The sequence below is a fragment of the Trichomycterus rosablanca genome, chromosome 26, assembly GCF_030014385.1.
Source record: "Trichomycterus rosablanca isolate fTriRos1 chromosome 26, fTriRos1.hap1, whole genome shotgun sequence".
NCBI lineage: Eukaryota > Metazoa > Chordata > Actinopteri > Siluriformes > Trichomycteridae > Trichomycterus > Trichomycterus rosablanca.
Window position 1 is genome coordinate 5,211,032 of NC_086013.1, and position 110,670 is coordinate 5,321,701.

The following is a 110,670-nucleotide window of genomic DNA, read 5'->3' on the forward strand; positions in this document are numbered from 1 at the left end:
ATTCTCAGCACTGCAGTGACACTGACATGGTGCTGGTGTGTTAGTGTGTGTTGTGCTGGTATGAGTGGATAAGACACAGCAATGCTGCTGGAGTTTTTAAACACCTCACTGTCACTTCTGGACTGAGAATAGTCCACCAACCAAAAATATATCCAGCCAACAGCATCCCATGGGCAGCGTCCTGTGACCACTAATAAAGGTCTCGAAGATGACCAACTCAAACAGCAGCAATAGATGAGCGATCGTCTCTGACTTTACATCTACAAGGTGGACCGACTAGGTAGGAGTACTCGTCTAATAGAGTGGACAGTGAGTGGACACGGTATTTAAAAACCATACCAACACAACACACACTAACACACCACCACCATGTCAGTGTCACTGCAGTGCTGAGAATGATCCACCACCTAAATAATACCTGCTCTGTGGTGGTCCTGTAGGGGTCCTGACCATTGAAGAACAGGGTGAAAGCAGGCTAAGAAAGTATGTAGAGAAATAGATGGACTACAGTCAGTAATTGTGCTTCTATATGATAAGTGGGTGTAGAAACAAGGTATATAGTGTATATTGCGTCATTGTGTGGGACCAAGCAAACCTTATAGTACTCAAAACCTTCTCTATATACAGTACATGGTGAAATTTAAATCTTTAGCCATCTCACCTTAGACATCTGGTATCACCACTGAGATTCGAACCCAGATCTCATTGGTAGTGGTATCATTATGTATTGGTATCATACAAAACGCCACACTACCCAAGTGTGACTTAGATTATGTCAAGTTTAATACATTTGCATTCTGAAACTATTATGTTTTCTATGTCAGTTTTCTTTCTTTCTCTGTGTCTCACACACTTCTACTTTTCCTCCCTCTCTCCATTGTTCCAGAGTGGTCTCGCCATCAACCCCATTCATCATTCCGCCACTTCCTCTGTATTGAATTATTGTTTCTTTGATGTGTTGCTTGTTGAAAACAAATCCATTTCGCTGCCCATCAGTTTATCATTTGCGAAGGGACACACACAACTTGTGTGGACATCACTGCGCTTGCATTTGTGCATGTATGTATGTACACTGATCAGCCATAACATTAAAACCACACTCACTGTGCATTTTATCAGCTCCAATTACCACATAGAAGCACTTTGTTGTTCTACAATTACTGACTGTAGTCAATCTGTTTCCCTGCATATTTTGTTAGCCCCCTTTCATGCTGTTCTTCAATAGTCAGGACTCTCCCAGGACCACTGCAGAGTAGGTATTATTTAGGTGCTGGATCATTCTCAGCACTGCAGTGACACTGACACGGTGGTGGTGTGTTAGTGTGTGTTGTGCTGTGTGTGTGTGTGTGTTTTTTAATACCGCGTCCACTCACTGTCCACTGTATTAGACACTCCTACCTAGTTGGTCCACCTTGTAGATGTAAAGTCAGAGACGATCGCTCATCTATTGCTGCTGTTCGAGTCGGTCATCTTTGAGATCTTCATCAATGGTCCGTGAGGTGTTTAAAGACTCAACTTGGTCTAGAAGATGACCAACTCAAACAGCAGCAATAGATGAGCGACTGTACTCTACGTCTCTGACATTACATCTACAAGGTGGACCAACTAGGAGGAGTGTCTAATAGAGTGGACAGTGAGTGGAAACGGTATTTAAAAACTCCAGCAGCGCTGCTGAGTCTGATCCACTCATACCAGCACAACACACACTAACACACCACCACCATGTCAGTGTCACTGCAGTGCTGAGAATGATCCACCAGCGATTTAATACCTGCTCTGTGGTGGTCCTGGGAGAGTCCTGAGCATTGAAGAACAGCATGAAAGGGGGCTAACAAAGCATGCAGAGAAATAGATGGACTACTGTCAGTAATTGTAGAACTACAAAGTGCTTTTATATGGTAAGTGGAGCTGATAAAATGGATGTATGGTAAAACAGTGTACCAGAGAATTGACTTAATAGGAAAGTGATACAAGATGAAATAATTGTAAAGTGAAAGGAAGGAAGAAAGAAAAAAGCAAAATAGGCAGGGCCTAAAACCTCTCCTTCTCACCCTCCCTCACCTAAGAGTCTGCGATAATTTATCACTCCTTCTAGCTCGACTGACAAACTATTTGCAGGAAAATGAGTTTTTCCGCTACGGATTTGTCCTCTGGGAATGGAAAGGGGAGCTGCTGTGTTTTTATCCCCTATGATACACACATTCTGTATCACACACACATAAGGCGTAAGCTCACACATTCATTCACATGTTCAGTGTGGTCTAGAGTACTTATGGGGGGGTAAGATAAATGAGGTAAATTAATAGAGTCACTGAAGGAAAAGATCTGCTTCCGCTCCAGCAAATCTGCTGGTGACACAACTGACACGCTAGAAAGCAAGGAACTCGCTCGTTCACTCTTTCACTCTCTCTCTTTCTTTTAAACGTATCTCTTATCTACAGTACAACCCCAAATGCAGATAAAATAAAAACACAGTGTTCCTTACATTTATTTTGACTTTTGTTTGATTGAACCTGAGATGTTTCATGTTTTATCTGCTCAACTTCATTGCATTTGTTAATAAACATCCATTCCTGCAATTTAGGCTTGCATTACATTCCAAAAAAAAAGTTGGGACGGGGGCAATTTAGGGCTAGTAATGAGGTGAAAAAACTAAATAATGGTGTGATTTCTTTGACGAGCAAAGATGACCAGAGGTCAACCTCAAAGAAAGATTGGAAGGGATTTGCATATTTCTCTCTCTACAGTGCAAAATATCAGTAAACCATTCAAGGAATCGGGAGGAATTTCAGTGCGTAAAGGCCAAGGGTGCAAGCTTAAGCTGAACGCCCGTGATCTTCCATCCCTCAGATGGCACTGCATCAAGAACCGCCACTCAACAATAGCTGATATAACCACATGGGTGAGGGATTACTTTGGCAAACCTTTGTCAAGCACTACAATACAGAGTAACATGCACAAATACCACTTAAAACTTCACGGTGCAAAACAGAAGCCTTATGTTAACCAGGTCCAGAAGCGGCGTCGACTTCTCTGGGCTCGGAGGCCATATAGGATGGACCATCACACAGTGGAAACGTGGATTGTGGTCAGATGAATCAGCATTCCAGGTCTTTTTGGAAAAAAATAGATGATGTGTGCTTTGGACCAAAGTTGAAAAGGACCATCCAGACTGTTATCAGCAACAAGTCCAAAAGCCAGGGTCTGTCATGGTATGGGGCTGTGTCAGTGCCCTTGGCAAAGGTCATTTACATTTCTGTGATGCAGCATTAATGCAGAAAAGTACATTGAGATCTTAGAGCAACATGTGCTGCCTTCAAGACGTCATCTTTTCCAGGGACGTCCATGCATGCTGCACACATTACAAAGGCATGGCTGCGGAAGAAGAGGGTACGGGTACTGGACTGGCCTGCCTGCAGTCCTGACCTGTCCCCAATAGAGAATGTGTGGAGAATTTTGAAACATAAAATGCGGCAACGGCGACCCCGTACTGTTGCACATCTTAAGACATGTTTGCAGGAAGAATGAGACAAAATAAAAGCTGAAACATTAAATCACTTGGTCTCCTCGGTACCAAAACATCTTTTAAGTGTGGTGAAAAGGAATGGCAACATTACAAAGTGGTTAATGCTTTACTGTCCAAACTTTTTCGGATTTGGGGTTGTATTTCAGTGGAATCATTGTAAAATTGTGCTGCTGTCATCATTCCATCTTGATCAGGGTCAGTGAATCCAAGCTTTGCTTTTCTCACTTTCAAAAAACAACATATTTACAGTGGGCTCAGTGGTGAATTACACAACTGTAAAAGGCCAATTACATCGTAATTATACAGGGCCTGTTTGTAAATGTCGGTGGATCGTTAAACGTCAGCTCCGCAGGGTTCCCCGGTCGTAAATTTGCAGCGGGCTCTGAAGGCAGGGGAGAGGAAAAATGACTCACTTGTTATAGCCTAATGACTTCAAATGCATGCATGGCTAATTAGCATATCAAGCACATTCTTGATTTAGTGCATACTGTGATTCTGATAACCACAGTTAACTAAAAGACTAAAAAAAAAATATTCATTAATATAACAGAATACGTCTGATAATTGGGACAGTGGTGGCCTAGTGGGTAGAGCTTTGGGCTATCAGTTTAAAGGTTGAGAATTTCGAATCCCAGTTCGAATCCCAGCTCTGTCATGCAGTCACTGTTGGGTCCTTGAGCAGGGCCCTAAACCCTGTCTGCTCCAGGGGCACCGTACAATGCCTGACTCTGTGCTCTGACTTGGATATGCGAAAAAGGAATTCCATTGTACTGTACATGTGTATCTGTATATACGTCAAATTAAAGAAATTTCGGCTCATTTAATAACTTAAACAGACAAGTGTTACTTAATGTAATTTTGCCTCATATAAGTTTGACCTGAAGGCAAACATTGCTCCCTTAACTAATAAATCAACCAGTTAACCAAATTCAATTGACAATTGGGTTAAATTTCACTAGCCACACCCAGAGAAGATTCCTGCCAGACCTATTGAATCACTTAAATTAGGGTGACCACCTCTTTTTCCCGGACATATCGTCTTTTCTGGACCTAAAAAATGTCCGGGATTCGGCTTTGGTAGTCTGCATCCGCTATTCTTTGCATGTTTTTGCTCTGATTTCACCTTTCTCTTTAAGTTAACAAGACAACTAACAAATGCCTTTATGGTCAGATAATCTTAATTCTTTCAATTCAGTTAAGTTAAGGTAACTGTCCAAGGAGGTGAATAAAATTCCTAATCCATTTACAGCTGATCAAGTGTAAGTGCTGTTATTTAAAACTGGCAAAGTGGGACACCGAACTAACAGACAATGTGTAGCTGCTAGTGATTTAAAAAAAAAAAATACTCATACTGCACCAAGAATTGTTTTTTGAGACCTTTATGGATTGACCTTCCATGGCTGAGCGGTCGCAATGCCAAGCACTATGTGGAGAGGTGAAGAGCACACCACCTCTGAACTCTGGAGCGATACAAATGTGTGTTCTCTGGACTGATAAATTATGGTCCAACTGTTGGTCTGTTGGACTGTTGGTATGGCAGATAGTCAATTGTCACTTGGTGGAGAATGAATAAAAATGATTTTCCCAATTTGGTGGAAAAAAAATTGAACCCTGACCACAACCCCCCTCTAAATACCTCCTTGTAATTGCTGATTACTTTTAAGAGGCTAATTGCCAAACGATAATGTCTGACTTTAGTAACTTATGTCTGTATGTGACAGTTCTGACAGTAGGTAATAATGATTTACTGTTTTAGTGTTCAAACAAATCTTAAAATAAAAACATACATACAAACCAACCAAACAAGAGTACACTGATCAACCATAACATTAAAACCACCTCCTTGTTTCTACACTCACTGTCCATTTTATCAGCTCCACTTACCATATAGAAGCACTTTGTAGTTCTACAATTACTGACAGTAGTCCATCTGTTTCTTTACATACTTTCTTTAATGGTTACGACCCCCACAGGACCACTACAGAGCAGGTATCATTCTCAGCACTGCAGTTACACTGACATGGTGGTGGTGTGTTAGTGTGTGTTGTGCTGGTATGAGTGGATAATACACAGTAATGCTGATGGAGTTTTTAAACACCTCACTGTCACTGCTGGACTGAGAATAGCCCACCAACCAAAAACATCCAGCCAACAGCACCCCATGGGGAGCGTCCTGTGACCACTGATGACCAACTCCAACAGCAGCAATAGATCTGCAAGGTGGACCAACTAGGTAGGAGTGTCTAATAGAGTGGACATGGCATTTAAAAACTCCAGCAGCACAACACACACTAACACACCCCCATCATGTCAGTGTCACTGCAGTGCTGAGAATGATCCACCACCTAAATAATACCTGCTCTGGGAGAGTCCTGATCATTGAAGAACAGCATGAAAGGGGGATAACAAAGCATGCAGAGAAACAGATGGACAACAGTCAGTAATTGTAGAACTACAAAGTGCTTCTATATGGCAAGTGAGGCCGATAAAATAGATAGTGAGTGTAGAAACAAGGAGGTGGTTTTAATGTTATGGCTGATCAGTGTATATAACCTTCTTATTGGTTCTAAGTGTTGAGTACACTGTAAATCATTTAAATAACATTTTTGCTCATACATACAAGGTAACTGTGATGAAAGGACTAACAATAGCTTTGTAACAATGGTAACATGGTATCATGGTAACAGAGGAAAACAAGACACAGCCCTTACACTATTGTTTGGATGCTGCAATGTACAAACACCACAATCATTTACTTGGTAATCAATGCAAATTGAAGGTGGGGATAATTGTAAGAAGTGGGATAAATGTTTGTTTGGTTAGCAGTGTTAATTGATTGTACTTACAGGTTTGCACCGGGCATGCAGGCAGCTGTGCAGGGAGTCAAAGGACCCGAGCACTGAGGGTTGATGGGATTTGAAGTCCTTAGACAGCACCATTTTGTAAATGTGCTATTTTAAATGTAAATTATCCTTTGTAGGGTATTCTTATATAATTGTGTTTATGATATTGTCTTAATGTAATTACTATAAAGTTTTTTATTGATGTTACCTGCAGTTGGTTTTGTCCCAGAGTATTTAAGGAGCTTCAGCCAATGTGCAAACATTCAGCCCCAAAGCGTAGTGCTGTGAAAATGAATCTAATACTATTTGGTGTGTAGTATAATTACTCCTGCCAGTAGCTGTCACTGTGGATCAGACAGAGGGGACAGTGAGTGCAATTACACCTACAAAATACAACACTATTGAAATAAAGAAGAGATATTGTTGTTTCTGGTAGATACATTTTATTAAAAAAAAAAGAAAGAAATGTATTATGGTGTATGGTACAGCACACGTACTGTACTGAAATGTGATGTGTGTGTTGTGATGTTTATGTACAGTACAACTGTGTATTGTTGTTTATTACAGTAATGTCTATTCTATAATTTAAGATTTAAGGGAAAATATACTTGTATTTTTAAAGTTTATCAATACAAAGACACGACAAGGTTACACAAGACAGACAAACACACAACCTATACTGAATGCTAACTACAAATGAACAAAGCTAAGACAAGAGACAAACCTGACAAACAGGAACAAACAGAGCTACAAGGCTAACAGGGCTAAACAGAGTTAAACAGGATCTTAAACAAGTAAACCAAACAAACAAATCAAACAAACGGACAGGACAAAGGCCAAGCTAATCAAATCAAAATAACATGAGCAAGGAGCAAATCAAAACTAACAAGGCTAAGGCTAAAGCTAACAAACGAGGCTAAACAGGCTAAACAGACAGAGTCAAACTCAAAAACAAAGGCAAATCCAAACCAACATGACAGAGTACAAGGCAAATGCAACATCCAAACAGTTCAGAGGCAAAATAAAAACAGGGCAAGCCGTAGCCTAGTGGTTAAAACACAGACTAGTAATCCAAAGGTTGCTGGTTCAAGTCACACCACTACTAGGTTGCTGCTGTTGGGCCCTTGAGCAAGGTCCTTAACCCTCAGTTGCTCAGACTGTGTACTGTAACTGTAATGTGAGTAGTTTTGGATAAAGGTGTCTGCTAAATGCCATAAATGTAAAATAGTCTCTACCTGACTGACTCCTCTTAAATGCCCTCAGATGAGTGGCAGCTGGGGCTAATTAGCAGGGGGACCAATCATAAAAGGGGCGTTGGCTCAAGACTAAGAGTGAGAGAGGGGCGTGGCACCTCTACACTGGAGCACAGAGGGCTGAATCCATGACACCCAGGTTCCTCGAGTTCTTATTTGCTTTATTTTTGCTTATTATCAATAGAAATGCCCTAAAATGTGCAATGCAGGAACACTTACACCTATGTTAAAGCATGAGACACATGATAAGCACTGGGCAGCGTACAAGTTAACTTGGTAATTGAATTTCTAGCCGTGTCAGAACTTGTCTGAGTAGCGAGAGCTGACAGCACAATCATTATAATCGTGTTTGGAGCACGATGGCATCGCACAGCTGATGAAATAGGTGACAAGGAACACATGTTGTAGATAATACAGTCGTGTACAGTACTGAATATATTCTGAATATACACAGATCAACCATAACATTAAAACCACCTCCTTGTTTCTACACCAGCTCCACTTACCCTATAGAAGCACTTTGTAGTTCTACAATTACTGACTGTAGTCCGTCTGTTTCTCTGCATGCTTTGTTAGCCCCCTTTCATGCTGTTCTTCAATGGTCAGGACTCTCCCAGGACCACCACAGAGCAGGTATTAAATAGCTGGTGGATCATTCTCAGCACTGCAGTGACACTGACATGGTGGTGGTGTGTTAGTGTGTGTTGTGCTGGTATGAGTGGATAAGACACAGCAGCGCTGCTGGACTGAGAATAGTCCACCAACCAAAAATATCTTGTGTCCACAGATGAAGATCTCAAAGATCACCGATCGTCTCTGACTTTACATCTACACGGTGGAACAACTAGGTAGGAGTGTCTAATAGAGTGGACAGTGAGTGGACACGGTATTTAAAAACTCCAGCAGCGCTGCTGTGTCTGATCCACTCATACAAGCACAACACACACTAACACACCACCACCATGTCAGTGTCAGTGCAGTGCTGAGAATGATCCACCACCTAAATAATACCTGCTCTGTGGTGGTCCTGGGAGAGTCCTGACCATTAAAAAACAGCATGAAAGTGGGCTAACAAAGCATGCAGAGATATAGATGGACTACAGTCAGTAATTGTAGAACTACAAAGTGCTCCTATATGGTAATTGGAGCTGATAAAATGGACAGTGAGTGTAGAAACAAGAAGGTGGTTTTAATGTTATGGTTGATCGGTGTATATATTCCTGGAGATCTCAGAGGCACCTTGCTACTACCAGACAGTAGTAGTCACTATTGCAGCACCTAAGAAGTTTGTTTTGACCATGGAGTTCATTTCAAGGCCTCTAACCCTGAAGTGTGAGCAGAATCTTTGCATAAGGATGTAAGGTCAGAAAGATCCCAAATTGACCAGATAGAACTGAATAAGGGCCGAACCGCTCTTTTGCTAATGGCTGTTAATGCCCATGCGCCATTGTGGCTCACACAATGGCTGTCAGACAGTGGTCTTCGGAGGGGGCTTCGCTCAGAAAAAAACAGCTCTAAGACCCCCAAACCTTGGGGGGGAAAGCAACCTATAGTAGAACAAGCAGATTTGGGGGAGCAGGGGGTAAGACTGGAACAGGGTTTGGGGTCAGAGGGCAGAGCCCAAAGCGGAAATGGGAGGCAAAGCGAGAACAATGAGGAGGGCTGCACAGGACCCAGACAAAGATAAAGGGGGGCTAAATACATACAAAACACAGGAAGATGAGAATAGAAAAAACGGGCACAGAATGGGGACGATCTGGGAGCAGATGGTAAAAGAAGAGTTCGCTGAAAGAAGGAAAACGGGCCTGATGTAGAACTAGAGAAGTCAAAATGCTTAAATGCTGAATGTGTGAGTGGCTGAATAAGCCTAAAATACACCGCTCAACCATAACATTAAAACCACCTCCTTGTTTCTAAACTCACTGTCCATTTTATCATCTCCACTTACCACATAGAAGCACTTTGTAGTTCTACAATTACTTACTGTAGGTATTATTTTGGTGGTGGATCATTCTCAGCACTGCAGTGACACTGACATGGTGGTGGTGTGTTAGTGTGTGTTGTGCTGGTATGAGTGGATCAGACACAGCAGCGCTCCTGGAGTTTTTAAACACAGTGCCCACTCACTGTCCACTCTATTAAAAACTCTTACCTAGCTGGTCCACCTTGTAGATGTAAAGTCAGAGACAATCGCTCTATCATCTATTGCTGCTGTTTGAGTTGGTCATCTTCTAGACCTTCATCAGTGGTCACAGGACGCTGCCCACGGGGCGCTGTTGGCTGGATATTTTTGGTTGGTGGACTATTCTCAGTCCAGCAGTGACAGTGAGGTGTTTAAAAACTTCATCAGCATTGCTGTGTCTTATCCACTCGTACCAGCACAACACACACTAACACACCACCACCATGTCAGTGTCACTGCAGTGCTGTGAATGATCCACCACCTAAATAATACCTACTCTGTAGTGGTCCTGTGAGAGTCCGGACCATTGAAGAATAGCATAAAAGGGGGTTAACAAAGCATGCAGAGAAACAGATGGACTACAGTCAGTAATTGTAGATAGTAAGTTTAGCTGATATAATGGACAGTGAGTGTAGAAACAAGGAGGTGGTTTTAATGTTATGGTTGAGCGGTGTATTTTAGGCTTATGTAAAATAATGGGGTTGTTTTTGACACCTACACTGAAAATAACACAAATATAATATAAAAACACAGAAATAAAAAGCTGATTTTACCATTTTTCAGAACCCAGAGCTGTAACACAAGTTTAAAAGTGAAACAGTGGGGAAAATCCAGCTAAACACAGATACATGTGGACGGTTATTCTACACAAATGCAGTTTCGTCTCATATTTGCACTTTGATGTCGTATTACCGGACCACTCAAGCCAAGCTGAGCGCTGAACAAAGCAACTTCATTGTTCATTTGAAATTAAATAAATACATTTAACTGTTTATACAAATGACTGTTTATGTCATTGCACATCTCTGGACATTTAATGCCAAGACAGATCTTTTATTTACTTAATACTTTTTTCTATTGTACCTTGAGCTGTTGTAATACTTGAGTATCCCTCTGGGATTAATAAAGTGATCTATCTATCTATCTATCTATCTATCTATCTATCTATCTATCTATCTATCTATCTATCTATCTATCTATCATCTATCTATCTATCTATCTATCTATCTATCTATCTTTAAAAAACAGACTGAACATGTTGAGTTTAAAGGAAACGTTGAGTTTAAGGGTACACATTTTTCGACGAAGGGCGTTGAGTTTCATGGACGTTGAGTTACAAGGTACCACTGCAGTTTCATAAAATGCCATTTAAAATTAAAAACTAATCCCAGGTTATGTTGTAATTATTTATGATGTATTTACTTATTCATTTTGGGTGGCACGGTGGCTAAGTGGGCAGCACTGTCACCTCACAGCAAGAAGGTCCTGGGTTCGATCCCCGGGTGGGGCGGTCCGGGTCCTTTCTGTGTGGAGTTTGCGTGCTCTCCCCGTGTCCATGTGGGTTTCCTGCGGGAGCTCCGGTTTTCCTCCCACAGTCCAAAGACATGCGAGCGAGGGTGAATTAGAGATACTAAATTGTCCAAGACTGTATTTGATATTAAACTTAAACCAAAAAGTGTCAAACGATGTTAAAATCCTAAAACAAACAAACTTATTCATTTTCAACAACTAGCAGGTTTGTGGTGGATCTGGTGCCCATGGAAACACGGGGCAGGACCTAATACATCTTTGGGCATTACTTAATTAACCATTAACTTATTCCCTTGCACATGGGGGTAAGTTAAAGCAGTTAATTTACTATCTGACAGTTTTGGGAGGTGGAAGGAAATCAGAGTGCAATAGGACTCCCTACAGACAGTAAGAGAGATCAAACCCATGTAGGACCCATGCTGCTGTGTGGCACCTGCTCTACCAAAGGTTGGTGAACAGTTTTTCAAGGTACAGGATTCGACAATCGAGAGAATAAAACCATCTGAAGTTGGTGGAAACAGCCTTGTTTGCAGAACTGAAGTATGTTTACGAAAAGCTAATGGACTCATCAATACTGAGGCGTTTCGTCTGCTATTATGATCTAATTATCTGGCTCATCTCGACTCGTTGACCACGACGTGACAAGCGAGCGGGTAGATTTATAAAAACTTGCCATTAAGTGGGGTTAAACGCGCACCTCATTCATCTGGCGGAGTGACACCCGGAGGCGCGCGGCGTGCACGGAGACGACGCGTCACGTGCAGAAAAAAGGCGGGAAATCAAGCAGCGCGTGACCACTTTCTTCCCCTAACCTCACCAGGCAAGACGTCCTTTTTATTTAATCGTTTTTATATTACTTTGGTTATTAGTGGCTGCATTCAAGAAAAAAAAAACTGTCTGGCACTTGAAAGGTTCTTTTTCCCCTTGAGAAACCACCAAAATTATATAGAATATAATAAGAACCCTAATATTAAAGAAGAAGAATGCCTTTATTTGTCATATATACACCAATCAGCCATAACATTAAAACTTACTGTCCATTTTATCAGCTCCACCTACCATATAGAAGCACTTTGTAGTTCTACAATTACTGACTGTAGTCCATCTGTTTCTCTGCATGCTTTGTTAGCCTCCTTTCATGCTGTTCTTCAATGGTCAAGACTCTCCCAGGACCACTACAGAGCAGGTATTATTTGGGTGTTTGATCATTCTCAGCACTGCAGTGACAATGACATGGTGTTGGTGTGTTTTTAAACATCTCACTGTCACTGCTGGACTGAGAATAGTACACCAACCAAAAATATCCAGCTAATAGCGTCATGTGACCACTGATGAAGGTCTAGAAGATGGACCAACTAGGTAGGAGTGTCTCATAGAGTGGACACGGCATTTAAAAACTCCAGCAGCGCTGCTGTGTCTGATCCACTCATACCAGCACAACACACACTAACACACCACCACCATGTCAGTGTCACTGCAGTGCTGAGAATGATCCACCACCTAAATAATACCTGCTCTGTGGTGGTCCTGTGGGGGTCCTGACCATTAAAGAACAGGGAGAAAGCAGGCTAAAATAGTATTTAGAGAAACAGATGGACTACAGTCAGTAATTGTAGAACTACAAAGTGCTTCTATATGGTAAGTGGAGCTGATAAAATGAACAGTGAGTGTAGAAACAATGAGGTGGTTTTAATGTTATGGCTGATCAGTGTACATATACAAGTGTACAGTACAACGCATATCCCAGCTTGTTTGGAAGCTGGGGTCAGAGCGCAGAGACGCACCCCTGGAGCTTCAAGGGCCCAACACTGTCTGCATGGCAGAGCTGGGATTTAAACTCTCAACCTTTCAGTTAATAGCCCAAAGTTACAGTGATCACAGTGTTATATTCACCAATGTTATGGTGACTTGCGTTAATAATAAGCAACTCAATTAAAGATTAAAATGTGTACTACTCAAAACATGTTTTATTTGCTCTTGGAATAACTGACCTATACGTAATGCACCGAACTCTGTGCTTCATGCTTTTTAATAGCAAACAAATACATACAAGGTCATGAATTTAATCAGGTTGAGTCTGTGCATATCATACCAGATTTTCTGTGCAGAATGTATGGACATCACATGTGGTCGACAATTTATGAAGGACATTTGTCATGGTTTTGGGATTTTAACAATTTAACAGGTCTTTATCTTGTCTTTGAATGAATCATTGTGTTTAGTCAAACTAGCCCTAATTACACGGGCACAGATATATCATCATCTGTATTTGGTTACAATCACTAATCATGAATTAGAAGGCCAAGACAAGAAGTTAAATAACACTATAGAGCTTGCACCACTAAATAGTAATTGTGCTGTATATCCAATGTTAATTTTTTGACTCTGTGAATCTGCTGTATTCAAAAAACACAATAAACTTAAAATTTCAGTGACAAAAAAGAATGTAGTCACAAAATAAAAATGAAAAAGTTGTAGAAATCGTTGAATTTTCAACATATGTTGAATAAAGAGTGGAAATACTCAAAGCTAAGCTTAAAATCATTACAATACTTCAAATATACTTTAAATTAATGAGTCTAATAATAGTCCCAGACAGTTTAACACAATTTAAATGTGCATAGTGTCCAATGTTGGCTCTATAGTGGTTACAAGGCAATCTACAGCAGCAAGCTGTGTTTAGGCACGTCTTAATTTTTTATAATAAAATACTGACCAGTGCACCTTAACTTTTTTTTTTAACACCATGCCAAAATGACTCTTCTTAATTTTTGTTTGTTATATTTTAGCCTATTGGTTGATATCTGTTTAATGGTAAATGCATCAAGGCATTGCATTGTATCAAGGCAGGAATACAGCCTGGACAGTGCGCCAAGCTTTATATCTATAAATCTATAAATTAATAAAAAAGTATCAGGTTGAATTAGGGGAAATACTCAAAGCTGAGCTTAAAATCATTATAATACTTCAAAACTACATTGAATTAATGAGTCTAATGATTGTGCCAGAAAGGTATTAGCTGTCAAATTTGGCTCTGTAGTGGTTACAAGGCAATCTACAGCAGTAAGCTGTGTTTAGGGATGTATTAATTTCATAATAAAATACTGACCAGTGCACCTTAACATTTTTATTTTTAAGTTTATGCTTGAAAATGACTTTTGTTATATTTTAGCCTATATCTGTTTAATGGTTAATGCATCAAGGCATTGCATTGTATGAAGGCAGGAATACAGCCTTGGCAGTAAGACAAACGTTGTGTAATTAAGCTTATAAATTATTCTGCATAGTTACATATTAAAAACATTGAGATTTTTGTATTAGGTTGAATTAGGGGACATAATTGAAATTAAAATTGCGTACCAGTTTGATTTTATTATTAATATTTATTATTTCATAACTTAAGTATTTATATAATGCAAAGAACTGTCTGATAGACTCACTCCTCTAGACACTGCGCTTGATTGACAGTCTAATTTAAACGATTTAAATAAGTACAGCTTGAAAATAGTTCTAAAAACCAAATAAATAGATCATCTGCATTAAAAAGTACGAATCAGATATGTGTAAAGTTCTTTATTCCAACCATCAGTGGAATATCTTTCATTCCAATTGACGTTGCGGGGTGAAGTGTGGGCTACCGGCTCAGTTCTTTCATGTTCCGTTTTCATGTTTTCCCCTCTAAACGCACCTGACAATAGCGGTATTGTGGACTCGTTTTGGAACTGAAAGATGCAACAACATGACCCCTTGGCCTCTCATTTCCATACGAGGCTGCCTGGCCGCAGGAGCTGAATTTGGGAGACGCCCGATACTCCTCGTTCCCGCAGGTCACACATTCAGTGTTTTTAACTTTATCTCCATCCACTCAAAATGTGCAACACTAGCAAAGGAAATTGTCTTTAACTCTCGGTTAACCGGTTGATTGAACAGACGCGTTTATTGTAGGTTTCAGGCTGGAGAAACTTCAGGGACAAGCGACATTTACCATTTATATAAAAGTGGATTGTTTTTCTTTTACTTTTTTATTTTTTGATTCTCTACTCACACTCGATAATTTAATATATAACATAATATTATATATGTTCAACACATACACACACAAATAACTTACAATATTATATACCACAAGAATTCTTTCAAAAATATTGCTTAATATTATATGTGTGTGTGTGTGTATGTATATGTATGTTCAACACATACACAAACTTACAATATTATATAACATAAGCATTCTAGTATTGCTTAATATTATATATATATATATATATATATATATATATATATGTGTGTGTGTGTGTGTGTGTGTGTGTGTGTGTGTGTGTGTGTGTGTATGTGTATATATATTCAACACATACACACACAAACTTACATTATTATTATATACCACAAGCATTCTATCAAAAATACTGCTTACAAGGATTGCTTAATATTATATATATATATATATATATATATATATATATATATATATATATATATATAATATATATATATATATATATATATATATATTATATATATAATGTGTGTGTAGTGTGTATATTTATATATATTCAACACATACTATGTATATATTGTTCAACACATACACAAATAACTTACAATATTACATGCCACAAAAATATTGCTTAAGATATACAGTATATATATACACATACATACATACGTACATACATGTGTGTTATTGTAAGTTACTCAGCTGAATAAAAAGGAAACATAAAAAAGATATAAATGATTTAAATGACTTCTGCTTTATTTCTTTAATTTATTTTACTTAAGAAAGGAAAAAAGAAAGAAAATAAAGTAAAAAGAAAACAACTGCAGGACGTTAATGATTTTCAATACATCAAATGATCGAGTCTTAAAATATGACACAGAATTTCAATTCTATGATATGAAGGATGTTAGAAATTCGACCTCCACCCCCACACCAGGCGATTAGTTTAGACCGACTGTATCTCATGGCTTAATCCTACAAATCCTCTTTTTGTACTTTTTCTTGTCTGTGAGTTTCTGCAGGTAAATAAAAATGATTTTAAAAAACGAGTTACTAACAAAATCAGTTAAGAAAAATACACACAGTTGTTTATTTATAAAGATAGTACATCTGCATCTTTGGAAGGGTGCGCATTATTTTATTTTACTTTTAAACTGGATAGGTAAACTATGGTGATATTTTAATCCCTTGTTAAACTCTGTATAACCTCTGGTTTTCTCTCTTTTTTCTTTTACACACTGTTGTCCTGAGGCACTTGTACTTCGTTTTCTCAGTCCACACTTAAAAGGGGAATTTTAACCTCTTTTTTGTTGTTATGGTGTTCTTTAATCCCCTGGTCGGTTGTATTTATCAAAACACGGAACACTCTTTCAACCCCAGCAAAATTCACTCCGGACGGTTGGCAATATGACTCGAATAGAAATGAATGAGGCTTTGGTGGGACTTCGATGTGTTTATGCATTTGTGTGGAAAAAATAATGATTTACCGTAGTTAGATCCATTGCAACTGGGTTGGTCAATAAGTTGCCAAAAAAGCACCAGATAATATTGGCACATGTCTTAAAACCTGTACCAAACATATTATACGCGCTGGGCCACGCGGGCTTCATAAAAACTGATGCCACGCGCCAGATGGCAATAACCGTGACGCAAAGTCTGGGAAAAAAGGATGGATTGGAATGGCAATGCCAGCATTTAAGATGTTCTGTTTGTTTAAGAGAGGTGTGAGGACAACCTAAATCGTGTTAAAATTCACAGGAGTCCAAACACCCTGCTGAGTGGATTGTCTCTGTGGGGCACAGCGCGCGACTAACACGGGTCAGTCCCAAAGAAAACATGGTAAAAGTTTAAAGAAGTGTTACAGGTATAGTCTCGGTTATAGATACTGCAATATGTGAGCAAAATGTACTAATATTACTACTATTACCACTTCAACTAATAATAATAATTATTATTATTAATTTATACTTGTTTGTATAATGTGAATCTTTGTAGTGTGTACTATTATTTTTGATTTATATAACTTGCTACTGAGGCCTTAATTTCCTTCGGTATTAGAGTATCTGTCTATCTATCTATCTATCTATCTAACAACAAAAATTACTATTATTATTATTTTTAATATATACTTCTTTGTATAATGTGAATCTTTGTAGTGTGTACTATTATTTTTGATTTATATAACCTGCTACTAAGGCCTTAATTTCCTTTGGTATTGAAGTATATATATATCTATCTGTCTATCTGTCTATCTATCTATCTATCTATAACAACAAAAATTATTATTATTATTTTAATATATACTTGTTTGTATAATGTGAATCTTTGTAGTGTATACTATTATTTTGTATAACTTATAGCTACTGAGGCCTTAATTTCTATCTATCTATCTATCTATCTATCTATCTATCTATCTATCTATCTATCTATCTATCTATCTATCTATCTATCTATCTATCTATCTATCTATCTATCTACTGTATCTATCTATCTATCTATCTATCTATCTATCTATCTATCTATCTATCTATCTATCTATCTATCTATCTATCTATCTATCTATCTATCTAATTTATATGGTTTTTATATCTGCTCTCATTTAAAGCAAACGTGACATTTAAAACAGTGCAAAATCTGTTAAACTTTTGTGCAATACCGGTCAGTGCAATATCTGTTCTTATTTTTAAGACTGTTAAAAGACTGTTTTAAGACTGTTTTTTTATATTTCTTACATTTCTATTTTCAATATATGTATAAACACTTTTCATATCTCTTTATTCCTGAAAGTTGCTGTAACATTGCAAATTTCCCCCAGTGGGATAATAAAAGGCTATCTTATCTTGTCTTATCTATCTATCTATATATAACAACAATAATAATTATTATTATTAATAATAATAATATGATTATTATCGTTATTGTTATTATTATTATTATTATTATATAATAATACAATTATTTTTATTATAATGCCATTTAATAGTTTCTTCTTCATAATCTTATTATAATTATAATTATAATTATTATTATTATTTACGTTTACGTGTAATTTTATTTGCTTCAAGCTGATGTTTCAACTTACATTACAGCTTTAATTTATCCTATACTTTACATGGTAAGTACCCTACATCAAATTTTGAAACACATCATCTAAGTGTTGCACTTATTACTAAGTGAACTAATAAACTAGTTCCTAATTGTTGTTCATATTTGCAACAATGACATATCACGCTAGATAGTTTGTTAGGGATGGTCCAGGTGGTGCACCCTATTTGGAGTAATGACACATCGCTGCAAATCAGGGACCAAATTGTGTGTAAAAATGAGCGCCGTGGGCCTAAATGAGGCGGCGTTCACACAGCCGGGAGTCGTGTCACATCTTCTCTGAGATCTAATCAAAGACAGTCTGAACGCAAACAGCCCGGATCGCTGACAAATATTTCCGCAAACGTTGACGTATATCGCCTGGTCACTGTGTGTTGTGTTGTGTTGCGCGGATCAGCCGTACGGAGCCGAGCACGGGTTCACACCCCTCACCCCTTCCAACCCTTCCTCCCTCTGTCATCGCGGCACACGGACCGCCCACACATCCATCATCCAATAGCTGCAGCGGATCCCATCAGCGTCCCGGTGCTGGCTGAGGCGGCGGGATAAAACCACTCACACACACCGCTGTCAGTGGCTCCTGCACATCTGTTTACTGATTATTGGTAGCGAGTGTGTCACAAGAAGCACAGATACTTCGTTTTTAAGGACAGCATATGAGATTTTGCTCTGACACCATCATTTATCCTGGGATCTTAAAGACGGATCTTCAGTGTAAGGTAACTACGGTTTTTATTTAACGCTGGAAATGATGCTGCAGGATGTTTGATGGTTTAGAAGCTGTAATCGGTATCGGATATCGTCTCAATTACCGACTGATCGCATCTACTGGCCTCACTATAATGATCATGTTCCATCCCAGTAACATCAATTAAAACTTTTGCGCCTAATAACTTAGAAACACACAGGGCTTAATCCAAGTCATTCAAACTAGTCAACATAGTGAAGTTGTAGTCCAAACCTGTAGTCCAAAAAGGCAAGAAATGCAGTAAAGAGTACTAACACTATAGCTTACACCTTTAACCCCTAAAATCGATGCTGACCACTGTATGTCCTTTCACAGAGAATTTAAAGGAACGTTTCCACGCCAGGCGAGGCCCCATATGGAATAAAAGAACCCAAATTAAAGAGACACTTCGACTTTTACCAGGACTAAGAGACCCAGAGATCTGAGCAATGTCCAACACAACCGGGAGAGGTAAACAATGCTAACTTTATCTTCATACCAGTCTCTAAATTTAAGTATAAATATGTCGAATAATTTTAAATAAAGTTTATAGCTGTTTGTTATATAAAATAGATTCTTTTTAACTAGATTTTGGACAAAATATGATGTGAAAATTAGGCCTACAGAATTCTAATTGTAAATTAATTGCAGATAAACTATAGGGCTAAAGAAAGGTCAGCACATAAAATTAAAATGTAATTTTATTCACATTTTTAAAAAATAGTTATTTGCTCATAATGGTAAAATAACACACATACAATGTCCTATTAATTATAACAATCTAGTTTGTAATTAAAAGACAATTAAAACATATTCTAAGTCCATTGGCAACCCAACGAATCTAACACTTGTAGTATGTAAACCCAGTTAGAACACATATGCCTACAATACTTATGTTACTTATGTACAATACAATGCTTTTTAATACAGAATATTCAAAACTTTGGGGACATAATATAGTTTTGTTGGGTTGCATTAGATTCCATTGGGTTTCATTAATGTGTATCTATTAATATCTAATTATGTTAGTCACTTAAGAGCATGCGCATTAATTTAAGGGTTGAGAACTAACACACTGCGCAATTTAGTCTAGATGATTGGATATTTAAGGTCTAGAATATATTTATATACCAGCAGCACTGTAGTTTAGACAACTTAAAACACAAGTGTAAAATTAGTTTTACTAAAAAGAATCAACTGTTTTCATTTCGTTGTAAAATAAATGGTTTATTTGGCAACAACACAATAAAAAATAAGTGGGTTTTTTTTATATATATATATATATGAAATTTAAGTATATACCAAAATTAGTCATTAATGAGACTTAAATTATACACAACATTTAAAAGTAAATAGTGGGGCCTTTAATTTGAGAACAATTGTTTGGCATGATATCCGATTCCGTATGTCGTATAGGCGTATTGTAACAATAATCAACTGACTTATTTTAAAATTCCAAATGAACAAGTTGTCTTCATTTTAAATAACCTAAAATAGGTTTAATAATGTGGAATGTATATTTTAAGGTGTGAAAAATTGGGTTCTTTTTAACAGTATCTGTAAGACACTGATTAAACACTGATATAAAGTTAAGTCTCACTACTTAGTGTCACTTATGGAGATGGCGGAAATGTTTATTAAGAATAAGGGTTTACGGCTTTGGAATCTGGTCAAAAAAAGCCCAAAAGCTACCAAGCTTTTAGTTTTGAAGATTTTAGTTTTGATCCAGAAGTAGCCCAGCTGTAAGTTCTGGCTCATGATTTGGACCACGTTATGGTGTTGTTTTTCAGCCAGATTCTGATAAGCAGATAAACAGAATCCTCACTCGTTTACTGTATGAATTACACTTGTATTTAATTAATGATTTAGTTATTCTTTTACGGGTGTTTCATTTGTCTATTGTTGTTTTATTTTATAACAAAGAAAATGTGGCTGGTGGCTTAACTGTTTTAAATGTTTTATTGTACTTTCACCTTGCTGCTACAGAAACATAGACTTAGCTAAAAAATATATATATAGGTAGATACTTTAGGAACAATACTAAGCAGAAACGTTTTAGCTATATTTTATAAACACCCAGACAATGAATTAAATGTAAAGGCATCAATTCCATAACATGACGCACCAGTATTTTTCTGACCAATTTTACTGTTTTTAAAAGAATATAATTTTTCATTATATTTCTTCTTATTGGGAACACATTTTAAATGCGTCCAAATTAACTGAAACGATTTTCATTAAAGAAAAAAGTGCAGCCGTCTGATCCTTTGTGCACATAAAGAAAAAAATCACGTTATCAAGTCAAAATAGAATTTAGTCTGATTTTATATCTGACCTTTAAAAATGTGACCTTGTGCATAATGAGGGCAATTAAAAAACATTTCAATTAATTTCAATTCATTAATTTCGAATACTATCTGGCAAAGCAAAAGCAATATTAATTACTACAATATTGGTATGATTTCAAGAAAAGAATTGATCATACCAATCAACATACCAAGAATGACCTTAGTGGTACAGTGGCAAGTAGCAAACCCACAAATAGCCTATAATTTTAAGTCATGGTTGGATTCAGTTTATTTTAGTTTACCATGTCAGGTGTATATATTTATAAGACATATAAATAAATAGTATATAAATAATAGAAATATATATATTTATTTTTTCAAGTTTAAAACTTGGATTTAGTTTATTTTAGTTTACCATGTCAGGTGTATATATTTATAAGAAATATAAATAAATAATATATAAATAATATAAATATATATATTTCTTTTTTTTTTTAAGTTTAAAACCTGGATTTATTTTATTTTATTTTACCATGTCAGGTGTATATATTAATAATAAGAAATATAAATATACACATAAATAATATAAATAATATAATATAAATAAAAGTGACAAAGTCTAGAGCAATTTAGAAACTACAGCGATGAATTAAAACCTATTTTTATATAGTAAGATATAATATATTACATATTAATTTATAAATATTTCTTTATTAATGTGTTTGTGCCAGCAATCAGTTTATAGAGTAGCAAAGCTTTAAATACATTAACTAAATGTATGATGAATTACAATTAGAATGAATTAAAACCTATTTTTATATAGTAAGATATAATATGTAATATATTTATTTATATATATATTTCTTTATTAATGTGTTTGTGCCAGCAATCAGTTTATAGAGTAGCAAAGCTTTAAAACAAATTGAAATACATTAACTAAATGTATGAATTGTAAATAGATGTTTTACTTGTGCTTTAAAACTCAGTTCAAGCATTTTAAACGTGTTTGAATAATAATTTTATTATTAATATAGAATATTTTTACTGTACTTAAATTCAGTCTGGTTAGTCAGTTGTTTCAGTCACAGCACATTATAAAGTTTAATATAATATACTATAATATTTTAGTGGCGTGTAAAGACAGCTTATAGTCCATGTGGGTGAGAAGTGTGTGTGTGTGTGTGTGTGTGTGTGTGTGTGTGTGTGTGTGTGTCTTACACGGACGGGTTCGTTCCCTTGGGGTGGCTCCGCTTTAATATCCTGCGCCTGCTGAAGCTTGGCGAGAAGAGTTTTATACACTCCACTAGCAGCGTTAATGACGCCGTTTGATGTGGAAATGAAAGCTGGGCAAACGTGATAAAGAGGGGGCACACAGGGTACTGAATGGGTTAAATTAAAAGCAAAGCGACTCTAAACGAGTTATTGATGCTCGACACAACGACAATATCGTATTTCCTTTTTTTCAGCTGTTAAACAGAGGCCTGCTTTATAGTCTCTGTATATATGTAAAAAACGAACATCAGCTGTGCTTTATTTTGTATTTAATTTAAAAAATAGCTGACAAAATTCATCAGTTTTAAGCCACAATGAACATGAAATAGTTCTGCATTTGGAGAAGGATGCAAAAAATGCAAAAGTTACCCAGAAGAAAATACATTACAGCAAATAGACCATCATAATGTAAATAAAACCACAAAATGCATGTGTCAAGCATTGCCAAATAACACAGTCTCACAAAACAGCTATTAAGGTTAACACAGTCGTTATGAAAAACCCTTATTAAGCTTTCTGTGATTTCACAAGTTAATTCATGTTATAAAAGAATACCTAAAGCCTGATACAGAGCAGCCATACCTTACCATACAGTCTTACAAAGAAATTGGGCCCATCGCATTAATAACTAAGTTAAAGTCTAAAGGAGGAGGAGACATTAGTTCCTACTTGTAGAAGCCATTTGGTTTGTGGTACAGAACTACTCGCATGTCCACTAGCCAGATTTAAGCACAATATTCAATTGTAAACAACTCTGGATCATGTCGGGCGGCACGGTGGCTCGGTGGGTAGCACTGTCGCGTCACAGCATGAAGGTCCTGGGTCCTTTCTCCCCGTGTCTGCGTGGGTTTCCTCCGGGAGCTCCGGTTTCCTCCCACAGTCCAAAAAAAAAATGCATTCAGGTTAATTGGAGACACTGAATTGCCCTATAGGTGAATGGGTGTGTGTGTGTGTGTGTGTGTCTGCTCTGCGATGGACTGGCGCCCCGTCCAGGGTGTTACTGTGTGCCCTGCGCCCATTGAAAAGCTGGGATAGGCTCCAGCACCCTCCCGCGACCCTAACTGGATAAGCGGTTAAGAAAGCGGGAGTGAATCATTTCAGACCTATAGGCTGTGTCAGGTTCTGAGCATTTACTTCCATTGTTTTAGAGATATAAGAACAATCAGTTGAATGAATATCTGGGGAACTGTAAAAAATGAATCAGTTTAGTGTTTTTGCAGTAAAATACACACAACTTGACAAATTTCTGAAATCTGTGCTTGTGTCACATCCCAGGTGTACTCTCATACCAAACATGTTGTCCTTCGCAGAGCGCATTCAGGTCCAATTCAGGTACCTTGACATTTATGTATATTCATCCCCCTCTCTCCCCCAGGGCATGGGGGTCTTAATCAACTAGGTGGCATGTTTGTGAATGGACGTCCGCTCCCGGAAATCATCCGGCAGCGCATCGTGGACATGGCTCACCAGGGTGTGCGCCCCTGTGACATCTCTCGTCAGCTACGGGTCAGCCACGGCTGCGTCAGCAAGATCCTCGGCAGGTGAGAGGCAGTGCACTGAAGTACAATACTGCTATGACCAGATTAGTGAATGCTTTGTCAATATTGCTGCTCTCTGTGTTTATCAGATACTATGAGACAGGGAGTATAAAACCTGGGGTGATAGGTGGTTCGAAGCCAAAGGTCGCCACCCCAAAAGTGGTGGAGAAGATAGCGGAATACAAGCGACAGAATCCCACCATGTTCGCCTGGGAGATCAGGGACAGGCTTCTCGCCGAGGGAGTGTGTGACAGCGACACGGTGCCCAGCGTCAGTTCCATCAACAGGTGATACATTAATACATTCCTCAGAATCCAGACATCCCAAGTTGCAAAAACTCATTTCAGGGAGGTACCTGGACCTCGACCCCAACCCCCGAGCCCAAAAAAGAAAAAAAAAAGCTAAAAAACCTCTCGCACACACCAAAGGATATATATGGGTGATAACAGAACTTTTAGGAGCTGCTAACTGAGCTACTAAGCTAACTGTTCGCGTCACACACACATTAATGTGTACAACATAGTGCACTAGATAGTGTGAAAGATAATAGATTTATGTTCCCTACATAGTGCACTAGATTGTATATTAGAAAAGAATTTATGTTCCTTACTTAGTGCACTAGATAGTGTACTAGATAATAGACTTATGTTTCTTACATAATGCTTTAGGTAGCGTATTAGTTAACGGATTTAGGTTCCCTAAATAGTGCACTAGATAGTATTTTAGATATGATTTATGTTCCCTAAGTAGTGCACTAGACAGTGAATTAGACAATTGGTTTATGTTCCCTACACAGTGCACTAGATTGTATATCAGGTCACGGGTTTGTGTTCCCTACATAGTGTACTAGATAGTGTATTAGATAACGCATTCATGTTCCCTACACAGTGCACTAGAAAGTATAACTAGATGATGATTTGTGTTCCTTACATAGTGCACTAGATAGTGTATTACATAATTAATTATGTTCCCTACATAGTGCACTAAATTGTATATCAGATAATGGATTTATGTTCCCTACATAGTGCACTAGACAGTATATTAGACAATTGATTTATGTTCTCTACACAGTGCGCTAGATTGTATATCAGATAACGGGTTTAATACGCGATCAGGGGAATAAAGTCTGTGTCGCCTGAGTGCGCGTGTGTGCCGCTCTTGGCCGCTCGTTCTAGATTCCAGGAGATTTCATCTGACTTGCGAGCATCAGGGAGCCCCTATGTATATGCGGGAGACTCCCGGAACTTGCGGGAGACTTGGGATGTCTGAGAATCATCAAATACGTGTAAGCGCGTGGTCGTTTCTCGACAATCAGATTCCCCAAACTGTTTGCAGCATTTAAAAGCTTAGTAATTTGTGTTTCAGAATCATCCGGACAAAGGTGCAGCAGCCATTCAACATGACCTTGGAGAGCAAAAGCCTCAGCCCAGGTCACACACTAAGTACGTTGCCATTTCCAGTATAATTGTCCAAATTTCCATTTACAGTTACAATGTTAACTCTGAACAATCCAACTTATTACTATTTTTTTTTTTCCAGTTCCAAGTTCGGCGGTCACCCCTCCTGAATCGCCCCAGTCGGACTCCCTGGGTTCCACCTACTCCATAAGTGGCCTACTTGGTATTCCACAAACCAGCTCAGACGGCAAGAGGAGTCATGACGACAGTGAGTTTTCAGGCTACGCTACATGCTTGCCGGGTCTAATTTAGATAATAGTTAACTTCTGCCTTCCATGACTAAGTAAAAACGAACTGAAAACTCTCGTTTATAATGCTCTTCCACTCTTACCAACTATTGACATTAACTTATTACATTCTGGTTGTGCTCGTTATCCAAGGTGACCAGGAGAGCTGTCGGCACAGTGTAGACTCTCAGGGCAGCGGTGGAGGACCCAGGAAGCAGCTGAGGCACGAACATTTCCCATCTCAGCACTTGGATTGCGGCTTCGAGCGGCACCACTATACGTCTGACACGTTCAGCTCTAGCGCGGCCAGCAAAACCGAGCAGGTACTTAAAGACTGAAGAATTCATTGCTTTGATTGTGTGCCAACCATATCAAGCTGCCCATTTGAATAACTGTCCGGATAGAAAGTTATCGAAGTTCTTAAATCTGGACCCGAGTTCCGAATCTGTTCATGGATTTTCCAATCACTGGTAGTTAAATTAACCATTAATCCTACCGACCGGCCACTTTGTCTGACAGATTTAGCATCAGAGCACGCATATAGTACTGTAAAATACTGGAGATACTACATTTTTACAGTCCTGTTGTCTTGATGTATGTCTACTATCAAGTGAAGTCGAGTCAATTTTATTTATATAGCGCTTTTTACAATAGACATTGTCTCAAAGCAACTTTACAGAATCCAGGACCAACAGACCAAAACCCCCTGTTGAGCAAGTCGAGGGTGACAGTGGCAAGGAAAAACACAAATCATACAAACACAAAATTAAAATGAAGTTATAACTAGCAAAAATGATTGGAATCCTTATTCAGTCCAGTCTGTAATAAGGTCTGTAGTGAGTTCTTGACATTCTTGGTGCAAACACGCCAGGTTTCCGTCACATCTGGCAGGAGCAGCATTGTTGGCACGGCAGTCTCGGCTTCATTACTTAACCTCGGGTGGGTAAACAGGTTTCCATCAGAACCGATTCGGGCTCAGGTGGCGCAGCGGTAAAAAGCACACCCTGCAACCAGAGCTGGATCTCGAATACATGGTATCGAATGCAGCTCTGCCTTACCGGCTTGAATGGCAATATGAACAACAATCATCCTGTTGTTCAGTCTGGGGGGTGGGACAAAAAGCCGGATGTGGGTCTCTCTCTGTCAGAATGGTGCAATTACGACCTCTGCTGGCTGCACAGAGATGAGGAAGGAGTGCTTTTAGAGTGTCTCTCTCCGCATGCAACGCTAGGTGGCACAACACTCATCAATGTGTAGGTGGGCAAGATGCATACGGCTTGCTGCTCATATGTCGGAGGGGATGTGGGTTAGCTTCAATCTCCTCGGTCGGGGCAGGGATCGGCATAGGCAGAGAGGAAGCACGATGCAAATTGGACAATTGGACATGCTAAAGGGGGAGAAAATGCAAAAAAAAAAAAAAAAAAAGAGAACCACTTCGGGGTAAAACAACAGATGACTGATAACTGTCCATCTGAAAAGCCGTCCAAATGGATTGGAACACATTGTAGTACTCAAAACTGGACCTTAAATCCAAACGTGGTCTTGGATTTTTCAAGCACTGGGGGTTAAACAAACCATCCAACTGGTTGACCACTTTGTCGTCATACCTGAATCTTAGATAAAGGAACGATCTAAAATCTTCTACACTATTACCTATTAATATTTGGAACCCAAACAAGAACCCATAATGTGCCATATTAGTACTTTTATTAGTACATTTTTATGTTTTCTTACTTAATTCATCATCCTTTCCAGTCCCTGTATCCCTTGGCTCTTTTAAACGGAAGTCTAGACGAGACCAAGAGCAGCCTCGCGACATCCAGCGCTGCCATTGGGCGAAACCTGGCGACACACCAGGGCTACGCAGTGGTCACAGGTAATGAGAAACTTTTGAAACAGGGTCAGAACGCCCGGCTTACTTGTTAGCACAGGACTCGTCAGAGCCTCTATGTGAATAAGCACAGCCATGCATTGCTGGGCAGTCATTGTGCGAACTGGGTGGCTTTATCCTGACGTGTTCGTTCATGCGTTATAAAGTGAATTTGGCTAATTACTATGACCCACTTTAAGCCATTTAAAAGAAAGTGCAAAAGTTTACGTATAGCACACTGTGCCAGTCGAACCATGTCTCATCACTTCATTTATAACCATAATGTCTAAAAAAAAACTCCATTTCATTTTCACTTTAAGTTAATTCCATCTCTTTTATTTCTCCCACCTGCTCATTAACCTTACATCTCCACTAAAGATCCACTACAGCCCTTACCCATCTGCCTGAAGCAGGAAATGTCACCAGACGGAGCCAGCTCAAACCATTCCCCCAACGTTTTAGGCAACTCGACGTTCTTGGACATGGGCTCCGTTTCAGCTTCGTCCTCGGTGCCCGTGGGTAACGGTGGCAGCACCTCCATGCATTTCTCTCATCCCTTCAACTCATTTCCACATCACGCACCGGTGTACAGTCAGTTCAGCAGCCAGTCTCTCATCACAGGTGAAGCATCATGCATTTCATCCTTCAGATTATTTCACTCATACTATGTGGACAAAAGTATGTGGACACCACTTTTAATTGATGAGTTTAAGCTTTTCAGCCAGTGATCAGCCAAGTGATGGCCAATGGCTGGAGGTAATATACACTGATCAACCATAACATTAAAACCACCTCCTTGTTTCTACACTCACTGTCCATTTTATCATCTCCACTAACCATATACGTAGGAGCACTTTGAAGTTCTACAATTACAGACTGTAGTCCATCTGTTTCTCTACATACATGTTCTTCAATAGTCAGGACCACCACAGAGCAGGTATTATTTAGGTGGTGGATGATCTCAGCACTGCAGTGACACTGACATGGTGGTGGTGTGTTAGTGTGTGTTGTGCTGGTATGAGTGGATCGGACACAACAGCGCTGCTGCAGTTCCACTCACTGTCCACTCTATTAGACACTCCTACCTAGTTGGTCCACCTTGTAGATGTAAAGTCAGAGACGATCGCTCATCTCATCTATTGCTGCTGTTTGAGTTGGTCATCTTCTAGACCTTCATCAGTGGTCACAGGGCGCTGCCCACAGGGCGCTGTTGGCTGGAGGTATTTTAGGTTGGTGGACTATTCTCAGTCAGTAAAAACTCCATCGGCATTGCTGTCTGATCCACTCATACCAGCACAACACACACTAACACACCACCACCATGTCAGTGTAACTGCAGTGCTGAGAATGATCCACCACCCAAATAATACCCACTGTGTAGTGGTCCTGGGAGAGTCCTGACCATTGAAGAACAGCATGAAAGGGGGCGAACAAAGCATGTAGAGAAACCGATGGACTACAGTAAGTAATTGTAAAACTACAAAGTGCTTCTATATGGTAAGTGGAGCTGATAAAATGGACAATGTGTGTAGAAACAATGTTATGGCTGATCGGTGTATAATAATAGGATGTTTAACAAGATATTGGTCAGGTGGCCACATACTTTTGGTCATATAATGTACGTGTTCACCTGTTAATGTTGCCGTTAGAAGATCAGAACTCTAGTATGATGTTAATTTCCAGCAACTAATAAGTATATATTCTTCTATTTTTGCTAATGTGTTTTGCACAGGACGAGATATGGTGAGCTCCACTCTCCCTGGATATCCTCCACATATTCCTTCTGCCGGTCAGACAGGTTACTCATCCTCAGCCATCACGGGGATGGTGGCAGGTATGTCCCTTTTCTAAAGCACACTCATTATTTGTAGAATACTGTACACCAATCGTCCCTGTTTCTACAAACACTGTCCATTTTATCAGCTCCACTTACCATATAGAATCACTTTGTAGTTCTACAATTACTGACTGTAGTCCATCTATTTTCCTGCATGCTTTGTTAGTCCCCTTTTATGCTGTTCTTCAATGGTCAGGACTCTCCCAGGACCACCACAGAGTAGGTATTATTTAGGTGGTGGATCATTCTCTGCACTGCAGTGACATTGGTGGAGACATGGTGTGTTAGTGTGTGTTGTGCTGGTATGAGTTTTTAAACACCTCACTGTCCTTGCTGGACTGAAAATAGTCCACCCACCAAAATATCCAGACAACAGCTCCCCGTGGGCAGCGTCCAGTGACCACTGATGAAGGTCTAGAAGATGACCAACTCAAACAGCAGCAATAGATGAGCGATCGTCTCTGACTTTACATCTACAAGGTGGACCAACTAGGTAGGAGTGTCTAATAGAGTGGACAGTGAGTGGACATGGTATTTAAAGACTCCAGCAGCGCTGCTGTGTCTGATCCACTCATGACACCACCACCATGTCAGTGTCACTGCAGTGCTGAGAATGATCCACCACCTAAATAATACCTGCTCTGTGGGGGTCCTGACCATAGTAATTGTAGAGCTATAAAGTGGAGCTAATAAAATGGACAGTGAGTACAGAAACAAGGAGGTGGTTTTAATGTTATGGCTGATCGGTGTATCAAGAATTAATATTAGCTTTTATCTACACTGTGGGTAATTTTATCAATCATCCCTATTAATCTTAAAGGAAATTGAGAGTAAACACACATTAGATATGGCAAGAGGGAGAGAGAGAGTTTAGAGGTCAGGTTTTGAGCTAGACAGGAAAGTGAGGTGGGTTAATAAGTACCCTGCTTGCTTTGGTTAACGGCATTACGGCAGAGGGCGGACCCTGATAATACCCTCAACCCCCTACACCATCTGACCACACATCACTATTGGGCCCAAGGTTCTTCAGGGCAGGAAAATGCAGGTCTATATACTGTAGTAAATGCATGTATGCACATATAATGAAACCAAAAAAAAGATGGTGCAACATTGGCTGCAAGGTGCCGGTTGGTGCATCTGGAAGGGCATGTGGCGTGGCGTGCCAATCTTTTTTTTTTTTTATTTGAAGTCTGTTCTCCGAAGCGCGAAATGAGAGGGTCTGATTTATTATTTTTCTGGTGGGCTTGCCGAGAGGAAGCGTTCATACACAATTACTCACAGAGCAGAGGTGGCGATTGGGGGGGGTGTTAAGGAGGCTAAGCACATGGGAATCAATCCAGCCAACATAATTACCAATTAGATATCGGAATGTTTAAGAAGAAAAAGAAAAAGGAAGGAAAGCGACGGCGAGGGTGTGACAGGCTCAAAGGACGAGGGGGCGACGCTAGAGAAAGGACGACGGACAAGGCTAGGTGTACGCACCAGTGAGCGGAGGGATTTTGCCCTCCCAGCCCTCAACCTGGGTGCAGGATTAATGGTTTACAAGCTACCCTTAACCGTCAAGTGAATAATGTGCCAAGACGAAAGAAGGACGGACTTCCTTGAGAGCCAAGAGATTTACAAAGTCAGCCCTGTAGATACAGTAGTGTTCAAAAAAATAGCAGTGATTTAAAAAAAGTGAATAAAGCACAAAATCATTTTAATAAGTTTTATTTCCATAACTGCAAATGCACTGAAAATACTACACTTTCAATTCTAAATCAAAACATTAACAACATTTAGCCAGTTTGTGTTCATCCTTTACAGAAAGTTAAGAAAAATGAATATTAGGCTGTTCAAAATAATAGCAGTGCCAGCATTTTTCTTTAAAAACTCAAAAAATTTATCTATAAACTGAAAATGTTTGAGGTTTCACTTTACTTTAAATTACTGAACAGGTATTCCAGTCCAGGATGATTAGGCTACATTCCACAGTTCTTCTGCAATTTTGGGTTTTGCCTCAAAAAAACGCGTTTCAGACGTCAGCCCACAAGTTCTCTCTGGGATTGAAGTCAGGGGATTGGGCTGGTCACTCTATTACCTCAATCTTGTTTGTCTGTAACCAAGATGTTTTGGGTCATTGTCGTGTTAAAACACCCATTTTAAGGGCATTTCTTCTTCGACATAGGGCAACATGATCTCCTCAAGTATTCTGATATATTTAAACTGATCCATGATCCCTCGTATGTGATAAATAGACGTAACACCATGGTATGAAAAACATTCTCATATCATAGTTTTTTACCACCATGCTTTACTGTCTTCACAGTGTACTGTGGCTCGAATTCAGTGCTCGAGGGTCATCTGACATACTGTCTATGGCCACTTGACCCAAAAAGAACAATTTTGCTTTCACCAGTCCACAAAATGTTGAGCCATTTCTCTTTGGACCAGTCAATGTGTTCTTTGGGAAATTTGAACCCATTCAGGACACGTCTTTATCTTAACAACGGGACTTTGCAAGGAGTTCTTGCTGGTAAATTGGCTTCACTTAATCATCTTCTGTACTCACTGGTAACTTCAGATGTTCCTTGATCTTTCTGGAGGTGATCACTGGCTGAACCTTTGCCATTCTGGCTATTCTTTGATCCATTCGAACAGTAGTTCCACGCTTCCTTCTGCGTCTTTCAGGTGTTGGTTGTCACTTTAAGGCATTTGAGATCATTTTAGCTGAGCAGCCTATCATTTGCTGCACTTCTCTGTATGTTTTTTCTCTCTAAAATCAACTTTTTATTCAAAGTATGCTGTTCATCAGAACAATGTCTGGAACAACTCATTTTACCCAGTATTTCAGAAGGAAATGCGCTATGACCAACCTGTGCAACATTTGCCACCCTCCTACCTTAAATAAGGGCCAAAATTGACACCCATTCTTCTGCAGAATGAATGACTTCACCAATTGAACTCCTCACTGCTATTATTTTGAACAACCCACTTTCAATCAATGCTTCGATTACTCAGAACGGCATGCATGTCCTAATTGTTGGGTTTGTTTTGTTTTCATTACTCTACTACACTTTCAAGTCAATTTTTTGCTATGTAGAAATAGCATTTCTACTAAAAACTTTGATTTATCAAGTTAATGGTGTTGGACTGCTATTTTTTTGAACACCACTGTATGGTTATGAATATTGGGGTCCAACAAGGAGTCCGAAGTATTACCCCCTGCAACAAAAGATACACAAATGATATGTAGTAGATACACGACAGATGTGTTTTGCCAACTGTGCTCATGGTGTTTGTTTCTTCCAGGTGCAGAGTACTCAGGTCAGACCTACGCACACCCAACCTACACGTCTTACGGTGACGCGTGGAGATTCACCAACTCCAGCATACTAGGTAGGCATTTGAAAATCTCAACAAGTCTGCAATGAGCTAGCCACGTTCATGTCACACGCTCTGTGTTGTTCTTTTTTGAAGGACATTTGTAGGACAGTCATGTGACCGCCATTAACTTTGAGCCAGGTGATTTTTTTAGTTTCCAAAACAACAACTCAAAAATTGAATTCAGTTCCATAAATGCAGGCATCATCATGAGTCTCATACTAAATAAATATACACGTTTCTACACTCACTGTCCATTTTATCAGCACTTTGTAGTTCTACAATTACTGACTGTAGTCCATCTGTTTCTCTACATACTTTTTTTTGCCCGTTTTCACCCTGTTCCTCAATGGTCAGGACCCCCACAGGACCACCACAGAGCAGGTATTATTTAGGTGGCACTGCAGTGACACTGACATGGTGCTGGTATACCGTGTCCACTCACTGCCCACTCTATTAGACACTCCAACCTAGTTGGTCCACCTTGTAGATGTAAAGTCAGAGACGATCGCTCATCTATTGCTGCTGTTTGAGTCGGTCATCTTCTTGACATTCATCAGTGGTCACAGGACGCTGCCCATGGGCCACTGTTGGTTGGATATTTTTGGTTGGTGGACTATTCCACTGCAGTCCAGCAGTGACAGTGAGATGTTTAAAAAGTCATACCAGCACATCACACACTAACACACCCCCACCATGTCAGTGTCATTGCAGTGCTGAGAATGACCCACCACCTAAATAATACCTGCTCTGTAGTGGTCCTGACCATTGAAGAACAGCATGAAAGTGGGCTAACAAAGCATGCATGGAAATAGATGGACTACAGTCAGTAATTGTAGGACTACGAAGTGCGTCTATATGGTAAGTGATGGCTGATCGGTGTATAGTCAGATGTTTATGCGACATGCCACTCACATCTAGACTACCACTGTCCCATGTGTGTGTCCATTTAGTCAAAAGAGCATTTGTGAGGTCAATCATTGATATTAGATAATAAAGGCCGAACTCTCAGTTGAAATCCCAGTTTATCCCAAAGGTGTTAAAGTTGTATACCACCGCTTGGTTTATTAATTTGGTAAATTCTGTGTCTCCCTCTGCAGGTTCACCATATTATTACAGTTCTGCTTCTCGCACAGCTCCCCCAACCACTGCAGCCTACGACCACCTATAGCAAGAGACACTGAATGGACAACAATGCATAATTCCATACCATACTGTGCGTTATGCCAAAATACCAGCTAACTAAGGCTGGCTCAGTGGCATTTTAGACACAGTCTGTCATCTTGCAGAAGAAAAGCTAAATGAAGGACATAACAGGCCTGCAAAGTGTTCATGGACAGAACATTAAATGCCATGAATGGCTGGTTAACTGGATTATTTATTCACTGCAACCAAGACAACTAACCAAATACAAACAATCTGAATACTTCCCAGGTTACCCAGGTTCTGAACTGAACTACACGACTCTATCTAGTTGCACTGGTTTGCTGCTAGTCCAGAACTGTCTTCATGACCTTCTCACATGTCATTTCTCTTTCCATTTCATTGGGTTTAGAAAGCCTGAGAGAACACCAGAGCAGCAAATCAGCATTTCCAGTTTTATATTTATTTTCACAATAAACAATCTGATCATCATCATCATCATAATTCGAAGCAGCAGCAGCAGCATCATCATCAGCATCATTAAATCATGAGCAGCATTCTCTGTCAATTTAAACACCATTACAAAGCGCCTGCTGGTTTTGTTGGTTGGATAATGTGTAAATAATGTAAAAAAAAAGTAAAACTCTTATTGAATCGTATTTCCTTTGATGCTACAGATAATTACAAATGAATTTTACAGGGGCGAAATAGAACATTGTAAGAGAAGTTAAAGCAATTTTATTATCCTCGACCCATATATACATTTGTTGTCAAATGGTTTCACAGAAATCTGTCATAAAACATTTCATTTTGTTGTACTGTGAGGACTATGATTAAGCAATTTCTACAGAATTATTTTTTAATGAAATAAAGCATGACAAACTGACTCCAATATGTTTTTTAATTCTAAGTGGAACATTTAAGCTTGGTGTTGGGCGTCTTTTAATAATAAGTCTGTTGCATGAGTATTACCAATAATAATATTAATAATATTAATAATAATAATAATAATAATAATAACAATAACAATAACAATAACAATAATAACAATAAAAATAACAATAATAACAATAATAACAACAATAATAATAACAATAACTAACAATAATAACAATAACAGTAATAATAATAATAACAGTAATTACAATAATAGCACTAATAATAACAACAACAATAATAACACTAATAATAATAACAGTAATAACAATAATAATAATAACAATAATAACACTAATAGTAATAACAAAAATAACAATTATAATAATAACGATTATAATAATAACAATAATAATAACAATAATAAGAAAATAATAATAATAATAAAAGTAACGATTATAATAATAACAATAATAAAAATATTAATAACAGTAATAATAATAATAATAACAAAAACAACGATTATAATAACAATAACAATAACAGTAATAATAACTAAAATAATGATTATAATAATAATAATAATAAAAATATTAACAATAATAATAACAACAACAACAATAATAATAACAATAATAACAACTTCGAAACTGAGGTTCGAAACTCGGCATTGCCACTGGTCGGCTGGGCGGGATGACCAGACCATGTGGGTGGGATCTTCAAACTCTGTTTAAGAACCCTGATTAGCAGATAGAGAGGTGCCTGTGTAGAGTGCATGGGTGAAAAAGGGATGAGGCGTGAGCAGCAATATACCCACCTCGACTGCAATCCGGGATCCCCCAGCAGCCGGAAGACAAACTGACTACGCTAAATTGGGAGAAAATGGGAGAAAATGCAGAAAATGCAATGTTTCCACTGTGTGATGGTCCATCCTAGATGCCTCAGAGCCCAGAGAAGTCGATGCTGCTTCTGGACATGGTTAACATAAGGTTTCTTTTTTGCACAGTAAAGTTTTAAGTGGCATTTGTGCATGTAACTCTGTATTGTAGTGCTTGACAAAGGTTTGCCAAAGTAATCCCTCACCCATGTGGTTCTATCAGCTATTGTTGAGTGGCGGTTCTTGATGCAGTGCATTACTAGCCCTAAATTGCCCCCGTCCCAACCTTTTTTGAAATGTGTTGCATAAAATAAATGTAATAAAATAATGAAAATTAGGTCCTTTGATTCATTTTCTACTTGCATAAATTATTAAGTATAAGTAGGTGAGAGGATAAGCTCTGTTGCTTTATTTATTTATTTATTTTTTAATTAACAACTTTGATAATTATACCCTGCAGAGTTGATTTCTCATCTAAAGTTTTTCAAGTTAATGAGGCATATCCCCCACACCCACACCCACCCTCACTCTTAAAACTGCGTGGAAAACATACATCTTTGAAAGAGTTACATGAATTTTAACATTTCTTAGTAATAAAAGCAAGTAAGGACATTTGTGAAGGTACCATGTCATTTCCCGATAACGACTGAGCGATTTACGAACAACGTAACTTTAAGAACGACAATTTTGCGAGTGTTTCCCAAAAGCCCTCTTAAGGCTCCAAAAACTGCAGAACTCTAAACAAGGTTTAAGTAGTTCTTTGTTGTCTCCGCCTCTGAAAAGACACCACCAGTCAAACTTCACTGATTCACTGATTACCACACAATTTCTCATTATTATTCCACAAAAAGCAAATAATTCATTAATTTGCTATTGCTATTTATCGCATATCAAACCTATAAATTGGCGCACAATGAACCTTTCATGCATCAATCCAGAAGCATGGCAAGCCAACAACGCAAATGGGGGCATAATTCAGAAAAGTGAGGGCAAAGACAGGTGGAGGTCAGTTATCTGCAACAGGCCTTACTGTGGAAGAAAAAGCAACACTGAGAATACTAGGCCCAACAGCGACTGAAGGGATATCTGGGGGAGTAGATGTACTGTATGTAAGTCTACCCATCTACCCCACCTCAGCCTATATCCCTTGTGCATCCTTTTCCTTGCAGCTTGGGTTGCTTAGAAATGGTGAGAATCAGTTTTTCCAAGGAAGTCTCATTAAAAAAAAGCATAACATGACTTGATTTATTGAAAGAATGATACAGGAACACGAATTCCTCTTAATTATTACTGCTCATAAGTTCCCTCCACTAATAAAAGTCCTCACTGAGGTTGTGCACCGGCAGCCAAAAACATCCAGCTAACAGCGCCCCATGGGCAGCGTCCTGTGACCACTGATGAGGGTCTAGAAGATGGTCAACTCAGACAGCAGCAATAGATGAGCGACCGTCTCTGACTTTACATCTACAGGGTGAAACAACTAGGTAAAAGTGTCTAATAGAGTGGACAGTGAGTGGACACTATTTAAAAACTCCAGCAGTGCTGCTGTTTCTGATCCACTTATACCAGCACAACACACACGAACACCACCACCATGTCAGTGTCACTGCAGTGCTGAGAATGATCCACAACCTAAATAATACCTGCTCTGTAGTGGTCCTGTAGGGGTCCTAACCATTAAAGATCAGGGTGAAAGCAGGTCAAAAGGTATGTAGAGAAACAAATGGACTACAGTCAGTAATTGTAGAACTACAAAGTGCTTCTATGTGGTAAGTGGAGCTGATAAAATGGACAGTGAGTGTAGAAACAAGGAGGTGGTTTTAATGGTATAACTGCAGCTGTCAAACATCAAAGCTCATGTGAAGAGACACTTTGTTCTCATAATATTGATGAAAACACTTCTGTCCTATCTCTTTTGACAGTATCTTTCTCTTCCTTTACTCATTCTGCCCCCTCTCTTTCTCCAGTTCTATGGTCCTATTAGCAAGGTGGCCTGGACCATAGCGCTGCCAGTAATGAGCACAGCAGCACAATATGGGCACCAGGTTGGAACAGCCGAGGGATAACAAAGCCAGCAGGATGGGGTTGGTGCACAGGGTAACTACCCTTGGCAGAGAAAGGGTATGTGTGTGGGTGTGGGTGTGTTTGGTGGGGAGGCATTTGCTACTACATTACAGGTTCCAAATAGGAGACCCATGGTGGTCCCTTGAGATGTTCCTGCCAAAAAGGCAGTCTGGCCTGTCTGCCTGCCTCCAACACACACTCTCTTTCATTGACAGTGTGTGTGTGTGTTTTCATGTGCCATGTGGGACAATGACAGGAAGGACTGTCAGAGTTTACGCTTCTCTGTTCTGGGTTAGTCAGCTGGAAACTTTATTATTTGTCTTTGTCTTTTCTATTAGTGGGAAATGGTTAGAATGGTAAATGAAACATTGAAGAGCTGCATCTCTTTTATGTTAAATGTGTGTTTAAATAAAAATGTGGTAATCGTGGCTTCAAGTGAAATAATAATCCAGAATTTTCACCATCAATAGTATAGAATTAAATTGCTCATTCATTAATTGTCTGCTTGATCACACAGAAAGGACCTGGACCATGCCACTTGGGAATGTAACCCAGGACCTTCTTGCTGTGAGGCGACGGTGTTACCCACCAAGCCAACGTGCTGCTTAAAAGCAATTATCATGAAGTTACTGATAACAAAGCCCACCCATTAAGAGGGAAGCTACATTATGATGGGTCAGTTTTAAATGACCATATAGAAGCACTTTGTAGTTCTACAATTACTGACTGTAGTCCATCTGTTTCTCCGCATGCTTTGTTAGCCCACTTTAATGCTGTTCTTCAATGGTCAGGGACCTCCACTGGACCACTAGGTATTATTTGGGTGGTGGATCATTCTCAGCACTGCAGTGACACTGACATGGTGGTGGTGGTGGTGTGTTAGTGTGTGTTGTGCTGGTATGAGTGCTGAGAATAGTCCACCAATCAAAAACATCCAGCCAACAGCACTCCGTGGGCGGCGTCCTGTGACCACTGATGAAGATCTAGAAGATGACCGACTCAAACAGCAGCAATAGATGAGAAATCGTCTCTGACTTTACATCTACAAGGTGGACCAACTAGGTAGGAGTGTCTAATAGAGTGGACAGTGAGTGGACACGGTGTTTAAAAACTCCAGCAGCATTGCTGTGTCTGATCCACTCATACCAGCACAACACACACTAACACACCACCACCATGTCAGTGTCACTGCAGTGCTGACCACCACCTAAATAATACCTGCTCTGAGGAGGTCCTGACCATTGAAGAACAGCATAATTGTAGAACTACAGAGTGCTTCTATATGGTAAGTGGAGCTGATAAAATGGACAGTGAGTATTTTGTTTAAGTTACAAAGAAACATGACTAGTAGGTTCATATGGGTTTAGTAATCTCTACATTTTAGCTTAGCATAAAATTTTCACTGTTCTAGGGAATAACTTAATTTTTTTGTTTTGTTTTCTGAGCTAGACAAACATCTGGATTTAAACAACCTGTGAGCTATATGGGAAAATATTTTCTGACATTTGAGAACCACAGGGTCATGAAATTTAAGTCACATAGTTTCCTAGAAAAACACGGTCTGCGATAAACAAACTCACCTTTAAAAAATGGAAACTCTGAGTAGCCCTGTGGAAAATTTAAATGACTCCCTGTGACCAGTTCATTTGCCAAGAACCCCAGGGGCAGGAAGTCCTATTGATCGGAGACACCACAACAGACAATTGAAACAAAGCACTTGTCTCTCTTTCCCTCCTCCCCTACACAAACTTAGTCTTTCATACACTCTTACGTGGTCGGAAAATTTCAGGTATCGGATGCAGCCCTTAGGAGATGTTTAGTTTGAACTTTTGACTTGAGGTTTTAAAAGTAAGCACCTAGCAGGTCAGCTTACACTATATGACCGAAAGTATGTGGACACCTGGTCATGAGCATTATGAACTTGGTCTTCCAATGTGGGTATGTCAAAAGAGCATTTGACATGGCCATTGATGGTGAATGAAAGGCAATGGCTTGCATATACACTGATCAGCCATAACATTAAAACCACCTCCTTGTTTCTACACTCACTGTCCACTGTTCTTCAATAGTCAGGACCACTACAGAGCAGGTATTATTTAGGTAGTGAGTCATTCTCAGCACTGCAGTGACACCGACATGGTGGTGGTGTGTTAGTGTGTGTTGTGCTGGTATGAGTGGATAAGACACAGTACAACACCTCACTGTCCCTGCTGGACTAAAAATAGTCCACCAACCAAAAATATCCAGCCAACAGCACCCTGTGGGCAGCGTCCTGTGACCACTGATGAAGGTCTTGAAGATGACCAACTCGAACAGCAGCAATAGATAATAGAGCGATCGTCTCTGACTTTACATCTACAAGGTGGACCAACTAGGTAGGAGTGTCTAATAGAGTGGACAGTGAGTGGACACGGTATTTTAAAAACTCCAGCAGCGCTGCTGTGTCTGATCCACTCATACCAGCACAACACAAACTAACACACCACCACCATGTCACCACCCAAATAATACCTGCTCTGTGGTGGTCCTGTGGTGGTCCTGACCATTGAAGAACAGGGTGAAAGCGGGTTAAAAAAGTATGTAGAGAAACAGATGTACTACCAGTAAACAGATGTACTACCATTAACCACCATCATTGAAGGAATTCCTGACTGTGACCTGCATAATTGTTAAAAAACGTTAGCATATGTTGACTAATTAGTGTATAGAGTGAGAGCCTTAATGACTCAGACCAACTGTCACCTCTACAGCTTCTTTCCACAGGCCATCACCATACTTAACATGGACTATTCCCACATTCCCCCACCTTAACAAAAGCACATAGACTTCAACAAACAAACATGCTGCACATCACACGCACCTTATTTACTCTCAGTGTACTTTACTATACATCTGTATTGCACACTTTATCAGATGCTATGCTGTTGTTATTGCTGCTGTGTCATTTATTCTTTGTTTACATATAGTATAACTTTTCAATTCTCTATCTGAAGTCTTCAGTTTACTGTACTGTACATCTTCATTGTGCACCTTGTCTGCTGCTGTTCTTGCATTCTATGTTTTTATATACTGTAGTATACCTTTCTATTATTTAATTAGATGTTTATATGTCGACACCTGCACCAAGAGAAATTCCTTGTACACCTGGTACAGTAAACCCTTGAGTTACGAACGGTTTACAATATGAACATTTTGGGTTACGAACGATCTTTTTCAACTTAACGTATGAACAAAATGACTACAAACCGAAATTCGCGAAACACGTGACGTCACGAACAAGTTGACTGACCGTCTCTCTCTATATATATATGGTGAGCAAACATTAGGACAGCGGACGGTGTTTTTCCGGTGTTTTCTTTATATTTATATCCCCAGAAAAGGTGCAGAGAAAGCGCAGTTTTTTGTTGCTGTATAATTACTCCTGCCAGTAGATGTCACTGTGTATCAGACAGAGGGGACAGTGAGTAAGAGAGAAGAAGGAAGTTGTTCTTTCGTGAAATTACACCTACAATATACAGCGCTACTGAAATAAAGAAGGAAATAATAGAGAAATATGAGTTATATGTTGTTTCTGGTAGATGTTTATGGTGTATGGTACAGCACACGTACTGTACTGAAATGTGATGTGTTTATGTACAGTACTACTGTGTATTGTTGTTTATTATTGTTTATTACAGGAATGTCTACTCTATAATTTAAGAGCATTTAAAACATTAGAGAGGTTAGGTAAGGGGAGGGTTTGGGAGGTCTGGCACAGATTATTTCTTATGGGAAAAATAGGTTTAACTAACGAACATTTTGACTTACGAACAGCCCTTTAGAACCAATTAAAATTTGTAAGTCAACGGTCTACTGACTACTATTCGGAAAAATAAATTTTATTCTATAATGTAATAGGTGCAACTTTTTCCTGTTATGTGGGCACAGACAATTGATCAGTTACAGCCAATCATAATAATAATCAAGGAATTGTAGTCTAAAATATTACAATACATTGTTTAACTTTCTATACCATCACATTAATAGTCATAGTTGCTGTATGTACATTTTGACTCATTAAAAAAACCCACAGAAGCATATTAGTTCCAATTCCAATTTCATATAGACAACTCCAATATCTCATATCCTATATTTTAGTGGTGTCATTTTTTTGGTACAACCCATTTGCTTGTCACATTAGCTTCTTAATACCCCCTTTCACAGGTATGTTTTTTTTTAGCATTTGTTTTAGCTATTGCAAAGTGTTTAAGTGGCTGCCTAGCTTAGAGGCATTAAAACTCCTGACTTTTGACTACCTTCACCATTTGGCCACACTGCTTCTACTGTCAACATTGCCTGAAGTAATGTGTTGCATCTCAGCTACACCTTACATGCAGCCAGTATACTGCATGATGGATCTATCCATTTAACAACATTCTGTAATAGGTTGCAAACTTAGGAGACCAGTGGTTGAATTTGTAAAAGAGTTATGTTCTTATTCTTACTTGATATAACACTTCAGTTGCTCAACAGACCAGAGTCTCTGTTGTCATATATTGTGTCCCATAACGTACCTCAGGTTTTCAATGGCAGACAGGGCTGGACTGCAGGCAGGCCAACCTAGCACTTGTAAGGGGTGTGTAGTGATGAATGATAAAGTTGGGCTTTGTTGTTGCTTTTACCATTGATATTCACCCTCACAAGGTTTGGACCCACTGTGCAGAAAAGAGATATAGAAATGTGCTAGGTTGTGCTTGTGTCACTTTAATGCAGCAAGAACTGCACTAAGCTGGATTCCATCTCAGGGTGGATGTGTTCAAGAGGAGTTCGTTACCCACTGGGTTACACAGGGCGGAGTGATACAATGCTGGGAACGCTTACTCAGGGTGGAAGTGTTGCCAGATTGAGCGGCTTTCCACCAAATTGAGCGGTTTTCCACCAAAATGGGCAGATCATAAATAATGCATTTTAAAAACTTGGTAGGCTACTTCAAACATGCAAGCAAAAACAATTTGTCCTGTATGATTACTGATTTGTACATTTTAAGATATTAATTTGTAGGTCATGGTGGTTTAATTGGTTTATTATTACTGTGTTTGGACGGTTTTTCATGCATTTTGGCAGAGTTTGAAAAGGTTTTTGGCTGGAAACCACTGTTGCAATCTGGCAACCCTGGCTAGACAAGCGGCGGAGTGATACAATACTGGTAACGCTTGTGTGTCTGCGCAGTACGAACACACGAGGTAACTAAAACGCGTTGGCGCTTACGCTGCTTAAAGTAACGCCTAGGTGAACGTCAACAGCACCCGAATCACCTCGGCAACACTGCTCACGTTCAAAATTAATTTCTAAATTCTTTCTATACTTGTCTGTTCTTTTCTTAAAATGCTCTTTTCTGAATGTCTAAATATATATATAAATACCTCTCGGGAACACCCAATAGCATACCGGCTCAGTCAGTGGCTATCAAAGACTCAGCACTATGTTTTTGGGAACGCGCATTAATATAGTACTGGGAACAGGTGTTGCAAATGTTCATTAATGAGCGCGATGGCCTGTGGGAAATGTAGTCATTAATGTAGGCATCAAACTACGGCGTGCCGCTGGGCGCTTTGTATTTCCCACGCTAGAGGCAGAAGCCGCTCACCCCGTTACAGCATTTATATATTACAATATATATTATTTATGGCAAGCCAAACAGGAAATATATAGCAAACACTGATATATATATGGAATGAAACTCAATATATAAAAAATGAATATATATATATATATATATCTGTTTTCATTCTATATATATCAGTTTCATTTTATATATATCGATTTTTTTTCCATATATATTAGTTTCATTCCAAATATATCAAGTTTCATCCCATATATATCAGTGTTTGCTATATATCTCCTGTTTGGCTTGCCATAATTATTATATATTATATATTGATACTCAGTATTACAGTGCAAGCGACTGAAAAATCACACTGACCTTATTTTGATGATTTGCACTTAATGGTGTCAGCCAGGTTTATGTAGTCTGGACAGTAGCTGCTGATACCAATTCTCAAGCAGACTTTCAAGTGTTCATCAGTAAGGGTGGACCGATATTGAGACTTAACCATTTCCATGTGGGAAAAGGCTGATTCACACAAGTAGGTTGATCCAAAAATGCTGCACGTTTGGACATTTTTTCTTAGCCGGCAAGTTCCAAAATTGTCAAACAGAGCCCTTGACTTCATATGAATGTCAGATTGTAGGGTTAAAAATTCTGTATGTAACATAATATTTGAATATTCTCCATCAGCTCCTTCCACGTAAGAACGAAACATTCGTCTTTGCAGTGTTCTTGCCTGACTCGAACCGTTTTTGGTTTCTTTTACATTTACAGCATTTAGCAGACGCTTTTATCCAAAGCGACTTACACAATGAGCAGAACACGATGAGCAATTGAGGGTTAAGGGCCTTGCTCAAGGCTCAACTTGGTGGTGGTGGGGCTTGAACCGGCAACCTTCTGTTTACTAGTCCAGTACCTTAAACACTAAGCTATCACTGGTTTCTTTGTGCTTGGTTGCGCACTCGTCTTCACAAACAGTGTAGGTTACAAATAGAAAAACGCAAAAATGGCACAGACTGGCTACTGATGAATGAAAACGTTCTAGATTATCTGTGCTTTAGGCGGGCTGAGGTGTAGCTATGGTAACAAACTGCAAATTAAAGAAACAGTGGCGACATTTCATGTTAATCACGTTGACCTGTTTCAGTGAGGCGCGATCTACCAGGGTGCACTGTACGGTCGACTGGTCGATCGCGATCGACGTAGTGGGCACCCCTGGTCAAAAATCACCCACCAATTTGATTATCAACAGATAAAATCCCCTCGCAGCCTTATTCACAAAGTTTGTGATGAATGACAGGTAGCTTTGGGTTTTAAAATGTAATTAAGCTGTCTTATTTTAGGTTTAGTGAAGGCGGGTCATTTCTGACCCTTACGACTAGAGGAGTAAATAGAATGTTAAGTCAACACAAGGGTAAATATAGGATATTTCCAACTGCATTTCAGGCAAAACCAAGTTTTAAAACCACTGTATTAAAGAATTGTGTGGAAACTGTGGAGAAGATCATTTTCTGTTTAAGAACAATAGCAATGTGTACAAAATAATGCCCATAAATATGGTATTCTGAGTTTGGTGTGAAAGAACTTGACTGGGCTGGACAAAGCCCTGAAGTAAGTCAACCCTATCCCACCTTGAATGGAAGTGAATCCTGCAGTTATGTTCTAAAATATAATGGAAAGCTTTCCAGAAAAGTGAAGGCTTTTCCAAAGGAAACCAGATACAGAATTTACGGTCAGGTATTTTGAAGTGCAACAGATTAGGTAGGAGCCAGTGAGGTTGGAGAAAAGAATGTCAAAGAACCATGTTTGCAGTGGCTAAGTGGCAGCCAAGACCCTTAATGAAGGCGAACCTCTACTCGCCTTTTTAATTACTCAACCAGGCCTGACTGGCTAACACAAAGCTCTTCAGCGAAGCAGACGGAGAGAACAAAAACACGACTCTTGTAGGCTCAGCAGCAGCCCAGACTCCCTGTAATCACACTCTTCCACAGTCACGGCCACTACACGAGCGGAGAGGTACAACCGGATGGTACTCAGAACCAGCGGGGTTGTCACGCTTCACAGGCATGGAGCGTTCACCTATGTCGTGAACTCACCCTGCTGTTGGGGGTCTACACTATACTAACATGAAATAAAATGAAGTCTTCATTATACTGTAGTCGCTATATAGTCCTATAGTAGGTCGGGTACGTTGAACGTCATTGCCGTACAGCCTGTCTTCAGTGCTAATGTGAATCAAATGAACACCCACAACTGCAGAAAGTAAACAAACAAAAAGTCTTAATTATCCACCTAATTTTTGTTAAATTGCATAAGAAAAACTATCCAATTATCTAAATAAATCTTCCTCTAGAGGATTAGCTTTAAAAGCATCAAATTAACATCTTAGCAGCAATGATGTGGGTAGAGTGAAAAAAGTGGTCCAATAGAAACAGAAATTAATGATCTAGTTAATTAATTAAAACCCAATTATCTTTGCATAGAGGGCATTCTGCAGAATGTAACTCTGTTAAAGGATAGTACAAATGATGTATCATTTTGTCCTGTCAGAGGTCAAAGTTGTTGGTCAAACCTAGAACTGAAAACGTATTTGGTTCACTGATTTTACATTTAGAACCTTGAGACTGGATGAACGTTGGATATACAAATTGTCTTCTTGTATTAAAACCACCTCCTTGTTTCTACACGGCTCCACTTACCATATAGAAGCATTTTGTAGTTCTACAATTACTGACTGTAGTCCATCTGTTTCTCTGCATACTTTGTTAGCCCCCTTTCATGCTGTTCTTCAATAGTCAGGACTCTCCCAGTACCACTACAAGGTGGAACAACTAGGTAGGAGTGTGTAATAGAGTGGACAGTGAGTGGACACGGTATTTAAAAACTCCAGCAGCGCAACACACACTAACACACCACCACCATGTCAGTGTCACTGCCGTGCTGAGAATGATCCACCACCTAAATAATACCTGTAGTGGTCCTGTGAGGGTCCTGACCAGTGAAGAACAGCATGAAAGGGGGCTTATTATGTATGCAGAGAACCAGATGGACTACTGTCAGTAATTATAGAACTACAAAGTGCTCCTATATGGTAAGTGGAGCTGATAAAATGGACAGTGTGTAAAAACAAGGAGGTGGTTTTAATGTTATGGCTGATCGGTGTATATTAACCCTTTAATGGTCTTACTTTGAGTTTTGTTTGGGCCGTATCTACTGCTTGGTTGATATGTGTTAAACCCATATATATTGGTAGATGGTTTTAAGAAAACAGCCTTTCTGTAAGGTGTAAGGTATTAATATACCTGGGAGAGGGTACCAATTCAACACAGAACACATAATTACACATTGTTCTTCACATACACCTAGGGACAATTAAAATCACCTAACAGTATTTGATTGTATTGAAGTAATGAAGTAATGGAGGAAATTAAGATAATCAACCAAGAAGGACACGGACACATGAGGAAAACAAGCAAAACTCCAGACAATGCCTGGAGGCTAGGACTGAACCCAGGTCCAAAGAGCTCATGTTGCTCTTGGGCACTCGCTCCACCAGCCACCATGCCACCATTATTGGAAATGTAAACACTTGATATTTTGTTGTTATAAATAAAATAGCTTTTTCATTTTGAGTTTGCAAGGGTATGCCAAGGCTGACACCTCAATACATATTGTAGTTTCCTAATGGAAGTAAGCACACACACATAAGTACAATCTTTATTGTCTATTTCCCCCTGCAATTTATTAGAAACACCAACAAATTGTTTAAATGCCGTGTTAATACTTAAAACATCCTTCAAACCCAACCAAAATATTTTACAGTATCCACAGCACGTGGTGTTTACAGTCGAATCGCTAACCACTGTCGATCATTAACTAAAACGATTGGACCCGCTTGCTCAGACTGATGAGTAAACACTGTAGTGCATATATATATATATCTTTCTTCAGTAGGTGTTTAATCATTTTCTGACTCATTGAGGGCCTGATGGAAGCTGTTCCTTCAGATGTGTTTACACATCAACAACCTGTGTTTAGCTTATCTGATTCTGAGGCCCGAGATCTTTATCGGCCTGACGCATCCCGACAATACCGGAGCCTACAGGTACAATCAGTCATTCCTTCAATCAATCATGGCGTCTACAGCAGCCCGACATCAAAATGAGAGGATACGAGGCTCTTCCTAATACAGTGGGTTCATTCAGATATCAAATTGAGATTTCATTGTGGAAAAATGACCCCCTCAGTACTGGGCCTACTGTTAATGCAAAGAATGATATCAGGTTCCAAAGGAGCTTACTGAGCTAGAGTAAGTTCGTTCATTCAATCACAGGGTCTTGGACATATTGCCCAGACATAGCCAGTCTGTATTTAGACGCCCAACCACCTAACAACACTGCCAAGGATTCAAACCCGGGATCTTAGATCTCAGTCTTAGTGGACTAAAACAATTTACTGCTGCACTACCTAAACGTCTGAGCTACAGCACTACTATTGATGCACTGAATCAATTGTGGGAGTTGAATTAGTGTCAATACATCATATAGTAACAAATAAACTGTGGGTAATTATTAAATCATTAACACACACACATACAGAAATTTTTTATATTTTCAGTTAATCTGACTGCATGTCTTTAGGCTTGTGAGAGCACCCGAAGGAAAACCCTGTGGACACGGGGAGAACATGCAAGCTCCACACAGAAAAGACACTTGCCAGTTGGCCAGGGAATCAAACCCAGGCCCACCCAATTATTAAATCAATATCAATGAACGTATCACAATAAGTGTTAATAATATAATATTAGAATAAAACAATGGCATTTAGACATGTCTTGAAGACGTCTTCCCATGCCTAAACAATTCCCCCCGTAACGCTTCCAGTAAGTCGCTTGGCTGCTCCAAATTGGCCCCAAATGTGAATATTTCTGCCCTCTGCCCAGTGGTACCTTGTAACTCAACTTCCCTTAAACTCAAAATCTTTGAAACTCAGCGCCCTTTGTTGAGAAATTTGTACCCTTAAACTCCGCGTTTCCCTTTAACTCGACGTGTGCGACTGCCAATTTGCTCAGCGCTCGGCTCGAGTGGTGCGGTAAAACATCATGCAATTTTTCTCCTGTTGCACTTTTAAACTTGTGTTACAGCTCAAGGTTCTGAGAAATTGTAAAAATCAGCTTTTCAGAGAGTCTAAAATGCTCATCATTAAAAAAAAGTAACATAATGTATTAAAAGAACGACACAGAAACACTAAACCTCTCGTAATTATTACTGCTTATAGGTTCTCTTCACTAATTAAGGTAAAGTGCAGGTTTTATTGTATTTTTGATACATTTTTAACTGTTTTTGAATTGTATTTCAGTGTTTTTATATTATATCTGTGTTATTTCCAGTGTACAAGTGTCAAAAACAACCCCATTATTTTACATTAGCCTAAAATATATGCAGTTCCACAGGACCATGGAACACATTAACAGGTTTCCCAAACATCCTTATGGGAAACAAAAATACCTTGAAACTCAACGCCACTCTCAGAACCAATTGTTCGTTGAGTTTCAAGGTACCACTGTAAAACCTCCAACCTGTACATCACTTACCTGGACTGGTGTCACAGAATCACAGAAACGATTCAGGCAAGGTGTGGACTGGTCTTTGGGGTGGGGGCAGATATGCTACACCAATATTAATGTTTTTAAGAAAATTATATTTTAAAAAAGGCTGTACTTTTTTATAACAAAATCTTACATACGTTTGACAAAAAATCTGTAAAATTTGATTGATAATAATTTATTTATATCAACATAAAACTGACACAAAAAAACACAATGTGCAAAAATTACATTTTTTGAAGGAGATGCAAAATGTATCGTAAAAATTAACAAAGTACAGATGACAGAAAGCACATCACACACATTTTACAGTGCACTGAAGTTTCAAAAAGTGTGTGTGTGTGTGTGTGTGTGTGTAATATAAATAATAATAATTACATGTTCAACAATACCCCCTTGTGGACAGTAACATTCATTACACTAGAAAAGATTGAACAATATTATGACCTGAAAACGATAGAATTGTAAACACACTTTAAAGACGAACTGTCTATATCCACTTCTATGACATATTGATATATATTACTTATTTAAAAGGGACAACATAAGACTGAAAAGTTCGTTGAGTGATTGAAAACACCCGTTTTTAAATTCTTATTTGCATTTTCTCCCCATTTTCCTCCCGATTAAGCGCAATTAATTAGTCTTCCGCTGCTGAGGGATACCCGATCGCATCCGAGGAGAGCACGCCGCTGTACACGCCCTCATCTTCTCGCCCCTGCATTCTGCACAGGCGTCTCTTCCGCCAATCACAGTGTATGAAGAGCCATCCACCCACCCACACATAGTCCGACCCCCGTATACGGCCCATAGAATACGGTGGCCAATTATTATCTGCTGCAGGCACTGCTAATTATGCCCGCCAGATGGCGCCCAGCCGACCGGTGGCAATGCCGAGTTTTGAACCGATGAGTTCAGAATCTCAGTGCTGGTGTGCTAGAGGAATATGGTAATGATTTTTTAATAACAGGGAATAAAAGAAGCATGAACAGAAAGGCTCAGTTGTTTAAGCGCAAGGATGGGTTAAAATTCACCACCTACAATATACACAGATCAGCCATAACATTAAAACCACCTCGTTTCTACACTTTGAAGCACTTTGTAGCTCTACAATTACTGACTGTAGTCCACCTGTTTCTCTACATACTTTTTTAGCCTCCTTTCATGCTGTTCTTCAATGGTCAGGACTCTCCCAGGACCACTACAGAGCAGGTATTATTTAGGTAGTGGATGATTCTCAGCACTGCACTGACACTGACACGGTGGTGGTGTGTTAGTGTGTGTTGTGCTGGTATGAGTGGATCAGACACAGCAGCGCTACTGGAGTTTTTAAATACAGTGTCCACTTATTGTCCACTCTATTAGACACTCCTACCTAGTTGGTCCACCTTGTAGACGTAAAGTCAGAGACGATCGCTCATCTATTGCTGCTGATCTTCATCAGTGGTCACAGGACGCTGCCCACGTGGCGCTGTTGGCTGGATATTTTTGGTTGGTGGACTATTCTCAGTCCAGCAGTGACAGTGAGTCGTTTAAAAACTCCAGCAGCAAGGCTGTGTCTTATCCACTCATACCAGCACAACACACACTAACACACCACCACCATGTCAGTGTCACTGCAGTGCTGAGAATGATCCACCACCTAAATAATACCTGCTCTGTAGTGGTCCTGGGAGAGTCCTGACCATTGAAGCATGCAGAGAAACACATGGACTACAGTCAGTAATTGTAGAACTACAAAGTGCTTCTATATGGTAAGTGGAGCTGATAACATGGACAGTGAGTGTAGAAACAAGGAGGTGGTTTTAATGTCTTGTGTTACTGAGCAGCTGTAGGGCCATTAGAATTTACAGCAAAGCAATTGTAGCCTCAACGGAAAATTATGATATAATATGATAACGGATATTTCCTTCAGCACAGCTAAGCTATACAGCTAAGACTCTTGTACACCACAACTGTCCCAATAATCCTATGCCTAATGCCTGATGCCTGATGCCTAATCAGAATCAGTGCGTGGTATGTGGATTACGACGTAGCCCTTTTTGTTGAAGCTGTATCTATTTAGCTCGGTCCTCATGTGATGTATCTTAAATTAGATGCAACAAATTTTAAATTAGACCATAACAGTTCAAACTCAAAGGATTTCATTCTATTATAGCTCTTTGTTACGTCGTGGAATAACTATCTTACGATACGTCCGTCTCTCCGAAATGTTACGCCTCACTTTTACCACGGGTTGAGCAGCCAGTTCTAATTCTATCGACGGACTGGAATGCGATCTTTTCAGCCCCGAATCCATCTCGCTTTCTTCCTTTTCCTCTTCAACCGCCCCTTTCCACAACTCCTGGTCAAACAGCGTGAGGTCTATGCTGCCTACCCGCTCCGAGGGCTTCACAAGAGTCTGCCAGATCTCCAGGATGTGAATGTAAGCTTCGTACCGACTGATCTGTGTGAAGAGAGGAAAGGCAGGGGTGATGGACACATCTAAATAACAGTATCTGTTGCATAAATGTGGATGCAAATACATCGTACAAACCCAAAATGAAGTTAAATTGATTTGGCGAGAAACGTGTACCCTTAAACTCAACGTTTACCTTAAACTCAACGTGTTCAGCTTTTTTATTACACTATTTATTCAATTTCAAATTAACAATGAACAGCCGCTTTGTTCAGCGCTTGGATTGAGCGGTGCGCTAAAACGTCATCAAAGTACGCATATGAGACGAATCTGCATTTGTGTTCAGTAACCATCAAATTCACTCTGAAAGCTCCACATGTATCTGAGTTTAGCTGGATTTTTCTCCTGTTTCACTTTTAAACTTGTGTTATAGCTCGGGGTATCTGAACCTCTGAGAAGGTTCAGATAGAAGGCATATAGGCTGTTTTACTAATAAATATGGACCAAGTCAATATCAGTGCTCCATTTTTAGAGTAAGATCTTCGGCGAGTAAATATGGATGTAATGACTAGGTGTGCAGATACTTCTGGCCATGTAGTGTCCAGACAAACCTCATGCTGGAGGTACTCCTCTCTTTGTCTGTGTTCCTCCATCTCTCTGGCTTTGACCCGGCGGCTCTCTTGTGCCCCCTGCTGTAGTACGCTGAGGTCTTCCTGAAAGGATCGGAGCATGGAGCCATGAGATTGTAGCTGCCTCTCCTGTTCACACACACACACACACACACACACACACACACACACACACACACACACACACACACACACACACACACACACACACACACACACACACACACAAGATCATACGTTACAAAAAAAAACTAACACTTGAAGAGTAAGTAGTAAAGAAAGTAAAGAAACTACCACTTTGTCAATTTTAAAGATAGATACAGTATATGGACTAGAGGTATATTGAATAAAGTTATTTAACTGTCTATTTAAATATGAACAAAAACAGTCCAGTCCAAATATCTGGAAAACATGGACAAACTGGGCTATAAAAATATTCTTTATTGCTTATTATTTTGATCTTCATTTATATATACACGATCAGTCATAACATTAAAACCACCTCCTTGTTTCTACACTCACTGTCCATTTGATCAGCTCCACTTACCATATAGAAGCCCTTTGTAGTTCTACAATTACTGACTGTAGTCCATCTATTTCTCTAATACCTTTTAAACCTGCTTTCACCCTGTTCTTCAGTGGTCAGGACCCCCAAAGGACCACTACAGAGCGGGTATTATTTAGGTGGTGGATCATTCTCAGCACTGCAGTGACACTGACATGGTGGTGGTGTGTTAGTGTGTGTTGTGCTGGTATGAGTGGATCAGACACAGCAGCGCTGCTGGAGTTTTTAAATACCGTGTCCACTCACTGTCCACTCTATTACACACTCCTACCTAGTTGGTCCACCTTGTAGATGTAAAGCCAGAGACGATCGCTCATCTATTGCTGCTGTTTGAGTTGGTAATCTTCTAGACCTTCATCAGGTTGTCACTGGATGCTGCCTATGGGGCGCTGTTGGCTGGATATTTTTGGTTGGTGGACTATTCTAAGTCCAGCAGGGACAGTGAGTTGTTTAAAAACTCCAGCAGCACTGCTGTCTGATCCACTCATACCAGCACAACACACACTAACACACCACCACCATGTCAGTGTCACTGCAGGGCTGAGAATGATCCACCACCCAACTAATATTTACTCTGTAGTGGTCCTGTGGGGGTCCTGACCATTGAAGAACAGCATGAAAGGGGGCTAACAAAGTATGTAGAGAAACAGATGGACTACAGTCAGTAATTGTAGAACTACAGTAAGTGGAGCTGATAAAATGGACAGTGTGTGTAGAAACAAGGAGGTGGTTTTAATGTTATGGCTGATCGAATATATGTGGAACCTCGATTTAACGGACCCTAACACACTATTTAACGGATTTAACACACACCTGGGTATCGTATGGCCCCTGGCCCACTTCTGGCCCATTGGGTGTCTCTGACCGGCCCGCATGAGGTCAGTGGTAATTAGAAATAAGACGTAAATAAATGTACATCATACATGCAATACAATACCATTGTTTTTATGTTGAAGGGACTGTTATTTTTCCAGTTTACCTTAATTTGTACCTTAATAGAACTGTGAGTGCGACTGATACAAAATGTATGAATTTTGTATAAACAAAACATGTTTTTTGTTAGTTTGAATCTTCTATGAAGCTTAATAAGACTAGAGAACACATATCAAGGGATCTGAGACCATTCATCCATAGGGAATCTCCCTAGATTCTTTAGATTCCAAGGTCCTCCCAGGTTTTCTATAGGGTTTAGGTCAGGGAACTAAGATTGCTAGGCAAAAACCTTGATTCTGGTCATTGTCCTGCTGGAGGATCCAACCATATCCCATTTTAATGCCTAGTTCACACTACACAATTTCTGGCCTGATTTTCGCTCGGCGACGGGAGCAACTCGGCGTTCGCTCAGCGTTCGAAACTCGGCTCTCAATCGCTGTGTGTGAACTACCCAACAACTCGCCGAGCGAACTTTGTGAAATCTGGCTTAAACACTGAAGATGATCGAGTATTTTGACAGCAATGGCTTCTTCAGGCAACTCTGGTTCTGCAAGTAAGCATCTGATTGATAGGACCCCAAGACCTCACTCATATCTGCAATCCCCCAGCCTTGAAGATTCTTTGGTCACTCAAAAGATCTTCCATCTTGTGTGTGTGTGATCAAAATAGCCATGCATCCTGTTCAGGCCAATCTGTAGCATCTCCATTTGTTTAAACGTCTTCATTATTGCCCCGATAGTGGACCTCTCACTGTGAACTTCAGGGTGCCAATGTTTGAAGAGTGCACTGTATTTCTAACCACGAACAAAGACACACTATTCGGCCTGAAGTGTGCAGATATGACAGTTGAAATCGAAACGTTCTCCAGCTATTATTTGCATAAGAAAAGCTTTAACTGAAATGCAAAGTGTCGTGTTGCGTACCAGAGTAAGTGCAGACTGAGTCGCTGGCAGGATGGGTCTGCAGAACTTCTTCTGAGAGCCGACAGCGGCGGGGAATGGAGGAGAGGAATACAGAGAGCTCACCAGGTTGATGCGGCCAATCCAGGAGTTCATCTGTTCTGTTGACCTACAAAACAATAGCCACGTTTACTTGCCTCCTGATAGTAGAATAAGTCTATTTATACACCACAATCATAAAATATTAGTCCAATTGAGGCTATTCCAAATACAATTTCTATCTGGGTGAACGATGTGGGTAATCCTTCAAATAATCTGTTAAATAGAAGAATAATAGCCATAAAAATAGGCAATAAAAACCTGGTATGTCTAGTTTGTTGTTTCATGGATGTGTGTATATTGTTCTCGACTAATTTTTGGCATTTACCAGACGCTTTAATCCAAAGCGACTTACAATTATCATTTAATACAATTTAAGCAAATTAGGGTTGAGAGCCTTGCTCAGGGGGTCAACAGTGGCAACTTGGTGATGGGGCTTGAACCGGCAACCTTCTAATTACTAGTCAAGTACCTTAAGTGCCGAGATACCATGTCCTTTTATCACTACACACTTGACAAATCTCAGCGGGGCTATTGGTCAGCCGGGCATATACAAATATATGAATGATTATACACTGATCAGCCATAATATTAAAACCGCCTCCTTGTTTCTACACTCACTGTCCATTTTATCAGCTCCACTTACCATATAGGAGCACTTAGTAGTTCTACAATTACTGACTGTAGTCCATCTGTTTCTCTACATACTTTTTTAGCCTGCTTTCACTCTGTTCTTCAATGGTCAGGACCCCCACAGGACCACTACAGAGCAGGTATTATTTGGGTGGTGGATCATTCTCAGAACTGTAGTGATACTGACATGGTGAGAATAGTCCACCAACCAAAAATATATGCAGCCAATAGCGCCCCGTGGGCAGCGTCCTGTGACCACTGATGAAGGTCTCAAAGATGACCAACTCGAACAGCAGCAGTAGATGAGCGATCGTCTCTGACTTTACATCTACAAGGTGGATCAACAGGGTAGGAGTGTCTAATAGAGTGGACTGTGAGTGGACACGATATTTAAAAACTCCAGCAGCGCTGCTGTGTCTGATCCACTCATACCAGCACAACACACACTAACACACCACCACCATGTCAGTGTCACTGCAGTGCTGAGAATGATCCATCACTTAAATAATACCTGCTCTGTGGTGGTCCTGTGGGGGTCCTGACCCTTGAAGAACAGGGTGAAACAGACTAAAAAAAGTATGTAGAGAAATAGATAAACTACAGTCAGTAATTGTAGAACTACAAAGTGCTCCTATATGGTAAGTGGAGCTGATAAAATGGACAGTGGTTTTAATGTTATGGCTGATCGGTGTATATACCTTATATACGCATCAAGCCAGCTCACGAAACGTGACGTGACTTACTTCATGAGCTACATGCTGCCGCCATCGAAAGTAGGAAGTGGTCATAATAATGTGATTCAGCTGTGTAAATCAGGCAAACCCATGGTAAATATGTAAAACGTGTGTGTGGTATTGTTTGCATGGTTTATCGCTTACGCTGCTTCAAAGAGGAAGACCCTCCAGTCTGCTGTCTGTAGGCGAAATACGTTAGGCCTCTTGGTGTAGTCCTGTGCTCTCTCCGCCAGGGCATGATGAACACTCACTACCTCCTCTGAGCTCTGCCAGTCCTTTCTGTACTCGTCCTAAAAAGGAAAAAGAAAATACATGATCATTCCACAAATGCTTGGTCATCCTTGTTTAAATTTCATGTTTTATTAAGTTTCTAAGCATGAATTGGAAGTGTATTTATGGTAGAAATCACAAGTTATGTATCTCCACTGTAAAATATGGTGGTGGAAGCATCATGTTATTGGGTCTGCTTTTTAGCAAGAGGGATTGTGGTCAGGACTGATGAGAAATACACGGCTGTCCAGGTTTTTGCAGTATTACATCCCACTGTTTATTGATTTTCTTAATAAATGTTAATAGTCTTTGCTGATTGTGACATATTAAAAGAAATACAACAGAATTTGCATGTGTAAGTTAAGGCACATTTAATTATTTGTTCATATCTTTTGCAGATAAATAGAAATTGCACAGGAACAATTAAAAAATTGCCTTATTTTCTGTGTTTTTAATTATCAAAACATGGTATTTTTTTTCCTAAAAATATTTAAATAAATAAAAATATTTAATAAATAAAAAAATACCTTTTGTAAGTAAAGCACCATTCCCTTTAGTACTGCATAAAAGGTCTTCCAACGCCTTTTTCCCCATGGAGCTGTTTCACAGTTTTATATGAGGGGGAAAAAAAAGTACTAAATACACATCAATTATATACCAGTGTAAACATGTTGCATAATTTATATACTCTAATAAATGATATTTTAGCCTAGGTCATACATCACAACAGAAAGGTTACACTGATCAGCCATAACATCAAAACCACCTCCTTGTTTCTATGCTCACTGTCCATTTTATCAGCTCCACTTACCATATAGGAGCACTTTGTAGTTCTACAATTACTGACTGTAGTCCATCTGTTTCTCTACATAGTTTTTAGCCTGCTTTCACCCTGTTCTTCAATGGTTAGGACCCCCACATAGCAGGTATTATTTAGGTGGTGGATCACTGTGTGTGTTGTGCTGGTATGAGTGGATCAGACACAGCAGTGCTGCTGGAGTTTTTAAATACCGTGTCCACTCACTGTCCACTCTATTAGACACTCCTACCTAGTTGGCCCACCTTGTAGATGTAAAGTCAGAGACGATCGCTCATCTATTGCTGCTGTTTGAGTTGGTCATCTTCTAGACCTTCATCAGTGGTCACAGGACGCTGCCCACGGGGCGCTGTTGGCTGCATATATTTTTGGTTGGTGGACTATTTCTCAGTCCAGCAGTAACAGTGAGATGTTTAAAAACTCCATCAGCACTGCTGTGTCTGATCCACTCATACCAGCACAACACACACTAACACACCACCACCTTGTCAGTGCAGTGCTTTACAACCTTTACATTTTAATTGAAGTCACATTTATCTGCCCAGTACTTCAAGGTTAAAAGCTCCTAATTGTTATGTTTAGGGCAGTTGTAACCTAGCAGTTAAGGTACTGGACCTGTAATCAAAAGGATGCTGATTCAAGTCTCACCACTCCCAGGCTGTCACTGTTGGGTAAACCCTCAATTGCTTAGACAAAACACTACCACAGTACTGTAAGTCGCTTTGGATAAAAGCATAAAAATGCAGAAAATGTAAATGTAAAATTTGGTGTACAGAAATCCTCGGTCACTTACTGCGCTTGCCATCTATATCCGCATAAGCTTTGCGCTTTAGGAAGCCTTTCTGGAAAACCGTGGCCTTTTTATCATGTGCGAGGTCCTGGAAGGGGTTACTCTTTGAGCGAAGAGTGGCATCTTGATCAGAGTCCTGCTCCAGGGTTATAGAACTCAGCAATTCCTTCTCTTCTCTGATTGAAAAGAGTGAATGAAGAAAAGGATTAAAGAGTAAAAAAGAGCAGAGGTGATATAAAGTGCTGGCAGCAATGAATAAAAATAGATAGTAAAGATCTACTCACACTGCCCACTCAATTTGGTGATTCTTGATAGAGTTATAAAGAGTCTGAAAGACAATTACAGTACGAGTGTTACATGATCAGTCAGTATGTGAGGCTAAATAATCACAACAGAGAGGTGGTGGACAAAACACCTGGAAACATTGGGCACAATGCAGGAATACCAATCTAATAGGGCACAACATTAGGGACACTCAGTGGTACGCTAACCCACTACTGCTGAGATGTCTTGAGTCTGGGGGTAAAGGGGTGCCAAAACCATCTAGACATTGGGAGGTGCACTTGTCAGTGCGCTCTCAATGCCCGTCCCAAACCTGGATAAACATAGAACAGGTTGAGTTCCAGAACAGCTTCAATATTTCTGGAAATGCTCTTAGTTTAATCAACTCAGTGATGGCACAGTAGTTTCAGTCAGTCAGAATTTTAATGTTCTAGATAATCCCGAATGTGCAGAAGCCCAGATGAGTTAAAAAATGACCTATTGCTCTTACCTTTAGCAAATCCTTGCTGAAATTCTCTCCTTCATTCATCCCATCCAGGTTGGATACAAAATCACTCGAGGACATGGCTTTGCCAACATTCTAAAGAACAAAAAACTATTATTTAACATACAGCCATTTGCAAATTCGTTATACTACCATACACTGATCAGCCATAACATTAAAACCACCTCCTGTTTCTACACTCACTGTCCATTTTATCAGCTCCACTTACCATATAGGAGCACTTTGTAGTTCTACAATTACTGACTGTAGTCCATCTGTTTTTCTACATACTTTGTTTTCACCCTGTTCTTCAATGGTCAGAACTCCAACTGGACCACCACAGAGTAGGTATTATTTGTGTGGTGGATCATTCTCAGCACTGCAATGACACTGACATGGTGGTGGTGTGTTAGTGTGTGTTGTGCTGGTATGAGTGGATCAGACACAGTAGCGCTGCTGGAGTTTTTAAATACCGTGTCCACTCACTGTCCACTCTATTAAACACTCCTACCTAGTTGGTCCACCTTGTAGATGTAAAGTCAGAGACGATCGCTCATCTATTGCTGCTGTTTGAGTCGGTCATCTTCTAGACCCTCATCAGTGGTCATAGGACCCTGTCCACGGATCGCTGTTGGCTGGATATTTTTGGTTGGTGGACTATTCTCAGTCCAGCAGTGACAGTGAGGAGTTTGGAAACTCAAGCAGCATTGGTGTGTCTGATCCACTCATACCAGCACAACACACACTAACACACCACCACCATGTCAGTGTCACTGCAGTGCTGAGAATGATCCACCACCCAAATAATACCTGCTCTGTAGTGGTCCTGTGGGGGTCCAGTCAGTAATTGTAGAACTACAAAGTGCTTCTATATGGTAAGTGGAGCTGATAAAAGGGACAGTGAGTGTAGAAACAAGGAGGTGGTTTTAATGTTATGGCTGATCAGTGTATATCAAGAGAACTATTAATTGCTTGTATGTATCAATAAACATTATTTCTGTGTTTAATGAGTCTTCTTGATATCCATTCATTCCTATACACATCACTATAACACCTACAGTATTAAGGTGAGGGGGATTGAATATTTCCTATTGCACATGTACAGTAGCTATGAAGCTGGTCAAACCTGTCCATGGAGGTCTGTGTTCAAAAGCATCACAGCACATGTGAGAGTGAGCACAGCTCCGGCTGAAGAGAAGGAGTCAGGGTTACATTCCTGACAGCGTTTGGAGAAATGCTCCAGCACTCGCTCCCGCTCCTGAGTCTCACCAATTAAAACCACTTCCTTTAGAAAAGACCTACGATTATCAAAAGGTTCACAGGTAAATTTCAATACAACTCAGACATGTAAATAAAAAACTACAATGCAGATTATTTACAAGACACTAAAACTCTGATATCTTACCGAAGAGCTTCATCCAAGCTTTGGTTAGTGAAGTCAAAGAACTTCAGGTACTCCTCCCCAACAGCACGACTGAATGCATTGCTAAGATTAAAGAATAATAATATTATAACATATTTAATAATGTACAACCCCAAATCAGAAGAAGTTGCAAATGCAAATAATAACAAATGACCCTGGCTGACAAGAGCCGAGACTGACACACGCCTTCTCCGACACGTGTGCAGTAGTCGAGTGCATCTTTTCACCTGCACGATGCGAGTTCATATGCGGATCAGCTTTGTGTACGGAGAGCCACACCCTGATCAACGCACTATCCCTCATCTCTGGGCAAGCACTATCAATCAACCTGTATGAACAACAGCCAAGCGTCGTTCATGTGACCACCTTCCCCATATTGTTCTGGCCCCCCTTTTGCTGCCCCATATGCAACAAACTGCGATGCACTGTGTATTCTGACACCTTTCTATCGGAATCAGCATTAACTTCTTCATCAATTTGAGCTACAGTAGCTCGTCTGTTGGATCGGACCACACGTGCATCAATGAGCCTTGGTCGCCCATGACCCTGTCGCCGGTTTACCACTGTTCCTTCCTTGGACCACTTTTTATAGATACTGACCACTGTAGACTGGGAACACCCCACAAGAGCTGCAGTTTTGGAGATTCTCTGACCCAGTCGTCTAGCCATCGCTCAAATCCTTACGCTCACCCATTTTTCTTTCTTCTAACACATCAAGTTTGAGGATAAAATGTTCACTTGCTGCCTAATATATCCCACTCACTAACAGGTGCCGTGATGAAGAGATAATCAGTGTTATTCACTTCACCTGTCAGTGGTCATAATGTTATGCCTGGTCGGTGTACTATAGCTGGGCAGGATTTTATAATAGTATTATTCAAATTACTATTGAGGTTACTTCCATAACCCTAATATTCTGACTCCATATTAAATCAATGATCAAGAACGACTCACTCTTTGTCCAGATGTCGAACCACATCTGTACGCTGAAAATCCTCGAGTCTGTACAGTCTCTCAGCAAGTGTGCGAGCCTTTTCCCTGTCGACAGCCTCTTCTACTTTTCCATTCTTGTAGCAAACCACAGGTTCTACCACTGTAGGCTCCACTGCTTGATCTTTCAGATCTTCCTCTGGCACACACACATGTTCTGAAGACAACTCCACTTTTACCTCGTCTTGCTGTTTACATTCAGTGTGGTCTTGCTCAGTCTGTTGGATTGTTTCTTGACTGTTCTTTAATTCTAAGGGCTGTGAGGTTTCTGTTTCAGAGGAACATTCAGACTGTCCAGTGGGTTTAGTATCGATAAGGCTTTCTGATTGGCTCGACTCGTCTGTAGATTCAGTCGTAGTGGGACATTCCGACTGGTTTGATTCTTCTGACTGTGTTTTGTCCACTAAACTGTCTGATTGTTTTGTCTGTTCATCTGGGTTACTTGTGGACTCTTCAAATGGTGGAAGTTCTGTGTATTCAGGAAGCTCTACTTCCACCAAACCTTCTATCAGCTCTTCACAGATTGGTTCTTCTGGTTTAACTGTAGATTCTTGCAAAGTTTCAAAATGTTGTAACTCCAGTGTCCCATGATTAATGACCAGTGTGGCCTGCTGTAACTTTTCTGAACTTCCTGCTGTCCCTGACTGCTCTGCTGATGAGTTCTCTGGCTCTTCCATTAGCTTCATACTTTCAGATCTTTCAACCTGTATGAGCTCCTGTTCTGGTGGGTCTAAAATGCTGGGTGAATGCATTTGATCGGGTTCCTTGCTTTGTTTTGGATTTTCCTGTTCAGATTTCTGGTCACCTGGCCTAGACTCATCAATAATATCAGAGTTCTCTTCACAACTTGTTGTGATAAGATGATCCTCAGTGTAGATCACCATGTCCTCTTTCTCTTTTTCTTCAAGTGCTTGCTCTGGATAAGTCAAAAGATCTTGTGCTGTGTCTGTTTCTATGTGTTGCTCTTCTAGAACGTCTGAATTCTGAGGAGCTGACTGGATCGCCAAGTCCGTTAAGCAAGAACTGTCATTTTTATCCCCATTCTTGTCACATTCAACTGACAATTCATTCTTGTCGTCCTCTGATGTTGGTGATGACTCTGAAAACACATTAGTTTACTATTACTTTATTTGAATTTTAAATTTGATTTGTAATTGCCCATAATATAAGCTAAACTACAAATTGTGATGTTTTATAAATTATTACTGGCAAATGGATCACCGACCATATCAAATCTAATCTCTCACTCAATGCCCAGATGTTTGTTTGCTTGTTTATTAGGATTTTAACGTCATGTTTTACACTTCTGGTTACATTCATGACAGGAACGGTAGTTACTCATTACACAAGATTCATCAGTTCACAAGGTTATATCAAACACAGTCATGGACAATTTACTTGCATGTCTTTGGACTGTGGGAGGAAACCGGAGCTCCCGGAGTACAGAAAGGACCAGGACCGCCCCACCTGGGGATCGAATCCAGGACCTTCTTGCTGTGAAGCGACAGTGCTACCCACTTAGCCACCGTGCCGCCCCAATGCCCAGATAACCAGAAAATGAACCTCTCTTACTTTGGACACATTATGAGAAGAACCAGTTCATTGGAAAAGGCAGTTATGCTTGAGTTAGGAGTTAAAGGTTTAAAAAGCAAAAGAACATTTGGCAACAGAATGGATGGATTCAATTAAAGGAAAAATTAATAAACCATTAAGAGACCCAAACAGAAAACAGAATGTTCTGGAGAAACACTATCTATATGGTTGGCGGGAGTCAGAATGTACTTGAGAGCATTTAATAATAATGGTAGCTTAACAACTAACACCTCTAATCCTCAAATCTTAATCTGATTATTGGAGAAATCTCAAAGGTTTATTTCCCTTTCCATGTCTGGATTATTTATGATCAGTGTGTTTAATTCAAATAAAACAAGTTTGTTTTTTTTGTTGACAATTTTTAACTGTTTTTATAATGATTTAGATAAAGATTAGACGAGAGCTAAAGTGATTATTGCAGTAATACACAGAGTTTTTTTTAATTATTTTATTATGCATTTTCTCCCCTTTTTCTCCCGACTTTTTAGCGCGTCCAATTGCCGATTGCGCCAGGCTTCCTCTCCACTAATGCCGACCCCCGTTCTGATTTGAGGAGAACGAAGCTAACCCACGCCCCCTCCGACACATGGGCAGCAGCCGTATGCATTTTGTCACCCACACTAGGTGAGTGCATATATGCGAATCAGCCTTGTGTACGGAGAGACACACCCTGATCCGAACTCTTTCCCTGCGTAGTCGTAGTGCAGCAGTTATGAGGAGTCCCTATCCGCCTTAATACCCCACACCTACATGAACAACAAGCCAATCGTTGTTCATGTGGTCGCTCAGCCCAGCCGGATGGCAGAGCTGAGATTCAATACGATGTATGCCAGATCCCAGCTCTGGAGCGCTAGCATGTGTTTTTACCGCTGCGCCACCTGACCGGCCCTATCCAAAGAGTTTTTAATATTTTTTAGCAAAGGTATGCATTGTACATCTAAGAAAACACTTTTGTTGAATGGTTATATGCTACATTACTGCTTAGAACTGGCCTCACCGAGGTAAATAAAGAAGAAGCCAACCTTATATCAACGCCTATGATTTTGGAACGAGATGTCCGACATTTGGGGGTACAAAAGTCAAAGAAAATGTGTTACCTTTTAATGGTTCTTGATCATCCTCTTTTAGTTGTGTGACACATACATTGATATGAATATTCTGATCATCACATGCCTGTAAAAGTAATAACACACTCAGACTCAGATAAACAATGCAAACAGAATTAAGCTGGTATACATGATGTCAAACTTGAAATGCTTTGTTGGATGCACAGATCTACGTATGTAGATACACTTACACTGATGTATGTTAGGTAAAAGTAGTGCTGGGCGGTATGACTGTACATTCGGTATACCGGCTTTAAATCCTTGTACGGTATGGATGTTTCATATACCACGATACCGTAACATAGTTAATACAACTACAGCTAGGCTTCAATAGGCAGCAAATCATATAATATTGTTTGCTGCTAAAAGCACTATGGAGTGCTGTGCAGATTAGGTACAGCTCACTAGTAAGCCAGGTAGCGTTAGTATAACAGTGTTAACAGATGAGAGAGGTTTTCTCGATGTCAGAAAAAAAAACACAAAAAAAACACTGGCGATATTCACCTCGCCTGGTTGACGTCACCACAAGGTTTATTTATGATACAACTTTATTTATGTGATGTAACTTTCTTTATTTATATTATTCATTTATTTATTTAATGTGGGATTTATTTCATTTCAGTTTTTTTACACAAAAAGGGAAATGTGCAGCATTGTTCTGCATAGTTTGTATGAAAATAAAAGGGCATTCATTATTTAGATAAATAAAAGATAAGCACAAATACAGTATTTTATTTTATTTTTTTTAAAGAGAAATAATAAAAGGAAACTTTGTCTAAGTTTAATTTTTTAATTTAATTTTGTTTAAAAAAATCGGGGAAAAAATTGTATCATGAACCCAGTATCATGAATCGCATCGTGGGTAGAGTGTATCGTTACATCCCTATAAAAAAGTAGTATTATTCATTAAAGAAATTAAAGAAAAAAAAGCATTTTATACAGTCTAAGCATTTTTATAACTAAAGTCTTTCACGTTGGAATGCTTTCGGCCATTACAAACCCTTAATTTTGTTCCTTTCAGCCCATCTGCATAACTAAACAGCACTAATGCTTCACACTGAGCTACTAACAGGATATTCTTCCTTACAATTTGCAGGTAGAGAGCAGAATTTATGGTTTGCTTAGCCCATTAAGTAGCAAAGCATTACCACCCAATCATAGTACCACCAACATACTACTTGTGGGTCATCAGGGTGTTTTTGGGGCATTAATGTTTCCCTTGGTTAGAAGTGGGATCTTTTAATATATTTTGTATGTTGTCAAAATACTTATGGTAGGCTGGACACTTTTTATTGTCCACAACATAACAATGGCTACTGAGGTTCACTGGAAAACCAATGCAAACGGCTTAATTTCCTGTCCATATTTACGTTTGGATCCTCATTTAACTAAAGAAGGACCCATGGTTGTTAAGTGTTAACATCCAATAAGTCTGATAATTGTCATAAAAAAAGGTTCAACGCTGCATAGGCTGTCTATGTCTTCTCAAAAACATCTCAAAATAAGAGCACCTGCATAAACGATTGGCTTGTTGTTCAAAGAGAGGGTGTCAGAGCGAATTCCTCATAATTGATGCAATTACGACCTCTGCTGGCTGACTGATGGCGCCTGCACAGAGCCTGGGGATAATGGGGATCAGGGTGTGACTCTTCGTACACAGAGCTGATCCACAAAGCTGACGAACTTCGCCTCGTGCAGGTGAAAAGATGCAGTCGGCTACTGAACACGTGTCGGAGGGGGTGTGTGTCAGTCATGGCTCTCCTCAGTCAGAGTGGAGGTCAACATCAGTAGAGAGGAAGCGTAATGCAATCGGATAATTGGATACGACCAGATGAATAACAAAATAAGTCAAGTGACCAGGGACGACTGAATTTTGGAATACGGCTTTATACAAATGAACAACAATATTAAAAGTAATATAATTAGAACAAAGCCAAATTTATCAGAGACAGTAATTTACGGACAGTGACGCATGGAATGCATACAGCTCTCATCTTAATGTCTCTCCCACACACACACACACACACATAAGCAGGTACAGTCAAACCACACAAACCTTCCGGTTTGACTAATACATACCTGGCAAGAGTTGAATTCGGGTTCTATGATTATAGATGGCGCTTTCTCCAGTTCATCACTTGCCTGCTCAGGCTCCTCTTCAGGTACCAATTCAATAACACCTTCCAATGGATTAACCACCCAGTCCGAGGTAAGCTCATCCACAGAGCCTAGATCCAGAGATGGGTCTTCTGTAGGAGTTTGTGGCATATCCCATAGTACTGTAGCACAGGTGAAATTTTGGCTGGGTACCCGAATGGGGTACATCGTAAGAGAGACTCCATGTTCTAGAAGTTCTGGACCCCCTGTGGCCGCCGGTTCCTGGGTTCTGTTGCACTTGTCTTTTCGGCATTCCTTACCCTCCTGCTCCACCCTGTCCATGTACAACTTGGCCTCCAAATATGGCTGGGAAACGTCCGTTTCAGAGGCATCGGGTTCTTGACAGTGTGGCTGCGCAGGAAATACAAGATTCCTCTCCATATGTCCTCAGGTTATGGAATAGAGACAGTGCGGGGAGGTTTGAAGTTCTGTACTCGCTTTATGTAAGTGGGGCATCCATAGCAAAAACATTCGGGAATTCTTCTCAGTGAATCCTACTCTGAGATGCAGGTGTCGGATGGAGTGCTAAAAAACATATATCAATGTGGTTTAGGGTTTAAACATTAATACAGGACATAAAGCAATTCACTCTACTGTTCGATGACAGAGTTTCTCACTCTGTAATAATTAAGACATTCACAGAGACAGAGGAGAGTGAACATTAAAACCACCTCCTTGTTTCTACACTCACTGTCTATTTTATCAGCTCCACTTACCAAACAGAAGCACTTCGCTCTACAATTACTGACTGTAGTCCATCTGTTTCTCTGCATGCTTTGTTAGCCCCCTTTCATGCTGTTCTTCAATGGTCAGGACCCCCACAGGACCACTACAGAGCAGGTATACACTACACTGCATCGCCACTGACATGAGTTTTAAACACCTCACTGTCACTGCTGGACTGAGAATAGTCCACCAACCAAATAAATCGAGCCACCAGCGTCCCGTGGGCAGCGTCCTGTGACCACTGATGAAGGTCTAAAAGATGACCAACTCAAACAGCAGCAATAGATGAGCGATCGTCTCTGACTTTACATCTTTACAACAAGGTGGACCAACTAGGTAGGAGTGTCTAATAGAGTGGACAGTGAGTGGACACGATATTTAAAAACTCCAGCAACGCTGTTGTGTCTTATCCACTCATACCAGCACAACACACACTAACACACCACCACCATGTCAGTGTCACTGCTGTGCCGAGAATGATCCACCACCTAAACAATACCTACTCTGTGGTGGAAGAACAGGGTGAAAAGAATGCAGAGAAACAGATGGACCACAGTCAGTAATTGTAGAACTACAAAGTGCTTCTATATGGTAAGTGGAGCTGATTAAATGGACAGTAAGTGTAGAAACAAGGAGGTGGTTTTAATGTTATGGCTGATCAGTGTAAAGCTGTTACAAATTTCAACAGCCCCACCCATTAACGCTTTCCTCTGTAGTGTGTGTTCACAGGGAAATATTTAACATTAACATTATACAAATGCTCCATTGTTTAATTCTGGGTTGTTATGCAAGTATGCAAATTTATATTTACACGTTATGAAATAAAGTTCAAGTAATGTTAAAAATAATACAATACAAAAGCAACTTGTGAGGAGGTCAGTAATTAACTGGTAAATATTTATTGCACTGTCAATCGTTATAAAATAACCATATTCACCTGTAGTCCTGCTTTAAGGGCTGTTATTTTTCTACCACTAAAAGCTGGTGTACTGATGTAAAGCTGCAAGTCAGCAAGTAAAATATGATGAATAGAACAGTAAAAGTTTTCTGCATCATATCCGGCAAAGGAACAACACCCATTCAGATTTTCCTACCAAACTAAAGCAAACTTGGGTTCATGATGTCTAAACTAGTGTCCCATATTCAATCTATATAGCAAATATAAACTTATGTATATTAATTAGACAAATTTTGACCCATTTTTTTAATTACACATATATATCCACCACATGGTTAATGACTACAATCACTACTAATTGCAAACCACACATATCTTATAAAATGTCCATAAATCAGTCAAAATAAACAAAAACTAGTGATCAAAGCTTACCTTTTTCAACTTGTCTTTTAATTTAAGCTCATAACCCAGCTCCACTTGAGAAGGTGCACAGCGGATGTGCTTTGCAATGACTTTCTGAGCAGGCGTCACAGAGGCACAGTTACACTTCCTGGCTGTAAATAAACCGCTAAAGAGAGAAGAAAAAGAGAAAGAGAAAAAAAGAGGGTGGTAACTGAAGGTTAACATAGACAGCACCAGATTAAGGGTGTGTTTCTAATCTGCTTTATGGTATTTATATAAAATAATATCCCTTTATGAAGCCTTAATGGTTTCTTTCTTTTTTAATTCTCTATATTTTCACACTTTCTTGACTGATACTCTGACATCAATACATTTTTTTTTTCATAGCACGCTCCACTCACCTAATTTAACCCACATCCGGGTCCATCTCCACTCTGTTTCCTGCTGGTGCTCACCAAAAACCCTTCTGTAGAGTGCAAGCAATATATGATGAGCCAATATCTGGGCCAAAGAAAAAACAGAAAGCTTTTAATATTAAACGAGTATATTAACTTTTCCTTATATTACACAGTTCAGTTTGCTGGATTTTTTTAAAGTCCTTGTATCTCAGTCATTACTGTGGCATGTGTAGTGTAGCAACATACACTATATTAGCAAAAGTATTCACTCACCCATCCAAATCATTGAATTCAGGTGTTCCAATCACTTCCATGGCCACAGGCGTATAAAATCAAGCACCTAGGCATGCAGACTGCTTCTACAAACATGTGAAAGAATGGGTCGCTCCCAGGAGCTCAGTGGATTCCAGCATGGTACCGTGATAGGATGCCACCTGTGCAACAAGTACAGTCGTGAAAATGTAAAATGACAGAGCGGGGTCAGCGGATGCGTAGGCGCATAGTGCGCAGAGGTCGGCAACTTTCTGCAGAGTCGATCGCTACAGACCTCCAAACTTCATGTGGCCTTCGGATAAGCTCAGGAACAGTGTGTAGAGAGCTTCTGCATCCAAGCCTCACATCACCAAGCGCAGTGCAAAGCATCGGATGCAGTGGTGTAAAGCACGCCGCCACTGGACTCTAGAGCAGTGGAGACGTGTTCTCTGGAGTGACGAATCCCGCTTCTCCGTCTGGCAATCCGATGGACGAGTCTGGGTTTGGCGGTTGCCAGGAGAACGGTACTTGTCTGACTGCATTGTGCCAAGTGTAAAGTTTGGTGGAGGGGGGATTATGGTGTGGGGTCGTTTTTCAGGAGTTGGGCTCGGCCCCTTAGTTCCAGTGAAAGGAACTCTTAATGCTTCAGCATACCAAGAGATGCACACCAGTGCACAAAGCAAGGTCCATAAAGACGTGGATGAGCGAGTTTGGTGTGGAAGAACTTGACTGGCCTGCACAGAGTCCTGACCTCAACCCGATAGAACACCTTTGGGATTAATTAGAGCGGAGACTGCGAGCCAGGCCTTCTCGTCCAACATCAGTGTCTGACCTCACAAATGCGCTTCTGGAAGAACGGTCAAAAATTCCCATGAACACACTCCTAAACCTTGTGGAAAGCCTTCCCAGAAGAGTTGAAGCCGTTATAGGTGCACAGGGTGGGCCAACATCATATTAAACCCTATGGATTTAGAATGGGACGTCACTCAAGTTCAAATGCGTGTGATGGCAGACGAGCGAATACTTTTGGCAATATAGTGTAATCAAGCTTGATTGCAGAGATGATCTAATCTGTTGTCTGGATGTCTTATGATGTAATCTGATTATGTTCTCCTTTTGTTTTTGCAATGGCTCCCATAAGGAACTGAGAGTCAGGGCAATGAGTGGTTAGCAACTGTGCTATTGCACAAAACTACCAGTTAGTTTAAAGTGTGGTTTATATCTGGTAATGCTGCTGAGCCATCATTAACAACCACAAAGCCAAGCAGAAAAAAAAACACCCTGCTCAATCCTACACATTCTAAAAATGGACTACAAATACCCAGAAAATACATGATGTTTGCATATTAGGTCAATGTGGGTTGAATATATTTGTGTCCAAGTCCAAAAACGTTTGTATACTTGCATTTAATTAAATATATGGACAAACCACGGTCCTTCTGGGAGAATGTGCTTAAGTCGCACCAACTCTACGTTTACAACCCAAGAAAATGAAGCTTTCACAGAAAACACCACCACGCCTACTGAGAAACATGGAGGAGGCTTAGTGATGATGTTTTGGGGTTGCTTTGCTGCCTTAGGCGCTGGGTGCTGTGAATCACAATGTACAACCCCAAATCATAAAAAGTTGGGACAGTATAGAAAATGCAAATATAATAAAGATGCAGTGTTCCTTACATTTACTTTGACTTTTATTTGATTGCGGACTCTAAACCCAAGATATTTCATGTTTTGTCTGATCAACTTCATTTCATTTGTTAATATACCTCCATTCTGTCATTGACAAAAAATATACACCGATCAGCCATAACATTAAAACCACCTCCTTGTTTCTACACTCACTGTCCATTTTATCAGCTCCACTTACCATATAGAAGCACTTTGTGTAGTCCATCTGTTTCTCTACATATTTTTTAGCCTGCTTTCACCCTGTTCTTCAATGGTCAGGACCCCCACAGGACCACCACAGAGTAGGTATTATTTAGGTAGTGGATCATTCTCAGCACTGCAGTGACAATGACATGGTGGTGGTGTGTTAGTGTGTGTTTACACAGCAGCGCTGCTGGAGTTTTCTTTTTTTAACACCATGTCCACTCACTGTCCACTCTATTAGACACTCCTACCTAGTTGGTCCACCCTGTAGATGTAAAGTCAGAGACGATCGCTCTATAATCTATTGCTGCTGTTTGAGTTGGTCATCTTCTAGACCTTCATCGGTGGTCACAGGATGCTGCCCACAGGGCACTGTTGGCTGGTGGACTATTCTCAGTCCAGCAGTGACACTTAGGTTCTTAAAACCTCTATAAGCATTGCCGTGTCCTATTTACTCATACCAGCACAACACACACTAACACACCACCACCATGTCAGTGTCACTGCAGTCCTGGGAGGGTCCTGACCATTAAATAACAGCATGAAAGGGGGCTAACAAAGCATGCAGAGAAACAGATGGACAACAGTCAGTAATTGTAGAACTAGGTGGTTTTAATGTTATGGCTTATCAGTGTAGATTGAGTAGCACAAAAAGTGGTTTACTGTTAATAAAATCCACTTACCTTGATCAGGCTTCTTTTTCTTCTGACATGGCTCTACACACCAAGTGAGAATAATTGTGCAAGTTGTTTCAGTTTTTCAGTTTGCCACAAATCCTTGTTTTGAATTTGCTCTCAGTCATGACAGCAGCCAGGTGTTCCAAACAAATTAAGCAAGCTCAAACCCAGCAAGTCGAAGCTGTAGCCTAAGGCGCCTGAATTACAAACTGCCCTTCATTCATTGTTAATTCTATCCATGTTTAATTCATATATTTTGAATTTGGAGCTATTTTGTTTAGAGAAGCTTCCAGAAATCCACCTGGCTGAAGAGGAAGAAGAGCAACTGCGGGGAAACCACTGACCAGGTGAACGCTTGAAAGATGACACCTGGGCTGTGTCCGAAACCGCACTTGGACACTTTACTTCACAAAATAGTGCGCCTGTTTAGGTCAAAATAAGAACATAAAAGAAATGATTAAAAACTTTACAAAAGCTTTACTGTGACGCACATCTAAAACAGCATCTTACTTTTACATACCTGACCAGCTTTCCAAATCAAAAGCGGTGTGCTAATTAGGGATGTTATTAAATGGTGTGGATTTGGAACGCGCCCACTCACCGGCACTAACTTACTTGAGCTGGTGGACCCGAAGCCCCGCCCACTCTGAATTCCTTCCACCAATCACCGCCGCTAGAGGGGAAACGTGCTTGACTGGCAGTTTGTGGCTTAATGCTGGTCATTCAACACATGCATTCATTCGTTTATTCGTCCTGGTCTGCGTCGCTGTGGGTCCAGCGCCTTGGATTAATCGCCAGACCACTGCAAGACAATACATACATTTCTCACCCACGTAATCGATCACACTTAGGTTTAATTTAAAGCAGCCAATCCACCTACAACATACAGTGTTTTTAAGAGTACCCAGAGGAAACCCAGCCAGACATGAGGAGAACATACCAAACCCCTAAGAGACAGTCAGTTCAAACCCAGGTCCACAGGACCCACGTTGTGCTTTGCCACCTTAACATCCACAACAGCATGTGTTCATGGATTCATTTTCAAAAATTGCTTAATTCTGATCAGGGTTGTGGTGGGTCCAGGGCAGGAATACACCCTGTTGTTGCTAGGCAACACACACTTACTCATTTACTCACAGGGGCAGTTCTACATTTTCAGCATTTAGCAGACGCCTTTATCCAAAGTGACTTACATTACAGTTACAGTATACAGTCTGAGCAATTGTGGGTTAAGGGCCTTGCTCAAGGGTCCAACAGCAGCAACCCCTTAGTACTGGGGCTTGAACCAGCGACACTCTGATCACTGGTCCAGTACCTTAACCACTAGGCTACAGCTGGCTCTAAGTTCTAAGTAGGCAAGACTTTTTCTACATGTTTTTAGGAAGTGGAAGAAAATCCAAGCAGACACCAAGAGAACATGCCAAAGTCCTCAGAGCCAGTGACTAGTGGCGAGACTAAAAAACAGGTTCACAGGACCCATATGGAATTTCTGTGAGCGCTACCTAATGCGCCCCGTGCCACTGGCTGCATTTACCTTTCCTTTAATTCTTACTAGTCTCCCTGTACCTGCTGCTAAGAAGCACCCCCATAGCATGATGCTACCTTCACCATGTTTCTCTGTGTAGATAGTATTAGCCAGCAGATACTGTGCCTGATATTTGCTTAATAATTTGTTTAATATACAGCTCATCTGTTGCCAGAGTCCTTTACAAGTCCTTGCCTTTTACTCAACGGTATCCTTCTTCTTGACAGTTGGGTGGCACTGTGGCTCAGTGGGTAGCACGGCCCCCTTACAGCAAGAGGATCCTGGGTTCAGTGGGTTTCCTCCGGGAGCTCCGGTTTCCTTCCACAGTCCAAAAACATGCAAGTGAGGACTTACACAGGCTTTTTTTGCTATTAACAAAGTCAAACTCAAATTTTCTTTCCCCTTCATTACAAAACTCTTACCGTTAGCTTAGACTTTACATACCGGCTTCTAGTTTACATTGTACAGTCTCTTGTGCTTGCAGTCTCTTCCTCAAAGACTCGAGAGTCCTGGATATTATCCACAGTAGCTCTGAAGATCTCGTTCAAAGAAGACTTTAGGAAATTCTTCAGGTTCTTCGAGTTCATTGGAGCTCGTCTAAACACACACAACCTTTCAGAGATCAGACTGCCAACAATCAAATTAGATCTCAATGGCTAACCGGCCATTAAAGTTAAACATAAGCCTCCAAGGAACAAGCCAGAACACGATGGGGCAAAAACAATAAAACATCAAACATCGGAGATACAAAATTGTCCATGACTGTGTTTGACATTAAAACTTGTAGACTGATAAATCTTGATTAACATGACGTTAAAATCCTAATAAATAAATCTTGTCAGTCTGAAATAAACCTCTGCAACAGAGGCAATCAAAACCTTTTTCACTGCACCGAGTCAGGTTCTACACCGATCAACCATCACATTAAAACCACCTCCTTGTTTCTACACTCACTGTCCATGTTATCAGCTCCACTTACCATATAGGAGCACTTTGTCGTTCTACAATTACTGACTGTAGTCCATCTGTTTCTCTGCATGCTTCGTTAGCCTGCTTTCATGCTGTTCTTAAATACAACAGAGCAGGTATTATTTAGGTGGTGGATCGTTTTCAGCCCTGAAGTGACACTGACACGGTGGTGGTGTGTTAGTGTGTGTTGTGCTGGTATGAGTGGATCAGACACAGCAGCGCTGCTGGAGTTTTTAAACACCTCAGTGTCACTGCTGGACTTAGAATAGCCCACCAACCGAAAATATCCAGCCACTAAAACACAAACACTGATGAAGGTCTAGAAGATGACCGACTCGAACAGCAGCAATAGATGAGATGAGCGATCGTCTCTGACTTTACATCTACAAGGTGGACCGACTACGTAGGAGTGTGTAACAGGGTGGACAGTGGGTGGACACGGTGTCTGATCCACTCATAGAAGAACAGCATGAAAGGGGGCTAACAAAGCACGCAGAGAAGCAGATGGACTACAGTCAGTAATGGTAGAACTACAAAGTGAAGCTGATAAAATGGACAGATGACCATCACCACTCCAAACCACTAGAGGTGATAGCATGTGAAGAACGAGTTACTTTAACAATCACAGAACTAGCCTGCTGGATTTGGAAATAGCAGCTTATCAGCTCTGTAAATATTCCACAACCTGAAGCCGAACCATTCAAAGCAAAGACGCAGTTTAAAGTTCGATTTTTGATTGTTTTTGCATTGTCGCGTTTGTGTGTCAGAAATGTTCTGGATTGTTCCTTGGAGGCTTATGTTTAGCTTAGCCGGTTAGCCTTTGAGATCTAATTGTTGGCAGTCTGATCTCTGAAAGGTTGTGTGTGTTTAGACGAGCTCCACTTGCAATAATGAACTCGAAGAACCTGAAGAATTTTTTGAAGTCTTCTTTGAACGAGATCTTCAGAGCTACTGTGGATAATATCCAGGACTCTGTGGATCAGACCCTGGCTAAGTACCAAGGAGAGATTCGGAGGATCAACACAGAGATCGAGACTCTGAAGAAGAGACTGCAAGCACAAGAGTCTGTACAATGTAAACTAGAAGCCGGTATGTAAGATGCTAGCTAACGGTGAGAGCTTTGTTATGAAGGGGAGGAAACGTCGAGTTTGACCACTTTAATAGCAAAAAAGCCCGTTTAAGTCCAGAGTTTTTAAAGATGTAGTTAAAATTTAGACTTTTTTATGTGTTTTTAACGTTATTCTGCATTAATAAATGATAAATATACAAAACATTTCAGCTGTTGGTTGAAAAGTAGCAGTTAGCTTCTTTAGCACAACATAGTGTAAATCAATAAACAATCATTTTATTTAAAAACAGGCATTTAAATAAATGTAATAAATAATATGTGGCGTATACCCTCCTTATTTCTACAATCACTGTCCATGTTATCAGCTCCACTTTGTAGTTCTACAATTACTGACTGTAGTCCATCTATTTCTCTGCATGCTTTTTTAGCCTGCATTCACCCTGTTCCTCAATGGTCAGGACCACCACAGAGCAGGTATTATCTAGGTGGTGGTGTGTTAGTGTGTGTTGTGCTGGTATGAGTGGATCAGACACTCCTACCTACTTGGTCCACCTTGTAGATGTGAAGTCAGAGACGATCGCTCATCTGTTGATGCTGTCCGACTTGGTCATCTTCGTCTTCGTCTTCATCGGTGGTCACAGGACGCTGCCCACGGGGTGCTGTTGGCTGGATATTTTCGGTTGGTGGACTATTCTCAGTCCAGCATTGCTGTGTCATACCAGCACAACACACACTAACACAGCACCACCATGTCAGTGTCACTGCAGTGCTGAGAATGACCCACCACCTATAGATAATACCTGCTCTGTAGTGGTCCTGGAAAAGTTCTGACCATTGAAGAACAGCATGAAAGGGGGCTAACAAAGCATGCAGAGAAACAGATGGACTACAGTTAGTAATTGTAGAACTACAAAGTGCTTCTATGTGGTAAGTGGAGCTGATAAAATGGACAGTGAGTGTAGAAACAAGGAGGTGGTTTTAATGTTATGGCTGATCGGTGTATCTGTATCATTATCACAATATCCAGTTAACTACAGCTTAATCCTGGCCATGGTCATTTGGGGTTTTGCACCCCAAATGGTTAAAACACGCCCTGGACAGGGTGATATACAGGGGTTGGACAAAATAACTGAAACACCTGGTTTTAGACCACAATAATTTATTAGTATGGTGTAGGGCCTCCTTTTGCGGCCAATACAGCGTCAATTCGTCTTGGAAATGACATATACAAGTCCTGCACAGTGGTCAGAGGGATTTTAAGCCATTCTTCTTGCAGGATAGTGGCCAGGTCACTACGTGATGCTGGTGGAGGAAAACGTTTCCTGACTCGCTTCTCCAAAACACCCCAAAGTGGCTCAATAATATTTACATCTGGTGACTGTGCAGGCCATGGGAGATGTTCAACTTCACTTTCATGTTCATCAAACCAATCTTTCACCAGTCTTGCTGTGTGTATTGGTGCATTGTCATCCTGATACACGGCACCGCCATTGGATGCACATGGTCCTCCAGAATGGTTCGGTAGTCCTTGGCAGTGACGCGCCCATCTAGCACAAGTATTGGGCCAAGGGAATGCCATGATATGGCAGCCCAAACCATCACTGATCCACCCCCATGCTTCACTCTGGGCATGCAACAGTCTGGGTGGTACGCTTCTTTGGGGCTTCTCCACACCGTAACTCTCCCGGATGTGGGGAAAACAGTAAAGGTGGACTCATCAGAGAACAATACATGTTTCACATTGTCCACAGCCCAAGATTTGCGCTCCTTGCACCATTGAAACCGACGTTTGGCATTGGCACGAGTGACCAAAGGTTTGGCTATAGCAGCCCGGCCGTGTATATCGACCCTGTGGAGCTCCCGACGGACAGTTCTGGTGGAAACAGGAGAGTTGAGGTGCACATTTAATTCTGCCGTGATTTGGGCAGCCGTGGTTTTATGTTTTTTGGATACAATCCGGGTTAGCACCCGAACATCCCTTTCAGACAGCTTCCTCTTGCGTCCACAGTTAATCCTGTTGGATGTGGTTTGTCCTTCTTGGTGGTATGCTGACATTACCCTGGATACCGTGGCTCTTGATACATCACAAAGACTTGCTGTCTTGGTCACAGATGCGCCAGCAAGACGTGCACCAACAATTTGTCCTCTTTTGAACTCTGGTATGTCACCCATAATGTTGTGTGCATTGCAATATTTTGAGCAAAACTGTGCTCTTACCCTGCTAATTGAACCTTCACACTCTGCTCTTACTGGTGCAATGTGCAATTAATGAAGATTGGCCACCAGACTGGTCCAATTTAGCCATGAAACCTCCCACACTAAAATGACAGGTGTTTCAGTTATTTTGTCCAACCCCTGTACATTCACTCACTTATTTACACTAGAGAAATTTACAGTAAACGCTTCACTTATTTACTCAGTAGCACTGTCGCCTCACAGCAAGAAGGTCCTGGGTTCGATCCCTAGGTGGGGCGGTCCGGGTCCTTTCTGTGTGGAGCTTGCATGTTCTCCTTGTGTCATTGTGGGTTTCCTCCCACAGTCCAAAGACATGCAAGTGAGGTGAACTGGAGGTACTAAATTGTCCATGACTGTGTTTGACATTAAGAACTTGTGAACTGATGAATCTTGTGTAATGAGTAACTAGTGTTTCTGTCATGTATGTAAAACATGAAATTAAAATGAACATGCTTGGAGGAAACTAAAGGGGACATGTACTAAACACAATCTTATTGTTTCATTCTTCTATGCTGCAGTTTCAGTAATAAACTCTAAGACCCTGAAGACTTTCCTAGAGTCTTCTTTGAGCGAGATCTTCAGAACTACTGTGGACAATATCCTGGACTCTGTTGATCAGACCCTGGATGAGTACCAAGGAGAGGTTCGAAGAATCGCCACAGAGAATGAGACTCTCAGGAAGAGACTGCAAGTACAAGAGACTGTACAGTGTAAACTGGATTCAGGTATGTAAAGTGCAAACTAACTGCGTGTGTGTTCTTTTATGAAGGGGAGGAAATTATGAGGTTGTATCATTATCACCATCTCCAGTTAACTATAATGTAAAATGTTATCTAATAGTTTAAAGTCGTAATAAATGCCTTGTATGAGTTATAACAGCATGTCTTGTCACTACTTCGTCATTGGATGGGTCGGCTTTCTCCAATGCCCTAAGTCTTGTGTCACCTCCAGCAGACTAGCCACTGATTATGCAGTTCATATTGTGATGACATTAAAACAAGCATTAGGCAGGGTGATGCACAGTCACACTCATTTACACTGGAACAAGAAGAAGTGATAGGAAGCTCTCGTTCTTAAAGGAAACCCAAGCAGACATAAGGGCAGGCAAGATGTAAACCCAGTTACGCAGTGCCCATGTTGCTGTGTGACACCCATTCTACCAGCTGTACCAACACCAAATAAAATAATTACAGTTTATTATTTTAACAGCTATGCAATGCCATATCAGCCATAACATTAAAACCACCTCCTTGTTTCTACACTCACTGTCCATTTTATCAGCTCCACTTACCACATAGAAGCACTTTGTAGTTCTACAATTATTGACTGTAGTCCATCTGTTTCTCTGCATGCTTTGTTAGCCCCTTTTCATGCTGTTCTTCAATGGTCAGGACCCCCCCAGGACCACTACAGAGTAAATATTAGTTGGGTGGTGGATCATTCTCAGCACTGCAGTGACACTGACATGGTGCTGGTATGAGTGGATAAGACACATCAATGCTGCTGGAGTTTTTAAACACCTCACTGTCACTGCTGGACTGAGAATAGTCCACCCACCAAAAATATCCAGCCAACAGCGCCCCATGGGCAGCGTCCTGTGACCAACGATGAAGGTCTAGAAGATGACCAACTCAAACAGCAGCAATAGATGAGCGATCGTCTCTGACTTTACATCTACAAGGTGGACCAACTAGGTAGGAGTGGACAGTGAGTGGACACGGTATTTAAAAACTCCAGCAGTGCTGCTGTGTCTGAACCATCTCATACCAGCACAACACACACTAACACACCATGACCCACCACCCAAATAATACCTGCTCTGTAGTGGTCCTGGGAGAATCCTGACCATTGAAGAACAGCATGAAAGTGGGCTAACAAAGCATGCAGAGAAACAAATAGACTACAGTCAGTAATTGTAGAACTACAAAGTACAAAGGTTGTGTGTGTTTAGATGTAATAAACACAGTTACAATATATTGTTTTATTTGTTTATGCTACAGTCGCAATAATGAACTCGAAGAACCTGAAGACTTTCCTAGAGTCTTCTTTGAACGAGATCTTCAGAGCTACTGTGGATAATATCCAGGACTCTGTGGATCAGACCCTGGCTAAGTACCAAGGAGAGATTCGCAGGATCAACACAGAGATCGAGACTCTGAGGAAGAAACTGCAAGGACAAGAGTCTGTACAATGTAAACTAGAAGCCGGTATGTAGATTGTAAACCAATGGTGAGATTTAAATAGTAGAAAATGCTGTTTAAGTCAGAGTTTCGAGTCATGTAGTTAGAAAGTCGACAATTTTTATGATAATTTGTCATCAATTTTATTTTCACGACTTAATCATGGCCTTTTTCCATGCTACAGTTTCAATAATGAACTTGAAGAACCTGAAGACCTTCCTAGAGTCTTCTTTGAACGAGATCTTCAGAGCTACTGTGGATAATGTCCTGGACTCTGTTGATCAGACCCTGACTAAGCTCCAAGGAGAAATTTGGAGAATCACCACACAGAACGAGAGTCTCAAGAAGAGACTGGAGTCAGGTATGTAAAGTGCAGACTAACCGTAAGTGTAGATAGTGTCATAAATGCTTTGTGTTATAATGTTTTGACTTTTAAATCATACTTACATGTTACATGTCATTGGCTGCAGGGATGGGTCAGATTTCTCCAATGCCCTTTGTGTCGCCTGTAGCAGACTAGCCATTGTTAATGCAATACACATTTAATGTAATTCCAGTTTTTAGTTGCTTTCTGATGCACTTGGTCTCAAAAGTCTGAATGTGTCACATTCATATGTGGCTACTGGCCACACCAAGGCTAGTACACCAAAATGTAATTTCCTGTAGCATACACTGATCAGCCATAACATTAAAACCACCTCCTTGTTTCTACACTCACTGTCCATGTTATCATCTCTACAATTACTGACTGCAGTCCATCTCTTTTTCTATGTACTTTTTAACCTGCTTTGACCCTGTTCTTCAATGGTCAGGACCACTACAGAGCAGGTATTATTCAGGCGGTGGATCATTCTCAGCACTGCAGTGACACTGACACGGTGGTGGTGTGTTAGTGTGTGTTGTGCTGGTATGAGTGGATCAGACACAGCAGCGCTGCTGGAGTTTTTAAATACAGTGTCCACTCACTGTCCACTCTATTAGACACTCCTACCTAGTTGGTCCAGCTTGTAGATGTAAAGTCAGAGACGATCGCTCATCTTGCTGCTGTTTGAGTTGGTCATCTTCTAGACCTTCATCATTTACATTTAGCAGATGCCTTTACAGTTACAGTATACAGTCTGAGCAATTGAGGGTTAAGGGCCTTGCTCAAGGGCTTAATAGCAGTGGTGGGGCTTGAACCAACGACCATCTGATTACTAGTCCAGTACCTTAGTCATCTTTGTTTTAGTGGTTTTATTTGATTTATATGTTGGTGTGTATGTATGTATGTTAATGATTTGTTAAATGTTATATGCATAGTTGAGTGTTATTTATACTTGATTTTAATGTACAGCACTTTGGTTGACACACGTTGTCTTTTAAATGTGCTATAGAAATAAAGGTGACTTGACTTGACTTAACCACTAGGCTACGGCTTGCCCTAGTGGTCACATCATCAGTGGTCACAGGACACTGCCCTTGAGGCATCGTTGGGGTTGGTGGACTGTTCTCAGTCCAGTAGTGACAGTGAGGTGTTTAAAAACTCCATCAGCGCTGCTGTGTCTGATCCACTCATACCAGCACAACACACACTAACACACCACCACCATGTCAGTGTCACTGCAGTGCTGAGAATGACCCACCACCCAAATAATACCTGCTCTGTAGTGGTCCTGTGGGGGTCCTGACCATTGAAGAACAGCATGAAAGGGGATTAGCAAAGCATGCAGAGAAACAGATGGACTACAGTCAGTAATTGTAGAACTACGTACAAAGTATTAAGAGCTAAAGAGCTAAACTAGTACAACTGTCAAATAATAAAGTGAGGTATAAACTACGTTTTACTGTTTTTGGTTTGCAGGGCAGAAGATCGTTGCTGGTTCGGACTTACCGAGCCAGACTTTGCATCCTCAAGCTGATGGGTCCAGACTTGTGAGTGGTCAAAGTAAGAACCTTAAGAGACAGATGGGAGATCAGATCAGTACACCATCAAACTCCAGACCAAAATTATTGAAATCAAGCCACTTTTCACCCAGGAATGAAACCGTCCTAGTAACTAAAGACGTTTCGGTTAACACCGTACCGTCTGTTAAGATCGACCCTGAGGATGACACTGGGTCTGACGGTGAACTCTCGAAGCATCGGTCGGTTGATTTCAGAACTATTAAAGCCGAGGGCCCGGAAGACAGTGTTTCAGAATGTACCATAGATAGTGATGGTGAGGTTCAAGTAACCATGGTGTCTAAGAAGCACGTGAGCAGAACTAAGAGTGACGATGAGGGCAGTGATGTGGAGCATTATGAAGCAGAGAAATCAGGACTCACCATATCTGAGGAAGATCCAGCTCATGATGCCATCCCCGAAGACAGTTTTGAAGATGACAGTTTGCCTGTAGAGGCACACCAGGGCTTTTTGGGAGCGTTCCAATCAACACAGATGTCCAAAATAACACCGCTGAACCAAGGCAAAGTCTACCACTGTGCCCTGTGCGATAAGAGATATGGCAGCACGACGGCACTCAACAACCACATGAAGACTCATAACTCGGAGAGGGAGCACATCTGCGGTTACTGCGGCAAAGGCTTTAGCCGGATCGACCTCTTGAAGAGCCATGAACGCACCCATACAGGTGAGAAACCGTACGCCTGTAACCTGTGCGACAAGAGTTACGGCCATCAGGGTCAGCTTCGGATCCATAAACGAACCCACACTGGCGAGAAACCCTACGCTTGCCCACACTGCGAGAAACGCTTCACTGAGCACAACCAGCTCAAAGTGCATCTCCGAACTCACACTGGCGAGCGCCCGTATTCCTGCAGCGTGTGCACCAAGACCTTCGCCAGCGCCGGCAACCTGAGGATCCACCTCCGGATTCATAGCGGAGAGAAGCCGTACTGTTGTGGGCAATGCGACAAGAGGTTCAACAGTCTGGGCGACCTCAAAACGCACCAGCGCATTCACACCGGGGAGCGGCCGTACCACTGCGACCTGTGTAAAAAGACGTTCAGCCAGGCCGGGCACCTGAGCATTCACATGCGCATGCACACCGGGGAGAGGCCGTACATGTGCGGCATATGCGCTCGGACCTTTACCGTGGCCAGCAGCCTCAAGCTTCATCAGCTCACTCACACTGGAGAAAAGCTGCACACGTGTCCACACTGCGACAAGAGCTTCAGCAGGGCCAGCCACCTCAAGAGGCATGAGCACGTCCATGCCAAGGAGGTCAATGCGGCGAAGGGGCCAAATGAGTCTTCCCCTAAAAAGGACCAAGAGATTCACAGTGTAGATGAAGTACAAGTATAAGAATAGTGAATCTGAACATGGTAGTTGTTACAGTGAAGGTGTTTACGTGTACCGATATTCCAGATATTACCAAATTTTGCCAGTTGTGACTTTCTTAACATCTGTCAGTGCTCAACATTGATTTTAAACTGGGGGTCTCCATCCTCCTTTATTACTGTAGTTTTAAGCTAGAAACGTAGAGTTGAATGGTGCAAAAAATTATTTTACACAGCATTTTTTTTCTTCTTTACACAAAAGCCTCTATTTTGTCAAATAAACAATGCATAATATGGACGTTTGGAGAATAAGCGGTGGTCATTCAGCACCTTCACTTTCAGTTTGGTCTGAAAAGTCTGAGAACCAGTGCATTAACATACACCGATCAGACATAACATAAAAACCACCTCCTTGTTTCTACACTCACTGTCCATTTTATCAGCTCCACTTACCATATAGGAGCACTTTGTAGTTCTACAATTACTGACTGTAGTCCATCTGTTCTGCAATGGTCAGGACCACCACAGATCAGGTATTATTTAGGTGGTGGATCAGTCTCAGCACTGCAGTGACACTGACACGGTGGTGGTGTGTTAGTGTGAGTTTTTAAATACCGTGTCCACTCACTGTCCACTCTATTACACACTCCTACCTAGTCGGTCCACCTTGAAGACGTAAAGTCAGAGACGATCGCTCATCTATTGCTGATGTTTGAGTCGGTCATCTTCTAGACCTTCATCAGTGGTCACAGGACTCTGGGCTGTTGGCTGGATATTTTTGGTTGGTGGACTATTCTCAGTCCAGCAGTGACAGTGAGGTGTTTAAAAACTCCACTCATACCAGCACAACACACACTAACACACCACCACCATGTCAGTGTCACTGCAGTGCTGAGAATGATCCACGGTCCTGTGGGTGAAAGGGGGGTAGCAAAGCATGCAGAGAAACAGATGGACTACAGTCAGTAATTGTTGAACTACAAAGTGCTTCTATATAATGGACAGTGAGTGTAGAAACAAGGAGGTGGTTTTAATGTTATGGCCGATCAGTGTATGTGTTGGCGAACTGGTTGGTGATTGGAATTATGATGAAACAGAGAGGTTGATTTTAATTGGCTGTTGTAAAAAATGTTTCTATTTATTTTGGCTTTGATATTTTTATTTGAGGGGGGGAGGGCAGCTCTGATAAGCTGTTTGGACTGAAAAAGCTGAAAGGACTACTGACCTCTACCGACAACTGACAAAAATCACTGTGGGTTTTTTATGATGGAAGATCCTGCTGATTATAAAAGCATATGTTCTTTATTTTTAGTTGTGCTGTATAGTGCGTTATTTATGGACAAAGGCTCAATCATTGGAATACCTTTAAAGCTGCTATACTCGCATCATGTGGGCGGCACGGCAAGAAGCTCCTGGGTTTCTGTGTGGAGTTTGTATGTTCTCCCCATGTCCGCGTGGGTTTCCTCCTACAGTCCAAGGACATGCAAGTGAGGTGAATTGGAGATACAAAATTGTCCATGACTGTGTAATGAGTGACTACCGTTCCTGTCGTGAATGTAACCAAAAGTGTAAAACATGACGTTAAAATCCTAATAAACAAACTTGCATCATGTTAGAACTGTTATATGACTAAATTACCCGTTCTAATAGTTTGTAGACTCAAAAATTGCAATTAGTTTCATGCATTTAAATAGATTTACCCAAAGGGAGTGTTGTAAGCCCGACAGTTTCGACTGATCTTGTATTTGGAAAGCAACAACCGCAGAAAGAGAAACGCTCTGGAATGGAAATGGAGCTGAATAGCGCTCATCCTGTTCTCAGGAGAAAGCCTTTCCAGAAGAATATAGAATTAAAGCAATGATAGTGCAACTCTAGGGTAATGCCTGTGGTTTTGGAATGAGCTCTCTATCAGATCATGGTCAGCTGTCTACATGGTCACACCACCACCATGTCAGTGTCACTGCAGTGCTGAGAATGATCCACCACCTACATAATACCTGCTCTGTAATGGTCCTGTGGGGGTCCTGACCATTGAAGAACAAAGCATGTAGAGAAACAGATGGACTACAGCCAGTAATTGTAGAACTACAAAGTTCTTTACACAGGCTGCACAAAAGCTTTCTTATTTGGTTTGACACCTAAGTGGTGCATCAAATTTAGCTTTGACACCAGGCTGACATGCACAAAGCATAAGCGGATTTATCCAAGTGTTATTGAAGGTCTCATTAGAAACTCTGTTTCTGGATAAGGATAATGTTTTGGATACTTCCTCTATTAGATGCGCCTACCTAGTTGGTCCACCTTGTAGATGTAAAGTCAGAGACGATCGCTCATATATTGCTGCTGTTTGAGTTCTAGACCTTCATCAGTGGTCACAGGACGCTGCCCACGGGGTGCTGTTGGCTGGATATATTTTTGGTTGGACTATTCTCAGTCCAGCAGTGACAGTGAGGTTTTTAAAAACTCTATAAGCACTGCTGTGTCCTATTCACTCATACCAGCACAACACACACTAACACACCACCACCATGTCAGTGTCACTGCGGTGCTGAGAACGATCCACCACCTGAATAATACCTGCTCTGTAGTGGTCCTGACCATTGAAGAACAGCATGAAACGGGGCTAACAAAGTATGTAGGGAAACCGATGGACTACAGTCAGTAATTGTAGAGCTACAAAGTGCTGTCTAATGTTTTAGATGGATATTTTGCTTTTCTTTCCTGAAGCATCACATAAGCATAGTTATCCAAGTGTTATTGAAGGTCTGATTTTGAATATAGAGATGATAAAGATTGGGGTGCTTACCTAATCCAGTATTGTTTTTTACTGTCAGTAATTCCGGACTGTTCTGATTTGTAAATTGAATTGTTTCTTAGTTTTTTTAAAATCGAGTACATTTTTGAGTAAGTAGTTTAGTTTGTGTATTACTGTTTAATACTGTTCTCATCGTGCTTGTTAACAGTTTGTCTGCATAAAGCTACCAAGTAACTAAATGAACTAAACTACTACATTTTAAAACGCTAAGATTTGTTTTAAAATGTCAACAATTGTATTTATGATGCAAAGAAATGGTAGCTCGTTATGATGTTGATACGGTTAGCTCTGTGACGGCTTTTACAGATAGAACACGATGCTGTAAAATGTGTAGATCATTCTGAACATAAAGCTGTTGGATTTTACATCCCCATGAATAAGTGGAAAGAAATTCCTTAGCGCAATGTGATTACATCTGAATAAATACAGTAAAAATGGAAAACAATTGTCTGTCTTTTCATTTGTCCATGTGTCACACACATATGAACTTGAGTGACGTCCCATCCTTAATCCATAGGGTTTAATATGATGTCGGTCCACCCTGTGCACCTATAACGGCTTCAACTTTCCACAAGGTTTAGGAGTGTGTTTATGGGAATTTTTGACCGTTCTTCCAGAAGTGCATTTGTGAGGTCAGACACTGATGTTGGACGAGAAGGCCTGGCTCGCAGTCTCCGCTCTAATTCATCCCAAAGGTGTTCTGTCGGGTTGAGGTCAGGACTCTGTGCAGGCCAGTCAAGTTCTTCCACACCAAACTCGCTCGTCCATGTCTTTATGGACCTTGCTTTGTGCACTGGTGCGCAGTCATGTTGGAACAGGAAGGGGCCATCCCCAAACTGTTCCCACAAAGTTGGGAGCATGAAATTGTCCAAAATCTCTTTGTATGCTGAAGCATTAAGAGTTTCTTTCACTGGAATTAAGGGGCCGAGCCCAACTCCTGAAAAACGACCCCACACCATAATCCCCCCTCCACCAAACGTTACACTTGGCACAATGCAGTCAGACAAGTACCGTTCTCCTGGCAACCGCCAAACCCCCAGACGGAGAAGCGTGATTCGTCACTTCAGAGAACACGTCTCCACTGCTCTAGAGTCCAGTAGCGGCGTGTTTTACACCACTGCATCCGACGCTTTGCATTGCGCTTGGTGATGTGAGGCTTGGAAGCAGCTGCTCGACCATGGAAACCCATTCCATGAAGCTCTCTACACACTGTTCTTGAGCTAATTTGAAGGCCACATGAAGTTTGGAGGTCTGAAGCGATCGACTCTGCAGAAAGTTGGCGACCTCTGCGCGCTATGCGCCTCAGCGTCCGCCGACCCCGCTCTGTCATTTTACGTGGCCTAACACTTCATGGCTGAGTTGCTGTCGTTCCCGATCGCTTCCACTTTGTTATAATAGCACTGACAGTCGACTGTGGAATATTTAGTAGCGAGGAAATTTCACGACTGGACTTGTTGCACAGGTGGCATCATATCACGGTACCACGCTGGAATCCACTGAGTTCCTGAGAGCGACCCATTCTTTCACAAATGTTTGTAGAAGCAGTCTGCATGCCTAGGTGCTTGGTTTTATACACCTGTGGCCATGGAAGTGATTGGAACACCTGAATGTCACATCTCGCACAATCACAACTGAACTGAAACTAGACAGGCATTTTAAGTATAATTATCTTTTCATTAGGATTATAAACTGGTGAGTGAAATTGACAATACAGTAGACCCTTGAGTTACGAACGATTTACCATACGAACAATTCGGGTTACGAGCGATCATGACATGATTTGCCCTCCTTAATACCAATCCACCAATGTTTAAATGCCACAACCTATTTGAGTATTATGCTGGCCATATGCATTTCTTTATGGCCACTATTTACCATATTGCAACGGCTAGTTCCAGCATGACAATGCACCACATCCATGCATTGCATTGACGCAGCTTTGGGATGAGATAAACTAGTGAATCACATCTTGAATGTGAAGCAGTTACATAACATACGTACAGTGTATCACAAAAGTGAGTACACCCCTCACATTTCTGCAAATATTTCATTATATCTTTTCATGGGACAACACTATAGACATGAAACTTGGATATAACTTAGAGTAGTCAGTGTACAACTTGTATAGCAGTGTAGATTTACTGTCTTCTGAAAATAACTCAACACACAGCCATTAATGTCTAAATAGCTGGCAACATAAGTGAGTACACCCCACAGTGAACATGTCCAAATTGTGCCCAAATGTGTCGTTGTCCCTCCCTGGTGTCATGTGTCAAGGTCCCAGGTGTAAATGGGGAGCAGGGCTGTTAAATTTGGTGTTTTGGGTACAATTCTCTCATACTGGCCACTGGATATTCAACATGGCACCTCATGGCAAAGAACTCTCTGAGGATGTGAGAAATAGAATTGTTGCTCTCCACAAAGATGGCCTGGGCTATAAGAAGATTGCTAACACCCTGAAACTGAGCTACAGCATGGTGGCCAAGGTCATACAGCGGTTTTCCAGGACAGGTTCCACTCGGAACAGGCTTCGCCAGGGTCGACCAAAGAAGTTGAGTCCACGTGTTCGGCGTCATATCCAGAGGTTGGCTTTAAAAAATAGACACATGAGTGCTGCCAGCATTGCTGCAGAGGTTGAAGACGTGGGAGGTCAGCCTGTCAGTGCTCAGACCATACGCCGCACACTGCATCAACTCGGTCTGCATGGTCGTCATCCCAGAAGGAAGCTGACGCACAAGAAAGCCTGCAAACAGTTTGCTGAAGACAAGCAGTCCAAGAACATGGATTACTGGAATGCCCTGTGGTCTGACGAGACCAAGATAAACTTGTTTGGCTCAGATGGTGTCCAGCATGTGTAGCGGCGCCCTGGTGAGAAGTACCAAGACAACTGTATCTTGCCTACAGTCAAGCATGGTGGTGGTAGCATCATGGTCTTGGGCTGCATGAGTGTTGCTGGCACTGGGGAGCTGCAGTTCATTGAGGGAAACATGAATTCCAACATGTACTGTGACATTCTGAAACAGAGCATGATCCCCTCCCTTCGAAAACTGGGCCTCATGGCAGTTTTCCAACAGGATAACGACCCCAAACACAACCTCCAAGATGACAACTGCCTTGCTGAGGAAGCTGAAGGTAAAGGTGATGGACTAAACCCAATTGAGCACCTGTGGGGCATCCTCAAGTGGAAGGTGGAGGAGTTCAAGGTGTCTAACATCCACCAGCTCCGTGATGTCATCATGGAGGAGTGGAAGAGGATTCCAGTAGCAACCTGTACAGCTCTGGTGAATTCCATGCCCAGGAGGGTTAAGGCAGTGCTGGATAATAATGGTGGTCACACAAAATATTGACACTTTGGGCACAATTTGGACATGTTCACTGTGGGGTGTACTCACTTATGTTGCCAGCCATTTAGACATTAATGGCTGTGTGTTGAGTTATTTTCAGAAGACAGTAAATCTACACTGCTATACAAGTTGTACACTGACTACTCTAAGTTATATCCAAGTTTTATTTCTATAGTGTTGTCCCATGAAAAGATATAATGAAATATTTGCAGAAATGTGAGGGGTGTACTCACTTTTGTGATACACTGTATGTCAACAGAGATTAAAAGAAATGTTTCCAACACCTTGTGGAATATTCCACCAACCAAAAATATCCAGCCAACAGCGCCTTGTGGGCAGCGTCCTGTGACCACTGATGAAGGTCTAGAACAGGGGTGTCAAACTCATTTTCACCGAGGGCCACATCAGCATTATTGTGGCCCTCAAAGGGCCGATTGTAACGTATCCTGCTGTGATTGCAGTCACATTGCTGTTTTTCTTGGAGGCTGAATTCTGCATTTATATTATTCTACTTTACCACAGACACAGCCTCATAACACAAGAGACGCACCGGTTTCTCTTCCTGAAGCACAAACTTGTTTTCACTTTTATTACATTTCCTCCTTATGCTTAATTTTCTTACTTATCTTCTTGTACATTTTAGAATCATGTGTAAATATTTCTTAACATCATCTACTGGTGGGCTGTGTCACTTTGCAGGTCACAAAATCAGCATGCATTTTGAAAGATGCAGTTTGTTTAGGATTTTACAGTGTATTTTTAAGACAATCATTCTGCCCTCACTAATAGTTTATCCCCCTTTCCCAGCTAGACAGACAGACAGACAGACAGACAGACAGCTCCCTTCAGAATACAGTCGGTTTATTTGCTTCCCAGCTGTGTGATACACTGTGTGCACCAAAATGAAGTAAAAATACAATAAAGAACTTAATACAGTAAAAGCACACAGCTGTAGTCAAGTGTTACATCTGGTACAATATGAGATTTAACCAAACGTAAAATAACGAGTTAAAATTGTGTGTAAAGATACTAATTGCTATAGTAACGGTAACAACAGTATTTAATTACGGTAAATTTGTATCTAAAGCGCTGTGATATACTCACTAAACATTTACTAACAACTGAGAATATAAACGCCACTACTTACAGACAATGCTTGGGTATTATATTGCAATATAATTATTTATATTTATTTATTATTGTTTACATTACTGACTACGCTACCCCGCGTTCTTTTGCCGTAAAAGTCACATGGCTTCTTAGCGAAGGTTAAAGTTAGTTGCCATGACTACGATGTCACGTTGTCTCTTATAGGCGCAGGAGCGCATTAAATTATAAGCGCGTCTCTGTAACGACTCGAACCATCACAACAATCATACAGTCGTTTAAGCTCTCGCGGGCCGGATCAAATGACGCGGCGGGCCTTGAGTTTGACACCCCTGGTCTAGAAGATGACCAACTCAAACATCAGCAATAGATGAGCGATCGTCTCTGACTTTACATCTACAAGGTGGACCAACTAGGTAGGAGTGTCTAATAGAGTGGTATTATATGGTAAGTGGAGCTGATAAAATGGACAGTGAGTGTAGAAACAAGGAGGTGGATTTAATGTTATGGCTGATCGGTGTATTTCAAGATTGTGTTAAATAATCTAGTTAAAAACTATGCCTGGTATGTCATCTGGGCCAACTGCCTTTCCACTCTTCATTCTCTTTATGGCTGCCCTCACTTTCTCCTTGCTAATACGTGGCACTCCATGGTTCACCATTCTCAAAGTACTCTTTCCACCTTCTCAGTACGCTCTTCTCATTTCTCAGCACATTACCATCTGCATCCTTTATCACTCTGACCTGGTGTACATCTTTCCCAGCTCTGTTCTTATGTCTGACCAATTGCTACAACTGCTTTTCACCTTTCAAGTTCTCATACAGCCTGCCATACACCTTTTTCTTAGCATTTGCCAATTCTTTATTTGCCTTATGCTGCATTTCTTTATACTCTTGTCTACTCTCTTTTCCTCCTTAAACTATCCTGCACCTCATCAGTCCACTACATCAGGTGTTTTTTCCTCTGTCCAGATGTCACACCATGTACCTTTGTGGCTGATTGCTTTACCACTTTTGTGGTCATTGCCCAATCGTCCAGCAGCCTTTTACCACCCCACAGCACCTGCTCATTTCTTTACACCACAGTCTTCTTTTATTAACCTCCACCATGTGATCCTTGGTTCTGCCCTCACTTTCATCCTTCTGTTTACTTCTAAAGACATCCAACAAACCACCATCTGACCACCAGCTGTCTAACCAAACTCTGCCCTACCTGTCAGTCTTCAATCTCTTTCAGATTGTGCCACATGCATAGGATATACACTGATCAGCCATAACATTAAAACCACCTCCTTGTTTCTACACACACTGTCCATTTTATGAGCTCCACTTACGATATAGAACAACCTTCTTCTATGGTTAGGACCCCCACAGGACCACTACAGAGCAGGTATTATTTAGGTGGTGGATCATTCTCAGCACTGACACTGACAATGACATGGTGGTGGTGTGTTAGTGTGTGTTGTGCTGGTATGAGTGGATCAGACACAGCAGCGCTGCTGGAGTTTTTAAACACCATGTCCACTCACTTTCCACTCTATTATACACTCCTAGCTAGTTGGTCCATCCTGTAGATGTAAGGTCGGAGACGATCGCTCATCTATTGCTGCTGTTTGAGTTGGTCATCTTCTAGACCTTCATCAGTGGTCACAAGACGCTGCCCACAGGGCGCTGTTGGCTGGATATTTTTGGTTGGTGGACTACCATCTGCCCCTCCTTATTCCTGTCCTTAACATCATATCTACCCAACACATTCTCATCACCTCTATTCCTTTCATTAATATGTCCATTATAATCAGCCTTAGTCACATTTGTGTCTTCTTTGGGTGCCCTCTTGAGACACCGCCACTATATTCTTGATAAAGATTACACCTACCCCATCACATCTGCACCATGGTAGAACAGTTTACACCCACCTTCAATTCTCCCAGTCCTACTTCCCTTCCACTTGGTCTCTTGTATACATACACTGTACTGTAGGTCAACCCTTGTCCTCTCCGTCATAACAGCTTGCTCTCTCCCTTTACAAGTCTTAGTACCCACATTCAATGATCCAACTTTCACTTCCACCTTCCTACCAACAGTGCTAGAGGTTGACGTTGTTTACCCAGGGCTCTACAAACTCGGAATGTAAATATGATTTTTGATCTGCAGGCTTGGGACTAGCAATGATATGTGCACCCCAAATGACTAAATTAGAGGAGAGTCACTGATGCATCCAACCAATTTTTATTTAGTCTACATATATAATAAGCAATTTTGTTAATTACTTACAAACTTCTGACATCTCTCTTGTGGAATCTTCTCCTGCAAATGCTTCTAGCTCATGAATGTTTGATGGCTTTCATGCTGCAGCTGCTTTTTTAAATCCCACCAAAGATTTTCTAAAAGACTTGAATCTGGAGACTGAGAGGGCCACTCGAGGATCGTCCAGGACTGCGTCCTTAAGCTTTGGTTGAATTGTAGGTCATGGTAGCAGCTTTTCATTTATTTTCTTTATTCATTTGCTGTATCATTCAACTGATAAAGAATTAATTCAAGGCCCAATCAAGCATCTTTGTGGATTTTCAAATAACTGTAAGTGGTTTGTAACTTGCTACCCCAATCAGTCTGTCTGTATGTATAATTGGTGTGATAATTAGCAAGTGGTAAGTTAATAGAATCACAATTGTGTCCTATGTGTGCTCTCAGACCAATGAGCTTAAGTTTGGAAAGAAGGATTGCACATATGATTCTGAGATCACCAAGCCCACAGTAAAGTATGGTGGTGGAAGCACCTTGATGCCCCTTTTGAGGTTCTTTCAAGCTGCTAGTTTGCTCCTGATCTAAAAGCCACATCTCAGGTTGTTTACACCTTTATTGTCTTTGAGTGCATTGTCAGTGAAAAAATTTATGTACACCACGAATGATAAGGCATATTCCTCCAAATCCCCTGTGCAAACAGAGCCCAGTCGGTGCTATCAAAACAGCCCTGCAAAAGTGGCTCTCAGTCCACTGGAATCAGTTTCAGTGAAATGTGGTCTGACTGTCCAAGGTGTGCAGATGGATTTACTTTATATGCCCGTGGGATGATTGTGTACACCTGATCCATAATGTTACTCTCTCCTGGGAACATGCATGCCTTTCTTAAACCAATTTCAGATCAGCATGGTTAAAGTACCCTGTCAAAATAACAACTGTGTCTGGACTGGAAGTGCCATTAGCTCTTGGTCTGGTGTCCACATACATTTGAACTACACTTAACAAGACTGAGCATGAACAAGAGCATGAATGAACTAACAAGAACAAACCAAACCAAAAGAACATGAGCTAGGAACCAAAATCATGAGAAGTCAAATTCAAAATAATCTCCACTTGACTGAGCCACGGGCCTCCTTAAATGCCTTGTGCATTTTCCCTAAACAAGGAGCACCTGTGAATCATTAGCCAAAGACCAATCGTAATGAGGGGGCGTTGGCTTGACAGTGAAAACAAAACTTCTCCAACATGTGCTCCTGGAGAGAGGGGCGTGGCATGTAAACATGAGGTCTGGGAGCACACAGACGCTGGATTCGGCACTGACACTGTCATAGTCACTATGGCTGCAGAATGTCAGTGATAAAAGGAAGAGGTGTTTTCATATATCACAGTATATTTAAAATAAAAGTAAATTAAAACAATAAAAGTTTACATTTCTGGGCTTGAGTGATTTCATTAGTAGTCCTGCTCCAGGCTGTACTATTAACAGTCTTTATAGTGTTGAAGTTCTAGTTTTAAAGCAGTTTCTTTCCTTTAAATGTAAAATAATGAATAATGAATGTTTTTCACTGTTCAATGATCTGTGTTATGTATAATAAAAATAGGTCAATACCTCAAAACTGTCTTTTTCCTAATATGTAATAAAATATTTTATTGCTGTTGTTAAAGTATACACCGATCAGCCATAACGTTAAAACCCCTGTTTCTACACTCACTGTCCATTTTATCAGCTCCACTTATCATATAGAAGCACTTTGTAGTTCTACAATTACTGACTGTAGTCCATCAGTTTCTCTGCATGCTTTGTTAGCCCCCTTTCATGCTGTTCTTCAATGGTCAGGACCCCACAGGACCACCACAGAGCAGGTATTATTTAGGTGGTGGATCATTCTCAGCACTGCAGTGACACTGACATGGTGGTGGTGTGTTAGTGTGTGTTGTGCTGGTATGAGTGGATCAGACACAGCAATGCTGCTGGAGTTTTTAAATACCGTGTCCACTCACTGTCCACTCCTACCTAATTGGTCCACCTTGTAGATGTAAAGTCAGAGACGATCGCCCATCTATTGCTGCTGTTTGAGTCGGTCATCTTCTAGACCATCATCAGTGGTCACAGGACGCTGCCCACGGGGCGCTGTAGGCTGGATGTTTTTGGTTGGTGGACTATTCTCAGTCCAGCAGCGCTGCTGTGTCTGATCCACTCATACCTGCACAACACAGACTAACACACCACCACCATGTCAGTGTCACTGCAGTGCTGAGAATGATCCACCACCTAAATAATACCTGCTCTGTAGTGGTCCTGGGAGAGTTCTGACCATTGAAGAACAGCATAATAAAGGATGCAGAGAAACAGATGGACTACAGTCAGTAATTGTAGACAGATAATGAATAACACTTTAACAAATATTACAAATAAATCATATTTAAATATAACTTTTTTATTTATTTAATTGCATGTCACTGTTAACAGGTGCTGCAAAAGACTAAGGCAAGAAATATGTCATTCAAATGCATTATTTTTCTTTTTATTACATTCCACTGTGGCTCAGTGGGTCACTATTTTGCATGTTCTTCCCATGTCTGGTTTCCTCCCACAGTCCAAAGACATGTTAGGTGAATAGGAGACAAAAAAATGCCCCTGACAGTGTTTGACATTGAAATTTGAACTGAAATAAATACATTTTATTATTTATTCCTAATAATACAGACTAGACAAGGTTCATGTGCTATAAAATGTACAGATTTTTGTTTAATATGATACATTTATTGGGATAGTGAAGGGACAGTTGTTTTACATTTGTTGTTCTTATATGCAAATACATTTTTTGTATCTTTACCAGAGCAAATATTATAGACAGAGAGTCTATTATATAATCCCTCTCATTTTATTACAAGCAAACCTTACCCAGTCGTTGAGTACACAGTGGAGGGTTCGATTGCTGTGGTTACCTTTTCAGTCTGTTCAGTAGTACAACATGTACAGCAGCATGCTGGACATTTTGGCTTCCATTTGGACAGATAGAGCACAGGCTGAATGCTACTACTAATGTCCATGAAGCCGAATGCTATGTAATGGATGTAACATCTGAACACATCTGGGATGAAATAGGACTTAAATGGGAAGAGTGCAACAGGAGGGAAGTAGTTAAAGACTATGATAGCCTGAATGATGAGTACCATCTTGAAGGCTCTTTTCTTGACAGGGTGCATGTCATCACGACCTGGGCCAGACTTCCTTAGCGCCCAGAGTATGGAGATGTTACAGAAGACCATGAAGGCGAATGCAGCCAGGATCATCACTGTGAACACTTTATCAAAGTTGGGGATAGTCCCGATGCACTTTAGTATTGCGTAGACCAGCGTGATGAACCACGTGACGCCTGCACAGACGGGCCGATGAGGCTTATCCTTCAGGTTGGAGAAGACGATAGGGTGCAGCACTGCCATGTAACGATCCAGACAAATGCAGGAAAGGAAGAGCGGTGATGAGTCCTTGACCCCATAAAAGAAGCGCAGGACATACCACGTGCTGCTGGTGGTCAACCACATCAGGTTGGCCAACTCCAATGGAGGGATAAGGCAAAAGAAGGTGTCTAGGACAGCCAGGTGAACGATGAAGATGTCAGAGGAGGAAGAGTCTTTCCGGTTACTACGGATCAGCCAGAGCACCATGAGGTTTGCTGGAATGCCTATGAACATATTAATGAACTGCATGCCCAGGTAAAATAGGATGACCTCAGGCATGTGGCTGCATGTCGCGTACACCGTCTTGTCCGCCAGTGAGGTATTTGGAAGGGGCAGGGAGTTATTGACATAGTCAGTTGTCGACATCTTGGTTAAACTGATGGTGTGGTTGCTGTGCACTTCAAACTAGAAAGCTGAAATGAAAATAAAATATCATTAACTATGTTGGGATTTGCAGCCATGTCTGTTTTATTAGATTGCTAGGATTATATTTTATTGTTTATTATAATTCATCACATTCTACATTCATCACAGACTACAAGTACATGTACAAAAAATAGTAATGTTTTCTAGCTCTTGGAAATTATATGGAACAGGTTTCATTCTTAAGTGTGATACTATCAATTATAAAAGGAGAAACAGAAATAATTGCAGCCTCTGATTATACAAAATCTCAAATTATTTAATTATAATAAATCAAATTCAGGAATGAATTAAATTTTAGGAATATCTAAAAATCACTAAGAAGCAATAAGAGATTTAACTTTATATTTATAAAATGATTGATATACTTAAATACAATATTTACATTATATACAATATACACCGACAAGTCATAACATTATGACCACACTGACAGGTGAAGTGAATAACACTGATTATCTCTTCATCACGGCACCTGTTAGTGGGTGGGATATATTAGGCAGCAAGTGAACATTTTATCCTCAAAGTTGATGTTAGAAGCAGAAAAAATGAACGAGCGTAAAGATTTGAGTGAGTTTGACGAGGGCCAAATTGTGATGGCTAGACGACTGGGTCAGAGCATCTCCAAAACTGCAGCTCTTGTGGGGTGTTCCCGGTCTGCAGTGGTCAGTATCTATCAAAAGTGGTCCATGGAAGGAACGGTGGTAAACCGGTGACAGGGTCATGGGTGGCCAAGGCTCATTGATGCACGTGGGGAGCGAAGGCTGGCCCGTGTGGTCCGATCCAACAGACGAGCTACTGTAGCTCAAATTGCTGAAGAAGTTAATGCTGGTTCTGATAGTGGGACCAACACAATATTAGGAAGGTGGTCATAATGTTATGCCTGATCAGTAAATGTCTGTGTTTTGTGAATGGGTGGCATGGTGGTGCATTACCCTGCTGTTGCCTCACAGCAATAATAGCTCGGGTTTAATTCGGCATCGGCATTCAGTTACAAATTAATAAAAAATACAATAAAAACCTGCTCTTTACATTTACTTCTTTGTTTTCGTATGCTTCTTAATGAGTGGAGAGAACAAATAAGCAGTAATAACTAAGAGAGGTTTAGTATTTCTATGTCGTTCTTTTAATACATTAAGTCACATTAAGCTTTTTTTAACAATAAGCATTTTAGACTCTCTTGGAAAAGCTGGTTCTTACAATTTCTCAGAACTCCGAGCTGTAACACAAGTTTAAAAGTGAAACAGGAGAAAAATCCAGATGAACACAGATACATGTGGAGCTTTCAGAGTAAATTTGACGATTATTCAACACAAATGCTGATTCGTCTCATGTTCGCATGACATTTTACCGTACCGCTCAAGCCGAGCGCTGAGCAAAGCAGCAGTCACACACGTTACGTTTAAGGGAAACGTTAAGTTTCAAAGGTTTTGAGTTTAGGGGACGTTAAGTTACAAGGTACCACTGTGTGTTCTTCTTTCAGAACTTGATTTAAGACATGTAAAATGGTATAGAAGCCTTGTAGAGTTATTTCTAGTTCTTGAATACATTAGACTCTCACCTTAATAGAGCAAATACATTACCAACTGCTGCCTTTTATTCCTAGTTGATGGAATTATGACTAATGACTAATTTAGAATGTAAAATAAGAAATGCAACATTTTACATTACAATTAATAAATACACCAATCAGGCATAACATTATGACCACCTTCCTAATAGATGTTGGTCCCCCGTTTGCTGCCCCATACACAACAAACTGTGATGCACTGTGTATTCTGACACCTTTCTATCAGAACCAGCATTAACTTCTTCAGCAATTTGAGCTACAGTAGCTCCCCACGTGCATCAATGAGCGCTGGCCGCCCATGACCCTGTCGCCGGTTTACCACTATTCCTTCCTTGGACCACTTTTGATAGATACTGACCACTGCAGACCGGGAACACCCCACAAGAGCTGCCGTTTTGGAGATGCTCTGACCCAGTCGTCTAGCCATCACAATTTGACCCTCAAATCCTTGCGCTTGCCCATTTTTCCTGCTTTTACCATCAACTTTGAGGATAAAATGTTCACTTGCTGCCTAATATATCCCACCTACTAACAGGTGCCGTGATGAAGAGATAATTAGTGTTATTCACTTCACCTGTCAGTGGTCATAATGTTATGCCTAGTCGATATATGTATATATATTTCTCACTACACATTTTCCAAGTTGACATGCTTAAATATCAGACATTCATGTATAAATATGATTGTTTAACCAATTCATTTGGATGTAAATGTACAAAACCTTAAAATGCTTTTATATTTTAACAGCTTTATATATTTACTGTGCATAACAACCCACTGTGGTCTTAATTTGAACTACATGATGAAATAGATAGATAGATATACTTTATTTGTCATATATACATATACAGGTGTACAGTATAATGAAATTCTCTCTTCGCATATCCCAGCTTGTTTGGAAGCTGGGGTCAGAGCGCAGGGTCAGCCATCGTACGGCGCCCCTGGAGCAGACAGGGTTAAGAGCCTTGCTCAAGAACCCAACAGTGGCTGCATAGCAGAGCCTGGATTTGAATCGCCAATTCTCCGGTTGATAGCCCAACGCACTAGCCACTAGGCTACCACTGTCCCTAAATATATACTGTATATATACTACATAATAAATATATATACTACATAAAAGCATGTACAATAGACAGGGTCCTTATATCCAATCTATACAGTATAAAGACTACCAGTACTATCAACAAACTATAAATTTGTTCTATTTTCATATTTAAATCACAACTGGTTTTGTTCTTTACCTAAAATGTAACCTATAGAACACTTACATACATGCAAAACCAACAGTAGAAGCTGCCGTCTCACCAAAGTTGTGGAAATGAATCCCTTCCTCCCTTCACACGTAAGAATGAGTCTCCAAGTACGTCAGGTGTGAATAGACCGCTTCATCTAATTGTTTGACCACGGCCTCTGTATAGTCCCAGGTACAGAGGACAACCCAGCACCGATGATTCAACACCACAGGGATCGTTTCTATCCAATCACAGAGAGCTTGTTCTGGCAAGTCCTCATCATTGACACTGATTGGCAATGATGCAATTTGCCATTGGAGTCTGACGGAAATTTCGAAGTAAACAAGTGATGCAACGTCCAATAGTACCTACCTGACATTTAGTGTAACAATGTGTAATTTATTACAGGGCGATAATGAAGCCTGGCATCTGCTTGATTGCCTTTTTCGAAAACACAGATGTGCGGTGGATGCTGCTATTCCCAAAAAGATTTTAACAGCACTTAAACAACATATGGAAAACAATTACTAAAAGAACTCTGTTAATAGCGCTTTTTTGAGAAGTTATACACTGATCAGCCATAACATTAAAACCACCTCCTTGTTTCTACACTCACTGTCCAATTTATCAGCTCCACTTACCATATAGAAGCACTTTGTAGTGGTCCTGTGAGAGTCCTGACCATTGAAGAACAGCATAAAAGGGGGCTAACAAAGCATGCAGAGAAGCAGATGGACTACAGTCAGTTATTGTAGAACTACAGAGTAGGTATTATTTGAGTGGTGAATCATTCTAAGCACTGCACTGACACTGACATGGTGGTGGTGTGTTGTGCTGGTATGAGTGGATCAGAGTTATTAAACACCTCAGTGTCACTGCTGGACTGAGAATAGTCCACCAACCAAAAACATCCAGTCAACAGCGCCCCGTGGGCAGCGTCCTGTGACCACCGATGAAGGTCTAGTAGATGACCGACTCAAACAGCAGCAATAGATGAGCGATCATCTCTGACTTTATCTACAAGGTGGACCAACTAGGTAGGAGTGTCTAATAGAGTGGACAGTGAGTGGACACTGTATTTAAAAACTCCAGCAGCGCTGCTGTGTCTGATCCACTCATACCAGCACAACACACACTAACACACCACCTAAATAATATCTGCTATGTGGTGGTCCTCTAATCATTAAAGAACAGGGTAAAAGCAGAACTACAAAGTATTGTAGAACTATAAAGTGCTCCTATATGGTAAGTGGAGCTGATAACATGAACAGTGAGTGTAGAAACAAGGGGGTGGTTTTAATGTTATGGCTGATCAGTGTATGTTACAGAGCTACTTATTTTCTACCCTAAAATGTGTAGTTAATTAATTATACTCACCTTATAATGTTCAATTCATGCCACGACCATTCCAGGAATAGAGAAATAAACATTCAAAAAATAGATCCTGTGCTAAAGTAATATCTAACATATCATATCTTATATAACCCCAAAATCAGATCAGAGTCAGAGTCAGAGAGAGTCAGAGAGGTTTTATTGTCATTTCAGCTACATACAAGTACATATTGAAACGAAACAGCGTTCCTCTAGGATCACGGTGTAACACGGTACAAAAAGTGCAAGACAATACAAAACAGTGCAAATACAACAATAATACAAAAAATCCTATAATAAATAACTACAAAAGATATTCCTTATTATCCCTAATCTAAACAAGTAATTAGAACACAGGACTAAAGACAAGTGTTAGTACATGATGGTGAATAGATGGTACAATGGTTCCTGAGGTAGTGACATGTTGTACATTAGCAGCGTAAAATTGGCAATGCAGATAAGGTGCCTAAAAAGTAAATATGGTGCAAAATACAAGTAAGGTGCAGAAATTATTGTGCATTTCCAGGAGGTGTGCAAAAATGCAAGTAACATAGTCAAAAATGCAAGTAACAGTCAATACAGTTCAGTGTGTGGCAGCAGAAAATGTCCGGAGGAAATTGTTACAGTACTGAGTTTAGGAGTCTGATTGCTTGTGGGATAAAACTGTTACACAGTCTGGTTGTGTTAGTCCGGATGCTGCGGTATCGTCTCCCAGACGGGAGCAGAGTAAAAAGTCCATGTGATGGATGGGTTGGATCGTCCACAATGCTGAGAGCTTTGCGGATGCAGCGGGTGTTAAAAATGTCCGTGAGAGATGGAAGAGCGACCCCGATGATCTTTTCAGCTGTCCTCACTACTCGCTGGAGAGTCTTACGGTCCGACGCAGTACAATTTCCGAACCAGACAGTGATGCAGCCGCTCAGGATGCTCTCGATTGTTCCTCTGTAGAACGTGGTGAGAATGGGGGGTGGCAGATGAGCTTTCCTCAGTCTTCTCAAAAAGTAGAGACGCTGCTGGGCTTTCTTGGTGATGGAACTGGTGTTAAGGGTCCAGGTGAGATTCTCCTCCAGATGAACACCGAGAAATTTGGTGCTCTTGACGATCTCAACAGATGAGCCGTCGATGTGCAGTGGGGAGTGGTCCCTTAGTGTCTTTCTAAAGTCAATGACCATCTCTTTGGTTTTATCCACATTCAGAGACAGGTTGTTGACTTGGCACCAGTCCGTTAGATGTTGTACCTCCTCTCTGTACGCTGACTCATCGTTGTTGCTGATGAGTCCCACCACAGTTGTGTCGTCTGCAAACTTAACGATGGAATTCGTGCTGTGCATCGCTGTACAGTCGTGCGTAAGCAGAGTAAACAGCAGTGGACTGAGCACACAGCCTTGGGGAGCGCCGGTGCTCAGTGTGGTGGTGCTGGAGGTGGTCTTACCGATCCGGACGGACTGAGGTCTCTCAGTCAAGAAGTCCAGGATCCAGTTGCAGAGAGAGGTGTTCAGGCCCAGCGTGCTCAGCTTTCCAATTAGATGCTGAGGAATGATGGTGTTGAATGCTGAGCTAAAGTCTATAAACAGCATCCTGACGTAAGTGTTCTTTCTGTCCAGGTGTGTAGAAGCCAGGTGAAGTGTAGTGGATATGGCGTCGTCCGTTGAGCGGTTAGGACGGTACGCAAACTGCAGTGGGTCCATGGTGGGAGGCAGTAGTGTCTTAATATGCCTCATGACTAGTTTCTCGAAGCACTTCGTGATGATAGGCGTGAGTGCTACGGGACGATAGTCATTGAAGCATGACACAGATGACTTCTTTGGCACGGGTACGATGGTGGTCGTCTTGAGGCACGTTGGAACGATGGCGCTGCTCAGGGAGATGTTGAAGATGTCAGTGAATACATCTGCCAGCTGGTCTGCACATCCTTTGAGCACTCGGCCAGGAATGTTGTCTGGTCCAGAAGCCTTCCGTGGGTTGACTCTGTGCAGAGTTCTCCTCACGTCCGCTGTGGAGAGACGAAGCACCTGGTCGTCACAAGGTGGGATCGTCTTCCTCGCCAACATGTTGTTCTGCGCCTCGAACCGAGCGTAGAAGTCATTCAGCGCATCTGGAAGGGAGGCATCACTGTCACAGACGGGTGGAGTCGTCCTGTAGTTGGTGATGGCCTGGATGCCCTGCCACAAGCGCCGTGTGTCACCGCTGTTCTGGAAGTGGCTGTGGATGTTCTGGCCGTGTGCGCGCTTTGCTTCTCGGATCGCCCGGGACAGTCTGGCTCTCGCTGTTCTCAGAGCCGGCTGGTCACCTGCTTTAAAAGCGGAGTCTCGGGCCCTCAGCAGTGCACGCACCTCTGGAGTCATCCACGGCTTCTGGTTGGGTCTGGAAGTGATGGTTCTAGTGGTAGTGACGTCCTCAATGCATTTGCTGATGTAGCAGGTCACTGAAGTCGTGTACTCCTCTAGATCAGTGTAATCGCCGTATGTTGCAGCCTCCCTAAACATGTCCCAGTCAGTGCACTCAAAACAGTCCTGAAGAGCAGAGATGGATCCTTCTGGCCAGGTTTTCACCTGTTTCTGTACAGGTCTGGAGCGCCTGATGAGTGCTCTGTATGCTGGAATTAGCATTACAGAGATGTGGTCTGAGTATCCGAGGTGGGGGCGGGGCTCCGCCCGGTACGCACCGGCAATCAGATGGTTCAGTATGACCTGTACAGTAGGTCAACAACATATAATGTATTTGCTTTTCACACCACAAGCTTTTGCATTGCTGTCTGAGGATACCACCAGAGTCCTGCAGTTATGCTGGAGTTTTTAAATACCGTGTCCAATCACTGTCCACTCTATTACACACTCCTACCTAGTTGGTCCACCTTGTAGATGTAAAGTCAGAGACGATCGCTCATCTATTGCTGCTGTTTGACTCGGTCATCTTCTAGACCTTCATCAGTGGTCACAGGATGCTGCCCATGGGGTGCTGTTGGCTGGATGTTTTTGGTTGGTGGACTATTCTCAGTCCAGCAGTGACAGTGAGGTGTTTAAAAACTCCACCAGCACAACACACACTAACACACCACCACCATGTCAGTGTCACTGCAGTGCTGAGAATGATCCACCACCCAAATAATACCTGCTCTGTAGTGGTCCTGGAAAAGTCCTGACCATTAAAGAACAGCATGAAAGAAAGCTAACAAAGCATGCAGAGAAACAGACGGACAACAGTCAGTAATTGTAGAACTACAAAGTGCTTCTATATGGTAAGTGGAGCTAATAAAAAGGACAGTGTGTTTAGAAACAAGGAGGTGGTTTTGATGTATGGCTGATCAGTGTACGTCTGTCCATATAGTGTATACAGATGTAAAACTACCCTAAGGTAGTTTTACTCTTCTACATTTCTGCTCAGTATACTTGGTAAAGGTCATGACTAAACACTGGAACCTTGTTATGCATCCTTGTAAAAAGAAAAGCATGTGGTTTCTTTATTTGCATGGCACGAAGACACGTAGTTTTATTGATGTGATCTATTCAAATGTAACTGATCCAAAATAACATCAGTGCACAAACAATATTGTCAGTGTATGTCATGCTGGGTTCTGTCACTAAGAGTAGTTTGATAGTGACACCAGTGATATTTTGATCAAATATCAACTAAAATGTAACGATATACACCGACAAGGCATAACATTATGACCCCTGACAGGTGAAGTGAATAACACTGATTATCTCTTCATCACGGCACCTGTTAGTGGGGGGGATATATTAGGCAGCAAGTGAACATTTTATCCTCAAAGTTGATTTGTTAGACGACTGGGTCAGAGCATCTCCAAAACTGCAGCTCTTGTAATGGGTTCCCGGTCTGCAGTGGTCAGTATCTATCAAAAGTGGTCCAAGGAAGGAACAGTGGTAAACCGGCGACAGGTTCATGGCGGCCAAGGCTCACTGATGCACTTGGGGAGTGAAGGCTGGCCCTTGTGTTCTGATCCACCAAGAAGTTAGTGCTGGTTCTGATAGAAAGGTGTCAGAATACACAGTGTATCGCAGTTTGTTGTGTATGGGGCAGCAAAAGGGGGACCAACACAATATAACAGCGTCCATTTTTTCCAAAAAAGACCTGGAATGCTGATTCATCTGACCACAATACGCGTTTCCACTGTGTGATGGTCCATCATAGATGCCTCCGAGGCCAGAGAAGTTGATGCTGCTTCTGGACATGGTTAACATAAGGCTTCTTTTCTGCACAGTAAAGTTTTAAGTAACATTTGTGCATGTCACTCTGTATTGTAATGCTTAAAAAAGGTTTGCTAAAGTAATCCCTCACCCATGGGGTACACAGTAACACTCTGGACGGGGTGCCAGTCCATCGCAGGGCAGACACACATACACATACACATACACATACACATACACATACACATACCCACACCCATAGGGCAATTCAGTGTCTCCAATTAACCTGACTGCATGTTTTTGGACTGTGGGGGAAAAAACGGAGCTCATGGAGGAAACCCACACAGACACGGGGAGAACATGCAAACTCAGCACAGAAAGGACCCGGACCGCCCCACCTGGGATTTAATTTGACTGGCCACAGAACAGACGAGCATTTTTACACTCCACCACTAGATGTCAGCAGAATTCACATTTACTGCACTTCTCTCATATCATAGGTGGCGGAACTTGTTTGTCCAGACTCCAGCACATCCCACAGATGCTCGATTGCATTGAGATCTGGGGAATTTGGAAGCCAAGTCAACACCCCAAACTCGTCGTTGTGCTCCTCAAACCATTCCTGAACCATTTTTGCTTTGTGGCAGGGTGCGAGTCCACAGCTATCAGGGAATACCGTTTCCATAAAAGGGTGTACATGGTCTGGAACAATGCTTGGGTAAGTGGTACGTGTCAAAGTAACATGCACATGGATGGCAGGACCCAAGGTTACCCGGCAGAACATTGCCCAAAGCATCACACTGCCTCCGCCGGCTTGCCTTCTTCCCATAGTGCATCCTGGTGCCATGTGTTCCCCAGGTAAGCGACGCACACGCACCCGGCCATCCACGTGACGTAAAAGAAAACGTGATTCATCAGACCGGGCCACCTTCTTCCATTGCTCCGTGGTCCAGTTTCGATGCTCACGTGCCCATTGTTGGCGCTTTTGGCAGTGGACAGGGGTCAGCATGGGCACCCTGACTGGTCAGCGGCTATGCAGCCCCATACGCAACAAATGCGATGCACTGTGTATTCTGACACCTTTCTATCAGAACCAGCATTAACTTCTTCAGCAATTTGAGCGACAATAGCTCATCTGTCCCTTGTCAAACTCACTCAAATCCTTACGCTTGCCTATTTTTCCTGCTTCTAACATCAACTTTGAGGATAAAATGTTCACTTGCTGCCTAATATATCCCACCTACTAACAGGTGCTGTGATGAAGAGATAATCAGTGTTATTCACTTCACCTGTCATCTATCTATCTATCTATCTATCTATCTATCTATCTATCTATCTATCTATCTATCTATCTATCTATCTATCTATCTATCTATCTATCTATCTATCTATCTATCTATCTATCTAATCTATCTATCTATCTATCAACAACCGTTGACAGACAAAGGTAAGTAACAAACTGCTCTGATCAATCTCAATGTTTTGCTCCTACATACAGACATAACAGCCAGAAACTGAAACTTACCTGCCTTGTGTCAATAGTTCAGCCAAATGATTGTGTAAAGTGTGGGGGGTATTTTTGGACAAAATTTACCCTCCCTAACACCAATCCTCATTGTTTAAACGCTGCAGCCTATTTGAGTATTATGCTGGCCATATACATTCCTACATGGCCACTATTTACCATATTGTAATTGCTACTTCCAGCATGAAAATGCACCACATGAAGGCACTGCAAACTGCTTCTGTGCTGTTCTGTATAGTATATGTATAGTATAGTTATGCAAATACTGGGTATATCTGTGGTCAGTGAGTCTATATTGCTGTAAAAATACGTCTGCCTGTTTAATTATGTTGTCAGTTGTTGTATTTGTTATTCTAAAAAAATTGATGATTTAACCCTTAACCCTTAATTGCTTACATGCTTACTATAGTAGCTTTGGTTTAAAGCGTTCCCTAAATGCCATGAATGTAAATGTATTTTAGGAACAAGGTTATTTAACACCTTTATCATTCTTGTGATTTTACATCATATTGCATTGCCAAAATTTTTGTCCACACTACTCTGCTTACCTTAAAAAAGCTGTATTCAATAATAATAATGATAATAATAATAATACATTTTATTTATAACGCACTTTACATTTGAAACAAATCTCAAAGTGCCACAGGGAAAGAGTAATATAAAACATCATGGGTGCCTACACGGACAATGATTGGCTCGTCTGTCATGTTGGATGCTAGAGGGGGTTCCTCATAACTCAAGCAATTGTGGCCTTGTGCAGGTAAAAAGATGCAGTCGGCTACTGCACACGTGTTGGAGGGGGCGTGTGTTGACTTGGAAGTGTGCTTGGGATTATACATAGTAATTAGGCATTTCAGCAAGACAAAGTTTAATTTTACCACAGATGGCATAACATTCCTCCTGAAAATGCCTTTGGTATTTTTTGGGAATCTATATGCCAGCAAATTGGACATAATTACTAATACCATTGCTATATTGCCTTGGAACTATTGCATACCTCATATGCACATATTCTCATTTGCACACTATATATTCATGCCTGTCCATATGTAAAAATGTAGCATTGCACTTTGCATCCACTGGACTAATTGCATACACTGCTTTATTGTACTTCCTGACTACTTTGTGTGTATTTTGCTTTGTTGCAGGGCGCATCATCCTGCTGACAGAGGCCACAGCCATCAGGGAATACCGTTTCCATGAAAGGGTGTACATGGTCTACAACAATACTTAGGTAGGTGGTACGTGTCAAAGTAACATCCACATGGATGGCAGGACCCAAGGTTTCCCAGCAGAACATTGCCCAAAGCCTCACACTGCCTCCACCGGCTTGCCTTCTTCCCATAGTGCTCCGTGGTCCAGTTCTGATGCTCACGTGTCCATTGTTGGTGCGTTCGGCGGTGGACAGGGGTCATGTGTATAGAATACTGTGTATTCTGACACCTTTCTATCAGAACCAGCATTAACTTCTTCAGAAATTTGAGCTACAGTAGCTCGTCTGTTGGATCGGACCACATGGGCCAGCCTTCGCTCTCCACGTGCATCAGTGAGCCTTGGCCACCCATGACCCTGTCGCCGGTTTACCGCTGTTCCCTTCTTGAACCACTTTTAATAGATACTGACCACTGCAGACTGGGAACACCCCATAAAGAGCTGCAGATTTGGAGATGCCCTGACCCAGTCGTCTAGCCATCACAATTTGGCCCTATATTCTATTTCCTAAGTAGAGCATACTGAATCTCGTGTACAATAAAGGTATTCATATTCGTAATTACCATTTCCTGCAGCAAAAAAGCATTATCTCTGACCCACCTCCATGACTTGAAAATATCCACTGCCCTTCTGATAAAGAGAAAAAGACTAAAGACTAAGTGGACCGTTCATGGACCGTTCAAACTCTAATTTTAGACCAACAAGATCAAACAAAAATTAAACACTTTAGCAATAATTGAACTTACATTTGAAGAAAGAAGCGGGCACTTATGATTCTGAGATCACCAACTCCACAGTAAAGTATGGTGGTGGAAGCATCATCTTCTTCTCTGCAATGGTACTATGACATTACCCATCACAAATGGGTCAGCGCAGCTCCAAAACAGCAAGTACGGGTTACACAGTCCCTCCCTCAACCCGCCCAAGGTCACAGTATGTACTAACCACTGGGTGTTTCCGGCATTCAGTGGTTAGTACATACTGTGAGCTAGGGGGAAGGGGAGTTGTTCGGAGAGGAACTGAGTAGCCCAGATCCTTTTAAATGTTAAATAAGGAGTTGAGATATGTCTTTCATTACAAAGTACATCATTACTTCATTCCAGAACCAATGCAAACGAGGTAATAACAAGGGGTAATTATGGTAAAATGCTGTTTGTTGACTACAGCTCAGCGTTTAACACTATTATCCCCTCTAAACTATTTATCAAGTTGGAGAACCTGGGATCTCATCCATCTGTGTTACTGGATCCCCAGCTTCCTGACTGACAGACCACAAGCAGTACGGGTAGTATCACCCACCCTCACCCTTACTCACTATACACCTATGACTGTGTGGCCACTTCCAGCTCTACCACCATTGTCAAGTTTGCTGATGACAGTGTTGTGGTGTGGTGAGGAGATAAAACACCTGGAGGACTGGTGCCAGGATAACAATCTCCTTCTTAACGTTAGCAAGAGCTGATATCACCACGCTGGCAAAGAAGGCCTGTCAATGTCTATAACACCTTAGACGCTTAAGGGACTCCAAGGTGCTTGGAAATGTCTACACCTGCACCAGTGAAGGCATCATAACAGGGAACATCACAGCCTGGTTTGGGAACAGCACCAAGCACGATAGGCAGGCTTTCCAGAGGGTGGTGCGTTCAGCTGAGTGCATCATCTGGGCCGAGCTTCCTGACCTGCTGTCCATATATAGGAAATGGTGCTGGAAGATAGTTAAGAACCCCCAGTCATCCCAATAATGGACTATATTCTTTGTTACGGTCTAGGAGGCATTTTCCATATATATACAGTGTATCACAAAAGTGAGTACACCCCTCACATTTCTGCAGATATTTAAGTATATCTTTTCATGGGACAACACTGACAAAATGACACTTTGACACAATGAAAAGTAGTCTGTGTGCAGCTTATATAACAGTGTAAATTTATTCTTCCCTCAAAATAACTCAATATACAGCCATTAATGTCTAAACCACTGGCAACAAAAGTGAGTACACCCCTAAGAGACTACACCCCTAAATGTCCAAATTGAGCACTGCTTGTCATTTTCCCTCCAAAATGTCATGTGATTTGTTAGTGTTACTAGGTCTCAGGTGTGCATAGGGAGCAGGTGTGTTTAATTTAGTAGTACAGCTCTCACACTCTCTCATACTGGTCACTGAAAGTTCCAACATGGCACCTCATGGCAAAGAACTCTCTGAGGATCTTAAAAGACGAATTGTTGCGCTACATGAAGATGGCCAAGGCTACAAGAAGATTGCCAACACCCTGAAACTGAGCTGCAGCACAGTGGCTAAGATCATCCAGCATTTTAAAAGAGCAGGGTCCACTCAGAACAGACCTCGCGTTGGTCGTCCAAAGAAGCTGAGTGCACGTGCTCAGCGTCACATCCAACTGCTGTCTTTGAAAGATAGGCACAGGAGTGCTGTCAGCATTGCTGCAGAGATTGAAAAGGTGGGGGGTCAGCCTGTCAGTGCTCAGACCATACGCCGCACACTACATCAAATTGGTCTGCATGGCTGTCACCCCAGAAGGAAGCCTCTTCTGAAGTCTCTACACAAGAAAGCCCGCAAACAGTTTGCTGAAGACATGTCAACAAAGGACATGGATTACTGGAACCATGTCCTATGGTCTGATGAGACCAAGATTAATTTGTTTGGTTCAGATGGTCTCAAGCATGTGTGGCGGCAATCAGGTGAGGAGTACAAAGATAAGTGTGTCATGCCTACAGTCAAGCATGGTGGTGGGAATGCCATGGTCTGGGGCTGCATGAGTGCGGCAGGTGTTGGGGAGTTACATTTCATTGAGGGACACATGAACTCCAATATGTACTGTGAAATACTAAGCAGAGCATGATCCCCTCCCTCCGGAAACTGGGTCGCAGGGCAGTGTTCCAGCATGATAATGACCCCAAACACACCTCTAAGATGACCACTGCTTTATTGAAGAGGCTGAGGGTAAAGGTGATGGACTGGCCAAGCATGTCTCCAGACCTAAACCCAATAGAACATCTTTGGGGCATCCTCAAGCGGAAGGTGGAGGAGCGCAAAGTCTCGAATATCCGCCAGCTCCGTGATGTCGTCATGGAGGAGTGGAAAAGCATTCCAGTGGCAACCTGTGAAGCTCTGGTAAACTCCATGCCCAGGAGAGTTAAGGCAGTTCTGGGAAATAATGGTGGCCACACAAAATATTGACACTTCAGGAACTTTCACTAGGGGGTGTACTCACTTTTGTTGCCGGTGGTTTAGACATTAATGGCTGTATATTGAGTTATTTTGAGGGAAGAGTAAATTTACACTGTTATATAAGCTGCACACAGACTACTTTTCATTGTGTCAAAGTGTCATTTTGTCAGTGTTGTCCCATGAAAAGATATACTTAAATATCTGCAGAAATGTGAGGGGTGTACTCACTTTTGTGATACACTGTATATGGAAAATTAATATTAATATATATGTTGTCCATTTTTGTCCAGATACATTCAATAAACATCAATAATTAAAAAGAAAACATTTGAACTTCTTACCCTCTTCACTAAAGTACCCCTTAAAAAGACAGCCTAATCCAAGTCTCAAAGAAGTATATGTAAACTCTGATTAAGCTCAGTTAAAAGAGTCCAATTGTTGCCTCTAAATATAAGCAAGGTCTATACAAAGAAGTAAAGTGACCACCGAACTGCCACACTTGGCTTTAGAAGTAAAGCAACCACTGAACAGTGACACTTGACTTTAGGGCTCTGGGCAAAGTAGGACATGCAAAAGGAGCCTTACCATAACCCTACTGCAGATATTACCTGCAAGCTAGAGCTATAACAAGCCAGAAGGGACACTTCACTTTTCTGTTGTGAGGAGATACTACTTCCTGCTACACTACCAAAAGTGGCCCAAGCAAGGACAGTTGGTCACAGGGTCATGGATGCCCAATGGTCAATGATGTACATGGGGAGCAAAGGCTAGTTGATGAATCATGTTTTCTTTAACATCATGTCAAAGTCTGGGTGCATTT

The 110,670-nt window shown here is 41.0% G+C and overlaps 4 protein-coding genes across 4 annotated transcripts; 2 read left to right on the plus strand and 2 right to left on the minus strand.

The window, feature by feature from the left end:
• The first annotated feature begins 19,393 nt into the window (after positions 1–19,393).
• Positions 19,394–33,967, plus strand: pax8 (paired box 8). Its single transcript, XM_062988443.1, has 11 exons — positions 19,394–19,415; positions 23,880–24,045; positions 24,132–24,329; positions 25,408–25,484; positions 25,582–25,707; positions 25,880–26,049; positions 27,482–27,602; positions 27,975–28,217; positions 29,329–29,430; positions 32,725–32,811; positions 33,897–33,967. Exons 1-11 carry the CDS (start codon positions 19,394–19,396, stop codon positions 33,965–33,967), a joined length of 1,383 nt encoding a protein of 460 aa, XP_062844513.1.
• Positions 33,968–50,698: 16,731 nt separating this feature from the next.
• On the minus strand, positions 50,699–61,466 carry LOC134303407 (PH and SEC7 domain-containing protein 3). Its single transcript, XM_062988817.1, has 11 exons — positions 60,859–61,466; positions 59,887–59,967; positions 59,608–59,779; positions 58,488–58,577; positions 58,000–58,043; positions 57,719–57,891; positions 56,636–56,706; positions 55,983–56,128; positions 54,397–54,541; positions 51,958–52,104; positions 50,699–51,394 (listed from the first exon to the last, which is right to left on the minus strand). The coding sequence occupies exons 3-11, from the start codon at positions 59,635–59,637 to the stop codon at positions 51,101–51,103; spliced, it is 1,140 nt and encodes a 379-aa protein (XP_062844887.1). The 5' UTR covers positions 59,638–59,779; positions 59,887–59,967; positions 60,859–61,466; the 3' UTR covers positions 50,699–51,100.
• A 12,893-nt stretch (positions 61,467–74,359) lies between these two features.
• On the plus strand, positions 74,360–82,420 carry LOC134303712 (zinc finger and SCAN domain-containing protein 12). The gene is made up of 5 exons (XM_062989185.1): positions 74,360–74,558; positions 77,292–77,498; positions 78,774–78,980; positions 79,138–79,314; positions 80,794–82,420. The coding sequence occupies exons 1-5, from the start codon at positions 74,360–74,362 to the stop codon at positions 82,233–82,235; spliced, it is 2,232 nt and encodes a 743-aa protein (XP_062845255.1). The 3' UTR covers positions 82,236–82,420.
• Positions 82,421–94,564: 12,144 nt separating this feature from the next.
• LOC134303713 (hydroxycarboxylic acid receptor 2-like) lies at positions 94,565–95,547 on the minus strand. Its single transcript, XM_062989186.1, has one exon. It carries the CDS (start codon positions 95,545–95,547, stop codon positions 94,618–94,620), a length of 930 nt encoding a protein of 309 aa, XP_062845256.1. The 3' UTR covers positions 94,565–94,617.
• Between the last annotated feature and the right edge of the window lie 15,123 nt (positions 95,548–110,670).

What these genes read in the sequence shown, in the direction of transcription:
- LOC134303713 (XM_062989186.1), bottom strand. Translation starts at nt 95,547, where the DNA reads ATGTCGACAACTGACTATGTCAATAACTCCCTGCCCCTTCCAAATACC.
- pax8 (XM_062988443.1), top strand. Translation starts at nt 19,394, where the DNA reads ATGTCCAACACAACCGGGAGAG. An exon ending in CAGCCCAGGTCACACACTAA is followed by an intron (nt 25,485 to 25,581) that starts GTACGTTGCCAT and finishes TTTTTTTTCCAG; the next exon opens with TTCCAAGTTCGGCGGTCACC. An exon ending in CGGCCAGCAAAACCGAGCAG is followed by an intron (nt 26,050 to 27,481) that starts GTACTTAAAGAC and finishes CATCCTTTCCAG; the next exon opens with TCCCTGTATCCCTTGGCTCT.
- LOC134303407 (XM_062988817.1), bottom strand. Translation starts at nt 59,637, where the DNA reads ATGCTTTTGAACACAGACCTCCATGGACAG. An exon ending in GGATATAGATGGCAAGCGCA is followed by an intron (nt 56,707 to 57,718) that starts GTAAGTGACCGA and finishes ACTGTGAAACAG; the next exon opens with CTCCATGGGGAAAAAGGCGT. An exon ending in CTCAGTCTGCACTTACTCTG is followed by an intron (nt 52,105 to 54,396) that starts GTACGCAACACG and finishes GTGTGTGAACAG; the next exon opens with GAGAGGCAGCTACAATCTCA.
- LOC134303712 (XM_062989185.1), top strand. Translation starts at nt 74,360, where the DNA reads ATGAACTCGAAGAACCTGAAGAATTTTTTGAAGTCTTCTTTGAACGAG. An exon ending in ACAATGTAAACTAGAAGCCG is followed by an intron (nt 74,559 to 77,291) that starts GTATGTAAGATG and finishes TCTATGCTGCAG; the next exon opens with TTTCAGTAATAAACTCTAAG. An exon ending in ACAATGTAAACTAGAAGCCG is followed by an intron (nt 78,981 to 79,137) that starts GTATGTAGATTG and finishes TCCATGCTACAG; the next exon opens with TTTCAATAATGAACTTGAAG.